The following is a 144,179-nucleotide window of genomic DNA, read 5'->3' on the forward strand; positions in this document are numbered from 1 at the left end:
AGGAGCAGGAGCTGGAGGAAGCCAGAAGCGAGGCTCAGGGCAGTGGTCCATCTCCTCACCCCTTGTGCCCAGGGTTCAGAAAAGTGACCTGCCACCAGGGGCTGCCTATTGGCCTGTGGGAGGTGGCTGTCCTCCCAAACGCTGCAGGACATTGCTGATTAGCCTGCTTCAATGTGGGCGTTGTTTGACTAGGGACATATCAAATGACAATGGAAACCAGCGAAATCAGCCCTCCAGGAGACAGCAACGCGGAAAGTACTTGCTCCATTAGGCTCGGCTTGGCTCTCCTCCCAGAAAAGCAGACTGGACGAAGGCACTATGCCAGCTTAATGAAACCCAGCAGCAGTCCGCGTATTCTAGGCTGTGTGGGGAGGGGGCTTTGGGGCAGAGACGGGGTTCCAGCCCTGGCTACACAGTTTCTCCAGCCTTGGATGCATACTCTCTGTGTGACTCTGACAGGGTGTTACGTCCTAGAGAAGAGCGAATTTCTGAATTCGCTGCACACCCTGCCTGGGCCAGTCCTGGACAGAACGATGCTGGGGGCCACTCTGAGCATAGACTCTGTGCCCATCACCTTGACTGACAGTCCTCAGGGGTTCTCCATCTCTTCTCTGCCTCCACACTCTCCCAGTGATCAGGAACAGTTCCCCAAACTCCCCCACCCCCCAGCAATTCTTGATGGAAGGTAGATCAGCATAATACAGCCTGCAGTGGGGTATGTTTTAAAGCAGGGGCCCCAACCCCTGGACCAAGGCCACACAGCAGGAGGTGAGCAGCGGGTGGCCGAGCATTACTGCCTGGGCTCTGCCTCCTGTCAGATCAGCGGTGGCATTAGATTCTCATAGGAGCGTGAACCCTATTGTGAACTGCGCATGCGAGAGATCTAGGTCTCACACTCCTTATGAGAATCTAGTACCTGCCTCATGATCTGAGGGGGAACAGTTTCATTCTGAAACCATCTGCTGCCCCCCCTCTGGCCACCCACCCACTCCCAGTCATTGGAAAAATTGTCTTTCACGAAACCAGTTCCTGGTGTCAAAAAGGTTGGGGACTGCTGTTTAAAATCCTTCTGAATGATCACGCCTTCCATTATAGGTCTCCAGGAGAATCAGGCCACAGCTCTTTGCCCCAGGCCCTGTGTGAGCCCTGGCTCTGGTGCACTGCCTTACATTGTGCACGGCCTTCCAGCAGGTGAAGAGATGCTCCCGCTCCTTGCCCCTAGGGCCATGCTGTCATCACGGTCTGGAAAACCCCGTGGTGTCCTCAGTACCAGCAACAGCGTCCCAGACCATCTGGGCCCAAATCTTTCCAATCCTGGTAAGAATAGGCAGGCAGCCCCCAGGAGAAGCCCCCCGCTTCTCCCAGAGCCTAGAGTAAGGCGTGGTGAAGAGGCCTGGCCTGGGGCCTTCTGAGAGGAGGGGACCCCTCCGGGGTGGATGGTGTCCCTAATCGGCTCTCCCACCGTCCACCCACTTGGAACGAGGAGAAAAGCTAGGGCGACAGGAAACGTGGGCCTTCTGTGAAATGGTGGAGCCTCTCCTCTCGGCCCCTTCACCCTGCAGGTGGCACCCAACTGCAGCCCATGCTGGCATCCTCATGGCTAGAGCTCCAGCAAGCATGGCCTGCTGCTGCCTCTAGACTGCAGAACGCAGCCAATAGATGAAGGATTTCATTATGTCCAGCTTGTTTTCTCATCTCCAAGCGAGGAAAAATCATGCCGCTTTTATAAAGAAATTATGGACATATGGGAAGCTTCAGAAAATCAGAGCTGAGAAAGGCATATGACAGCCTGCTCAGACACAACCCACTGCCCCTGTATGTCCGACCAATGAAACACTATGCAACGGGGTCTTATTCCAGACTCTCTGCCCAGACTGAGCACAGAGCGTGGCGTGCCCCTGACCCTCGGGCAGCAACTACTCCCCCAAGAGAAGGGCCTTGGCCAGAGGCAGCTGCATAAAGAAATGGGGCTGAGGTGGCTATGGAGCCATCTGATGCCTGTGTCTGCATCTGTTTCCCAAAAAGGTTATGGGTGCACCAGGCACCCAGACTGTAAGGTTTCAGGACACAGTTTCTAAGTCTGCCCTCACTTCTGACAGCAACTGCAAGCTTGAAGGGTTCCCCAAGCTACCTCCCACTTTAAGAGTTTGCTAAAAGGATTCACAGAACTCAGTGAAAGCTATTATAGTCGTTGAATACAGGGCAAGGGCACCAACAGAAATGAGCCAAAGGCAGAGAAGCATGGGGCAGTCAGGGAGGGTCTGAAATGTGAAACTTCCACTGTCCTAAGGATGCGTCACCCTCCTGCCAATGATGCGTGGCAAATGCATGAAGTATTGTCAACCAAGGAAGCTTGCCAGAGCTTCAGTGTGCAGAATTTTTATTGGGGCCTCACTACACAAGCATGAACAAATGATTGATTGATCACATACATAATTGAAATCAGGCAGCAAGGCCACCTATATATTGTGTAACTCAAAGCCACCATGGTTGGTCTTTCCTGCATGGCCAGCTCTTATCCTGAGACTGTCAGATGTGGCTGACTCTATGCTAAGGTTCCATGTGGCCAGCCTTTGCCACCAACAAAGACACTCCTATCAGGTATGCCATCAGTCACCTCCTAGAGCTGAGGGAAATGGCCAGACCTCTCTGTGGGCAAGGCCACATTTTTTCCTATGTACCTGGCTCCAGGCTGCACTGGCAACAAATCCCAAGAGGCCCACTGACATCCATGCAGACATACTTGATACTGGGTCTGATTGTATCACAGAGTCATGCCGTGAGAACAGACACAGAGAAAACGGCAGAACCTCAAAGGCAATCAGGAGCCTGGCTTCCACAGCCAGTGATGCAGAGCTTACCCAACAAAGGTTAAAGAGAAGGTGAAGGATGAGTCAGTCACAACAGGCCCCACCCAAGGGGACAACTTCACCAACTCCCCTGCTGGGCACCCATGCTCCCTCTGGGGCCTCAGCCTTGACCTTTAGTCTCTGCATGTTTTCTTCCCTCCTTTCCCCCACACATCCTTGGAGATCCTTTCTATTGTCCACAACTTGAATGCTGACTTAGCACAATTGAACCAATAGTTGGCTAAGTGGGTTATTTTCTGTTGCTCCAGTGTGCTCTGTCTTGAAAGTGAGCTCTGCTCTATTTTTTTGCAGACAGGGTCTGGCTTTGTCACTCAGGCTGGAGTGCAGTGTTGGGGATCTTGGCTCACTGCAGCCTCAACCTCCCAGGCTCAAGCGATCCTCCCATCTCAGCTACCCAAGTAGCTAAGACTACGGGTGTGTGCTACCATGCCTGGCTAGTTTTTGTATTTTTTGTAGAGATGGAGTTTCATCATGTTTCCCAGGCTGGTCTTGAATGTCTGGGCTCAACTGATCCTCCCACCTTGGCCTCCCAAAGTGCTAGGATTAGCCATCACGTCTGGTCGGCCTCTGCTATTCTGAGCTCATAGCTTCACAGGGAAGCTACTGAAAGGTATTGAAGAGTAGTGTCTCTTCCTTTGTTCAAGGGAAAACCCATTCTGGCTTGGCTATTGTGAGCATAGGTACTAGGTCAGGTTTACCTGCATATCACAGAAAATCCAGTAATCATCATTGTCACTGTCGCTGTCATCATCATCATGATCATGGCCTATACTTATAAAAGTGCCTACCATAGTAGGACCCCAAGAGTTAGAGGAACAGCTAGGTCCTCTGATTGCCAGTCATGTAACAACGCTGTAACATAGAGACCATTTCATGCTCGTTTTACAGATGGGGAAACAGATACAGAGAGGTCAAGTAACCTATCCAAGGTCTTGATGCTAGTGAGTGAAGGTGCTGAGATACAACCCAGGGTGTTCAGCCTCAAAATCTGTACTCCAAACTTTTCTGTTACAACCAAGAAAATAGTGGCTTAAATACTTAAGGGTTTGTGTCCCCATAAGCAAAGTCCAGAGAGGCAGACTGGGGTGATCATGGTGGTGCCACTATCATCAGGGACCCAGGCTCCTTTTGTTCAGTCATCCTTGGAAGGAGCTGGCATTAACTCATTGCCTCATGATCCAAAGTAGCTGCTGGAGGACAAGCCATCACACCTGTTTTCCAGGCAGGAGGAAGAAGTGAGGAGGAAAAACAGGCAAATCTTTTGGGTGAGTCAACTCCTTTTAAGACACCATCCTCTTACATAGCCTATTGATTAGAATTCAGTCATGAGCCACACTTACCTGCTAGGTTGGAAAATGGAGCAGTAGAACTGGGTCAATTGCTAGCATGTATGTAACAGGGCTCCAGTCCAAAGACAGAGGGAAGAATGGACACTGGGAAGCAACTTGGCAGCAAAGCCAAGAAAGTCAGTCTCTTAATTGTGTTTTCTTCCCTGAAACGTCTCCTGTGGGGCAGGAGGGAGGCAGCCCTATCCTTTTTTCTGATTTTTGGAGCTCTTCACCACTCTAGACCTGCTTGCCCCATAGGACTTTCTCTTACAGTTCCCTGTTCTAGGACCCCTGAAGAACAGCCCTGCAATGTGTGCATAGGGGGTCCTATTTGGTACTGAGAGAGACAGGGTCTAGAGGGTAGAGTTGGATTTCTGTACAGTGAAAGCAGGACTTAAGTCTGGTCTTCAAAGATTTCCTCCTTTTCATGATATGGCCCATTGTCATTGTCATTGTTATCATTGACAATGATGCCATCTCTTCAAGATTAATAGGTTTCAGACTTACAGTGCTACCATCCTGGGAACAGGACCTAGACACCTGTGAGGCCCCAATTATTGACCTAAATGGTTGACAATTGGAGGATCTAGCTGTTCCTCTAACTCTCAGGGTCCTACTTTCACCTGAATGATGGACTGATTGGTTCAATCAATTAAAAATGTGTGAAAATGACAGTGGAGCTTCCTGCTTTTTAAAAGTTTGTGGTAGAAATCATAGCTGTCATATTGATCTTAGCTTTGCCAACTACTAGCTATGTGATTGAAGTACATTATTTTACTGCACTAAGCCTCAGTTCCCTTATCTGTAAGACAGCAATGATGAAAATGTCTACCAGTAGGATTATTATGAGCATTTAGCACATAGTAAGTGTTCAATAAATGTGAGGAGGAGGATGATAATGATGATCATGATGGTGGTGGTAGTGATGATGGTGGTGATGGTTATGATCATGGTGGTGGTGGTGATACTGATGACAAATGATGGTGGTGGTAATGATGGTGATAACAGCAATGGTGGTAATGATGGTGATAGTGATGATGAAGGTGGTGATGGTGATGAGTGATGATAATGGTAATGATGATGGTGATGGTAATTATGGTAATGGTGACGGTGATGATGGTGGGGATGATGGTGATGATGAGGGTGATGATGATGATGGTGATTATGGTAATAGTAATGACAATGATGGTAATGATGGTGATCATGGTGCTCGTGATCATGGTGATAGTGATGATGGTGATAGTGATGATGAAGGTGGTGATGGTGATGATGATAGTGATGATGATAATGGTAATAATGATGGTGATGGTAATTATGGTAATGGTGATGGTGATGATGGTGGGGATGATGGTGATGATGAGGGTGATGATGATGATGGTAATTATGGTAATAGTAATGACAATGATGGTAATGATGGCGATCATGGTGCTGGTGATGATGATGGTGATGATGGTGATGGGGATCATGATGATGGCGATTTAGGACCAGAATCTCCTTCAGTGGGAAATCCGTCTACTTCAACACTTTTGTGATTAATGAAAGAAATAGTATAACTCTGGCTAAATGTATATGGGTTAAACAAAGCATTAATTAATAAATGCCTATTTGTCATTGTCTTACTGTGTTCAGGTTACTTAATTGTCCTTGAAGAAAATGCTGGTTTAGTGATCTAATGCTCTTTCTTGGACGCTGCAATAGTGTTGCACCTGAAAAGTAATAATCTTTTGGTTTGGTTTTGTTTCCTAGGATAACTTTGGGATCCTTTTGATATACTAAGAGCATCTACGAGGATGGCTGAATAATTATTAGGCTGAAAAAAAAAACAAAAAAACCAGTATTAAGGCAGGGAAAATCCTTTAGCTGTGAAACTAAACATTACATATATGAAGCCCTCAGCATCATGTTAGGACTGTTAAATATATGTGATGTGACATTACAAAGTAATTTGGGATGATTTCCTTAGTATGCAAGATGGAAATGATTCATAATTACCCCAAACACCGTTTCTTAGGTGTTGTTTTTATGCATGTATTAATTACGGCTGTGGTTGTTTTTGTTTAGAGATGCTTTGTACTCCAGTCTGTCTTCTTAGGCACAGCCTTATCTGTGATGGGCTGTCTTAGGATGTGGGTTTCTTGCACTGGCCACTGGTCCCATTGGGTGAGGATGGAGGCGTCATTGCTATAGAAGGCAGGGGATTTGTGATGAAACTTGCATCTTTTGAAAAGTTTGGTTTTGGACGGTGCTCTGAAATTTGTCTTTTATATATGCGTGACGCAATCTAGTTGCACATGTTGCAGCTAAAAGCGGAACCAACTAATTGAACATTTTCAGAGTCTGACGGAAATGGTGGGTGCCAGCATTCCTGGTCTATCATCCAGTTAGTTTGGAGGCTTGGGTAAGTGCCAGGTACGGTAAGAAATGACCACATTCCCCACATCTAGCCTTCACTCCTGTGATAGAAACAGGGATTTGTTGAGGGGCTGCGATAGGTAGGAATTCTGCTAGCAGACAGGGACACAGGACAAGGCCAAAGTCCCTGCCCCGAAGGAGATCTTTACCTACACCAGTTTCTTTTCATGCTACTGTTCCGCAGACACACACATTTTCCTCTCAGCTATTCATCCCTTTGCCATGCACACTGATAACTGGGAGGTTAACCCGCCTGAGCACACATGGTTCATTTTGGAAAGCAGCTGCCATTGTTTGCAAAGAGGTTTCTAGACCCATTTTTGAGAATATTTAAATAGCTGAGCCAAAAGCCAGTGTGACTGTCCTTCCTGCCCTAGGTGGGTGTGCTGGGAAGCCACCGAGGGCATTGATCTTGGCTCTTTTTTGTATCAGTGACTGAGAAAACCACCATTCAGCTGGAGAGCAACTGAACGCTCTCCCTGAAAGCAAAGATTTGCTTTATCTAAAATTTTCCACTGCGTCCAGGAGCAAATCTGCATCACAGCAATTTACTATTTTCTGCTCCAGGAACTGGAAAACACAAACAAGCCTGAGCTACTTTAGTTGCTTCCACGAAACATGCTGTCATCACTGAAACGCATGTATTTTTTTTTTTCAGGATTCCAGGTTGAGGGAAATTGGCTTTTGATTGTTTAATTGCATTATTATAGATTTTTAGTGGCATCTCTGGCCTCCACCCACTAGCAACCTCCAGACACTGTGAAATGTTCCCGGGGGGGGGGTGTCAACATCACCCCCAGGTGAAAATCATTGCCCTAGAAATAATGAAGATCATTATTAGCTCTCTAAGCACATTCCATGTTCTCAATACATCCCTATTTAAAGAGTAACATAAATGGGTTTCTGGTGACTTGCACAGGAAACTGAGTCCTTATGCTACAAAATGTTGGAGTCTTTCTTTTTATTTATTTATGTATTTATTTATTATTATACTTTAAGTTCTAGGGTACATGTGCATAATGTGCAGGTTTGTTACATATGCATAGTTGTGCCATGTTGGTGTGCTGTGGAGTCTTTCTTTTAAGTGACCCTTGGCAGTGCAGATCGGTGATGTCGAAATGTAATCAAAAGCTCATTCCAGCCTTCTGGGTAGAGTTCCAAATCCTCCAGATTACATTAGTTCATTATAGCAGACCATGCTGGGGCTTTTCCAGTTGACAAATTAGATTTTTTTGAAAGCATGGCAGTTGGATTTATGAAAATAGTTAGGATTAAAGGGGAGGATGAGGGAAAATAATTTTCTCTTGTCATGAATGCCCTTAATTGAATTTTAGAAACTGTGTTTAGAAGAGCAAGGCAAATGCTAGACAGAAAGTTGTAAAGATTTGCAGATAGGTCGAAGTAAAAACACATCCAAGATGCTTTAATGACCCAGAGTGAGGAAAGAAAAAGACCCTCTCACATTGTTTTATATTGTTTTATACTCAGTACCTGTTTTAATAAAGAAACAAGGAAGTAAAACCAAAGACAGCAGCCCGGTGCCAGGCCCAAAACCAGGCCTGGGTCTGCCTGGCCTAAACGCAGTAGTTAAAAATCAACTCGTAACTTAGAAACCGATGGTATTCATAAATTCTAGACATTGTATAGAAGAACATTGCGAAACTCCCTGCCCTGTTCTGTTTCTATCAGTGCATGAAACCCCTGTCACGTATCCCCTAGATTGCTCAATCACAACCCTTTCATATGAAATCTTTAGTGTTGTGAGTCCTTAAAAGGGACAGAAATTGCACACGCGGGGAGCTCGGATTTTAAGGCAGTAGCTTGCCAAAGCTCCCAGCTGAATAAAGCCCTTCTTCCTTCTACAACTCGGTGTCTGAGAGGTTTTGTCTGCGGCTCGTCCTGCTACAAGAGAAAAAGCCACAATGAATACTTACATGAGCTAATTTTATGTGTCAACTCGGCTGGGTCATGACACCCAGATATGTGGTTAAACATTATCTTAGATGTTTCTGTAAAGGCGTTTTGGGATGAGATTAACATTTAAATCAGTAGACTTTCTGAGTCAAGCGGACTGTACTCCATTATGTGCGTGGGCCGCATCCAATCAGTTGAAGGCCTGAATAGAACAGAAGACCAACCTTCCCTGAGCAAGAATGACTTCCGCCAGCAGAGCTTTCGGACTTGAACAGCAGCACCAGCTCTTCCTGGGCCTCCAGCTTCCTGCCATCCCTGAAGATAGGGGATTTGATAGGCTCCATAATCTCATGAGCCAATTCCTTAAAATAAGTCTCTTCCTATATGTGTGCATGTGTGTGTATACATGGATAAACACGTGCACACACACACACACCCACTGGTTCTATTTCTCTGGAGGACCTGGTGAATACAACTGTGATGAGGCTGTCTCAAGTTCGCAAAGCCTCATGGTTCGCCACCACCACCCACTCCCTCCCTCCCCGTTCGTCAGGCGCATGTGGCTGCCGGCGCCTCCTGGGAGGGTTACAAAATGCCTGTGTTTTTTTTGGTTTTATTTTGTTTTTGTTTTTATACTGCAGAGGACAGCAGGATGCCAAGTCTTAGGGAAAGAGAAGTTTACTTTTGGATTTGTAAAAAGAAGTATTTAACCAGCACAGCAGCTGTGAAGACAAGAAAAGCTGCAGAACTGCAGAATAGCATGGGCTGCCGAGGCAGTGGCAGATGCTTTAACAATAACCAACGAATTACAAACCCGCTGGGTCTGGCCGTATCTCCCCATGGCTCTGCTCTCTCGCCCCCAATCCCTGCCCTTTCTCAGGCTGCCTGCGTGGCGCTCATCCAGGCCAGCACCCTCCACTTGGCTGGTGGTCATTCCACGGTCTCCTTGGCCAGGTTCCTGTCCAAGCCATGGGCACATCACAACCTGTAGCTTCCCGATATGCACACGGGGGTTCACCTGGTGCCCAAACCTAGTAAGTGGCAGGAGGCACCTGAACCTGAGCCCCGCCTGAGCTTCCGGGTTCTGCGGTCCAGGCACTGGCTCCATCAGGGGCTGGTTCTAGTTTGAACTGGAGCTAAGCAGGTTCTTTGAAATGGTGTCGAAATGGCAGAACTCCAGGACACATTTGAATAGGGTACCAGTTCTCCTTCCTCCCTGGACCCAGAAAGGAAACGTCCCAGGGATCCCCTCCCTCTAGGAGGGGCCTGCTGAGACAGGGGGCAGCCCCAGGGACCTGGCCTCTGGGTCAGGGCGGGGCAACAGGGGTGTCCCAGGGGCACATTGCAGGCGTGGGGAGGGGCTGCTTGCTTCTCGGGTGGTCGCAGGGGAGAGCTCAGGGCTTGTGGTCCACGGGGCAGCAGATGAATGAGTCAGGGGCACTGGAAAACGATGTGCTCCTCTTGGTAACCCCTCCAGTCTTGGATCATTCCAGTGACACTTATAAACATTATGAAGGAATTTCTCAGTGAAAACATTCAAAGGGCTGCGCTTTGTGCTGGGGCCACCTGAGCCCAAACAAAGACTGCGGTGGATGGCATGCAGGAACCAGAGGCACGCATGCGCCGCTGACCTCTGGGTGACAGGTGGCCCCTGCAGGGTCCTTAGGGCCCAGCACCCTTCTGCCCATCCCTGCTCCGCCAACACTCACCTGGGCCCCTGGCCTCTCTCCATCTTCTCATTGTTCCTGAACACAATCTTGAATAGCATTGATCCAACCATCCCTTTCTGGAATCTTCTTGCCAACTGCAAGCCTCTGTATCCCTCTAGCACCCTTTGTCCATGCTGGGACCCCTGTCCTTGTGATCCCAGTAATGCCTCTCATTTACTGAGCATCTGTATTAACCATGAGGTTAGTGTGTATGACTTCTTTTCATGCTCACAAAGCTCTGCGAGTGCAGAGTTGCGATTGGGTAGGTGGGGTCCAGAGACGCTGATGGAGGAGCCTCTCGCTCCAGCAGGGCTGAAGTTTGAGCCTGCGCAGGGGTGACTCTAGAGCCTGTGCTTGCTCCGGTGCAGTGCCATCCCCCCTCACCCTTCCTCAAGCCTGCCATTCACCACGTGGCCATTAAGGCACATAGGTGCTCATGACCCTGTCTTCCCCGTCTCTGCGCAGCAAAGGACAGCTTGTCCCCCACACTGTGTCCCCAATCCAGGGGCAGCAGCTAAGCAGAGCTTCTTGCTCCCTGTGGGGGGTTTCAGGTCAGCATTTGTCCTCCTCACAGGTCTCCTTTCTCCATGTTTTGTGCCTTCTGTTTAAGCTCATCCTTTCCTGGTCCTGACTGCTATCATCTAATCACCCCTGGGATGTGCTGTTTCCCTGAGGATTTCAGCACCAGTTTCATAGTCTCTGGGGTCTCAGCATCCACACTGACCCTTCCAGGTCTCTCATTTCTTCGACTTTCCTCAAATGGCTCCTTGCTGTCCTGCTGACTAGCTCCCCTGAGTTTCTGACTGCCAGTCTCTCTTCCCTCCCTCCGAACCCCAAGCTGCCCTTTCCATGGTTATCTATCCCTTCTGGGCTAGCAGGTGGTAAGGTTTGTTTGGTAATTGAATATAAGCCTTTAGAGTGACACTGCCTGTGTGCAAGTCCCAAGTCTTCCAAGCGTCAGTTTTCTCACCTTGTAAATGGTTATGATGATATGGGGATCCATCTCCTGGGGCAGATGGTGCACGTCTATGGCTCAGCACAGTAATGCACGCCTGCACAGAAAGAGCACCTGGTGTTAGTCAGCAATCCCTGTCCCCTAGGCTGGGCCCTAGGCTCGGTGATTCCGGGCACTGCGGGAAGCACTCTTGATCTTCTGGCCCATGGCCATGCTCTGGCTCCATGCTAATCCCCACACTTGACTGCAGGGAGTCTCTACCTCTTCCAAGCTCCCCGGGTTATGGTTAGAGAAAGTCCTAAGACTGGATGCATCAATTCCACTACAGATCCACTCTCCTCTGTCTCAGCTCAGTCTTTCCAGGCTCAGTACTCTTTTGAATAATTTGTTAGTGGCCTTGCGTCTCAAACATCCCGATCTTCTCAGCGCCCTATCCTGCAGAAGCTTTCTCATAGGTTTGCTGAGGCTGGCTGTGCATCTGCAGTGGGTGCTCTCTGCTGTCCTCTTCCCAACTTCAGTGTGACTTTCCTGTGTCCACATTGACTTCTGTCCCTCTCGCCTCCCCTCAAAGGTGACCTCCCTGCTTTGGCTCATGAGCTTGCCCTCCGTGAGACCCCAGGACCTCTGCTGTCAATGAACATCGTGCAGTTGTTCTCTTTCTTACGCCTTAAATCACTCTGGAGCCTTTCCCCACAAGTATGTTCAAGTCTTCCTTTAGCTCAGGCTAAAAACAACCTTTCTTCTTCAAACCTACCCTCTCCTCCAGTGAGGGTCTTACCTACAGCTTCCCATTATAGGCAAACTTTTCCACTCCTAATTTTGTGAAATCTGACTTCCATCTCTCCACCTACCAGAAGCCCCTGCTCTAGGGCCACAGGGTGATGGAATGCAGTCGCCTGTCTGCAGCTCCCTGTGTCCCATCTGCCAGAGTCCCTGGCACTCATGACCTTGTGTGTGCTGGTGTGCCTCTCCAACCTTCCCTCACCTGGCACCTCTGCACTCATGCCTTCGGTGTGTCTCCACGGCCTCTCCATCACTGAGTCCCTGCCTTTATCAGCATCTCCACACAGATGGATCCCAGATGACTCTCCAGTCCTGGCATCCCTCCAAGCTTCGGTCTCACGCTGTCAAAGCCCTGCACAGTAGCTCTGCTTGGAGGCCACGTGGGCACACTGGACTCTGCACGCAATGGTCTCTCGCTTCCCACATTAATTCCTCCTCCATTCATGCTGGCTTTTCTTAACACCTTCCCCAATATCCTGGCCATCCAGCCTTGAAACCGCAGCATGCTCTTGACCCCCTTGCCCTTCACATCAAACCACATTCTGTGTTTTCTGTTATTTAGTCCCAAGACCATGGTTGGGTGAGGCGTGATGTGTTGTGGGATCAGAATGATCTGGATTCAAGCCTCAGCTCTGCCACTTGCTAACAGTGACTTTTAAAGAAACATCTTTATTGAGATATATTTCCCATACTACACAATTCGCCTAAAGTGTACAGTTCAATGGCTTTTAAAAAGCATATTCATGGGTATGTGCAAGTATTCACATGGTTGATTTTAGAATATTTTCATCACCTCAAGAAGAGACTCTGTACCCTTTGGCCATCACTTTCCTACTCCCCCTGCCCCAACACCAGCCCTAAGCAAGCACTGTCTCTATAGATTTCTCTGTTCTGGACATTTCATATGAATGACATCACACATGTGATCTTTGGTGACTGGCTTCTTTCACTTAGCATGATGTTTTCAAAGTTTATCCATGTTGTTGTGTGTTATCAGTCCTTCACTCCTTTTCATGGCTGAGTAGTACTCCACTATGTGGCTATACATTTTGTTCATTCATTCTTCAGTGGATGGACATTTGTGTTGTTTCTTCCTTTTGGCTATTATGAATAATGCTGCTATAATCATTTGTTGACACATTTTTGCATGGACATGTCGTTTCATTTTTCTTGGGTGTATATACCTAGGATTGGATTGCTGGGTCATATAACTCTATGTTTAATTGTATGAGGAACTGTTTTCTCACTTGAGGAACTGTTTTTCTCACTGTTTTTTCACATGGGACTGTTTTCCCAAGTGGCTGCACATTTTGCACTCCCAACAGCATTGTACGAGTTCCAATTTCTCTGCATTCCCGTCAGTACCCTTGTGTCATTGACTTTCTGGTTCTAGCCATCTTGGTGAAGTGGTATTTCATTGTGGCTTTGATCTGCATCTCCCTGGTGACTAAAGACGTTGAGCATCTTTTGATGTGCTTATTGGCCATCTACTAACAGTGGCTTTGACACTGGACCCTGAGCTTCAGTCTTTCCTCCTGTAAAATGGTATAACCACCGTCCACGGAGCACAGTGGCAACACTGTGACTCTCTGGGCTGAGGACACATGTGACAGCAAGTGATCCCACAGCCACTGGACCCAGAAACAGGCAGCCTCTGCAGCCGAGGGTCCCGTCCCTTTATGTCTCTGCTTCCAGTCTTTTCTCTGTACTTCCTGCAGCCAGGCTTGGGCTGCTGTATGGCCAGAGATGCTGTATCAAGAAACCTGCAGCAGGTAAAGGTTCTCCCAGCAGAGTTTTTGCAGAAAAGCAATGCACTAAGTGAACTGTTCTTCAAATGGTGTGAGCTGGGAGTGAGGTTTCTGCCTTTTCGGCACATGGGTGATGTTCTTGGGTGAATGACGTTCCCCCAAAAGATATGCTGAAGTCCTAAATCCCAGTGCCTCTGAAAGTGACCTTAATTGGAAACAGAGTCTCTGCAGATGTAATTAGTGAAGATGAGGTCATACTGGAATAGGGTGGGCATTCATCTAATGACCGGTGTCCTCAGAAAACAAGGGATATTTGGAGACAGACACACAGACAGGGGATGGCCATGTGACGGCGGAGTCAGAGACCGGAGTGATGCTGCCCACAAGCCAAGGGACGCCAAGGATGGCCACAGCCACCAGGAGCTGGGAGAGGCCAGGAAGTCCCACTGGGCCTGCGGAGGGAGTGTGGCCTGGCCAATACACTGATTTCAAACTTCTCCAGAACTGTGAGAGAACACACTCCTGTTGTTTTAAGCCACACAGTTTGTGGCTTAATTTGTGACTTTGTTAAGGTAGCAATAGAAAACTGACACAGGATAATGATGCTCAGGAATGATGTGGAGAGCCCTGGGGGTGGTTCTGTTCCATGTTTGTTGGATGCTTGGCATTTCTGGCCACCACCATGTATTTACTGAGAATGGGCTCTGTCTAGTGACAGAAAATGAGTATGCCCCTGGTTTCTGTCCTCAGCTTAGCATGGGAGACAGGAGGCAGGAATACAAGCAGCAGCTTCAGAGGCAACACCAGACAAGGCCAGGGTTGTTGGAGGTGTAGACTCCAGCTACACCCAAGCTGGGGCTGTGAATGTGGCCCCTGGTGCTCCCTCTGGTGCTCCCTGACAAATACAGCCCTGGGTGAGAAAACCTCAGGCCCCTCCCACTCACATTCCGATTTGATTCTGGATCGCCAGTGTAATAGTTGTGATTATTTTCTCACAAGGGTTACAGGACACCTTCTGATTAAGGCAAATGTCTTGTACATCAAAAGCTGCTCACCGTCACCCCTGGGCTTACTATTAATCATTCTCTCTTACATCTGTTCCCAAAGGGCCTACCTGGCACAGGCCAGCTGCTGGGCCCAAGTAATATGCTTTAATCAATGGTATTAAGCTTTTCCATGTTATGACATTTTAAGTAGATAATTAGACTCGACTCACCAGGTGTCCAAGAGTTCGACTTCTGTATCTGGAAAATAAGGTTTGAAAACACCCATCATGTACACACGTATGGGTATTTGTGTTTCTACTGAAACCATCTGGCAACCCTGGTAAAATATAAAAGGGAATCTCTGATCTACAAGAAAAAACAAAGCTGGAGAGAAATGCAGGAGCTTTATTATAAATCATCAATACTCTTGAAGTTAACAACTGATACACTCATTTAGGCAAACAGTTTGGATTTAATGATCTAAAGCCCACAGATGCATGCCAGATCTAGCTAAAAGTACATAAAAAGCACACCTCTGGAATAACAGCCCTCCCTCCGGCTGAAGACTGAGAAGCATTCAGCATGCTTCTGGATTTCTGCAACGGCAGGGGCAGGGGTCTGCACGGGCCTGACCTGGTGTTGCTGGAGCGCGGCATCCCCTCGTGGGTGCTACTCCGAAAGGCAGGCTGGGAGGTGCTTGCTGGGGTGTTCCACGGCAGTGCTGCTGACCAAGCTTGGGTCTCTAAAAGCCACCCTCAGTTTATACCAAACTGATGAGGAAATAGGTGGCGACAGGGTCTTGAAGGGTACACGCCGGCTTCCCTTAAGTTGATTAGATGGGAAACCAGACACTGCCTTTCAAGTGTGGGGCTGTGCTGTGCTCCCTCAGGGAGGACGGGCACTGGGTCTGACCAGGTCTGCCTCTGCCCTCACCAGCAGGCAGACGTGAACTGAACAGTACCAGAAAGGCTGGTGATGGCAGCTGCTCATGGCATGGTTGCTGACCTGCAGCAGATCGGCTGTGGGTGAGCAGGACAGTCCGGCCCTCCACAAGCACTGTTCTGGAGTTTCGTCTGAGGACGCAAACCCTCTGGCTTTTCGGAGATGCAGGGTACTCTACTGCCACCAGCCAGCGAGCAGACTAGGACATCTCTAGGCAGGAAATTCATCTAAAAATCGGAGGACAACCTGATGCACGCAAGTGACGATGGACCCAGGCAGCTGTGCACATGGGGTGGGAGGCGTTTGGAGCAGTTAGACCCATCGGTGGACAGGTTTTTCTAGCACAAATGGAATGTGGTGTCTCACGTCCCTAGGGAGACAAGGGGCAGGTTTCTTATCTGGTCTTTCTAAGCTTTCAACTCTCTGGTTCAAGTGTCCCAGAATGAAGTAGAAGTCTATTCCTCCACCCTGGTCCGTGGTCACTTCCAGAACTCTGAAGTGGCTCAGGAGGTGATTCCTTAAGGCCAGCTTTGCTTGATCTCCTGGTGGAGCCTGTCTGGGCTGAGGCGATGTTGGGCTTGCCATGCCGAGATCTCATACCAGAAGTCCTCCCTCGGAGCTACCTGCCTCCAGCCTCATGTTTTGGCATGTTGACTCTTGGAATTGAGGGGCTATTTCTAAGATGCATGCTTTTTTTTTCTTCTTTTTGAAACGGAGTCTCGCTCTGCCTTTTGGCTTTTCTCATGGGTGCCTCATCAGCCTGCACAGGATCCCCCATCTCACAAGGGAGGGGAATTTGGCGTTGCTCTTCCCTGCCTCTAAGGGTCTTTCTGAGGGGCCGCCCAAACTCATTCCCTTATTTCTTACTTTCCCGCAGGTGTTAAGATTTTATTGTCCCAATACTAAAAAGCATGCAATGGCTGAGCTTTTCCCCAACCTTAATCTCATCCTCTCAAATGTGTGCCTTCTTGTTTTTAAGACCACAGACAAGGACGTCAGGCAACTGCTGAAATAGAACTAAAGCTAAAAGTTTTTCTCAGATCTTGGCAAATTCTGCTAATGGCACCTCTAGGGGCGCAATCCTCCTCAAACGACATCCAACCGGACTCACCATAAACAAGGTTTGGGCTGGAGCGGTTTCTAGTTTTAAATATGGAAATGTAAGGCAAAGGACAGAGCACTTGGTTTTGCCTTAGATTTCCCAGCAGAGCAGGATTTGGGAGAAAGTGCTGGTTTTCTCTGTCAGGGAAATACCAAGTACAGTAGAGCCAGGGCCACGGGGGAGGCTGGTGGAGTCCAGGCTCACTTGCGTGGCTGCTGGATGTGCTGGGTTCTTGGGGAAGGATGCTTGTCCATGGAGGCATGTGGCTTCTGGTGAGCCACCTGCGCGGCTGCCGGGGGGAAATCTTTGTCACCCTGTCAGGATACACAGAAAGCTCAGGTTGATCAACAAGAAGCATGGGGTTCGTGGATGAGGAAGCCCCAGGCCAGTGCCCACCAGCGTTTCTGCAGGATGCATGGGGTTCATGGGTGAGGCGGTCCCCAGGTCAGCACCCAACAGCATCTCTGCAGGAAGCAGTGGGTTTGTATGTGAGGAAGCCCCAGGCCAGTGCCCACCAGCGTCCCTGCGGGAAGCAGGGAGTTTGTATGTGAGGAAGCCCCAGGCCAGCGCCCACCAGCGTCCCTGAGGGAAGCAGGGAGTTTGTATGTGAGGAAGCCCCAGCCCAGCACCCACCAGCATCTCTGCAGGAAGCATGGGATTCATGTGTGAGGAAGCCTCAGGCCAGCACCCACCAACGACCCTGCAGGAAGCATGGGGTTCGTGGATGAGGAAACCCTAAGCCAGCGCCCACCAGTGTCCGTGCAGGGAGGGCACGGACTGTGAATGGGTCAAGGAAGGTGGAAGCCTGTCCCCTGTGGGTGGTGGGGGGCCCAGGCCATCAGAACCGGGGAATGGCAGGTGGCACTGAGGCCCACACACTGGCAGGACAGCAAGAATGCTTACTGGCTCTGTCCCATGCTGTGAGACACAGGAACACGCGACTCCCACAGAACTGACTTGGATGCTGGAGGCTTTCTTCTGCTACATTTGTATTTGTGACTACTTACATTGGGGGTAGGACAGAACCAAATCCAGGATCTGAAGTTCAGATGTGCCACCACAGCTGTGAGCCAGGCCTGGGGCGCTGGCCGGGAAGGAAATGCACAGGGCGCCTACAAGACAGAGCCAGGTTCGGCCTGCCCAGTCTCATGAGGGACCCGCTATTTTCCAGAGGGATCAATGGGCTTCTGTGCCAACTGTGGGTGTGGCCAGAGGGGGGCCCACACGAGCAGGCTGGAGCCACATTTCTCTGGCTGGCAGGTTGGCTGGCTGTGGTCACAGTTCCACCAACAGTGGGCTGTCCCCAACACTGGAACTTTCTTCAGGCATCCACTGCTAAGAAAGTGAATGTCCTGAGAACAGCAGCCCTGTGGACGGCAATACTGTGGGGGTTCACTGTCGGGGGTTTGCTGTCGGGGGTTTGCTGTCGGGGGTTCGCTGGCAGGGGTTCGCTGGCGGGGGTTTGCTGGCGGGGGTTCGCTGGCGGGGGTTCGCTGGCGGGGGTTCGCTGATGGGTTTACTGGTGGGAGGCCTGTGCTTAAGTCACAATGTTGGGTCTCACCAAAGGGCGGCTCTGGAAAGGTAAAGGATGTGACCCAAACTGTGAGTCTGGCCTGGGGTCTGCAGAAGCACCCTCTGGGGAAATGCGGCAACCAAGAGAGCCATGGCCACAGATGAGATGAGCAGTGGTGCTGGGTTATTCCAGGTAGAGTTTAATAAAACCAGAAGGAACCGGGAGACTCCATGCTGCCATGCAAAGGCCTCAAACCCACTGCAGACGCTCCCAGACTTACCCGGGCAATGACCCCAGAGATGAACACAGTGGGTTTAGGTGGACTGGAAAACAAGAAGGGAAAAGGCAGATTTAACAAAATAGTCCAAAAAAGGGGACACAGTGGCAGAGCCAGGCTGGAGGGCGTGGAGGCGGAATGGGGAACAAATCTCTTTCTCTGCATTATTTGTTGTAATGACCACACTACAGGGCTCGGGAGCCTTCTTCTTCTGAGGCTAGTTCAGCTCCAAGTACGAGAGAGAAAGAGACTGCAGCCAACTGCAAGTGAATTGCCTACAAGCACTTCCTATTTGTGCTTTTTTTAGAGACAGGGTCTCTGTCACCCAGGCTGAAATGCAGAGCCACGATCATAGCTCACAGCAGCCTCCACTCCTAGACTCAAGTGATCCTCCTGCCTCAGTCTCCCGAGTAGCTGGGACAACAGGCGTGCATCATCACACCCAGCTCATTGTTTTATCTTTGCGGAAGCAGGGTCTTGCTATGTTGCCCAAACTAGTCTTGAACTCCTGGTCTCAAGCCAACCTTCCACCTTGGCCTCCCAACGTGCTGGGATTACAGGCATGAGCCACCGTGCCCAGCCTATTTTTGTTTTTTGGTTAAATCAACACATTTTAACTGTGGGCAAGCCCAATTCTTTTGATTTAATGAGATCATGAAACAGGCGCTTCGCTAAAGCAGGGGAGAAGTAGCTTTACATGGTGTGGACTTGCAGACTTTCTCACTGCCTCCTCAACCCTGGGCTTCCCCTTCCAGCAATCCTCACAGGGGAGATTCCAGAGCCAACACAAACCTCCCGTCCCCCATCAATCCCCGAGCATTACAAATATAAGGTCCTTGGGAAACTTGTCACCTCTTGACATGTTAACCCACACTGAGCTCACCCAAACTGTGGAGTATTGAGGGAATGGATACAGTACCAAAGCAATACAGCTCAGTGTGAAAAAACAGACAAGCCCAAACAGGCTCAAATCACCAGAAGGTCTACCACCTGAAAACACGCTCTGTTAACACGGCGCTATCCTTCCAGGCTTTCCTTCTATGGATAGATGTACGTGCTTTTCTTCTTATTAACCTTTTTCTTACAAAAATAGTCATACTGTTTTGTAATCTGCCTTCTGAACTAAGACTATGGTAAGCATCTCTCCATGTAATTATATACTCTTCTGTACATTTATTTTTGTTGGCTACGTGTGCCATAATTTAAAAACATCAGGACACAGTTTAAGGTAGTGGACAATGTGTGTGCACTTCCAAAATGCCTCCACCAAGGTACAGGCACCACTCTTAGGTACAGGCACCCAAGAACAGGAGGTGAATACAAGGTCAGCCCAGCTGGGACAGCACGATCGATCTGGAACACTCATGGAGGTAGGTGGAGAGGAAGCGTCTCCCTCTTGGCTCAGTTTTGCTTAAGGCCAGCCCTGCTGGGCAGAGGGGGTAGAATTTATCCCTTGAGCTCCCCAGCCTGTCTCTTCCCAGCTCTACTTCTCCTCTGCTGCTGGTAGTCTTTTTAAGGAATCCACTTGTCTTAGCTTTGTTTTGCTGCAGGCAAAAGTCCCAGCATTCAGAAAGTTCACTGACTATTTACTTCCCCAAAGAGTTTACCAAAAACACCTGAAATTCCCCCAAGTAATTTCTGTTACTTTGTGAGATTAAGAAATTTCAAGTTTTGGCTGGGCACGGTGGCTCAAGCCTGTAATCCCAGCACTTTGGGAGGCCGAGACGGGCGGATCACAAGGTCAGGAGATTGAGACCATCCTGGCTAACACGGTGAAACCCCGTCTCTACTAAAAATACAAAAAACTAGCCGGGCGTGGTGGCGGGCGCCTGTAGTCCCAGCTACTCGGGAGGCTGAGGCAGGAGAATGGCGTGAACCCGGGAGGCGGAGCTTGCAGTGAGCTGAGATCCGGCCACTGCACTCCAGCCCGGGCGACAGAGCAAGACTCCGTCGCAAAAAAAATAAAAGAAATTTCAAGTTTTACGAAGCAGCACAGAGATACCCCATACATGACCTTGGTTTTATTTAGTGTTTGTTGTATGGTCACCAAGGGTGGATTTTCTTCCCCTTCCTTTATGTGTATGATTTACCTATAGGATTAATAGCTGGCCAGAGATGAATAAGCTCAGCTCAAGTTTAAGTCCTGCCACGTGGTGTAACTGAATTCATTTAGATTCTTAAAGCACACCCTGCTGTGGTGCCTGATGCCACCCACAGGGGAGGGCTTCCAGGGATTCAGGCCAAGAAGTTTGCATCCAAAGCTCAGGAACTGTGGTCTGAATTCTAACATTTTATAAAATATTTGGAAAGGAATACAGAAATGGCAGCACAAAGTTTCTTAAAGTCCTTTGGAATGTTCTTTTAAACATCTATGAACAGCCTGAAGCAGGGATGGCCCCACTCTGGTAGCAAATCATATAGTATCATCTTGAACAAGGCACAGCCGTCTTTCCGCAGCAGGAGTGCACAGTGGCTTTCACTGTCTCCATGTCTTACTTGCTTTTTAATCTGTCGAGGCTCTCAAAGGCGGAAATACAGGAGATCACCCCACTCCAGAAACTTGATAAAAATGTCATCCATAGAGAGTCAATCTAGTAAGAATACATGCATAATAAAGGGAATTAGCTTCCCTATCAAACTGAGCCCTAAAAGGTGGCTGAGGAAGCTTGAGTAATTATGTACATATATAGGTAAACACCCTCCCCTCTACACACACACACACACACACACACACACACACACATATACACACATACCTTGTTTTATGGCATCGGCTTATTGCAGTTCACAGGTAATGTGTTTCTTTAGGAATTGAAGGTTTGTGGCAACTCTGCATAAGCAAGACTATGGGCATCCATCTTCGTTATTATTATGTCTGTTTTGGTGATCTGCGGTCATTGATCTTTGATGTTACTATTGTAATTATTTTGGGGCACCATGAACTGTGCCCATATGAGATGGTAAACTTAATCAACACTTGTCGCATGTGTTCTGACAGTTCTACTGACCAGCCATTCCCTGTCTCTCTTCTTCTCTTCAGGCCTTCCTACTCCCTGAGACATAGCAATATTGAAATTAGGGCAACTAGCAACTCTACAATTGTCTACAATGGCCTAGAAGTGTTCAAGTGAAAGGAAGAGTCGCATGTCTGTCACTTTCAATCAAAAGCTAGAAATGACCAAGCTTAGTGAGGAAGACAAGTCGGAAGCTCAGACAGGCTGGTCTCTTCTACCAAATAGCCAAGTTGTGAATGCAAAGGAAGAGTTCTTGGAGAAAATTAAAAATGCTACTCCAGTGAGAACTGGCGTGAGTGACAAGGAAGTAAAAGAGCATTATTGTTGATACGGAGAAAGTTTGAGTGGTCTGGATAGAAGACAAGCTGCAACATTCCCTTAAGCCAAAGTCTAATCTAGAGCGAGGCCCTAACTCCTTCAGTTCTGTGAAGGCTAAGAGAGGTGAGGAAGCTGCAGAAGAAAAGGTGGAAACTAGCAGAGATTGGTTCATGAAGTTTAAGGAAAGAAGCCATCTCTAGAAGACAAAAGTGCAAGGTGAAGTAGCAACTGCTGATGAAGAAGCTGCAGCAAATTCTCTAGAAGATCTAGCTAAGATCATTGATGAAAGTGGCTACACTAAACAACAGGTTTTCAATGTTCACAAAACAGCCTTTTATTGGAAAAAGATGTAATCTAGGACTTTCATAGCTAGAGAGGGGAAGTCAATGACTGGTTTCAAAGCTTCCAAGGACAGCTGACTCTTATAAGGAACTAATGCAGCTGATGACTTTAATTTGATGCCAATGCTCATTTACCATTCCAAACATCCTAGGGCCCTTGGGAATTACGTAAAATCTACTGTGTGTGTGTCCTCTATACATGGGATAACAGAGCCTGGATGGTGGCACATCGGTTTACATCAAGGTTTACTGCTTATTTTAAGCCCACTGTTGAGACCTACTGCTCAAAAAAAAGATTCAAAGTATTACTGCTGATTTATAATGCTCCTGGCCACCCACGACCAAGTATACAAGGAGATTAATGTTGTTTTCATATCTGCTAAGACAACATTCATTCTGCAACCCATGGATCAACAAGTAATTTCGACTTTCAAGTCTTATTATTTAAGAAATAAGTAATTCCACTGGTGGATTTGGGCAAAGTAAATTGAAAACCTTCTGGAAAGAATTTAGATGCCACTAAGAACACTCATGATTCATGGGAGGAGGTCAAAATATCAATATTAACAGGAGTTTGGAAGAAGCTGATTCCAACCCTCATGGGTAACTTTGAAGGGGTTCAAGACTTCACTGGAGGAAGTAACTGCAGATGTGGTGAAAACAGCAAGAGAACTAGAATCAGAAGTGGAGCCTGAAGATGGAACTGAATGGCTGCAATCTAGTGATTCAACTCCTCAAGGATGAGGAGTTGCTTCTCATGGATGAGCAAAGAAAGTGGTTTCTTGAGCTGGAATCTACACCTGGTGAAGATGCTGTAAACACTGTTGAAATAACAACAAAGGATATAGAATATTACATAAATTTAATTGATAAAGCAGTGGCAGGCTTTGAGATGACTGACTCCATTTTTGAAAGAAGTTCTACCATGGGTAAAATGCTATCAAACAGCATCGCATGCTGCAGAGAAATCTTTCCTGAAAGGAAGAGTTGATCTATGTCACAAACTTCATTGCTGTCTTTTTTTTTTGAGAGAGGGAGAGAGTCTCACTCTGTTGCCCAGGCTGGAGTACAGTGGTGCTGTATCTGCTCAATGCAACCTCCACCTCCCAGGTTCAAAAGATTCTCATGCCTCAGCCTCCAGAGTAGCTGGGATTACAGGCGCACACCACCATGGCTGGCTAATTTTTATATTTTTAGTAGAGATGGGGTTTCGCCATGTTTGCCACGCTGGTCTTGAACTCCTGGCCTCAAGTGATCTACCCGCCTCGACCTCCCAAAGTGCTAGGATTGCAGGTGTGAGCCACCACACCCGGCCTGTTGTCTTATTTTAAGAAACTGCCACAGCCACTTCAACCTTCAGTAACCACCAGCCCAATCAGTCAGCGGCCATCAACACTGAGGCAAGACCCTCCACCAGCAAAAAGACTGAGCCTCACTGAAGGCTCAGATGATCATCAGCATACAGAATTTTAAATTGTTTTTTAATTTTAAATTAAGGTATGCACATTGTTTTTTAGATGTAATGCTAGACGTAATGCTACTGTACACTTAATAGGCTACAATGGAGTGTAAACAAAACTTTTATGTGCACTGTGAAACCAAAAAGTTTGTGGGACTCACTTTATCGCAATATTTGCTTTATTATGGTGGTCTGGAGCAGACCCTGCAATATCTCTGAGGTCTGCCTGTACATATTCATTATTGAAAAGCAGACAAGCAAAAAAAGTTAAAATCACTTGTAATTCTGTATTACTGTATGTGTGTATTTATAAAGACTGACACAAGCACAGAATTACTGTCCCATCACAACTGCCGAATGGCCATGGAGACTCTGGGGGCTAAAGGAGACCCCCAGCAATGAGGGTGGTCTACACTGTGAGTAGGCCACCCTTTGCAGAAGTGGATGGAACTCTAGGATGCAGAGGGGCTGTCCAGCATCAGGGTGCCAGCCTGGAGAGGACTCCATGGTGGGTGTTCCTGACAGGCTCCTTGGTTGAGCCCAGTCCCATTATGTAGTAGCTACCACGTGAGGCTCTCTGGGGACCTGGCCATCAGGAGTCTGTTTCCAGCACTGGTCCCCTGTGTGCACTGATGACGGATGTCTGGAACCCAGGGATCTACCCACCCTTCCTCCCTGCCCTCGGTGCTCCTCAGAGATGATGTCCTCTGGGCATCTCCTGTATTGATCACGACAAGGGTGGGGTTCTATGCCTCCAGTATGTCCCAGGGGAAATGTGTACGAACAGTGATGATATGAGATCATGACCACTCTGCTCTAGCCTGAGTGCTGGAAAACACACATGGAAGTCGAGGCCTAGAACCCAGCCTCTGACTCCCAGTTCATGCTGTTTCCTTTCCTAAACCCACATTTAGCACCTCACTCCCACATGAGCTGCTCAAGGACACTGTCCCATCACAACTGCTGAATGGCCATGGAGACCCTGGGGGCTAAGGGAGACCCCCAGGAGTAAGAATGACCCTCCCCCTACAGTCCCAGCTCATTCCAGGAGCGTCCAGGGCAGTGGTTGCAGGTTGCAGATTCTAAGAGTCCACGGGAGGCATTTACAGATGGCGCTGTCCTTGCAAAACCCCAAATTTTACAGAGATAGATCCTATGTGGTGAGCCATGACTGAATCATCTGAGCTTTCGTGGCTTGCTGGATTCTGCTCATAAAGACAGGGCATGTCAGTGAAAATCATGCTAGGCTCAGCATAAGAAATGTGCCTCTGCCAGCCATCGGGTGGTCGGGGGTGAGGTGAGGCCCGCCGGGTGCGGCGATAAGCCAGGGGTTGGTGTGCTTTGTGCTACATCCTATACAAAGTGGCTAGTCATTCTGCTGGATGTGGTGCTGGCGACTTGGCTGAGTGATGGCAAGACTGAGGGTCCGGCGCTGCAGTCAAAGGGACTCAGGATGGAAAGGCCGTGAACTTACCCTCGTGCACACCTTGAGGGCTGACTCTGAGCTGAAGAGCAGGAACAGGGAAAGTCACTCAGTGGCTTAGGTCAGAGCTTAGGTCAGAGCAGTCTTTTGGGGGCACAACCATAACAGTGTGCATTCCACCCAATTAACTTGGGGAAGAGCCACACGAAGACCTGAGACTTCATCCTGCACTGCTGTTCTTCAGTGCCCCCATCTGTTTGGTGCCGGTAAGAAATAAGGTACTGAAAGAAAGAACCCTGTGTATCCAGCACTTCCGCAGGTGAGGTCCTTGCTTTAAGACTGCACTTTTTACACGATATTCAAGAATTGTATTTCGTGAGAAAGTCTTATCAAGCCCCAAGAGGCGACTCGGTGGGAAGTGACAGGACACCAGACTGAGGGGTCTCCTTTAGCTCTGGTCTGCTCCAGGCAAACGTTATTCCTAGACAGTCCAAGCTCTCTCTCCTCTCTTCTAACTTCGTTTGGAAACCCCAGCCAGCTCAGCAACTAATTACAAACAAATTATTACCATTTTAGCCATTTTTAAGTATACAGCTCAGTGGCATTAAGTATATTCATAATATTATGCTATCATCACCTTTATCTATTTCCAGAACTTTTTCATCATTCCCAACAGAAAGTCTGTCCCTGTTAAACACTAGCTCCCCATTCTCTCCTCCTCCCAGTCCCTGGCCATCACCATGCATTTAACTATCTTAGGGATCTCAGGTTAAGTGGAATCATACAGTACTTGTCTTTTTGTGTCTGGCTTATTCCATCTCGTATAGTACTGTCAGGGTTCATTTATGTGGCAGCATGTGTGGGAATTCCGTTTTGAGGCTGAATAACATTCCGCTGTATGGAGAGATCACATTGTGCTTATCCATTTGTCTGCTGATGGACACCCGGACTGCTGCGAATGGTGCAGCTATGGACGTGGGTATATAAATATGTGCTCGAGTTTCTGCTTCCAATTATTTTGTGTGTAACTCAGAAGTGGAATTGCTGGGTTATATGGTAATTCTGTGTTTAACTTTTTGAGGAATCACCACCGTTTTCCACAGCGGCTATTCCATTTTAGATTCCCACCAGCAACGGATACGGGTTCCTATTTCCCCAAATCCCTGCCAACACTTGTTTTCTGTTTTATTTTATTTTTCGGATAAAGGCTCTACTCTAATGGGTGTGAAGAGGTATCGTACTGTGGTTTAGATTTAGCAACTAATTTTTAAGAATAAGCTTCCCTGCTGCAGAATAATAAGTATCAATCTGTATTGATCATTCATCATTAAAGGTCTTTATGAACCAAAAGTCCTCCCCCAAAAGTCTCTCCTCGAAAACTGAAAAGGCCATAATTGGCTGTAAGGACATATGGCAGCTGCCCATGAAAAGATGGCAAAAGGCAGGCCTCTTCCAGGATGTCTAGCGGCAGTATGTATCTTCACGTCACTCGCCCCGTGACGCAGCGTATGCTGCTGAAGGTTTCCATCAAGTTTGGCCCAAAGGCTTCAGAGCCCAGTCGTTTTTTCCAACTATAATTAACAGTAAGTTAAATTGGCAAATAATTATTTATGATGTTCATATAGTAAAAACAGTTACTAAACTCTTTGAGATATGGTAGCTTGAACAAAATCTCACAAGCGAGAAACCCCGGTCAAGAGTCTGGGTGTAAGGCTGTACAGGCAAAACATGCCTATTTTAAATGCCATTAGGCTTCCATGCCAAGTATAACCTGCATTTCTCAAGTCTATAAAGTATGATAGCTGCTTTGAGGATTTATTTGATCTGATGAAAATCATTCTGACAGATGCTGTTTTGAAGATGCAACATTATTTTCTCTCAGGAAACAGAGAGTGAAAACTATCAACCCTGCCCGCCCCGTGTCCTCAGGCCTTTCCAGACTTTAAAAATCACACTTATTTAAATGTAAAGGAACTGCAAGCCAGGCAGAATTAGCCAGGATTAGAATCCAGATAACACTTCCTATACACTAGCAGAAACTGCAGCTTTTTCACACCCAGACTAAGCAGCCACCTGCTGTGCGTGCACGTGGGTCTCTCTTGTCCATCTGGTAAGGACCACATCAAACTCTGAAAAGGACCCTTTGTCCTTAACAGAAGTTCACTATTTCCTATTTTCTAAATTTTCTTAATGAAGAAGATTTACACCGTATTGGCACTCTGTGGAAACTGCAGACAGGCAGATGAAGTGCCAGAGACGCTTAGCGAGGGAGCAACCCTGCAGAATGCAGATCTCATCAAGACTGAGCTTGGTGGTCTCATCTTTAAAGGCATGTGGAAAGGGCGGAGAAACCCAAATTCATAGTTTTAAAACTTCCCTAAACTCCCATACAGCAACTATTTAACTCAATATATTCAAATTACTGCCATCCCAACACGTAACTCATATAAAAATTGAGAAGACTTAACGTTCATTTCCCTCCCTCGCCATCGCGGGGCTCTGACAGCGTGGTTTCTGTGCCAGTTCTGAGAGGGGTAAAGCGATGCGCTCTGTGAGTCAGGGCTGGACAGGAGGTTCCCTACCAGACAGACGGCTGCTGCAATCTACACCTTCATCCTTTTGCAGTCGACAGCTGGAGGGACTTCAGTGGGGGCCGCCTGGATGTCTCCCAGGGGCCCGGATTCTGTCTTCTTGCACTTAGTCCAGCGCCCATCCCAAGTCTAACGACTCTTCCACAGGACAGCCCTTTGATATTTGAAGGTGACCACAAGCCCCCAGAACATCCCTTTCCCAGACTCAAAGGCATGATTTCAAATTCCTTCACTCTCTCAGCTATTTTCCCAACTGCGTTCCGGTGTGGTTTCTAGAGTTTTGCTTAGAACTGTACGTGACACCCCACATGTAGCTACTCAGTCCCCACAGGACACCGATATTGCAATAATACTTTCTCCTGGGCTACAGAGAGCAGGTCAGCCAGAAAATGAATCCGGGTGTCCCAAAAGGACTGATTGTTAATAATCTTCAAACAGGATTGCTACTGATAGGCAACCTGTGGACAAAGTAATTTGTATCTGCTGCCCTGCTCCAGCCTGGCTCACCAGAGCTAGTTTTGTGGGGTCCTTACCCTTCTTCCCTTAACCCTGGGGGAGCTTCTGCACTCTTGGAAAAATGTAGTGCCCTTCTTCACCACAAAATAGGATTCTGTGCAACAGCGAGGGGTCCGATGTGCATCTGACTGGTCAGCCTCTTCCTTCCCAAGCATCCTGGTAGGGATTAGGGTAGGAGCATTCTGGGATGGGGAGAAACATGCACACACACACATACACACACACCTGTGCACAGAGTAGTAGTGAAACTGGGAATCTGGTCAAGTCTCTGATCCCGCTGAAAGTAATCAAAATGGCAGCAAAGGCATTACTGGGGAGCTGTATGTAACAGAATCATTTTCATGTTAGTTTTGACCTGGGTTCATGGAAGTCTACTCAAGTTATCCTCTGCAAATGCTGTCTCCTCTTCATGTAAATGTACTCTATCAGTGGGAAGTGTGTACACACAAGGCAGGGACACATGGCCTTTAATAAGCCATTGGGGCTCTATTTTCCCTAAAGGATAGAAATGATCTCTGGTGATAAAAGTTACTGTTTACCAATCACCACTATGTACTATGGACCAGCTGCTGAGTTAGGCGCTCCCCTTAGAAGTGCTGTATCTAACTCTCTTGGTCCTGGGAGGCAGGAGCTGTCCATTTCACAGATTAGAATGGTAAATCAGAAAGGGCTGGTCATTTGCCTGAGGGTTGCACAGTGGTAAGTGCTGGGAACCAGACTGGGAACGAGGGCCGTATGGGGCACGTAATCTTGGCCCCAAGCCCAGTCCCCTCATTTTAAAGGGCTTAGCAGCCTCAAGTTTTAGCTTGTCTTCTGTGTATGATTTAGAGACGCCGAGTTTTAAGCTAAACAATCTAAATGTAACCTGAGAGTCCTTTATTCAACCAGACAGTACAATATATTCAAATCTACCTAAAGATTTACTTTCTGACTTGATAGTGGATTTTTTTTTTCCTGAAAAATGATCACTTATGTCTCTAGCATTTAACTATCACACAAAGCACTTCCACATAAATCATTCGCTCATCTGAGTTCCTTCGGCAGGCGATGTTCTATTTCATGGAGGAAGAAATGGTGCTTCAGAGAGGCTGGAATCTTGCTTGGGGTCCTGGGGGCAGAGCCCGGGAGGAAGCGCAAGGGCTGTGCTCTTCGGCTGGGTTGCTGAGATCTCCACCATTTCAGACGACTCTATTCCTCAGTCTCGGGAACAAAATGCAGGGGAGGCTTCAAACCATCCAACAGATTCAGAGGCAGCCGACAGTTCCAGAGACGATTCAGAACCACAGAAAGGAGGGACAGTGGCAAATGGACACCATGAATGTGGGCTCTGGTGTTGGATGATCTGGGTTAAAATCCTGACTGCCAGGGACAAGCTGGTGAGCTAGTGTTTGGCTTTTCTGAGGCTTAAGTTTCCTTGTCTATAAAACTGGACAGTAACAGACCCTACCTCCTTAGGTGACTGTATACATGTGTACACACACACACACACACACACAGCAGAAAGCAACAGATTCGAAACAGGGTCAAAATAGAGTTTCAGAATTTGCTTCTAGGCTGCCTGGTGGGCTCTGTGCTTTCCTGAGGAGGGAAGGCAAAGAGACTGCTTTTCTAGGGTAATGACCTTGAGAACTGCACCTCAAATCCAACCCTCTGTCAGTGCAGAAGAAGAGGCCCCTGGTCCTCGCCCACTGTGTGCTGATAAAAGGTAGTCTCAGTGTGCGCTTAGCATGTGTGTAACAGAGAGGACACGACGCTAGAGCCCTGCAGTGGGAGGACGGGGCACCCTCGATCAGCTTCTGCCCGCACAAAGTGAATAGGGCTGGGGGCCTTTCTCATGCACAGATGAAGGGGTGACTTAGGTTGCGGCCCAGCACACGCGCTCATTGACTGGGAAAAGCAGTCTCCTCGTCCACTCTCCTCAGGAAAGCACGGAGCCTGCAGGGCAGCCTAGAAACAAATTCCAAAACTCTTGTTTTGACTCTGCTCGGAATCTGTAGCTTTGCACTTCCAGAGTTTATGGAAAATATATTCCCACCTGGGGTGACTTTTTAAACATTTCCTAGTAAGTTGATGGAAAACAAATCCATTCCTGCCATTTTTAGTTCTTGAAATACCTTCTTGGCTTGGTCTTAATTTATTTGGGCTATTAATTTTCTGGACAGCAAAATAATAATTAGCATGGCTGGTGAGCAGAGGGAAACGTCTCACTCGACTGCACCCAGGCATTTCTGGGTAACGTCCTTCTTCAGAGTGTGACAGTTGAAGCCGTCGCCCTCCTTCAGCCTGGCTTCAGCACTGACAACATTCCCACAAGATGGCACTGCTGGTCCTCTCAGCCCGTGAAGGCTCCAGCCAGCTCGGCCACCGCGAGGAGAAATGGAACCCAGCCGGGCACTGTGGGCAAGGGCTGCTGGCACCTGGACACGAGGTGCCCCTTCTCCCCAGGAGTGGCTAATTGTCACATGAGTCCGACCAAAGGTATATAAAACTCAACTCCAGCGCTGCAAACACAATTCTAAACCCGAGATAAAATAACCTGGAACCTAATTCCTTCTAAATTTGATATATGAAATTTATAGTATGTTTCAAAAGGGCACAGCCAGAGGTGCTCTTCTAGGGGAGAATACTTGAGTTCGCACTGGTCTAACAGCACCTTCTTTGCAGTGAGATGGTGGTTTCATACGACTGGAATCAGAGTCTTCAAATCTTTCAGTGAAGAGGCTGGGACAGCAATCTGCCCCTTCCTCAGACCTACTGCTTCCAGGACACTGTGATTTCAGGACAAAACCTCACCCCAACCTTTCTTCTGGTTCTGGGCCAGGTCTGGGTCTGTGTGGGAAGGATGCTGTCATTTGGGGGTTCTGAAATATTTCCCTCCAGGTAGCATTCCACCCACAGATAGTTGGCTAATTGTTGATCCAGATGTCAAAACTTCACAGAGATTTTTTTTAATTAGGAAAGGCTAAAACCCCAAGTTCTGAGTGTGTCGGGTGAACAGGGCTCATCAGTAGATGACGTGTTCCACACTCTGCATGCAGTGTGAAAGCCACAGACTGGGCGTCTAGTTTAAACAGGTGGGAACCTTCATTTTCCCTCTAGACACAGCTCCAGAAAGCTCCTGTGGGCCCAGCACTCTTCCCGTCCCAGACCACCTCAGCGTTTGGCGTGTGGCTCTTCCCTCCCCCTCCTCCTGCTCTTCCTTATTCTACCTCTTTCCCCGGATGCAAAGAAGGGGAAACAATGACAGGAAGTGTTAATTATCCTTCTTACATCTTATGGATTTAATACGTACTGATGGTCCTGCGCCACTGAGAGTCTCAACATTCATCACATATACAGGAGCAACCACATCTGAGGGGCACAGCCCAGGCACCGCTTCCTGACAGTGAGGGAGGGAGTAGGGGGTAGGGGGAGGCCTCAGCCTGGTGTAGAAATCCCAGACATTCTGCTGCCATCTCTACAGGAGTCAGAGGCGATTCAGAACCACAGACAAAAGCAGTGTCATGGCATGTTTGAGGGCTTGGGCTTAGAAAACAGATGGTTCTGGGGTCAAATCTCAGTTCAGATGAGCAGCCTCTCAAAGCCTCAGTGTCCATCTGTAAGATGGGAATGATTCCTACTTTGTAGAATAGGGAGTTTAAATAAAATAGTGTATTCACTGTGTTTGGAACAGACCTCCACTGACAAGCTCATGTTTAGTGGCGATAAGTAATGAATTAGTTTCCTATGTAAAGACAGTCTAGTCATTGCTTTTTGTCCTCTAAAGCATAACACATCCTTTCTCTCTCTCTCATTTCTTTCAAGTCTGGGGAATTTCAGAGTTTCTCAGGGCTTCTTTGAAGAATGCCAGCGTGCCCACCTTGAGTTTCCTCACTCCTTTGTTCTAAGCATTGCACGGTGCCATGGGGCAGGGTTTGAGGACATTACTATGAGAAAAGGTTCCCCTAGCACCAAAGAGTGGGAATCCCTATCCACCTCCACTCCCATCTCCACTCCTGAACAATTCAAACACTATAAAGCAGCAAAAATGGCTGCTTCCTTTACTTAATGAAATGTTCCAGAGAAGATAACTTTTAGGAAGAATGTAGGTTATCGTTAAAGGCAAGAGGCAAATTTTTAAAAAAGTATGCATGTGGCCGGGCGCCGTGGCTCAAGCCTGTAATCCCAGCACTTTGGGAGGCCGAGACGGGCGGATCACGAGGTCAGCAGATTCAGACCATCATGGCTAACACGGTGAAACCCCGTCTCTACTAAAAATACAAAAAACTAGCCGGGCAAGGTGGCGGGCGCCTGTAGTCCCTGTTACTCGGGAGGCTGAGGCAGGAGAATGGCGTAAACCCGGGAGGCGGAGCTTGCAGTAAGCTGAGATCCGGCCACTGCACTCCAGCCTGGGCGACAGAGCGAGACTCCGTCTCAACAAAAAAAAAAAAAAAAAAAAAAGTATGCATGTTTAACTACACGGCAACATGGAAGATACTGGGGGGAAGCCAACCTACACCATTGGGAGACCTTGGCTGTAGGTGGGCCCCCTCTAAAGACGCTAGATCAGGCATTGGACACAGTCCTTTGCAGGATTCAGAAACGCTCCTGGCACTGCCCTAGGAAGTGCCTGCTCACCATGCTTTATTACATGGTTAGCTCGTTACAACAGAGAGACGTGTGGCTGTCCAGTAGGGTCTGAGGACAATTGGTATGATGATTAGTCTGTATAACGATCATCTATGTATTAAAAACTTTACATGTTGCTTGATTTCAGTATGTAACATTTACCCTAAAAATAGTTCCATCTCTGATTCCGAACACATCCATGCTTTAGAGTCATTCTTGGGAATTTCAATTATGGGGAGGTGCTGGTGACTGCTTAATGCTGATTAGACAGGTGCTTTAAAAATCACTCTATTAATTGTCTATATTTTGAAATGCAATCTTCAGGCTCAAGGGTCATATTATAAATGGTATCATTTTTGGGAGGTGGGTGTCCATGGTTCAAAGTACAAAGTATGTATTTTAAATAGGATAAAACTATGATGGCTCTAAAAAGGAAAATGATCATGTAGGTAGAAAAAATCCAACAAGACAACTGTCAATGGAATTCCTATTAGAAGGACGCACACACTAATCCAATACCAGGAAACTCATCTGGTCTGAGTCTACTTCCATCTCCGGAAGCACAGGCGGCTGACCTTCAATGGGATCAGCTGTCACTAGGATGTTTTCATGCAGAACCAGCAACAGAATCAGAGAGATGCCAGAGTTAACTTGTAATGAGGATACTTTCCAGCCAGGTATCTTTTAGTCATGGAGCTATGCATCTAGCAAGAGTCAAAGCATGGCCTGGGAGAACCACGCACAGTGTGGGCTCAAGTCAGGGACACTGCATGATAGAGGAGGGCTTTCTGATTCCTCTGTGGCTAGATTCACCAGGAATTATGTCCTTAATCCACCTTTCCCACACACAGCAAGGGAGGGAGTTGGTGAGCTGAGAGTACAGCTACTTGCCAGCCAGGCAGGCTGACACAGTAAGTGTCCTCAGTGGTCTCTGGATCTGCAAATTCAGCTGCTACCTGATTGGAAATGCTAGCTCTGCAAGCCCTCCTAAGGCCCCTCCTCAGATCATACCAAGCACTTGGGCCTTTTCCAGACTTAGCAAAAAAAAAAAAAAAAAAAGAAAGAAAAAAAAAAGAGCAGGGTCAAATAGGCAGAAAACTAAACCCATAACCAATTCTGTTTACTTTTCAAAACCAGCTAGTGAGTTAGGACACTTACATTCAACCCAACAGCCCTACCTTCACCCACGTTTATAGCAAACACTGCAGAGTATTAGAATAGCATGGAGCACAGTAGGGCAGGCTGTGGTATAGACCAGCATCAAAGTCCCCTAAAGTTTGGGTTTCGAGAAAATGTACTGTGAGCCACTAATTAGAGTCTTCACTCACTCCCTGATATTGACTATTCATGATGCCCTGATCTCTAGTGACTGCGTCTCTCTTGGGTAAATTAATATTCAGAGCCCTAAGGTTTATTGTGGTTTATTTATTAGTTGGTTTCATCCATTTATTCACACACATACTATATATATACATATGTAGATGTCATTCTATCTATCAATCAATCATCTATCTGTCAACAAAAGTTCTCTGAAAAAGGAATTTGGAGGAAAGAGATTTTATTTCAGTGAACAGTTTGCAAACCAGGAAGGCACAGCCTCCAATATAAAATGAAGGTATGTTCCAAAGAACAAAGGAAGGCTTGGGTTTTAGAGCAAAAGTTCCTACCCAGGTTCCCAATCAGGTCTGTTAATTCAAATTTAAAAAATGGGGCCAGGCGCGGTGGCTCACATCTGTAATCCCAGCACTTTGGCAGGCTGAGGTGGGCGGATCACGAGGTCAGGAGATCGAGACCATTCTGGCTAACACGGTGAAACCTCATCTCTACAAAAAATACAAAAAATTAGCCAGGCGTGGTGGCGGGTGCCTGTAGTCCCAGCTACTTGGGAGGCTGAGGCAGGAGAATGGTGTGAACCCGGGAGGCAGAGCTTGCAGTGAGCTGAGATCGTGCCACTGCATTCCAGCCTGGGTGACAGAGCGAGACTCTGTCTCAAAAAAAAAAGAAAAAAAAAGAAAAAAAAAAAGAAATTTGCTTAGTTCTGATTGGCTGATACAGCTGAGCCCTGGTTGTTTGGTTCAGGTGAGCTCTAAAAGTCCCAAAGATAAAAAGGTGCAGGTTTTGGGGGAAATTCAGAGTACCTGTATGACTCCTAGTCAGCAAATGGCCACTTGGCTCTATTTAAAATCTGGACCCAGTGAGCCACTAAGGATCTGTATTGGAAGACTGGCCCTTCCAGGTTCACATTTGTTCACATCTACCTACCTACCTACCTACCTACTTACCTATCTGTCTGTCTGTCTGTGGTGTTTATAAGTATCAAGCATGCCTGAAAATAAGGAAGCATTTGCACAATCTCTAGAGCATTTCCTACTTTTCCTGCCTGTCCAGTTGCTAGAGGGACATAAGAGCTTATCTCTGCTTCTTATCACTGTCACCTTCTTCCTCCTCTCTACTAACAGGCATTTGGTGTTCACAAGCTGTATGGGATGCTGGGTTAGGGACTGAGGTGAAGATTGGTCCCAGAGGGCTCCCTAAATAGCAAAAGGCCGTCAGGCCACACCTGTGAGGTTTCCCAGACGCTAATGCGAAAGCAGGTCACCATGGGTTTCTGGAAACGTGGGCTGTCTCTGTTTTGATGTGGCCGGTCTCTGTGGCAACCACATGAAAACTAAGTATGTCCTTATTGACAGGAAGGACTTCCACAAGACTGATCCTCATCAGGGATGAGAGCTCCCCCACAGCTGTTCCTGAGGACATATAGGGAACCACAGAATCTATGTGAACTTGGCGAATGAGCCTTTCCAGAGAGGAATGAAAGGGCAGGGGCAGGAAGTAAGGGGAATGTCCAGTGTGTGCTGCACTAGGCCCCAGGCCCACAGCTCTCACTCCCACCTGTTTCTCCCAAAGGTTCCCCGGCGGGGGGTGGTCCCCTGCCTTGGGGCAGCTTCCTTTGCTTTCCATGGGGCAGCCAGATAACATGCTTTACCACCAGAAAATCTCACCAGTGAAGACATCCATATGCCTTGTTATTTACAAAGTGAGGAGGCAGATGCTGGATGATGGACAGAGCAAGCTACGACCTGGAGAATTCCTCTCCGAGCTGAGATGCACCTGGAGGGCATGGCCTCCAGTACGAAAAGGGTAACCAGAATGGGGCTCTGGGGGGGCCCCTCCATGGGCAAGATGTGACATGCTTCTAGGGAGCATTAGGGCTCAGTGGAAACTTTCCACTCAGACGTCAGAGGGGAGCTGATTTGTAGTGTATAATCCTCATTTTGAGGTGGTATGCATGAGTAGACATCTACATGACAGCCTTCCTTCTTCCACATGGCTGGGCAGGTAAGTCCACCCATCTGACTTCTGAGACCCACTGCAGAAGTGACAGAAAGTGCAAGAACAACACAGGTGCATTTCAGGAGAACTGCCACCACCATCTCCAAGGACAGCCCTGAAAATGTTAATGAATTAGAATGCAAACTAAGGTTGGGGCCAAAGAAGGAACTGGAGGCTCTTTCTTCTCCTTTTCACACCTGCTGGGACCTGTAGGAAGGGGAGTCTTGTTAGGGACGGAAGAAGGGAAGGACATTTTCAGTTGAGGCACAGGTTCTGGTGGGGAGCTCTCACTGGCACTGTGGAGCCCCAGGGGCAGCGTGGATGTGTGGGGCATGGCAGTCACGTGCATGGATCTGTGCTCACCACCACTGTGCCCGGGCGCTTCTGTCAGGTAAAATATTCACTGAGCAACCACCCAGTGCCTGCCCAGTGCTAGGTGCTGGAGACCCAGGGGCAACCACCCAGATGGGGCCAGCCCTGCTGCGGCATGAGGGTGCTGGGCTCTCTGCAGCATTACAGGACTCAAGGCTGACTCGAACTGCTTTGCAAAAGCAGTCCCTTGTTTCTCTGGGTCACGTGCTATAAGTAAGATGGCCCTATGGTTTTACATTTTGTTATCTCAAACCAGAACACACTGGCTGACCAGCACAAGAGAGAATGTGTGAAACCAGACCTTTCCCAGAAAATCTGGGCCATGTGGCCCCTGTTCTGAGTAGCCGGGTGTGAAATGCCTGTGTCTGTGCTGTTCCATGCATCTGACAAACAAGCTGTCACCTTAGAAACCAGAGGGAAGAAGCCCACATAGAAGTGAACACCCAGGAGGCAAACCATGGCATCTGGCTGGGGCATGTGGGTACTTGGTCAAGATCTGAAGCAACCGTTGGCTCTGAGGGTTTATTTCCCAAGGAAACAAAAAATGCAGTGTTTAAAGTGAGATACATGCATAAAGCACCCAGAGAAGTCATCTGTCTTGCGTTGCTTGTTTAATAAAGGCAGGTGAAGATGGAACGGGAGCACTAACTCAGAACACTGATGTAAAAGAAGTCAGCTGTATCGTGGAGAATGCAAGTCAAAGAGGAGTTCTTTTCAAACTCAAGATGCAATCTTCTGCTTTTCCTCAGCATTTGCCTCAATAAGGAACCAATTTGAATATTTTTAAACCTAGCATCTTTATGGTTCAGTAACGGGGCTGAGAGCGAGTCCTAAAATGGTTTTCAAGGATAGAAGTACAAACATACTGTGCACTGTAGTTTCCAATAATGATTGCAATGTCAGATGACATTGTATTTGTCTTCTATCATTTTCTTAAAATAAATAAATAAATAAAAAGGTCAGGTGGCCGGGGGTGCAACCTATCCCCTGCCATCTCCTCTCTGACCAGTAGAGGGAGAATGAACTTCATTCAGGGCAGCAAATTAGGCCTCAAGTTATCCCTAGGATGGTGGTTACATCCCTGATTCCCTGGGACAGTCTGGGTTCAGGCATCCGTCCTGTGTTATTACTAGTGGTGCTTTCTTTCACTGTCAAAGCATGTCAGACTAAATATGCTGCATGTCACTCCAAGCTGAGACACGGAATTCTGGTATGATCCTCAACCTTTCCAGGGCACTTAAGTTTCATTTTTCATGGAAGAAATGCTCGGATTGCCTGTGCTTGGTTCCACCTTGATACGTGAGCCAGCTGATAAACAGCAACTTCAAGGCTGGCTCATGTTCTCTTTCCATCACTTTCCTGCCCCCCAAGGGCAGGACTTACACTTTCCCAGCTGTGTTTCCACAAGAACTTCCCACTTATCACAACACGGCTTTAAGCTTCTGCACGCATGACTCCCCTTCAAGGTCAAGGACCATGGTGGAATTTGTTGTGTGCCCAGTGCCTGGCACATGGTCTGGTGCACACACATACTCAACAAATGCTCTGAGCACCAAATGACATCACCGTTCAGTGATCCTCAGTTTAGCACAAGTTTGTGGTCATGGCCAGGCAGTGAACGAACCACAGTGCTTAGCTGGGACTGTTTGTTGCTCATTTCTTAGGAATAAGTAACTCTCATGCCCTGCTCGCCTCAAAGGCTTGCAAAAGAGCGATTAGAGATAGTGGATTTATTTTTGTGACCTGACAATCTGGCTGCGCTGGATCTGCTGGCTATGGGGTGATATCTGGAGTCCCCAGGCAAACGGGCTCTTCCTCCAGCTTTTGCCAGACTGACCTGGAAGATTAGCTTTTCTCCCTCTTTAGAGGGAGCTCAGGCTAACAGGTACTTCAGATCTTTTCAAGTCAAACTTGAGAATGGTGATAGAACCATGAGTTGAAGCTTAAATGATAAAAACAGTAAGCTAGAGGCAGTACGGAAAAGAGGAATGGGGTGTTATCAAAGAACACATTCACGAGCCTGAATTAACAAATTTAACAGGAAAAAGCCCATCTACCTTCTTTACGGCAACTCCTGGCAGCTGCCAACAACAGCTGGATGCCTTTGCAGGACTCTTGCCTAAACCAGAGAAAGGCTAAGGATCAAAGGTAGCTCATCTTGTAAAGAAAACATGTCTTTTTAATAAAGTGCGATGCCACTCATGACCAAAAATACCCATGCAAAAGGGACAGTAACATGCAGACAGATGTGCACCCTTACCCTGAGCAGAGACAATCTGGCATGCCTTGCCTTCTCAGCCAGTCTCAAATGCCTGAAGGATCCGGGTCTTAAGTTTTCAACTTTCGTCTCCTTACCTAAGGCCACCCCACAATTTCTGGGTTTAGTCATTGGCAAGTGAGTGTTGGGAAACAGCCAGTTTCTGTTGATTTCCCCTTATCACCAAGCACCTGGGAGCAGGAGCCAGCTGCAGGCTCTGTGAGGAATGACTCACTCTGAGCAGGAGGACACACCTTACAAAGCAGGGGTGCTCCCAAAATAGGGAGCTTACTTGTTGGGACACAGAAAGATGTTTTTGCCTTTAGAAACAACATGGATGATGCAAACAATATGGTCCCTAAACTGTCTCAGAAGACACGCGATCCAAGCGTAGGCTGTGAAATGCTAGTGTGCTAGCCTTGGGGCTGAGAGCTGGGCCTGGCTGGCTGTAGGCTTCTGCAGAGTAGCTGCAGCCCTGTACACAGGCAGGGGGCTGTCACCGACTCCCATGTGGGCAGGTCTGTTTGCTGCACATCAGGTGCTTTCAGCTTTGGAACAACTGTAGAGTTCTATTTTAGTATTCCGGAAGCATCACTGAGGAAGCAGTCCAGTGAAGTTAGCTCTAAAAAAACTCTTTTCTCTAACAATTAAAAGAAATATACCAAAGGATCCATAAGGGATGAATAAATTATTAAACTATTAAGAAGTTGCTATAAATATGCAGTGTTAATTCAATAATTCATAACAGACTGGTATAACAAGATTTTTTAAGGTTCATAAAATACTGCTGGCTTTGGTGGTAGCTAGTGTCCTGGCGTGCATGCCAATTGCTTCTTTACCCAGCAGCCTGGGGGTGGGGGGCACAGGGAGCCTCCCCTGGCTGGTTGCCCGCCCAGGGACCCCCCGTAGAGGAGAGCACAGGGCCTCGCCGGGGGGATGTGCCTTCACTGCCTCTCCAGCCTGGCTGGGGGCCAGGCACTGGCTTGTCTCTGTGGCTTCACAACAAATGCAGCAGCAGTGAGGATGGGGAGAATTCACAGCACCACGCTGTGACCGAGAGCAGCGTCCCGAGGGCTGGGCAACCTCTTGCCTGAACCTGGGAACAGGGGGTCCTGCCTGTCAAATACCAGGCCAGCCTGGTGACCTTCATCTCCACAGGTGCCTTTGTACCCTAGTTTCCTTCACAGTCCCCGATCTCTTCTACCTGGAGCCCTTGGGGCTACATAGATTTCAGAATTAGGGATTTTTCAAGTTTTATAAAGGTAATATGTCATAAAAATCATATATAGTGAACAGCTCTGGAGGGGCTTGGGCAGCACCCCATATTCAAATCCATTCATTTCTCTACAGCAAAATGTATGGATATTACACTAAGTAGGACTTAGGGACCATAAATAGCCTCACATCAGTTCAAGTTTTGCCACCATTGGTTTCAGTGTGAAAACACGAAGCCCTCTGCAGTGTTCCGAGGGCTCTGGAATCTGTATTTGCTAGACCTGGATACATGGGCACTTTCCGCTCACCACTTCCTATGTGTCTCTGTGCTGTTGCCCAGTCTGCTGCCAAGAAAGGGAAATGGATTAGAAACAGATAAGATAGTAAAACTGTCAGGAGGTAAAAAGATTACTCCTGGATTACATGGAGATGCCATGGTCAGCTCTATACACTTATCTGTATAGAGTAAAATTGAATTCATCCAATTAAGTGAAACCCTTGGCAAAGCAGAACAGAACAAATGCAATCAGGGAATTTCCCCCAAATTGTATCTTGGCCTTTTCTGGGTCAACAGAACTGAGTACCAACACCTGTCTTCTGTTTGTGAGGCCCTTCACTGATTTCAGAGCCCACTGCCTGTGGTCCCTCAGTCTTTCTTGCGCAGTGCACAGGGCCAGGAGCCCACAAGCATCACTGACCTCCTTTTCATACAGGTGAGGAAGCAGCTTAGAGGCAGACAGTTCCTGTGGTCACAGGAATGGGAGGAAGTGGAGCCAGGACAAGCACCTGGGTCCTCAAATTCTCTGGCAAGCTCTGGTCTTCTTACACCTGTCAGATGCACAACCTTAGAATTGTGGCCCAAAATACATTCTGCCTGGCTCTCGTCCTGCAATTCAATTTGAGTAACCTGTGGTCAACTAAATTCTGGAAGCACTACTTCCTGCATCCTCCTCTGAGAGACTGAAATGCCCCTTAGTGTACTGGGGCTCTGAGCCATCTTAAGGAAACCAGATTAACTTCATTTCACCCATTTCCTGAGTGCGTTTGAATAAGGAAGCCTTTTGGGCAGAACTTCCATTAGCATCAACCCACTGCGGCCCACATTACAGAGGGCTGCGAGACAGGTATTAAAGGCAGAGTTTCAATTGTGTTCCATATTTTATGTAGAGGTAAAGATGGCTTACACATTTTAGAAGGAGTTTTACCTTGGAGGCTAAAGAGGGGCCACAGTGATCCAGCGGAGACCCCGGGCTAGGGAATCCATTTCTCCATCCTCTTTTTCTCCACCACTGGGCCATGTGCTATTTGGTCACTGGAAGGACAAGTCTGTGTGGCGGAAGCCTGGGCTCTCTCCACTGCTGTGTGAGGACAAGGCTGTGCATTTGGCCCCAGCCTTTCAGTTGCCTTGTCATTTGTGATGAAACAGAAGCAGTTCCACGCAGCGTGCCCCCACGGTATGTACTATCTGGGCAAAACCTGTCAGACAACGGGCATTTTTCATGGAGAAAGGAGAAATCAACTTTGGTCTAAGATGCTCTCTGTCCTCCTGCGGTTTTCTTTTCCTACTCAGTGTCATCTTCCACAGGGAGAGAAGCAGATTTAAACGTAAGGTGCAGTCACACCTGTGAGTGCTGATTTTCTTTTGTTATGATTTGATGTATCTATGTGTTGGGAAATTCCAGAAATTATGAAATCCTTGGTTAGGTGGGTGTGCTGGACCAAGTGTGCTTGGTGAGACATTAGTTCCATGAGCCGTACAAAAGTGACATTCCTTTCGGGATTTACTGCCCCTGAATCATGTGAGAGCCCTAGAAACAAAGCATTTCTCAAACATGCATCATTTTAGGTAGATGAGAAAGAAGCCACAGTCACCTCCACCCTCTGGACTGCAGAGAGCTCACTTCGCATCAGCATTTGCATCCAACAGCACAACATGGAAAGCAGTACACAACAAAAACAGGCAGAATTGTCCTCATAAACACATTTTGCCTAAATATTCTGTATTAACCAGAGCCATCCACTTACAAGGTGTTAGGATTACTTTTAGTTCCAGGTGCTTGACTATAAAATGATGGAGATACATCAAGTACTAATGAACATAGCTAGTATTTCTTTCTGACTCTGGGCCCAGAACTATTCTATATACTGGAGACACATTAACTCATGTAATCTTCACAACAGTCAGCTTAGGTAAGTATTATTAATAATCACAGTTTACAGATAAGGACACCTGCACAGAGAGGTTGAATAACCTGCCTAAGGTTACACAGTGAGTAAGAGGAGAAGCTAGAACCAAACTCACAAGTGTGACACCAAAGCCTGGGCTCCTAACTGCAGCTGATGTTTTCAAACCCAAACCTCAAATGCATTAATGCCTTATATGGCTTGGGCACAATCTTGAGAATTTATTCAAATGTTACTTGGTTTGTCAGAAAATCGGACAGGGACAGACTTGTTAAGACAAATTCACTTTACTAATCAGTGACGAGGCAATTGAGAAATATTTTACCTAGAAGAATTTCTTGTCTCTTGTTTATGAGACAAAAATGATGATGGTATTTGATAAGGACATGCTTGCACTAACCTAAAGACAGTATCCAAATTTAATACATTAAATTGTACCTAATGAAGAGGCCAACAGATGTGTGCACCTGATCCTATGCTGTAGGTGGGAGCACTGCCCTGGAGAAAAGGGCTCAGCATTCCAGAAAAGCCCAGAAAAACCTGATGCACATGGCATGCTTCAGGTCTACCTTCATGAACAACACGAACCTCTTGTGTCCTCCTGTAATTAGGTAACCTGGTCACGTGCTTCCTCCTTTCTTGATCTGAATTCCCACCACTATAAGAGGGAAGGATGGCAGGCTAAGTTCAAAACCCACATGGAGAAGTCAGAGGGGACTGGCTTTAAAAAGAAGCCATGGGTCTGTCCCCAAGTCAGTCAGCCAGTTTGCAATGTCTGAGGAGGCTGGGGCTCAATGTCAAATGAATAATGAAAAATGGGCTGGGCATTTACATTTAAGCCAAGTGCTATGAAGGGGAAGGCCAAGGTGCTAGAGGAGCATAGGGCAGGGGTTTACACTGGTTTGGAGGGCCAGCAAGATTTCAGCTGATATCTGAAAGATGTAGCTTAGTCAGCTGAGCAAGTGTTGAGAGGCAGACACGTGGGTGGGCTCGGGAATGGGAGAACTGCCCAAGGGTGGATTCTGCCTTTTCTCAACAGCAGCACAAACTTGAGTCATTTAAAGACTCATATTCAAAACCCCTTAACAATGTGGCCCCAGCACTGAGCTGAGGACAAGAAAGCTGGTGGTGCGATACATGGGTGACATGGTACATAAACTATGTGGTGCAAAGGCAGTGTGATGTGCAGGTGGTGTGATGTACGGGTGCTGTGATGCATGGGTGGTGTGATTTGTGAGCAGTGTGGTGCGCAGATGGTGTGATGCACGGGTGCTGTGATGCATGGGTGGTGTGATTTGCAATCAGTGCACGGACAGTGCGATGCACAGGCGGTGTGATGCACAGGTGGTGTGATGCATGGTTGTGATGCATGGGTGGTGTGATTTGTGAGCAGTGTGCTGCACAGGTGGTGTGCTGCATGGGTGGTGTGGTGTGTGGGTGGTATGGCACACAGATGGTGTGGCATAGATATCACATGACGCACAGGTGCTGTGGTGCAAGGGTGGTGTGATGGATGGGTGGTACTGGATGAGCACTGGCTCTGCTTATCATCCAGTTCTCTTTTAGATTAAATTCTCCATGAATCACCTTAATTTGGTGCCTTACCCTATGCTGTCACTACCTCCAAGTGGCTCTATTCTTATTTAGGCTTGAAATTCTTAAGAGTTAGATGCTACACTGAAGAGTTGAATCATCTTTTAATATTAAGTACAAAGGAATTCCATGGGCAATACGAACTTGAGCATTGTTACAACTCCAGGCAGATATACCAACAGGCAGATTATAAAGGGCATATGCTGTCAGAGCAGAGAAATAACTTGGGAGAATATAAACTCAAATGATCACTTTGAGGACAAAACTTTTAAAATCAAATTATTAATTCTTCTCTACTCTGTAATTGCTTAAAAGATTTTCTATCAAATGGCTTTCCTATATTTTCAGCATCACCAGCAATAAAAACCTGGATCATTTTACAGTGTGACGCAGTGGGCACAAGTGCACACACACACACATACACAGATACACACATACACAGAGAAACACAGACACACACACACATATATACACAGATACAGACACACATACACAGAGACAGACACACAGACACACACATATACACAGATACACACAGACACACATACACAGAAACACACATACAGAGACACACAGACACATGGACACACATATAAACACAGATACACACAGACACACACACACAGATACACACATGCACACACAGACACACATGCAGACACAGACACGCACACATGCATACACATACACACATATCAGACACACACATATCACACACACACATACACACACACACACACATCTTCCTAAACAAACAATTCTGCCCCTTGTATCCTGGGATGCACTAATATTTTCTGCATGGTCCCAGCCCTGCTGATCTCCATCCACTAAACCGACTTCACGACCCACCAGCGGGCTACAGCGTACAGTGTGAAAAGCACGGCGCCTCTGAAACCATGTCATTAATGACAACAGTTTCCACGCTTTCACTTTTCTCTGTCATTGTAAGCAATGGGGGAGAGTTCTTGTGCTGTTGTGCAGGTGGACACCTACGCTGCAGGCCCATATAGGAATGGGTTTGGGGTCAACAGATAAGGCTCTGGACGCTGTGAAACGTTCTCAGCACCTCTAACTAGGGAGCGAGAGCACAGGAGCACAGCTGTGCCTGTTGTCGGGTGAGTGACTTTTCTGACAGAGTAAAACCTTATTTCGTTGGATTTCACTAATTTGAAGTTCATGTTCATTGGGTCAAAGGTTATAGGCAACATAAACAAGATAGTAGAAAGAATATTAAAACCAAAAGACCCTAAATCTACAAGTAATTGATACGTTCATTACAAGTAATCCTCCCTTGTGCTTTCAGTCACATCTCCTCTACGAGGAACTCACTTGGCACCTCTGGAATAGACAAGTCTATGCTATGGCTTGATCATGAAAGTAACACCACCACCATTTCTTTATAAATATTTAATAACCTGGATTTTTAAAAAGCACATCTGACTACTATTCACTATAATTAACACAAATAGCTGAAGTTCTACTGTATGAGGTATGCGTTATAAAGGTTTTTAGGTTTGCTATTCAGGATGTGTACATGCATTCCTATAAAAATCCAGGCAAGTTACTGGGGAAAGATGAATAAAAGTCTGACTATGCGATGCTGCAGCTGTGGCGCTCACACAGTGTGACTACTGCGTGGTGTGGTGTGCCAGACCCAAACGCAGGATACTCCCAGAGGAACGAGGTAGGTAAGGGAGCCCAGTACGTCAATCCCACCACTGGGGAGAGCTTGGAAAGGATTTTCAAATCCAACCTCATTGCTCGGGCGTGTGCAAAACATCCCACCGTGCTGCCCAGAGGGTTGCCTCCTGGTCAGAGGGGTTTGGCAAATGGTTAAACAGGGCTGTGTGGCTTTCTCCGAGGCATGGTCTCCAGGGCAGGTCACAAGCTAAGGTGCATAATGAATTTCCAGGAGCGAATCCTAGAGGCTGCTTGCCTCCGACCACACGACAGGAAGCCAAGGAGCAGGCTTGGAACTCTGCTGCACAGCAGGGCTCCCACCCTCCACAAGGGCATTAAAATGTGGGCAATGGACCAGAGGCTGACACCCACCCGTAACATGTCCCAGGGTATACCCCCAAAGGGAAGAGTGGTGAGCACTGTAGCCCGTAGCCCCCTCTTGTATTCTTCAGGGCAATGGTTCCAAGTGGAGTCCTGGGACGCAGGGCATTGGCACGGATTCGCCTGGGACTGGTCAGAACGCACATCTCTATATACGACATAAGCCTTCCTCAAACACAGGGGCCCAGCGATCTGTGTGTAACCAGCCCCAGGTGATGCTGGCGCCGCTCCAGGCTGACTGCCAGGCTCTGTGATGAGGGAGCAGTGCCCACATAAAGAGGCTGCCTGGGAGTTTCCCTCACCTCCACCTTCAGAGACCAATCAGGGAAAAATCACTTCCTCAGCAAACGACCCCTCCCCTTCCCTCGGCTCCAAAACAATCCAGCCGCAAAGCCGCAGGGAGAGGTGGCTAGGGCCCTTCTGAGGGCCTGCTCTTGGCAAGGAGCCACACGGAAGCCTTCACAGCCTCAATCGCACCAAATCCCCTGAAAAGCCCTGTAAACGGGTATCACAGGCCCATCTCCGAGATGAGAAGCTGAGACTCAGGGACTCGCAGTTATCTGACCCAAACCACAGAACGGCCCTGGCAGAGGCAGGTTTAGCTCCTGTTCTCCCTGTGTTCACCCCACTGCACTGAGAGGCCTTCTGGGAAACGTGTCCACAGCCCCAACACAGAGAACCATGACGGGGCCACAGAGCACTCCGAGTGAGGCCCCAACACAGATAGAATCATGACGGGGCCACAGAAACCTTTCATGGGGCTTAGGGCCCACAGAGCGCTCTGAGTGAGGTCAGGAGGCCTCTGGCATCGGGCCTCGAAGGGTGGTGGGATGATGGGTGTGCTCTGGAGGGTGCAGAGGAAGGGATGGGCGTCCACACCGATGGAGGGGCTGGTGGGAAGCACAGCGCCTGGGAAGGTGGCCGGAGAAGGTGCCCTGATGGCAGAACGTGCCCTGGCTTCTGTGGGTGACAAAGCAAGCAGGCTGGGAGTGTCCTTCAGCCCTGCACCTGTGCCTGAGTCCCAATCACCAGGTGTTAAGGGACACTGTGGAGTCAGTGAGAAGCAGGTACAAAAGGGAGGGGCAAATGGAATTGTTTGGGGCAACTGAAGGGATCTTGGGCATCCGCATCAAGCTGCCCAGTTACACCACCAAGCTAAGCCAGGTGAAGCGGTGAGGGCTCAGAGGTTGTCCGCGGAGGCACGGCGTGAGAAACTGGCTGAAATGAATTTACCCCGGAGTGTATTGTGTGAGGACAGAAGGGACAAAGAGAAAAGGCAGTGCAGCTAATAAATAACAACTGAGGTCTTTAACTAAATATCAGTGAATCTAAGACTCGAACTCTTGAAACATCTGAAGTTGTCAACATGAAATAAATCTGGCCATGGGGTCCACACTTCCATGTTTTGAAATGACGGGAGAGAAACGTGTTTTGCTCTTCTGTACACAGCAAGGGGAAGGTTGGTACGAGCAGACCCTGGGATCAGCAGGGCCAAGAGTAGTGCATGGCTCCCAGCTGGCGGCTGAAATCTACCCACCCGGGGTGGCCTGGAGCTTTTACCTTCATCAGAATTTCATTCGAACTTTGCCCTGATGCCAAGCGATCCATGTCTGCATTCACCCTCTATGAAGGCCAGCCTCGGACAGGGTGGAACTAGAGACAAAGGTGGTCTCTAACTACCCTGGTGTGAGGAAGGATTCTCCTTATGACTGCCCCCACACTGGTCCTCTGAGGACACACGCGCACCTGCCTCCTCCAGCGTTGATGCTCTGTGAGAGTGATGACTTCTACGCTCTCTTACTCTTGGCATTAAAAATCCTCTGAACTCTGACAGCACTTCCTCTATTTCCTGGAGTCAGTGCTTCTCACCACCCTGCCCTCCAACTGTCTATCCCCATCTTCCTGATAAGACCTCAGCCACTTCACTCTGGGTGGGACGTCTGTTTACTCTTTCTCACACAGAGCTCTGAATAGAGCCTCAAGAATTGCTGATTCGCTGATTTCATTAAACCCAAGTTTGGGACTCAAGAGTAAGTTAGTTCTTCAATGAAAAATGATGTGTGTCTAGCATTTGCAAGCACTGCATGGGTACAAAGTAATATACTACACAATCCTTCCTTAAAAACAGGACCAGGCAGGGCAGGAAAGACTTAAGGCAGGCAACCACTATGTGCCAAGTGAGAGGCTGTTCTGGCTGAATTTCACCCCGTCCTTCCCAGCAACATATTCATATGTTGAAGTCCTAACTCCCAGAATCTCTGAGTATGACTCTTCTTGGGGACAGGGCCTTTAAAGAGGTGATTAAGTTAAAATGAGGTCATTAGGGTGGACCCTCACCCAGTATGACTGGTGTCCCTATAAGGGGAGAGCAGGACACAGACAGGCCCAGAGGGAAGATCATTTGAGGACACAGGGAGAAGACGGCCGTCTACAAGCCAATGAAAGAGGCCTTAGAAGGAACCAACCCTGCTGACACCTTGGTCTTGGACTTCCAATCTCCAGAACTGTGAGACAGCAAACTTATGCTGCTTCATCCCCCCAGTCTGTGGCACTTTGTTAAGGCAACCCTAGCAAACTAACACAGTGACACACACAGCATGTGCAGAAAGAATTCAGATGGGAGAAGCTCCTGTGGGCTGGGGTCATAAGGGAAGGCTTTGAAAAAGCCACTTCAGTGGGGCCTGGAAGGACTGGTGCAATTCAGGGTATGGGGGGATTGGGAGACCCCTCCACACAGGAAGGGCAGCAGAGGTGTGGAGGAGGACTGAGGACTGAGTGTATTCTGCTGAGTAGATTTTGGCCTCTCAGGTCCTGATTCATGGAAAAGGTAGGCAGTGATGTCTGTGAGGAGGGCTGGATGGGGTGGGGGAGACTGGGCAGGGTCTTAAGTGACAGGTTACAAAGGGCAGGAGCCCATAAGAACAACATGGCACAGGGGACAGAGTTCTAGACCAGGGCAAGGGAAGCCCCGTGGGGCTATACATTAGCCTTGAAGTTGGCGGGAATGCCCTTAGCTTCTCAGGGCTACTGTTATTCAATTGCAGAATGACGATGTTGAACTCTTTCAGTGGTTATCAACTTCTTCTGTAGCAGTAGATCCTGTTTTAAAACATCAAATCTGAATGAACCTCAAGATATCAAATGGATCTAGGTGGGGCTCCTATTGAAGTGGGGGAGGGAGAAGCCTGAGGTGGACTCCAAGGCATCCACTCATTAGTGCAGGCCTCCATACGACACATGCACCCATGAACTAGGCTGAGGGAAAACCAGTCAACCAGCCGACCAACCAGCCAACCAATTTGCCTTACATCTTTATCTCTGTTGACATCTGACTAGTATTTAGCATGCCCTCTCAGGGTGAACTCTGCAGGCAACTTTCCCAAGCCAAAGGCTACATAATTGATTCCTAGGGAGTAAAGGCTACGGGCTGGGGACACTGGAATCTCAGGCAAGACAACCTAACATCGGAATCAAAGGTCAAATGGACTGGGGCAAGACTGAGACAAGGTGACCAGTAAGAGGTTCTGTGGCAAACCAAGCCTAGGATCTGCGGCAGTCGGAGCATTTCCTTGTGGGAGTTATGTTCTAGGCATTAGCAGGACTGGGTTGGGCAGCAGAGGAGGAGATCACAATGACTGATTTTCAAGCCCAGGAGGAGCAGGGAATGAGGGAGGCAGAAGAGTGAAACAGAGAACCGCCACCAATAGCCATTCATAACGTGCTTTATCTTGCTCAAGGCTGGCATCTTTTCATCTGAGAGGGGTTACTGTTTTGCCCCCCATTTTCCAGCTAAGAGACCAGGCCCCGAGAGTTGAAGTGTTTTCCACAATCACACAGGCAGCAGGTCCCAAAGCTGGGACTCAAACCCAAGTCTCCTGCCCCAAGCCCTGTGCACTCCATCCATCAGAGGCTGAGGTGAAGCTGGACCAGGAAGGAGTCATCCCTCCAGCCAGCAGGCACGCCTGGTGTGCTCTGGTGGGGAAGCAGGGCTGGGCAAGTGCTGCTGCACTTATTCCTCATTCGGGTGATGACAAAGGCGGGAACATGCAAGTTCTCTAATGGACGGTGAACAGAAGAAAGCAGAGAGGTCTGAGAACTGAACATCAGGGAGCAGTCAAGATCCCATCAGGCTGCCCATGTATTTCCTCTTAATATTTGACAGCGAAAAGGGTGATTAGGACTCACAGCAGTGCAGGCTTGCAATGGAATCACTTAAACTAGGCTGTGGGTTCTTTCCACATGGAAAGGGCATATGGGGTGTAGAACCGTGAGAGTCACACTGAGATCCACACCTTTGGAAAGTTGTCTGATGTAATAAAAAATTGGAGTAGACATATATGTTTTGACATAACACAAATCTAGGAGGTATAAGGTAAAGATTCTTAATTTAATGGGTCAAGAAATAAAATTCAGAACACCCATGAACTAGGCTGGGGAAAAACCAACCAACCAACCAACCAACCCTCCATCTTTATCTCCACTGACATCTGGCTGATATTTAGCATGCCTTCTCAGGGTGAACTCAGCAGTATCAGCAGTGCCTGTAACTTTTTCACCAACAGAAATCACAGATATTAATAGTCTTATATCACATTCCTGTTGTTGCAGATACCTAGAAATACTGTTGACATTCATCGCTACTCTAAAGTGATGGCAGTGATCAGACCTATCAGGAGATCTTGTTATTAAATCTTAAAAAAATTACAATTTAAAGTAATATTTTGATATTTGTACTTCATACTTCTTCCGGCAAGAAAACAGGTAATACAAATAAAAACAAAGTCAGGAAAAATATAAAGAAAAAAATTCAAAGGGATTTGAAAAGTGAGGGAGCACGGATATTCAGATACACGGCGATATGGGGATCTGTGTTCCCACCAAATCTCATGTCGAATCGTAATCCCTAAGGTTGGAGGTTGGGTCTGGTGGGAGGCGACTGGATCATGGGGGTGGATTTCTCATGAATGGTTTAGCACCATCCCCCTGGTACTGTCTTCGGGGTTGTGAGTGAGCTCTCGTGAGACCTCGTTGTTTAAATGTGTGCAATACTTCCCCTCTTGTTCTCTCTTGCTCCTACTCACACCATGTGAGACGCCTGCTCCCCCTTTGCCTTCTGCCATGATTGGAAGCTCCCTGAGGTCTCCACAGAAGCACAAGCTGCCAAGTTTCCTGTTCAGTCTGCAGAACCATGAGCCAATTCAACCTCTTTTCTTATAAATTACCCAGTCTCAGGTATTTCCCAGGTATTTGCACTGCTATAGTGCAAAAAGGATTAACACATATGAATATACAAATATGCAGGCCATAAGGGTCTCCATGTCTTCAAGAGTTGTGCCACGAATGTGACTTAAATTTGCTTGTGCCCAAAATGCAGGGAGTTATGTGGACAGTTGCTGAGTTCCTGTTTTTGGAGGAGAGGAGGAGGCCCCAAACGTAAAATATTGAAGAAGTTAAAGACACAGTAGCCTAATGTCCCTTGGGTTTGGTCCTTGGGAGGATGCTGCTGTACCTGCACTAGGGAGTATTTGTGAAGTAACAGGCATTGCAGCCATATTACAGGGCCCAGGACAGCAACAGGAGCAACTTCCCAACCATCAGGCTGATGCCCCACCCACCTCCAGGTGCCACTCACTCCAGGTCTAAACAGCTCCTGGCCACACTTTGCACCATTTCCACCCTTGGGGACATGGAGTAGAAGCCTGAGCTGCCAGTGGGTTCCTACAGCAAAATCTTCTGAGCTTGAGAAATGCAGGCACACTGGCAATGTCTTGTGGGTCAATTACCAGGCAGTTCCTGAGGACCCAGCAAGGTACTTTTGAAGAAGCTGCTGGGTCATTTCTAGGTACATAGCACCTCTCGGAAGGAAAAGAAAAATGCTAAGAAGAATTAACACAATTGTTAGGAAGTGAGTGAGTTAACTAAGGTCTCAAGGAAAACAGGGGTGAGTTTTCCGATGCCACAGAGAGAATGGACAGGCTGCTGTAGGCAGGGAGGCCATCAGCCTCGTTTATCGTTCATGCCCCCGGCCCTAGGAACTCACCATGGAATTCCAACAAGGCACTGAGGTATTTATCACTTTCTTTGCGTGTCAGCTTGTCACATGTAACAATTAATTTGAGATCCCAAATTGGACCTGACAGGAAACCTCTCAATGATACACCATGCCCAGATTTAGCAGAGATAAACACTGCTGTTAATTTCTCCAGCAGAGGATGAGTATCAACCCAGGGCTGCTTTCATCAATGTCCATCTCACTCAGTGTGGGCCCACCTCATATTGGCATTGCTCCCTTTAGCTGATAGCTGTGGTCAATTTTAGAAGTGTGATGTCCTAGGGCTGCCTGCCAATTATTTCCCATTTTCAAAGTGATGAGAACGTGACAGGGGACACAGAAACTGAGCTCCATTGGTGAAGAAAGAGTGGGCAGAATGAAGCTGGATAAGCCCTGAAACTGCTGGTAAGAAGATAAAATGCAACTAAGAGAAATTGTGCTTTACAATGAAGTTTTCAGGAACACATCTATCGTGCAAAGTACACCCTTTTGAAGTCTAGATATCTGTGGGTAGGCCCCTATACTAACTGTGACGGTTAGTACCGAGTGTCAACTTGATTGGATCGAAGGATGCAATATTGATCCTGGTGTGTCTGTCTGTGAGGGTGTTGCCAAAAGAGATTAACATTTGAGTCAGTAGGCTGGAGAAGGCAGACCCACCCTTAACTGGGTGGGCACCATGGCCTTTTGAAGTCACAATTACAACACCAACTGGGTGACAATACTTTGTAGGGCTGGGGCAAAGTTCTCCAGAAGGCTGTGTATGCTCTCAATCAGCCCCCAAGATATGGTCCTGTTTCTCCCATAGCCAGGATTCACGGGTCCAGTAATTAAGGGGTGGAAGTAGGAGTGGCACCATTCACCATTACCCGTAATGATCCACTGGCAAAATATTTGCTTCCTGTTCCCACAACATTACGTTCTGCTAGCCTAGAGGTCTTAGTTCCAAAGGGAGGAACGCTGCTACCAGGAGACACAACCATGATTCCATTAAACTACCAGGAGACACAACCATGATTCTAAGTTAAGATTGCCGCCTGGACGCTTTAGGCTCTTCTTACCTTAAGTCAACAGGCTAAGAAGAGAGTTACAGTGTTGGCTAGGGTGACTGACCCAGACTCTCTAGATGAAATCAGTCTACTACTCCACAACGGAGGTTAGGAAGAGTATGCATGGAATACAGGAGATCTATTAGGGCATCTGTTAGTCTTACCATGCCCCGTGATTAAGGTCGATGGGAAACTACAACAGCCCAGGCAGGACTACAAATGGCTCAGACCCCTCAAGAATGAAGGTTTGGGTCACTCCACCAGGGTAAAAACCACGACCTACTGAGGTGCTTGCTGAAGGCAAGGGGAATACAGACTGGGTAGAATAAGGTAGTAATCAATACCAGCTATGACCATGTGACCGGCTCCAGAAATGGGGACTGTAATTGTCATGAGTATTTCCTCCTTCTTTTGCTAAAAACATGTTTGTGCATGTATATGCTTGTACTAAGAAAATATCTTTATTTCCTTTTCCTTTATCATGTGACATAAGATTTACTGACCTCATCAACATTGAAGTATTGTTAACCTTATGTAATAGCATTTGGGTTAGGGATCGGTGCATTTCTGGTTGTACAAAGGATAGTTGTATTATGCTAGGTGTAATTATGACCTTATTACTGTATTTAGTTGAAGACGTATGATCTCAGGAAATGTGTACGGGTTCAAGCTGACAAGGGATGAACTTGTGGTGGTTAATAATGAGTGTCAACTTGATTGGATTGAAGGATGCAATGTTGATCCTGGGTGCATCTGTGAGGGTGTTGTCAAAGGAGATTAACATTTGAGTCAGTGGGCTGGAGAAGGCAGATCCACCCTTCATCTGGTGGGCACCATCTAATCAGCCATCAGCAAATATGAAGCAGGCAGAAAAACATGAAGCAAGAGACTAGCCTCACCTCCTGGCCTACATCTTTCTCCCATGCTGGATGCTTCCTGCCCTTGAACATCGGACTCCAAGTTCTTCAGTTTTGAGACTCGGAGCTGGCTCTTCTTGCTCCTGAAGCTTGCAGACAGCCTACTGTGGGACCCTGTGATTGCGTAAGTTCATACTTAATAAACACTCCCTCTCTCACCATATATATATATATACATTCACGACTGCAGATGGTCAGATGCTGGCTGCTATACCCTGCCCGGACCCAGGTGCCACAAGAATGTCACCTTAATGAAAACTATATGGGGGAAAATGACAACATCTAAGTGACGACACTTTACCCACCAACAGCAACGCCCTTCTCACACCCACCACCCAACGACTGATACTCATGCCAAATCTTTCTTGAAATTACTATTCCCTACCATCCTTTACAGACTGCACTTAGGAAGGAAGGAGCCCACAGAACCGAATATCAATCACAGAAGCTGCAGAGCAAGACATTCAGTGTTCGATGTACCGAAAAATCCTCTTTACACGTCTTTATGCTTCTGGCCACTGCAGCCACAAAGTCCAGCCATCAGAAGGGACAGCCATCTTTCAGAGTCATGTGCCTTGATGAAATGTCAATGCCAAAGAAACACAGACAGATATGCCTTATGTATTTTGCCATGTCTTCTCCCTCTTGCCATCACAGTCTCCTCTAAAAGAGTAAGCAATTAAAAAAGAAAAGCTAAATGTTCAGTCCCTGTAAAACAGCACTTACAAGAACAAACTCACACTGATAGAGAGGGAAGATACTGTATTAATAGGCCATCAGGTCAAAAAAATTAGAAGATAAGAATGGTAAAAGCCATGGCAATTAATTCAACTCCCTATACATAGTCTATCCTGTAAATATAATTTGATGTGCACAGGGCTGCTCAGCTGGCTATTAGTGCAGTGGTCAGCTCAGGTCTTCTAGGCCAGTCCTTGTTTTGTAGCATGATGCCTTGTAAGAACAATTCAGTGGCTGCAAAACTTTGGAAATAGTACTTAGCTCCTTTGGGTCATCCGAGCAAAACTACTCCTGTGAAGCTCATTTCATTGGGATATCGGGGGAAGAAATAGCAGAGAAGGAATGGAGGCACATACAGAAACAATCATTAAGAAGACCCAGGCAAGAAACAAAATAGTTCTTGAGCATTTTAAGTAAAGAAAAAGGCAGTATGCTACAGCCACTAATTAACACGTAGCCCTTTCTCAGGAGAGATTCTATCACAGGCTCCAGGCCAGATACTAAAGCAAAAGAACGTGTGAAACCAAGCTCCTACCTCATTAAAGATCTCCGGTCTGAGTCGGTCCTACATGTTATTATATGCCATAATCTTCATCTTCATTACAATGCTGAGTCGTGACACCTTCTATGTTGACAGAACTCCTAAGGATACAGAAGGAGACTCGCACATCTTGCTCTGCATCTTAGAGGACTGTGTGCTATCCAAGTGTACTTGCCAGGTGTCTACTTGGAAGATTATTGAAGTAAATGCCAAAATACAAATGGTGTATCATTTGGGTGCAGAAAAAAACATATAGCAAAAAAGTAAACCTGTGGGATGTGTTCAAGGCACCATACAGCAAAGGCAATCCATTTCCTTGTGCTACCATCAAAATGTTATATGATAATTTCCAGTAAAAACTCTAAATTAAAACGATTTAAAAGCACAGCACCTCTAATCCTGTTTAAGCCTGAAATGATTCATAAATACCTACCCAGGAACTACTCTGCCACCAAAGGAACGCAGATGGCCTTGGTGAGGATTAATCAATCTCTGGAAGGTTCCTGAGGACTGACTTGTACTTTCTTATTTTCTCCAGAGTCTAGCAAGGTTCCACCTCTCTAACAGGAACCCCATGAATATGGGACTGCTATTAACTCGTGCTGTGCTTTTAGTTCTTTTCAAAGCTTACAGATATTCCTATTTTCCCCTCATTTTCTTTTCTCCATAAAAGTCCCATAAGAGAAACAGACACACGCACAAATCTTGTGCTACAGATGAGGAAACAGGCACCAAAGGTTCATGATTTACCAGGGGCCACCCAGGAGCAATGGGCCAGCACCCCATCAGCTTAGGGATTTCCTAGACTGAATGCTTTACACACATTTCAAGATAGACCAGGGGAGGCTGGCTCTTGCAGACTATGTGTACCTAAATTGCTTGATTTAGGAGTCATAAATGTGGTCCAGGATTTTCAAAAAGTTATAACCAGCACATGAACTAACAGACCAAAGGCTCAGCCTGGGTGGAGTCAAACTAAAGCCGCAGAGGAAACATTCTCCTTTCTGTTTCTGTGTCCCGAAGGGATGAGGGCTCCAGTGACTTGGAGGGCAGAGTGCTGGTGCTCCCCCAGGCCTCTCACCTGGGTACGCAGCCATCTGGACAGAGTCAAGCTCTCAAAAACCCAAAAGTCACAAGGGGGTATAGCTCCCTCCTCCCCCCAGGAGGAGAAGGCGGGGGTTCTACAGCTGCTTGCTCCCCACACTCCCATTCAGGCTCCCTCTGACCCAGCACCCCATGGGCTTGGCCTCACCAAGGCTGGGAAAGGGCTACATTTGTTTCTATCTCTGATCACGTTTGGAATCCCTGGCAAAGCGAAAACAAACCTTCCATTCTTCGGCCGGGTTTGTTTGGGGCCCATTTGGCACCACCCTTCCCATTTCAGGCTTATTTTTTTTTCCACTTATAGTCATCACTAATTTGGTAGAGGTGAGTCACTGGTGTTTACCCTGGCTCCAGCTTCCTCTTATTTGTACTTTTCCAGTCTAATTTCCTTTCTTTGCAGTGCCTTGAAAGTCTCCAATCGCTAGCCTCTGACATAGTTATATCGGGTCCTGAGCTTGGGCTGTCTCTAGTCCTGAGGTGCGTGGGCTCCTGCACGCTGGGCCAGGGATTGCTGAGGGTTCAATTGTGTTCCTGGTTCTGAGGCTCCTGCCCTCAAGATCTGAAGACTGACCACGGCAGCAGCTGACCTTCCGGGGGAGGCAGGGAGCCTCCGCAGAAGCTGGTGCCACCGCAGAGCTGCTCCAGCACTGCTGTGGTGTCTTAGCCCCAAAGCTTCAGCTGACAATTGGGGTAGAAGGAAAATCACTGAAACTCCTCTGTCTTAAATGAGCTTGATGGAAGTCAGTACCTAACAACACAATCCTCATGCTGAAAAGATGACTCTCAGCTTAAACATTTGAAGTAGGATTTTAGGCTGTCTTCTCAATAATTTCCCCACAACTCTTTGGGAAAAGATGACCAGTAAACAGGGCAGAAACGGTGGGCAGGAGACTGGAAGTCTTTGGAGTCAGACACGTTTGGATTCACATCTTATTTGTCAGTTACTTTGGTAATGACCTTAGGCATGTCATTAGTCTTTCTCAGTAGATGTCCTTGACCATAAAAGAGAGTCCCACCACTTACCTTGTAGGATGTGGAGACTAAATAAGACTAAGTATGTAAAGCACCTGGTCTAAAGGTAGCTGTATTTGCTGTTATTTGGCTATTAGACTTCCTGAATGTTGCTGAATTGCTTAAGTCATACCAGGGACAATCTTTTAAACTTCTCATTCTCCAAGGCCCAATTAAGATGAGACATAATCATAAACTCAACAGGACACATCACAGATGCTTTCAAAATAGATTCAAGTCCCATGGAAAAAAAAAACGTTCAATTCTGCCTGTTGGATAGTTGTCATTTATACCCTGGAGTCCTTATAAATATGGTGGCCAATTAGGAAATTATCATTACTCACCCACAGTGAAAGAATAAACTGTTCATGAACCATTTTCCTCCTTTAACACAGTGTTCACACATTTCTGAAATGTGTAGGCTTCACTTGCATTGCAGAGACTGGGATGGTGCGCGTGTCTCAGATGAGTGCTGCTCACAGTGTGGTGGGGAACAAGCAGCACCACGAACTCTGGGAGCTCAGGAGAAATAGTCTCAGGCCCACCCTAGCCCTGCTGAGGCAGAATCTGCATTCTGACCAGATTCTCAGGTGATCTGCAAGCACATTAAAGTCTGGGAGGCTCCTTGGTCACACAGCGGAGGCAGACATGTGACGGTGAAGGTGCTGGCCTTGGCGCAGGAGGCTGGGTTCTGACTGCTCTTCAGCCCCTGCCACTTCGGCTTAGCTGATGGACAATGGGCAAGTTATATCACCCTCCAAGCTTACCCTCGTTACACCCAAAACTGTGAAGGGCCTGAGATTTTATCCCACTTGTCAGCTAACACGTCAGCCTGCCACTGTGTGTGCATGTGTGTGGAAGGGTGGGTGTGTGTGTGTGCACGTGTGTATGGGTGTTCATAACAGAAGGTGCAAGACCTCTGAGTCAGAGAGAGCAGCAAGAACATCTTGGCCCTAGTTTGCTAAGTGCCAGTCCCCACAGTGATGTGACACGGTGAGGGCCAGGTGTCACCTAGGCATGTAGTGGAATCATCACAGAGGAGAAACCCCAGAATTAGGGAACACTGACCTTGTACAGGGCTGCTGGTGACCTTCCCTCTCCACTATCGAGAGGGAGAGACAGAGACTTAGCTTGATCCTGGAATGTAAGCAACTGTTTCAGGGTATTGGAAAGGAGACTTCTGTAAGCTGTATTGTCCTAAAATGTCTCCTTATACAAACATTATTAACTTGGCTGTAAATGTCTTTGCTCAGAGGACCTGGACTGTGCAGAAACATGAGATGTTTGTGGGAACGGTCTCTCAATGTGCCCATGTGTCAGAATGGGTGGCTGGCACACGGCAGGCAACAGTACCTGGCCACGGTCCCGGGGAGCTTGTAGTCTGAGAACCACCCACAATGGAACCACAGTGTCATGAGAGGGGAAGTCCCAGGTGCCTGTGGGAACACACAGGGGTCAGCACACCCTGATGAAGGCGGGGCTGTCAGGAAAGCGTTCCTGGGGCTGACTGCCTTGCTCCTAATGCTAAAGGGCCTGACTTCATTCTGAGGGTTTGGATGTGGGGGACTGGGGAGAGGGAAAAATACATGTTGATTCCCTGGTTCTGGCTTGGACAACTCTGTATCCAAGTTAGGAGAGCCTAGTAACAAGATGGAAAGGGGAGCAGAGTTGGAGGGATGAAAACGGTGTGCTGTTTGTAGGCAATTTGCTGTGTTTCCGGGAGTATAAATTGAGATATCCAATCTATGCAGTCATCCCTTGGCATCCATGGGAGAGTGGCTCCAGCACCCCTGTGGAGACCACAATCCCACAGATGCTCATGTCCCTGATATAAAATAGTGTAGTATTTGTGTATAACCTCCACACATCCTCCCATATACTTCAAATCATCTCCAGTTAGTTACAATTCCTAATAAGATGTAAATGCTATGTAAAAAGCTGTTACCCTGTATTGTTTAGGGAAGAGTGACAAGAAAAAAAAAAGTCTGTACATGTTCAGTACAGAGGCAATAATCCGTATTTTTTTCCTGAATATTTTCAGTTCACAGTTGGTTGACTCTGCCGTGGGTTGAATCCTTCGATGGGGAACCCACAGACACAGAAGGCTGACTGTCTATGATTAACAGGCAAAGAAAAGAACATGAAGGCAGTCGTAACTTACTTTTTTTTCTGGACATCAGAAAGTGAAATTTTATTTTTTGTATTTATTTACTAATATTTGTTTACAAATATTTCTTCTTTTGATAATTATTTGTTCATCTTCTTTTTAATCCATTGGGGATTTGATGTGTTTATTATTGACTTATATGAACTTCCCATTCATTTTTAGTCTGTATTAGGTTTTCTGCTATCACCGCTACTTTTTAGAATCCTTAAGTGTGGAGTTACTTAAAATGCTAGGGGAAAGATTTAGACTGAGCCCAAGGGATAGGCCAAAAAGACAGCAAAGAAGACCTCTGATGGACCAAGACTATGTTATTTTGCTCTATTTTCAGAGCTTCAGGGAAATTAAATATAAACAGATGTATGGACAAGTCAATTCTGAGTTTAAGAAATTAAAGCAGTGCTACTAATTGATGATTTTACTGATTTGTTATTGTTCTTGAGAAAACCTGACCTTCCAGTAAGTTCATGTAAACAGATACAATCACCAAACTCCTGGGTTCAAATTAATCACACACTATGAAAAACATGTCTTGCCTTAGACACAACTTTTGATCATGACCACAGCACTGGGCAGGGGGCTGGGCTGTGGGGCTAACCCATGAAGAAGGTCTGGAGAGATACCCCCATGTGGCACCCTTGTGTCAACGTGTGAGTGAACTGGGGGGAGAGATGCGGAGAGGAAAAGGTAGGGGGAAAGGGCCAGCCAGCACCATTCCCAGCATCAGTGACATCATTTATTCTGCTTTTTTCAAAATGAACATTGATGCTGTTCCCCAATCAGTTCAGACTCGTCATATTTCCTCCACCTATCGCAATTCTATGTGTTTTTTTAGGTTCAAAGGGTATCAACTTTCTCATGTTAATTAAACAGCATGTTAACTGACAACATCCATGTTGTTAATTGTCCTAGTCTTTTTCTCAACCCACAGAACTTATTTAATATTGCAGGGTATCAACAACACTTTTCCCACAAAGAGTGTAGGTTTCAAAAATGTCAAAACAATTCCCTCATGTCCACTTCCCACTGAAGGATAGCTGAAAGTTAACCCTAGCTACAGAGGTCATGCTCTGCTGTTCTGTAGGTAGGAATGTTAGATAAATGCAATGAATTTGTGTTCTTATAATCAAACAAACTTTATACTCAACCTCCATCTTTGAAAATAGGCTCCCATATCAGAATACGTGTATTTCTACTCCACCATCTCAGCTTCCCTCCCCTTCATTTCCTACCTCCCACGATGTTCCCCCAAAAAGTAAACAGTAATTACTTCTCTTAATTTAGATTGGCCAAAATTGCCCTAAATTTCATTATCACTCTGAAACTGCAACAAAGGAGTGCTCAACAGACGTCATTTATAATCTTCTTTATTCCTGACTTACCTAAATTCAACGTGATCTAGTTAGAGGTTTTGCCAAATTCTTGGAATACCAAAGACATCCCCTATTCTCCAGTGTTCTTTCTTCAGTTGTCCTACCTAGAATGCCAGGACAACTACAGCCAACCACATTCTGACTAGCACACCAAACACTCTTGATCGTGCCTAGTTTGCAGGATCCTTAGCCTCAGGTTTGCCCGTACATCCTGAAGCCATGTCCAACAGCGATGCTACTCTGGTTCCCCTTAGCAGAAAATTCATCTTTACGGCGACCCCAAGTTAACAGTGGAGCAGAAGTGCTCGGACATCTGGGTGCTGCCAGAGCCTGCCTGGCGAGCTTCTGCATGCATTTGTGGGCCCACAAGGACACTGACTGCACAGCTGTGTCCTGGGGCAGCTACCCTAGCATCTGTCTTCATTTCCTTTTTCCACATGCATTCTGCAGAGGGCCTTGGCTACGATTAACGGTGGTTACAAAAATTCAATCAGGCTGTCCTCACGGGCCGTTTTCTCAGGAAATAAAGACCCCTCACTGCCCCTTGCCTTCTGTGCTTTCTTTGCAGCATTGCTAAGTCTACTTGCTACAGCTCATCTTCAGCTGTCCATGTGCTTATCATGTGTTGTTCCCAGCGGCATGCCTGCCCTGTGAGAAGAGGGATTTTGTTTTGCTCACTAATGTGTCCCCACTGTGTAGAGAGTACCCGGCACAGACAAGGCACTTAGGGACATCAGGGGAATAAGCAAATGCCCATGTGCAGTGAGTAGGTGCTCAGATGTGCGTGCCAGGGAAAACAGCCAAGGGCTGCTGCTGAAAAAATTATGAGGACACGAAACCCTGTCCTATACAAATCTACTACAAGAGTGGGAGACCGAGAGCCCTGGCGGGGGGGATCTTTCTCTACTGAGAGCCCTGGCCGGGGGGAATCTTTCTCTACTGAGAGCCCTGGTTAGGCGGGAATCTTTTCTCTACGGAGAGTCCTGCGGGGGAAGGGAGGAATCTCTCCATAGCTTTGGCTGGTGCCAGTTGTACCTCAGAACCTGGACCTGGATTCTGATCTCTTGCTACCAGCCACACGGGCTTCAGATTCCAAGCCCTGTGCGAGGGTTCCTGAACCTCAATGCCCAGGCTCCAAGTGCTAACATTTGGCTCAGTGGTGCTCCCTGTACTTCATTCCTTTTCTGTACAGACCTGGGCCACCTCCTCATCCCCACTACTCCAGGAGACTTCCCGAGCCTGGCTTCTGCCCAGCCACACTGCCTGTGGTGCTGGTCTTTGCGCCTGGCTTCCCAACCTCCATGCCACTGCAAACCGCACATCTAAGGCAACTGTAGCAATGTCTGACTTAGGGATAGTCAGATCACCCGATTCTGGCCAATGAGTTTGCTAGGGGGCTTCTGGCGAAGCTTTACTTCCTGCTAAAAAGAGATGAAAGAGGAGATGCCTGTTTCTTCCTCTCAATGCCACTTGTCTGGGTGTGAAGCATGGATCCGCTACGGCCAACCCTCTGCCAGCCTGTGGAGGCAGCTGCTCCAGGAGGAGGGCAGAGAGGTGGCCCTGGAAGAATCCCAGGAACCCACCTCTCCTGTGGCCAATCCCATCCTGAGACTTCTTCAAAGAGTCAATGTGTCCTTGCTGCCTAGGGCCTGCAGCCTGGCTGCATGAGATGCCTCTCTCCCCAACCCTGAAGGGTCCTGACGTCCCTGAGGAGTTCAGCCATGGCCCTCCAGAAAGTCCTGTCACCACAGTGAGCTTCCACTTTCTCAGCGATGACAATGTGTGGGCTGAACCTAGCCATGGTTCCCAACTGTCAGGCATAAGGACTTCCTTTTTATTGAGGTAACATTCATAGAACATAAAATCCATTTTAACCACCTTAAACTGTACAATTTAGTGGCTTTTAATACATTCGCTATGTTATGCAACCACCACCACCATCTAATTCCAGAACTTTCATCATCCTCAAAAGCAATCGATACCCATTAAGCAGCCACTCACCATTCCCCTTTTTCTCCTCAGCCCCTGGCAACCAGTCATCTGCTGCCTGTGTCTATGCATTTGCTTATTCTGGATATGTCATATAAATGGCCTTGTTGAATATGTGGCCTGGTGTCTGGTTTCTTTTATGTAGCACAATGTTTTCAAAGTTCCTCTGTGACCGTACCATTAATCAACCACTCCATTCTTTGTATGAATATACCATGTTATGCTTCTCCACTCATCGGCTGATGAACATTTGGGCTGTTTCAATTTTTTGGCTATTGTGAATAATGATGGGATGAACATTCACGTACAAGCTTCTGTTTGAGCACTTGTTTTCAGTTCTCTTGAGTATATACCTAGGAAGGGAACTGCCAGGTACACTCATGTACAAGATCCTGTTTGAGCACCTGTTTCCAATTCTCTTGAGTGTATACCTAGGAAGGGAACTGCCAGGTCACATGGAAATGCTGTTCAGCTTTCTGAGGCTCCACCAAACTGCTTACCACAGCAGCAAGGGCCTTGTTTTTTGTTTTAAAAATATTTTTATTATGTTAAAAAACATATATCACAAAACTTACCACCTTCACCATTTTAAGTGTACAGCTTAGTAGTGTTAAGTAGATTTACACTGTTGTGAAACAGATCTCCAGAACTTTTTCATCTTGCAAATCTGATACTCTGTACACATTAAACACTAACCCACATTCCCCCTTCCCCCAGTCCCTGGTAAGCACCATTCTAACTTTCTGTATCTATGAGTCTGACTACTTTGGATACCGCACATACATAGAATCATGCAGTATTTTTCCTTTGGCAGCTGGTTTCTTTCACTTGGCATCATGACCTCCAGGTTCCCCCACGATGTGGCATATGACAGGATTTCCCCCCTTTTTAAGGTTGAATAATATTCCTGTGTGTGCCTGTGTGTGCACGTGTGCGTGTGTGTACCCTACATTTTGTTTCTCCATTCATCTGTTGATGGGCACGTGAGTCGCTTCCACCTCTTGGCTACTGGGAACAGTGCTGCTGTGAGCACAGGTGTACAAATATCTCTTGGTGACCCTGTTGCTTTCAATTCTTTTGGATATATGCCCAGAAGAGGACAAGGGCTAATTTTTAACACAAAACACTTTGTGGATTGGCACCCGATATATGTTTCACTTCTGGTACTTAGATCCTTCTGGATCTTTAGCAAAATCTGACATCTCACCTCTCAAGGCCCCCACTTAGGAGCACCTGGATTAAGTGATCCTCAGGTTATGTCCAACTCTAAAGCTGCTGATTCTATGAGAATCCCTTGAGTAGAACACCACCCTTGATACTCTGGCCCATATTAATTCCACAGTAATGACTACAGTCCTGCCTTAGGCGATGTGCACAATCAAAAATCAAAGTAAACATCCTGCCTAGAGAGAAGGGAAAGCCCAACAGAACATGTGAGGATAAAGAATTTTCTTCCCCAACATGGCTACTACTGCATTCACCTTTTTTCACCAACTGGAAAATAAGAAGTAATCAAGTTAATTGACTATTTTATCTTCAGAGAATCAAAGTCCAAGATGATTATTACTGATTCACCAAGTGTTTTCTGAGTGCTATGCCTTCTGAGACAATTGAAGTCAACAGGGCTTATTTAGATAAAAAGGACTTAAAAACTTCAGGCCTAGTCATTTTAATGTAATAAACTCAATAAGGGCTCTTACTTTGATGTGGTTATTATTACATATTTCATTCTATAAAATCCAAGCACTGGAGAGTTGATTTAAATTCAGCTCATATGTTTATGTAATAAGAAAACACTCCTGATAAATAGTGCAACCTTTTGGGTCACACCATAAAAACAAAAGAGCCGTCCGTTCCAACAGGCTGACTGCAGTGCAGATGCACAGGGCAGAGCCTGGAAGGGAGAACTGATCGCCCCATTTCCTTTCTTCCCTCCTCCCATCAGATCAAAAGAGCCCCGCCGGTGTAGACGGGAGTATGACAATCTTAGAAGGAGGCTGGGACTTGTGGAAGGAGAGACAGCAGGAAGGGGCCATTAGGAAGCTCATAAATCACACCTGGTTTCCACATCCGTTATGTAGCCAGATGTTGTACAAACACTGTCTCAGAGGCTATTACCAGCTGCCAGTGGCCCTGGAGGAAAGCCTGGCCGCCCGCACTTTCTTTCTCATCCCCAATTCTAAGGAGTTCAGCCAGGATCTCGTGACATATGGGTACCCATATGCTCCGTCCCTCCGTGGCGAGGCTTTGATTCACTGCCTGCCAGCCTCAAGCCTTTCTCTGGCGTCCACCTCCAGGAGAGGAATCAGGCTAGATTCCCTGGGAATCCTGACAGTGCTATTACTCTGTGTTCATAGGGCGATTCTGGGCAAAACTCCTTAAAATGCTCACAGTGTAATTTCTACTGATCATGCTAAAATACACATATCCACAGGTGTTGGGAGAAATGTTTAATTTCTATTATATACAACAGCAAAAGTGGTATTGGGCCATGATGAATTAATCTATGATTAAGGTAGTCCCTCGTGCTTAAGAAGGCAATTATTTAGCTGGGAAAATGAGCTAAACATGAAGATATATTCTATTTACATTTATTTTTTATCTAAAGAAACAAAATGAATTAAGCTCTGCCACTATTTACTATGTGGCCCCCAGGCAGACTGTCCCTCACCAGCCTCCTGGTCCTGAGAGCTCCCAGGGAAGCAGCAGGGCCGCCACCCACAGGCCTCCATGCCCTTCACTTGCTTTCAGTGTCTTCCAACATATCCATGACTCCATCTGGTTAACAGGGTAATGAGTTCAATTCTCTAGTATCATCCTGAATATATCCCAAGTGCCTCAAACTGTGCTCAGATGTTGAATTTAGAGTGAATTTAAGCTCACTTTTACAAAATGGACAAGTGGCTTAAACAAAATTCCTGAAAAAATAACCTCTGGAGGCTGAAGTTAATCCCAATACAAGCACAAGTGAACATAAGCAGAGAAGCGCTCCTGCCTGTCGTCATTGATCTCCATGTTACAAATGTCAACGACCCAATCGTATCTGACAAGAAGCAGCTCTCCTCTACAAAACCTAAAATTGCCTGGAAGCCCATTCGAAATTTAGATTTACATCCTGAATTATTAACGAAAAATCCCATCTCCAGGGTATCTGGACCTTGAGATTAGCTAATGATAGTACAAAGTCACTAGAAATGGCAAGACATTTAAAATATTGCTTATTTCATCTTTATCAAATATCTTACCATCCATTTTGTGTATGTTTCATAACTTATCTAATGGCAGTGTAGTGCACATGTATACTTTTAAAATGAATATACATATATTGGGGATGCATGCAGAAAACATTTTTCTTAATTGATAGAGTGTGTGATCAAATTTGGGGCTACACCGCCGTACACAGCATGCCCCTGGTCAGGAAAGCAGGCTGCTGCAGTGCTCAGCGTAGGCAACAGTAAACACTGGCAAAGGGGAAGAGAGAATCATTTAACATGTAAGCATCACAGTTAATAAGTTACCGTGCTGTCTTTGCTGTTGGGATGCCCACAGAGCCAGGAACTGCTAGCTGATGCCTAGTGTCACAAGGTGCTGCTTGCTTGCCGTGGGTTCAATTTACGTTTCCCCAAGAAACACAGGTTGAGATCCTAGGCTCCAGTACTTAAGGGCATGACCTTATCTAGACAAAGTTGTTGCAGATGTAATTAGTTAAGAAGAGGTCATACTGGAGAAGGGTAGGCCCCTAATCCAATGGGGCAGGTGTCTTTATAAAAAGGGGAAGGTTGGTCACAGACAGGCACACAGGGAGAACATCAGACAAAGGCAGCAGAGTGAGGCTGCCACCAGCCAAGCACTACCAGAAGCTGGGAGAACCCGCGACAGACCTTCCCCAGCGCCTGCAAAGGGAGTGTGGTCCTGCTTGATCTCAAGCTTCTGGCCTCCACAACTATGAGACGCTACATTTCTGTTTTCAAACCACCCAGTTTGTGGAGCCCTAGGAAAACAAATGTGCTGCTTCTCGGCGGAGAGGCAGCCGGCCTGCCCGGAAGTTCTGCCCACTCTAACCTGGGTGGAGATGAGAGTGGGTCTGTCCTAATGGCAGATCTCGGTGCTGCCATTAGGACAGCCTGCAGCCTCTGGAGAGGCTGCCAGGTGCCAGCTCTCCCTGGGCAGCCTCGCTCGCGCAGATGCCATCCTGCATGGGGCTTCACACGCAGCGGATGCTGCCAGCAGACTCGGCTGCCGTCAGGGGGTTTGAGGGCTTGTGCTTGTTCTGTCAACTTTCTGCTGCCCAAGTTGCCACAGGCAAAACGCTTACTTTTACCGCTCCCCTGCTGGCACATAAACTGTGACACCTCAGCAATGCCCCATTTTGCCTACAGCCTTGGTCTCTGAGTCTCAGTCTGACAAACCCGACAGCAAGAGCTGCCCAACAGCAATGGGAATCTTCCTGATTCTCCTTCCCAGGGCAGATGGGCTATTTGTTACTATTTTATGCTGCCATGAAATCAGGACTGCTTTTTATTCTGGGCTCTTGCTGTGCCTTCCATACAGCTTTGCATCTCAGTCCATAAGCAGTGACAACCAGTTACCCCTCAAACAGACATTCCATGTCACTCAGGGCCCAGGCCATGTTGCGGCTCTGCCTTTGGCCAGGGCAGGGCTCTGTGGCCCACGGCACTCCAGCACCTGGGTCAGCTGCTGCTGGCAAGTGGTGGGCCCTGCCTGCCAGCACGGGGCACTCACAATATGGGAGCTGAGCCAGGTACGGTGGCTCATGCCTGTAAACCCAACACTTTGGGAGGCTGAGGCAGGCAATCAGCTGAGGTCAGGAGTTTGAAACCAGCCTGGCCAACACGGTGAAACCCCGTCTCTACTAAAAGTACAATAATTACCCAAGCATGGCATGTAGCCTGTAATCCCAGCTACTCGGGAGGCTGAGGCAGGAGAATCACTTGAACCTGCGAGGTGGAGGTTGCAGTGAGCTGAGATCACGCCACTGCACTCCAGTTTGGGCAATAGAGCGAGACTCTGTCTCAATACAAACAAACAAACAAACAAACAAACAAAAACTGGAGTTGACAGCTGGCTGGTGCTCAGCATCCCTGGTCTGCTGAAATCTCCACACACATCATAGAGAACAGGGACACGCCCCTTTTAAAAGGCAGCTGACAACTAGCCTGGATACAAAAGGTGACACTGGAACTTAAGGGTGATGTTGAAATTGGTTCACCAAACGGCTTAAAGTTCAAAACATGCAAATCATGGCTCAAAGATAAAAATTTCCAGGCATACAGGCCTGAGATTTAAGCTGGCACATGGCTGGGCCATCTTTTAACTGAAGTTTAAAATTTTCTGTTTATTATCTTAACAATGATAACAATGAGAACCATTAAAAATTGCCATAGCTCACCATTTGGCATCTGCTACGGGTTGACTTGCGTCTTCCAAGAAAGGCATGTTGAAACCCTAACTCCCAGCACTTCAGAATGTGAGCTTATGTGGAAATGGGATCTTTATTAATCCAGTTAAAATGAAGTCATCAGGATGGGTCCTAATCCAGTATGACCAGCGTCCTTATGAAAAGGGGAAATTTGGACACAGAGACATGCAAAGAGGAAAGACGATGTAAAGAGACACAGGGAGAAACCATGGAAAGGCACAGGACTGGAGTGACGCATCTACAAGCCAGGGGATGCCAGAGATTGCTGGAAACCACCAGCAATGGAGCAGCATGGAACACATGCTTCCCACAGCTCTCAGAAGCCACCAACCTGCCAACACCTTGCTTTCAGCCTTCTAGACTCCAGAACTGAGATGACAAATGTGTTATTTGAAGCCACCCAGGTTGTGGCATTTTGTTAAGGCAGCCTTGGAAAATAAATACAGTATCTCTACAGTAGTCACTGTTTTAGGCAAGCATCATCAGTGAGTGCTCAAAGTAGCAGGCGAAAGTTTGATGAGAAACACGATACTCATAGAGTTGCAAAGTATTCCCCCGTGAGATACGTACGAATTACAAAGGGTAAAATAGTAAACTAATAGAGGAGAAACTTGGCAGATGCCATCTTAACCGAATGACCAAAGCTAGCATCACCAGCCATGAGATGGGGAGTGTCGTGTACCTCCTGATCCAATACACCAAGGAGGACAAGACCTCGCTTCCTGCGGTCCCTGCCCTGAAATCAGGACCTGAATTCAATCGTGGAAGCACATCAGAAAAACTGAACTGAGGAACATCCTACAAAATAAATGACCTATGCTCTTCAAACATGTTAAGGTCATGAAACATTTTAAAAAGCTGGACAACTGTTCTAGATTAAAGGTGACTAAAGAGATATCATTGAATGAAGGAATTATCCTGGACTGAAATTTGTGGCAGTAGTGGGAAACCGGGCCAAGTCTGAAGAGTCTGTAGATTAGGCAACACTACTGTTTCAATGTTAGTTTCCTGATTTTGATAATTATACAGTACTTGCTTTTAGTAAACATACACTAAAGTATTCCAGAGTAAAAGGGCTCTTCAGAAGAAAATTCGTATAAACAGACAGATGTAGATTTAGACATATGTGAGGGTAAGAAATGGGAGGAGCAATGTAGTGAAATTCTACCATATGGGGTATATGGTAAGGGGTAGAGGGGATCTTTTTAGTACTTTTTTTTTTTTGGCAACTTTTCTGTATGTCTGAAATCATTTCAAAATAAAAAGTTTTAAAAATCCCCACAGATGTAATAACAGCTATCACTTAATATGTGACTGAGATGGTTGAGGTGTTTTTATATGTTGTCTAATTGACCAGTGAATTATAATCACATGAGGCAAATACTATGATTCCCACTGTCACTCTAGGCCTCACCCAGGACTAAGCAGAGGCCCACCTTGGTTGGAAAGGGATGGGGGAATTGAAAGGCTCTAACCCACAAGGCTTAGCATATACACAGAGCCTGCTGAAGTCCAATGGCAGGGCAGGAAAATAGACACACCTTCGAGGCACTCATATCCTAAGCCACTACAAGTGGGAAGGTTATAATCCTACCTTCAATTAATTTGATGTTTGTGAAGTCTTCAGTCTAACTAAAGCAGAAACACAGCCCAGACCCAGTTCAATGATAAATACTAAATTCACACACACACACACACACACACACACACACACACACACGAATGGGTTTGAACAGAAAGGCATGCTGTTTTCTGGACTGATGTAAATATTATTTACTTCAGCTTCTAGAGTTATTTCTGTCTCTGTCATTCTTTTACACACCAGGTTTTACTTTAGTTAAAAATTAAAAGACCCTCAAAGAAGTGATGTGACCCATTGTAAAGGAACAAACAGTTAACAGAACAAGGGACTAAGCCTGGATGTCAGACCCATCAGATGAAGATTTAGAATAACTGTGACAAATATGTGTGAAAAGACAGAAAATTTCAGCATGGAAATGGAAGCTATATATTTTTAAAAGCCAAATGGAAGTGGAAATGAAAAACGGGATATCAGAGATGAAGAATTCTTTCACTGGACTTATCACCACACTGGGCACAAGAGAAAGGAGTCAGGTTCAAAAGAAACCAGAGGAAAAAGGAGTCGGTGGCAGAGGGGAGAAAAACAGAGCATCTGAGGCCTGTGAACATATCAAATGGTTTTATACGGGTATAACTGGAGTTTCAAAAAAAGAAGAGAAAAATGAAGCAAAGAAATTTTTGAAAAGACAATGGCCAACAATTTTTCCAAGCTGATGACCCCAAATCATAGATCAAAAATACTCAGTGAAAGTAAGATACATACAAAGACAACCAAACTTGGTGCACCACAAACACACTGTTGAAAAACAGAAATAAAGAGAAAATCTTGAAAGTAACCATAGGTAAACAGAAACATTACGTACAGAGAAAAATGACAAGAATTAGGGCTGACTTCTCACTGTACACAATGGAAGCCAGAAAAAATGGAATGCCACCGTACCCGGCCATGAAAACATCTTTCAAAAGTAAAAGCAAAACAAAGACATTTTCAGAAAGACAAAACCTGGAAGAATTTATCTCCAGCAGACACTATCACAAATATTTTCAGAAAGAGAATAAAACAGATAGAAACCTGGTGGGAAGAAAGAAAGGACACCAGACAGAATGAACATTAGATGCACATAATGAATCTTTAAAAGATATTTCATATCTATCTTTCTTTAAACATCTTTAAAAGGCTACTATTAAAAACAATGACAATATAAGTGGAAGTTGTAGTCAGTGGTGTGTTGGAGCTGACTGACACTGGTATGTAGAGCTGACTGTTCACATACATGCCTTCACAAGTCTATGTTTAGTGATGTCATGTTGTTAGTTTAAAATTGGCTGTAGCTGGGTGCGGTGGTTCACGCCTGTAATTCCAGCACTTTGAGAGGCTGAGGTAGGTGGATTGCTTGAGCTTGAGAATTTGAGACCAGCCTGGGCAATGTGGTGAGACCTGGTCTCTACAAAAAAAATTTAAAAATTAGCTGAGTGTGGTGGTGCACACCTCTAGTCCTAGCTACTTGGGAGGCAGAGATGGGAGGACTGCTTGAGCCCAGGAGGTTGAGGCTGCAGTGAGCCAGGATCATGCCATTGCAATCCAGCCTGAGTGGCAAGATGAGACCCTATCTCAAAAAAAAAAGCAGGTTAGGGGGGGCGCTGTGGTAGGAGTATTCACACTATAAAAATAACAAATGCTACAAATTGGGGCTTTTAACATTTTTTTCTTGGAGGGCCAGGAGTCAAGTAATCACCAGCACATTATTTTTTATAGTACTGGTAGAAGTATATGATAAAACACAAAGTGGGTAGAGTGGTAATTAGAAGTATACTGTTGTAAGTTTCTTAAGTTGTTTATAAAGTAGTAGACTAGTTTTTGAAGGCAGACTAAGTTAAAATGAGGGTTGGCAAAACTTTTCTATAAAGGGTGAGATAATAAGTTCAGTTCATCATTACTATTTATGTATTCCATTTTTGTAAACTTGCCTACTTGCTAAAATTTATTTGTAACCCCAAAATCAAACACACATTGCACCTTCACGGTCACTCACAGACACAGGCAGAGCAGCGAAGGCTTTTTACAGTATTTTTTGTGACAATCAACCTGCATTTTCCCAGTTGAGGCTGAAGGTGGTGCTCTGCCTTGTTTCCGTTTTCATACTGTACACAATGTGCTTCTCATGGCTTCCATGGTAAAGACACTCTTTTCATTTTGTTTTGTAATTAACCAATATATTGGGGAAGATACTTTGAGACTATGCAAATATCCTGTTGACTACATAAATATCGTGTTTCTCCTCAAACTTTTACCCATCAATTCTGACATCCATCAGTGGATCTTGTCTACAACAATTACTGTGCTGTCTGCCTCCTGGTGATATTCTAGTTACCTCCTTTCTTACACATTAAGTTCACTAAGGAGTTCTTCTATAACAAATAGCTATCCGTTCTCCTGGCTTATTAATTCAATTATTTATATCAGTATGGACTCATGAATATTTATTTTACCATATTGGTTAAAATCTAACACTATCGGCCAGGCCTGGTGGCTCATGCCTGTAATCCCAGCACTTTGGCAGGCTAAGGCAGGTGGATCACAAGGTCAGGAGTTTGAGACCAGCCTAGCCAACATGGTGAAACCCTGTCTCTACTAAAAATACAAAAAAAATTAGCTGGACGTGATGGCGGGTGCCTGTAATCCCAAATACTCAGAGGAGAATCCCTTGAAACTGGAAGGCAGAGGTTGCAGTGAGCTGAGATCACACCACTGCACTCCAGCATGGGCAACAAGAGTGAAACTCCATCTCAAAAAAAAAAAAAAAAAAAACAACGAATACTATGACTTTGCTACAAATTATTCCAGCTAAGGCCATAAGGAGATCCTTCAGCTGGGCTTCTGTAACATTCTGCCCTGCCCCAAACCTTTCTGGAGAACTTCCTTATGTTCTGGCACCACAGTGTATTCCAGGCTCATCTAGTATTTTTCCTGTCGTGGCCTGGAATCAACTACTTCTCGAAGAAACCCTTGTTCCTCTGACTGGGGAATGGTGTTTAGACACCACAATCTGGGCCCCGGGGATGCTTATGGCTGCATGGGTGTCAGTTCTTCAGGCCCTCTCAGTGAACAAAGCTAGGAAATACAGGTATGACACTAACCCTCTCATCCATATTCATTTCTGTATATCTGTATAAGTATGTTTGTATCTACCATCCATCCATCCATCCATCCATCCATCCAAACCATATGTTCATACAAATACTTCTAGTTCCCATCCAACAGCACCAAGTTCCTTTCAATCTTCTCCCTTTCCTATTTGTAATCTCTTTCTCTGACAGTGAGGAACTTGGCTCTTTGTTGAATCCTAGTATTCACATAAGGCAATTTCAGAATTGCTAAACCATGCCCTTTAAGAAGCCTGTTTACTAACTGAAATACAGCATTTATGCATAGTTCTTTATTGTCTTTGGCCTTATAGCAACCACTTAAAGATGTTGTTTTCCAAAGTGACTTAGGTAACTCCCCACTCCCCTCAATTTGGTTATATCAAGCAATTGCATTTCCCACTCCCTTCAATCCGTCAGTGCTTGTATGCCATTTTGGGTCCCTCCCACCTCTTGGTTGATGTGAATTGCTGGCTTCCTTGTCAGGTATGTAAAACAGTGCCATGGTTCTAGGTCAGGACTATGCAAAAAGCCAAGCTCAGGGAAGAACTGTTCCTTATTCCCCATTCCAGTTTCTCCCATCCTTCCATCCCTTTCCCATCCACCACTTGTCAGTGACCAAACCTGTTCTTTTCTGGTTTACCCCTTCTGTTACCCATTCCTTCTTAATATCTTGTACCAAGCCCAGTTGATGGCAGAATGTCAGTAAATGTTTGACATTCAACTGTTTTCTGAACTCTGACTCCTGAAGTCCATTCTATGTCTGCGATCTCTCCTTTACATAACGAAACTGGCTACTTCATCTTATGACACTCAACAAAAGGCTTGAAAACCACCACTTTCCTTAACTGGGTCAGCTCTGAGATAGAACCAAGTAGCCACACAGGGAAGTATTAGCTAATAATAATGGCTATTACTCTTCCTGGACATGAAGAGCCACCAGTAACTAGAACTCAGGTTGATGAAAATTCTTTGGCAGCATTTTCACATTTTGGCTCTTTTTTTTTTTTTTTTTTTTAACACAGCATCTCAAAACAACTCGGGAGCATAAGAAATTATGTTCAAGTCTGTGGAAAACTACAAGATTCAAGGGAATAAGAGTTGCATAAACAATTGCAAGAAAAATAACTACTAGTAAAAGTTGCAGGGTTTTTTTTTCCTGTCAATACAATAACATCTTTAATCTTCCATTTGTCCCTTTTCTCTGTAATCAGTACTTGATTTTCCAATTAATGGGGAAGGAAGCCACCAGAGATGAGTCAGTAAATTTAAAACTAGTCTTAAATGTCTGGCAAGGAAAAGAAAGTGTTGCAAATGTACATCTACGGCTAAGGAGGAAACTGGCACTTGGTGTTAGGTACTCATTTTCATATCTGAACAACACTGGGATCAAAATTAAAAAATATAAAACTTTAGGATCAGGGTAATGTGGATAGGAAAGTCACATGCCCTAAGACATTTCCAAGAGGATAATTGTTTTATATATTCTGCAAGTAAGTAGGCTTTTCCATACCTAAAGTAAAACCAGCCCAGGCCCCGAAACCTTATTGTAAAGTGATAATTAGAGCATCTACTGATGGTGAGGCAGGAAAAGGGTAGGATTATGGGTTTCAGGAGCATAGACAAGGTTATGGGCAACCCCAGAATCAGTAAGTTTCATTTACAGAGAGATCAGGATTGTAGTCTATGTGGATCCAGGGACTTATGTGACATGTCAGGGGCAAGGGCTTCCAAATCAAGACAGACTCAAGACTAAACCCGGGCCAGGCCAATGACTGATGACATATCATTAGGTTGGAAACCTCCCTAAGCTTTGCTTTCCTCATCTCTATAATGGGCACAGTAATACCAACTTATGGGTGCAGTGGGTATTAAACCCAATGTGAAGCACTTAGCAAGTGCCCAGCACAAAACAAGAGCTCAATGGGTAAGCAAAGCCTTGTGGAGGAGCATAGGGAATCTGGAAACTGCCACCAGCACTGGAATGCTGGCACTGACACTTACTTACCGTGTGCCCTTGGAAAAGTCACTTCACTCTCAGAGCTGTTGAAGAGGGAGTAGTAATTCAGAATGGGAGTAATGGCCAATAATAACCAGCTCTGAGACAGGGATGATAACAAAGTGAGTAGTAGCACAGACCAAATGAATTAATATGAACAGAGCAGTTAGAACAGGGCCAAGCTCACTGCACTCTGTACGAATGAGTGATGATGATTATTAATTATGATTATTCAATCAGCCCACCAGAGAAATGGGGAGTGGGAGTGCACGGTGGTAAAAGTAAACTATTACACAGAGTACCAGGCCTGGTGGAGTGTGTTAGAAAGGGCTATTTTGGCACCTTACATCAGTAGCTGAAGAGTATACACAGGCTTACCCCATTCTGTAAATGCTGTGTCAAGTTGTTTAACCCACAGCAGTAAACAGCCAAGCCAAAGTCAAGAGGACAAATGCTAACACACTCATCAGGAATGTATCCCAGCAATTTGGCTGCAGGGAACAATATCAACAAAAGCCTTGCTCATGTGCTTTGCAAACCATACCCTGCAGTCCGCCTGCTTCAAAATATCTGGTTCTCTAGAGATAGAGAACAAATCTTTAAGGTAAATAAGATGCTACAATCTACAGTGCTGGGGTGCTCCATCTTTCCTCTTCAACCGTTCATCCTCTGGCTTATCTATTTAAATTGCTCATCTTCTAGAAAAGCTGCATTTCAACTCACGAAAAAAATCAATACAAAGAAAACTAGTGGGCTGTTCTGTCCTTATTTCTAAACTTGCTAATAAATTGCTATCTCTCATTGTATTGACACTGTGTTAGGCAGGGAACTAGCTGTTGGGACCTTACTCCACTTAAACTCACCAAGAAAAGCATGTGTTTCATTAACTTTCCAGGACTCTTTCTTCTAGGCAAGGCGTTATCTCTTGCCCTCATTCTTCCTTAGGGAAACAAGTGGTTCTGAAGAGGGCAACGACACCCCAGGTTTCTTAGAGGGAAATTACTACAAGCTTACACACTCTTAGCCTCAATTCCCAAACTCAAGAATGCTCAGAAAATGGAAGGTTTCCTAATAACTTATACTGAGGCAAAACTTAACCTGAAGTGACATGACTCCCTAAATTTAAAAATATTATCTAATTCGGTTTGAACATCACATACAGATTAAAACATGCTCCCTGAGACCCCACTGGGGGTGCTATGTGGTACTTGCAAGGTTTTATTCTCCTAAAAACAGTATTATCCTCCTAAACCCCCAAATTTCTCCATTCCAAAATAAGCCGGGCCGCAAGTCTTTCAGATATACAACTGTGAACTTATGGGAGAGTTGCTGATGCTATTATGTTCCAAACACAGCTTTGTGAACACAGTCAATGAGAAAAATAATTCTAGTGTTTTCTTTTTTTTTTTCTTTTTGTGAGATGGGAGTTTCGGTCTGTTGCCGCAGCTGGAGTGCAGTGGCACGATCTTGGCTCACTGTAATCTCTGCCTCCCGGGTTCAGGTGATTCTCCTGCCTCAGCCTCCCAAGTAGCTGGGATTACAGGCACATGTCACCACACCTGACTGATTTTTGTATTTTTAGTAGAGACGGGTTTTCCCCATGTTGGCCAGGCTGGTCTCGCACCCCTGACCTTAAGTGATCCACCCACCTCGGCCTTCCAAAGTGCTGGGATTACTGGCGTGAGCCACCATGCCCGGAAAATTCTAGCACTTTCTTTAAACTGCCTTCTTTTAAAACCAGAACTGGGACTGAATCTTTACACTGCTAATCTCATGATTTAAAATGGACAATAATCACTAATAATCACTCAGAAACGTCACCCAAAATGCTGTCCTTCCCTCACATGGCCGCTCCATAACTCATACTGTCTGAGGTTTTATAGACAATACTCAATGGGGAAGGCTACTTAGAAGCAGACAGGCAGGGTTACCAAGAACATGCACCACTTCCTCATGTGGGTGCCTGCTCTTGGCAAGTACCCATTTGGAAGCCCAGCCCGCTGAGCACTGCATGAGAACTGGGTTGAAATTCCTGCTCCATTACCTAGCAAGATGCATGACACGGGCAAGCTGATACCCTCTTTGGGGTTCTTTTTCCTCGTGCACAAACTGGGGAGAATACCACCTACTATTCAGGATGGCTGGAATGAAACGAAATAAAAGCATGCACCTAATCTGCAGGAATCAAGGTTAGCTTCTTTCCACAGCCTCTTTCCCTTTCCACACCCTCTCCTCTTCTGGCCGAGACATCATCTGGAGACAAGCTATAAGTAGAGCTTAGCTTAGTGCTTTCTTCTATGCGGATGAGCTCCTGCAGAGGTGTGTTAGTGGTGCCTGTTTCCATATTGCAAAGTCGAGAGAAATGGATTCCTTTCAGGATCCCTGAACCCAACTGGAAATCTGAACCTTTAAGGAAAATAGGTGTTGAGCGGGGAGGAGGGGTCTGCAAGGAGACCCCTGTGCTGGCCCCAGGAGGGTTAGGAGCAGAGGTATCATATAAGGACACCCAGTCCTCATAAGGGCATGGCCTTGTAATTCTAGATCTGGCTAATGATCCGAGGGAGGAAATGCTTTAACCATTCTTAAATCAGAAGTTTTTGCCCTGGCTCCACAGACAGACAGGTCCACCCCTGAGGTTCAACCAGTGTGGCAATTCTCAAGGGTCTCCATGTGATTTCAGTATGGAAGCCTAAGTTGCAAACTACTGCCCAGAAATTGTTAGTATTTGTTTCTCTGGAATGACAACAGAAACCTGGAGCACAAAAGACTCACAGGTGCAAGAATTTGTCTACTTTGCCCACTCTGGTGGTCTAGCCTTGGGGAGAGGGTGGCGGGCAGCTGTGTCCACCATCAGAAAACGAAGGGGCCACAGGCAGTTGCTCCTGCTTGGCTTGGCTTGCCCTGGCTTCCAGGAAGGAAGGCACACTGGCTAAACCCAGGCACCTGGGCAGGTGGAGGTAGGTCTCTAACTGCACAGACAGACGGGGCACCAGCCCTGATGTGGGGTGGGGAACAGGGTGGGATCGTGGGAACTGGTCAGGGAAGAGGACCTCTAGGGGCTCTATTTCTCCCCTGAGAACAAAGCCCCCTCCTCCCTGATTAGGAAGGGAAATGTACACAGAACAGGGCCCCACAGAGCCCAGGAGTTATCAGAATCACAGAACAGAGAACAAATGTTAATGTTTAACCGAATAGGGTTTTTGGGAAACATGCTCAAGTCACCAGCATCGTCCCACCTGGGGCTTTCCCATTCCTGGTCATCCTTGTCTTTCTCTTCTTTGGTGTCTCCAGTATGTGGATGTTTCTGCACAATTCGCATTCCACCAGCTTTCACTGAAATGAAAACAGAAAGAGTGGGATTAATGTGGAAATGGGGCTACCTGTGGATCAGAGGGACCAGTTGGAAAGGTTTTGGTTGCTCAATGGCCACAAGTTAGTCTGGAGAATCTGGCAATTACAATGATTAACTAGGGAAGGTCAAGGCTGTCGGGGTAAATTCAAAATGATACAGCACTCAACATAATCTCTCACTATAGATCTGCTCAGAAACTTTCCAAGGCTCTTGCTTTTCTATTTGGTCACCTTTCAAGTATTTTGTAAGAGGAGCAGTGTAACCAGGGCACAAACTACACAAAGAGCATGGCTGCCGCTTTCAGTTCTCCACAGCCTCAACACAAGGACTCACCTCAACCCTCCCCTCTGAAATTTACCTTCTCAAATATCGAAGATGTTTTTGATGGGGTGATATGGTGATGGGTGACATGGGACAGCTACTGTGCCTTCACAGAGCCCAGGCAATTGGCAACAAAACTTCTACTGCAGCTTTACCCAAACTGTGCTATGAAAGCCTACCGCTGGCCGATGTTAACTTAGTTTTAAAAAACAGCTTTATAGATATGTAAGTCATGTAGAATACAATTCACTCATTTAAATGGTATAATTCAATGGCTTTGAGCGCATTCAGAATTGTACAACCATTGCCATAATCAATTTTAGGAGATTTTCATCACCCCAAACAGAAACCCCACACCCATGAACAGTCACCCTCCATTCCACCCCTCCCAACTCCGGGCAGCCAGTCACCCGCCACGTGCTTATTCTGGACGTTTGATATAAGTGGAATTATAAAATATGTGGCCTTTGGTGACTAGCTCTGTGCACTTAGCGTATTTTCCAGGTTCCTCCATGTTATAGCACATGTAAGTATCTCATTCCTCTTCTTGTCAAATAATATTCTATTGCATGGATACATCACATTGTATCCCTCCACTTGTCAATTAGACATTTGTGTTGTTTCTACTTTTTGGCTATTATGAGCAATGCAGCTATGAAGAACCTATACATAAGTTTTTGTATGGACATATGTTTTCATTTCCCTGAGTATATACCGAGAAATGGAACTGCCAGGCCACGTGATAACTCTGAATTTATCCTTCTGAAAACCACCAAGCTGTCTTCCAAAGCCTCCACACTATTTCACATTCCCACCAGTGTGTGGGTTCCAATTCTCCACATGTTCCCAACACTTGCTATTGTGTCTTTTTAATTATAGCCATCCTAATGGGTGTGATGTGGTCTCTTATTGTGGTTTGATTTGCAATTCCTTTATGGCTAATATGTTAATACTGTGTTGTAATGGGTAGGGTGACGTAGGATCTAGTAAGAGTGGGAAATGCTAGGCTGAAAAATTAAATAGGTTTCCCCAAGAGAGACCTTCTTGGCCCTTAGTGTGCTACCCTGCATGAGGAAGACTTACAGCAGGCATAGAGCATGCCGGCTCTCCCCAGCCTATCTGACCACACACTTTTTTTTTTTTTTTTTTTGGTATAATACCAGTTATCCTCCATCAAGACTACAGTGTTCCATGGAACAGAATTTGGAAATGCTGGCTGGCCCTATATCCAAAAAGCCTGCCTCACATGGTAGCCACCAGCATGTGTTTTGCGGTCAGCACGTTCCTCCACGCCCTTAGCTATGTGGTCTCAGACTAGGGTCTCAGATTCTCAAAGATTCCCTGCTTCATCTGCAGAAAGGAGATAAACCTCCTCAGACTGTTGAGAGAGAGGCGTTCGGGAGAGTGGGGTGCTGGCTAGAAAGCAGGGCCGTTTTCCTTGCAGTCATTGGCTCCCCAGGCTCTGGGTGCAGGCCTTACTGAGCTTTACCCTTCAAGTCTCCGCCACAAGATGGCTAACATCATGATACAGTCAACTTGCCACACCATGTCCTCTGGCATTTTAAATTGGGGTGGACCCTGCTGAGTCACGAAAGTCCAGGCCAAGTTTCTTTATGCTGCTGATGAATGGGAAGGAGAATGGGAGAGGCAGCCTGGGGCTTACATGCTTCAGGTTTACTGGTCTTCAATTTCCCTGGGAGACTTCGTCAGCCCCTGACTGGAGGGAGATGGTGACATTTGCTCCCAGGACCAGCATTGCCCCAGCAGCTGTTAGAAAAGGGCAAAAGAGAGCAAGCAAAATGAAGAACTGTGTTTAAACCATTCCTCTGCTGGCTTGGGTTTAGAACTAACATCTCCCTGCTGCCTGCACCTCTTATCAACAGAGAGGAGATTCTACTTGGGGCAGAAGGAAACAGAATCCTGCTCAGTAATTCTCTCAAAAATATGCTCTATATCCCATCAATTGATTTTTAATCATTGTATTTTTCATTCCTAGAGCTTTTGTCTCAAATTCACTAAGTCTGTATTTGATGGGGTCTTATTCTTTTCTTTTGCGTTCCTTTATATAATCATTTTAGTTGTATATCCAATTATTTGATTTTCTAAAGTCCTCTGGAGTCTAATCCTGCTGTCTGTTTTTGTCTGTGGATTCTTGCTCTTGTCCTGGGAGACTGTGGAGGAGGAACCTGTCTTCACTGGGCCTTACCAGTAAGGATCTTATGGGGCCTGTGATGCAGACAGCAACCCTCTGGGGAGATGCTACCTGTGTTTTTGTCAAGTCAGGAGTATGGGTGTCTGAAAATCCTTTTCAAGGCAGATTTCTCAGAAGACAAATTGCCAAACAGTGCAAATATGAACTGAACTCATGTAAAAGCAAACCTTTGCTTGCAAATTCTCAAGGAAACTTCTGTCCCCATGTGGAGCCCAGGCTGACACAGCCCGGCTTCCTGGCCCTCCCAGGGCCACTGGGCAGGTTTCCCTCTTCCACCCTGTCCCCAGGGGTGTGGCCTCTGAGCATCCAGCCTTGGCTATTCCCTGCCTCCTGTGAGCCCACCTCTCATGCTAAAGGTCTGAATTTCAGTTCCTTCTTTGTTTTGGGTTTCTAGGAATTCCTTTCAAGGTCAATTTTTTTTAAAAAAAAGCAAAAAGCCAAAGACAAAACAGAAGAGACCTACCATTTGCAGGCAGCTTTTTAATCTAAGATTTCCCAGCCTATGTAGTTGGCCTCCCAATCAGAAATGGAGACTGAAAATACAATTATCTACACCTTAGGGTCATTTTCCACTCTCTTGAAGCGTAGGATCTCAGAGTTATGAATGTTTTGGGCCCAAGGAAGAGCTTAGAAGAACTGTCCCACTAAATGCTCTTTAAAAATTAATTTTCCTCCCCGCTCTATCCCACCTCTTTCCCATGCTCATCAGAAATTGATGAAAGATGCTATTATGGGCTGAATAGTATACCCCCCAAATTCATAGGTTGGAGTCCTGACACACCCTTAAATTGCAATTGTATTTGGACAGAGGGTCTTTAAAAGATAATCAAGTTAAAATAAGGAATTGAGGTAGGGCTCTAATATAATAGAAATGGTGTCTTTATAAGAGAAAGAGACACCGGGGATGTGCACACACAAAGAAATGGCCTGTGAGGTAACAGCAAGAAAGTGCCGTCTGCAAGACCAGGAGAGAGGCCTCAAGAGAAAGCAGGGCTGCCGACACCTTGATCGTGGACTTCAGACTCCCAAGCTGGGAGAAATAAATGTCTGTGGTTTAAGCCACCCAGTCTGTGGTATTTTGTTAAGGCAGGATGAACCAATAATACAGATGCCCATTTAAAAATGATCTCTGAATCTTTTCAACTTGGCACACGTAAAACTTTTAAACTGTAACTCACAGATGTGTTCAAAAAGTAAAAATAAAAAGAGCTGTGCAACTAACTACAAAGAAAACTAATGATGAATGTCAAGGTGACATTTGAAATGATCAAGTCTTCCGCAGCTCCTGCAGAGCAGCCTGTCCACTCCTCCACTGAAATAAGCACACAATGTCAGGGCTCAGTCACCCAGCATTAGCACTTGCATTTAATTTAGTTTCTAAAAACAATTAACTTCATTAATCCCTCTCAGTATGTTTGGTGATTAATGTAGCAATAAAAAGTGGCAATAATCATAATAATAACTCAAAGCTGAGACAGGTTCATTTTAACTTGCAATACTGCCAAAAAATATGACAGCACATATTTATTGTGATTGTTGCATCACTGTCTCTAGAATTCTTCATTTGTAAAACTACAAAAGCAGAATTACTTTTGCAGAAATCTTTGCAGAATGATTTGCAAATCAGTATTTTTAGGAGAAATAGAAAAACCTTAGATTTTTGTTGTGGTGGTGGTTATTCAAATGACAGCTTCAAATGTAAAGAATAAGCTTCCAGTTAGCAGAAGTGCTGTGCAGCGGCTAAGAACACAGATGCTGGAGCTAGAACCTTGGGTCCAAATCCCAGCTTTGCCTGTGTGTGCATGTGCCTGTGCATAAGTGTGTGCACATGTGTGCCTACGTATGTGCTTGTGTGTGTGTGTGGCTGTGTGTGGGCAAGTTGCTGAAGCTCTCTGTGCCTCAGGGTCTTCCACCTATGACGAAAGGGTGACAATGTTCCCCTCTCTCAGGGCCAACTGAGGATTACATGAGTTAGCACACATGAAATGCCTCCAACAGGGCCTGGCACACAGGATGTGCTCGACTGTTAGCTAGTCTTACTAAACGGATTTTTAATTTAACATTTAGTACTTAGAGAGGCCTCTAGAGTCCTCAAATTGTTGGTGCTTTTCCAGTTCTTTACCCTCTCTTCACAGCAGTTCCTTAAAGAGCACTGCCCTATGGGTTGCTGGGGAATGAAGGCCATGCCCTGTAAAGCACCTGCCCACCGTGGTGCTGATCACCACCAGGACCTCTGCCATTACATCAGCACCTAAGTGAGGAATATTCTGGAGAATCACAGATCCAACTTCTGCTCTTCATCACCACTCTGTGCTAGGCACTGCTCTAACCACGTGGAGTCCATGCATCTATCCACCGTACAGCAGCCCCAGGGAGTAGATCCTGAGGCAGGGAGAAGGGGAAGCCAGTGGCCCCAAATCGCACAGCTGGCAAGCAGCAGACTGGGTTCCACCCTTAATCATAGGTAAGCCTTTCCTTCCTCAGACTCCTTCCAGGAAACAGAGCACCATGGCTTCTGAGAGTAACTCAAAGGAATGGCCTACAGATAGGGCCAGGTTATTACACTACCTAGATAAGGAAAGGTGAGTTTGAAATGAAAAGCTCTCTACAGAGCAGCTGCCCGCCCAAATGGGAAGGGGAGTGGAGGAAGCTTTACCCATGGTCACATCTGGGAGGTAAGCAAACACCAGGGAAGCAAATGACTACATGGGACCCTGGGCCAAGCATCCATCCTCAGGTGTCAGGATGGCTGGCTGTAAGAGAGAGTCACTGGTGGCTTGCTATCTGCTAGTGCTCAATAGCAGATAGCAAGAAAATGGCAATAGCAAATAGCAAGAAAATAGCTAGAAAATGCTATTGCGGGAAGAAGAAAGGGGATATACCGGAAGAGTCCCATGAACCAGGGAGCAGTTTACAGTGGGGGGCTAGGAAGCGCTGTTAATTCACACAAATGTCCCAAAAGCATTCACTGCAGGTACTGGAGCATGACACACAAGTATATGCTACCTTTGTTCTTGCCTGAGAAGAGCTATTGAAATATTATTCAAACGAAGCTCTTCTACCTAAAAGAAGAGATGAAAGGTTCTGAGGACTGTTCTGGTGGAAAGAACAAAACAAAACAGAAAACCACCACTGCTGCAGGTTATGATTAAACCACAGGATTTTAGGTAGAGCAATGTATTGGCAGGTAAGCAAAGGGGTTGGTGAGATTAGTGGGTAGAACTTCCCAATGCGAACAGAGCAAGAGACTATGGCCTATCTTAGTTAAGAAAAATGACTCCACCAGGAGAGAGGAAAATCACTGGCAAGTGGAGACTCACATTTATAGAAGCCCATGCACCTGAAAGTGGGAACCCTAAAAAGTGGAGAGGATAAAGGGGTGAGAGGCGGTAAGAACGTACGCAGAGAGTGAGTGCTGACAGTCTGGCCCAATAACAGTTACAAGTTATTGAAGACCCCAATGAGACCCTTGCCCCCAGACCAAATGGAGCCCTTACAGGAGCTTTCACGTGTGCACATATAAGCTAGAAGTAATGGTTTGTGCTAAAAAATGAACCAGAGCCCCAGATACATTCCTGAATTTGCATTCTTGTTGGCTTCATATTGCTATTTATTCTGTGCTCAGAATCATAGACTGAAGGTGAGAAGGCTCTTAAATTACGTGGAGCAACCCCGTTAAAGAATGAAGTTCAGAGACATAGTGGGAACCCCCCCCCGGGCCACGGAGCTTTGACTCTGAAGTAGTAATGCCTGACTCCATCTTCCACAGCAGTGTGTGTTCCATCCATGACATGGTTTTTGACCCAAAGGACAAATTCAGTACTGACTGGGCCAGGATGGGCACCCTGCTGGACAGCTGACTGGGCCCCTTTCAAGCTGGGAGGTACATGGAGCAGCTACATGTATATCCCTGAGTATAGGGAGGCTGATTTCAGAAAGTTTAGGGGAAAGTAGGATCTGCTGCCTGGAGGTGCTTTGGAAAAGCTGGCATTGGGAGTTGGTTGAGGCAAGGACTAGTCAGGTGTTCACCAGTTTCACTCCCAGCTTCCCCGTAGTTGGATTGGGGGCATCAAGCTGAGTCCTGCCCAAGAGTATGGGGAAAAGTGACTTTGGTGGGCAGCATCATGACATCATGTCCCCCCACTCTGGAACCTGTAAGTGTGCTGGGCTACATGGCCAGGGGAAATGAAGGTTGTAGATGGAATTACGGTTGGTAATCAGCTGACCTTAAGCTGAGGAAGAAAGAAGGGAAACTGCTATTCTGTGCTTAGAATCACAGACTGTGAAGGTGAGGAGATTATTCTGGATTACCCAGATGGGCCCATGTAATCTCAAGGGTCTCTAAATGTGAAAGAGGGAGGCAGAAGAATCAGGGATCCGAGTGTGCAATGTGAGGATGTGACTGGTCATTGCTGCCTTTGAAGAAGCTTTCCTTGGCTTGTGGAGGAAGGGGCCATGAACCAAGGAAAGTAGGTGGCCTCTAGAAGCTGGAAAAGGCAAGAAAATGGATTCTCCCCTGAGCATCCAAAAGGAACCAGTCACCTGTGGATACCTTGATTTTAGCCCAGTGAGACCCATCTGGGACGTCTCACCTCTAGAACTATAACATAATAAAACTGTGTTGTTTAAAACCACTAAGTGTATTGTGATTTGGTACAGCAGCCATAGGAAACTGATGTGATGACGCACACCACTTGCTGGCCACACCATACAGATCCCAGCACGGTGACCTACACTCGTCTCCTCTGCAGCAGCCACACATTGAAAAGCTGGTGTTATGCAGCAGGGAGTGTCTGGGCCTCTGAATTGTTCTTTGTTAAGAAGACCACCCCCCAAGACAGAAAATAAACTTGGATTAGTTTGGCCACTGAGAATTTAGGTTGTTTGTTACAAGACGAAGTATCATTTTCTATACCTAATCTAGTACTTTATACAAAAGTGAATATTCTCTATAGAAACAAAAAAGATTTCTGAAGCTGGGAAGGGGAAAGCAGTCACAAAACCAAGTAAGAATGCACAGGGCACTGGCCGAAATGAAAGGGACACTCACCAAAGACGTGAGAAGGCACAGATAACCAAAAATGGCTAGAGAAGGCTGGGCGTGGTGGCTCATACCTGAAGTCCCAACACTTTGGGAGGCCAAGGTGGGCAATCGCTTGAGCCCAGGAGTTTGAGACCTGACTGGGCAACATAGTAAAACCTTGTATCTACATAAAATACACAAATTAGCTGGGTATGATGGTGCACACTTGTAGTCCCAGCTACTCAGCACACTGAGGCGAGAAGATCTCTCGAGCCCAGGAGGCCAAGGTTACAGTGAGCCAAGGTCATGCCACTGCACTCAAGACTGAGTGAGACCTGGCCGGGCGCGGTGGCTCAAGCCTGTAATCCCAGCACTTTGGGAGGCCGAGACGGGTGGATCACGAGGTCAGGAGATCGAGACCATCCTGGCTAACACGGTGAAACCCCGTCTCTACTAAAAAATACAAAAAAAAAAAAAAAAAACTAGCCGGGCGAGGTGGCGGGCGCCTGTAGTCCCAGCTACTCGGGAGGCTGAGGCAGGAGAATGGCGGGAACCCGGGAGGCGGAGCTTGCAGTGAGCTGAGATCCGGCCACTGCACTCCAGCCTGGGCGACAGAGTGAGACTCCGTCTCAAAAAAAAAAAAAAAAAAAAAAAAAAAAGACTGAGTGAGACCCTGTCTGGAGAAAAAAAAAAAAGGCTAGGGAAGAGGTGAAATGTCAGGGGCCGCCTTGACAGAAAGCTTCTAAAAAAAAACCGTGGTAACTAAAGGGTCTTGTTTTCCTTGGCATGTTGGGAACAAGAGCAGACCTCTTATCTGGACCCCTCAATCTATGGTCCTGACTGGTTGACATTGGGACTATGCTTAGCAAATCTGTGACCGCAGGGTTAATAGAAGACAAATTAGTCTTCCGTTTCTAGCAATCGATAATCTGAAAGTCTTTCTGGAGGGAGATAATTCAGGGAGAAAATTCAGGGGGAATTACACTCGAGTTTTGAAAGGCATCCTTAACTCATGTCTGAAGGATCAATTAGTGTAAGAACTAAGTTACTTTGAAGTTACTAAAAAAAGTAACATGGTCTATTTTCCACTTTACTTGAAACAAATACAATTGTGCTTATATTTCCATTTAATTCACTTTGAGAGGGGATGTAGAGTCTGCTTTTCAAAGAAAACCATATGTAAGATTAGTAACATTCAAAGCTATCATGTAGCAGATTTATGAGAACTCTACTGACACATGGTTTTGGCTCCACTGGGAAATGGAGGGGAACTGGGCCAGCAAAATGTATTTAACAAAGAAATTTTACCCATCTCACTGCCACAGACTCACAAAGACTGGCAGAAATGAGCAATAGCAAGGCTTATAATTAGGTCCCCCTTTCTGCTATGGAATGCTATGACTGCTGTTAGATGAAACAGAAAGAATCTTGCTAATTCTAACTTTGCTAATCTGCATTTGCAATAACTCATCAAACAAGCAGCCTCACCCCATTTCTCTGCAAAGATTTTGTAGTCAAGAGCAGTGGTGAGGTCTCAAATCATTAAGGCTGGATTACTTTTACAGAGGACTGCAGACGACAGCACATTTGCCAGGATGTGATGCAGTGCCATCATCACTTGTAAATAACAATACCTGTATTTGCACGGCACCTTTCTCTAACACTCTTCAGAAGCCTTTACAAACTGCCTCATTCGTCTCCCACCTTGGGAGGAGGCACCTGGCCAGTGACGGAGTCGTCCCACAGGCTGCTGAAGTTGCTCCCAGTAGGTCACTAGCTCAGGCGAGTTGGTAACAGATACTCCAAACAGTTGGGTAAGGTTTTTTTTTTTTTTTTCAGACTAAGTTTTCGCTCTTCTCGCCCAGGCTGGAGGCCAGTGGCATGATCCTGGCTCACCGCAACCTCTGTCTCCCAGGTTCAAGAGATTCTCCTGCCTCAGTCTCCGGAGTAGCTGAGATTACAGGCACCCATCACCACACTTAATTTTGTATTTTTGGTAGGGACGGGGTTTCACCATGTTGGCCAGGCTAGTCTTGAACTGCTGACCTCAGGTGCTCTCCCCACCGGGGTCTCCCACAGTGCTGGGATGACAGGCGTGAGTCACCACACTCGGCTCTGGGTCAGGTTTTTAAATGGCACTGTGCTCGGTATCTCAACAGTAAGATGACTGCTGATTTCATGAGTTAAACGTGCCAAGTGCTTAGAAGTGTGTCAGTACATTGTGACACTCAACATACTTCATTAGTGTTTCCACTAGTCTGCTGCCTGAACCGGCCGAGAGGGCCACCTGCATCCCTGTGCACAGTAGAGAGCGCTCAGAGCCGAGGAACGTGTGGGCCCGGTATGCTATGGGGGCAGTGAGGGGTGAGAAGAGGCCCTGGAGAAACTCAGGAGCGCTTATTAAGTATTTTGTGCCGCCCCAGGGAATAAAGAGATGGAGAAGACCCAACCCTGGAAGCAAGAAGACAGGCAGACAGGCAAAGGTTAGTGCACGAAGGAAAACAAGGGGATTGCAGGAATGTACAGGAGGAGATATGGGCCAGACAGCAATAAAGAGAAGACACAAAAGAACATTAAGATAGTCACCGTAAGAGAATTTTATTGTTTCTGATTGAGCATTGAGGCACAAGTCTGTTATCCAATTTAAGCACTTAATGAAAGCATTCTCAATGTGTTTAAGGCAGTGATTTTGGTTTATGAACTGTGCTCTTGGCAATCCTTGATGATTATCCTTTATTGCAGTGGACTGCCTTTTTTTTTTTTTTTTTTTTAACTATCTACCCTTCAGAGCTGCCTACTCTCTGGCAATGCCAGACTAAACAAGAACACCAGAGCTTCCTGCCAAAAAAGGTTCACACAGTCCTCTGTAACACCTGGGAAAGTGCATTTGAGGGGTGCTGCTGGCATTTGAGGAGTGCTGCTGTCAGGCCCCTCCTCTTAACTATCGTCTTGGAGACAGATGACAGACGGTGACTGCCACAAGTCAAGAGCTCATCCCGTAAGTCTAAAGGAGCTGCCCTGAAGTCACTAGAGGAGTTTACCTGTGGGATGAACAGTGCTGGTACCCTGACGCTGAAGAGGGCCAGAAGAGTCACTGCAGCAAACACAGCCCCTCCCTGCGACTTGCCCTGAGGCCCAAACCTCACATTTCATAAAGGAGAAAAACTGAGTCCCAGTGAAGCGTGAAGTGATGTCCTCAAACTTAGAACCCAAGCTCACTGCTACACTAGCACAAATAAGCTGCCTCTTCCCTCCTGAGGGGTAAATAAGCTACTTACTCTGTAATTCACAAAGCCTAGCTGTTTACTCTGCAATCCAAAGAAAACCAGAGTCCAGCAAGAAATTTTTCCCAGGGAGTGAGTATGTACAGTTCATACCTCTGACCTTAAAAATCTCCATATGGGCACTTTGGAAGGCTGAGGCGGGTGGCTCACCTGAGGTCAGGAGTTCGAGACCAGCCTGGCCAACATGGCAAAACCCGGTCTCTACTAAAAATACAAAAATTAGCCGGGCATGGTGGCAGGTGCCTGTAATCCCAGCTACTCGGGAGGCTGACACAGGAGAATCTCTTGAACCCAGGAGGCGGAGGTAGAAGTGAGCCAAGATCGTGCCACTACTCTCCAGCCTAGGTGACAGAGTGAGACTCTGTTTCAAAATAAATAAATAAATAAATAAATAAAACAAAACAAAAAAATCCTCCATATGGGTATATCTCTGTATGCAATTTAATTACTGTACTTTGGTTCTGTATCATTCCAACAGATATGCTTTAATGTAACCCAGGTCCTGGAGAGCGGAGGGCCAGGGCAGTTCCTGGAGGCAGCTCTGCCCCAGGTGGAAATCAAGGCGCTCTCCCCACGGTGGACAGGGACCTGCTGTGGTAGAATGGAAGTCACTTATCCTTAAAGGAAATCCCATTAAAAAAAAAAAGTACCTCCCTTTGAGGTACTTTTTTTTCTTTTGTCCTTAAAACCAATGCAACACAAATTCTCCCAAAGCCCATTTTCCAACCAGTGGATGATTTTCTAAAACCCCATGCCTCTTAAGTTCTCTGGCATCAGTTAGACATTTTTCTTTTCTAGTGCCAGTTAGTTTTGTCGTAGAGAGCTTCCATCACCACCGAAAAATATTGCCTACTCTGGACTGCAACATATTTAAAGAACAGCTCCTATTCGTTGTGCTGGGGCAAGGAATTCCCGCCCTACAGTAGAGGACAGCAGAGAAGGATAATGGTAATTTTCTTTTTCTTTTTTTGAGATGGAGTCTCGCTCGCGTTGTCGCCAAGGCTGGAGTGCTTTGGCTCAATCTTGGCTCACTACAACCTCTGCCTCCCTGGTTCAAGTCATTCTTCTGCCTCGGCCTCCTGAATAGCTGGGATTACAGGCGCCCACCACCACGCCCAGCTAATTTTTGTACTTTTAGTAGAGACGGGCTTTCACTATGTTAGCCAGGCTAGTCTTGAACTCCTGACCTCAAGTGATCCACCCTCCTTGGCCTCCCAAAGTGCTGGGATTACAGGCGTGAGCCACCGCGCCCGGCCAGGAATCTTTATTGTAACAAGAAAATGGCACAAATGTGCCACCAAAAGAAGCCATGTTTCTCAAAGACTTCTGTTCCTAGAAGACTGAGTTTATGACACTAAGGTGTGCTATTAAGACCCTAGAAGAACCCCACGCATCCACACATTGAGGTGACTTGGCTTCTGAGACCCAAGGCCTTTGATCTTCTCACCAGTGTCCCTCCATATGGGCCGAATGCCACTGGAGAGTAGAAACGGAAACAGACCCTTCTGGACAGAGTCCAAAGTGCAAACAGAAACTGTGCCCAGAGAGAGGAGGTGGTCGCAGAAGCATGAAGGCTGCTTAGATCCCTAGGTTCTAAGAAAGACCGCTCTTTCCTGGCGTTAACTTCCTTGGCTCAGAAGTTTAGAATTTGCTCAAAAAGAGAAAAAGCACCTTTGGAAAAAAAAAATCTGGATGTGGAAGAAACTGGCGGTGAAAGTCATATTGAGTGATTAATGATAAAAATTATTTCCGGTCCTTGGTTCTTGAATCGGTATGAAACGCTGGCAGCCTCTAATTAATCATTACCATGATATTAACACCACTGACTTTTCATTGTTTCTGTTACTTTCTTTCTAGACATCTGTACTTGTACCTTCTAAGTAAATATTATCCGCCAAAACTTTGTTATAAGTTGTGCAACTGGGTTCGCCCAAGGCACCGGAGCCTGCGCGCAATCGCACAGGTACACGGTGGCCCGCGAGCCTTAGGAAGAAACGCGTCTCCGCCGCCTGCAAGCCGGGCCGAAGCTCAGGCGGGCTCGTCCCGGGCCTGGGCGCCCGAGCTCTCCGCGGCCCGCGCCCCTCGGGCGGACATCAGGGCCCGGACCAAGTCTCAGCGCCCGCCGGGGCCCCCCCCCGCGGAGCCCCCGCCCGGCGCCCCCGGGTTCGAGCCCGCCCCCGGCACCCGCGCGTGGAGAGAAAGGGGAAACGAGTCAATACCGGCGGGCGGGTGTCCAGCTTTAGTCTCTAGTTTCCCTTCGGGAGGCGAAGACATGGCGCGGCGGGGCTTCCGCGGGGCCGAGGCGGCGGCGCGGTTCTCGGGCCAGGCGGGAGGGCGTGAGTGAGCGCGGGTGTGAGCTCCGGGAAGCGAGCGGGCGGGAGAGCGACGCGCGCGCGCGCGCGTGGGGCGCCGAGGCCGCGTGAACCGAGCGAGTGCAACTGCCGTTAAGGGGGCGCGGCCGCCGCGAGCCGACGTGGCGCGGCCAAGCCCACCCACGACGTGCGCACTGACGTCACCGCAGCCCGCCCGCCCCGCCGGGCCGCGAGTCACGTATACGGAGCTTGCGCTGCCGGCCGCGCCACGTCGGACGCTGTGGCCGAGGGCGGGGGAGGCGGGGGAGGCGGGGGGAAGGGAGACAGGGGTGGAGGAGTGAGAGGGAGAAGGAAGCAGAGGGAGGCGGGGTCCCCGGCTGGCTGCGGGAAGTTAAGCAGGATCTAGCTGAGGATGCCTCCTGCAGCGAACGCGCTCAGCCAGGCTCCCGGCTATGCGGCGACGGCGGGGTGACGGCGCCCCACATGCGGGCCAGGGCCGGGGCGTCCCGGCGGGGAGGCAACCGTCCCCTGAGGCCCTCAGCCCCCGCCGCGGCAGGGCCTAATGAAGCGCGGAAAGGCGAGCCCACATGGCAGCGACGGGGGCGGAGAGAGCAGAAATTTGTTAAAAGAGGATGCGAGGGGAGAGCCTACTTTCTGAGTGAGGGCCAGCGCTGGAGAACAGAGGGTGGTTTCTGTGCCCTGCCCTCCCCTGGTATGGACCAGAAATAAAATTCTAAGCGCCGCAGCCAACGGATGGACCCTCCCCTCCGCTGGTGGCCTTCTAAGTTGTCGTGAAAAACTAGTTCAGCCCTTGCTGGGAAGTGGAAGTCAAACATGGCCTCACAAATATTCGCACGGAGACCCTATAATAGACGACTCTTTAGGTCTGATAAGAAACATTTGCAGTATTTTCCCGGCTTCATCTGCATGATAACACCTTGGTCTCCAGAACTCCTTAATGCAACCGGGACATTCCCCTCTATTGAGTCCAGGTGTTTAGATAACTCTCAACCAATTGCCTATCAGAAAACTTTAAATGTACCTAGGACCCGGACGTCCCCACTTCACATTTTACCTCCTAAAGAGCCAACCTACATTTTATGTATTGATTGATGTCTCATGTCTCCCTCAAATGTGTAAAACGAAGCTGTTACCTGGCCACCCTGGGCACATGTCATCAGAACCTCCTGAGGGTGTGTCACTGCACATCCTCAACCTTGGCAAAACAAACTTCCTAAATTGAGACCAGTCTCAGACACTTTTGGTTTTCACCATCTTCCTGTTGCCGTGGCCAATGCCTGGCTCTTGTGTCTTGGATCGTGTTCTTCCCGCCTGCCCCAGTGCTTTGCAACTGCTGTTAACTTCCCCACTGCCCTTGCTGGATTCGCATTCAGACAGGCCTAATCTCTCTAGCGAAGGAAACACAACCCCTCTCTTGATTGTAGTTTTCCCTTTGACAACAAAACTGTTCAAGAAGGTTGAGCTCATCTCTTGTCACTCCCTCCAGTCCAGTTTGTCTGGTTTTCATCAAGCTCTGCAGCGATGCCCTCAACCATGGGAGGTCCTTTAGTGGAAGTCACTTAACCTCTGTGCTGCCAGATCCAACTGTCATTTTCCACTTTCATTCTACTTAAGCTCTTAGTGGCACCTGATGTAGCTGGCCATTGCCGCCTCCTCTGCTCCTCCAGAGGTGCCACATCACTGCCTTACCCTCCAGTTTTCTGGCCACCCTGGCTGCTCACTCTGTCAGCTTGGCGGTTCGCCCTCTTCTAGATTTATAAACATTTGAGTATCCCACGGCTCAGCATTGGCCTTCTTCTCTATCCAGACTTCCCATAGATAATCACATGGAGCCTCGTGTGGACAACTATCATGCAGATGCTTACGGGTGACAAATCTGCAACCCCATTTATTTCTGCCCCTGCACTGAGCTCCGGACTCACCACCGTCACCACCTGCAGATGCTTACCGGTGCCAAATCTGCAACCTCATTTCTCTCTTTCTGCCCCTCCACTGAACTCCAGACTCACCACCACCACCTTGGCTTCTCTATTTGTTGTCTAACTCAGTGCTGCGCAACTCCTTGTGCATCAGGACACACGTGGAAATGCACATAACATACACTGGTCTTGCATTCCCCACTCCATACACACATTTCAACACCACTAATAGGATAATTGTTGGCCAGGCTGCAGTCATGACATGCTTGTCGTTGTCTTGCATTCACATCCAAACTTGCAAGTGGGTGCCAGCAGTTTGGAAGAGAATCCTGAAATTAATACTGGGGCACTCTTTAAAGAGATACCACGTCACTCACATTCTTGAAGGTTTAAGAGTACCTAACCGATTAATTTCATGAGTAATTTCCTTTTTATGTATGTGCAAAGGTGCTATATGATTAAAAACTCATGTCTTATGTCTTAAGCCTAAAGAACTATTTCTTGGAAGTATAAAATGAAAATTTTAAGTTGAAAGAGCACATAGTGGTATCCTTTAATTGGTAGTGTTTTTACCCTTAGTGGCACCTAAAACAAAGTTGCATGTTATGAGCGACAGCATCTTAGACTCAAATGCTATTGGTAAGGAACCCTTGGGGGGTGGGGGGGAAGCCTTCGCAGGAAGGAGCAGAGCTCCAGAGGGGCCCTGGTGGCCCCTGGACTGCCCTGAGGTCTGACAGGTTGTGTATCTTTGGCTGTGACCTGTTCTCCAGGGTTGTACTGATTGGGAAACTCTGGTGGTGTTACAGTAGGTAGCTAGTCGGCCTGAGCAGGGCAGGAGAGGACTCTTCCCCACAACCCACACCGCTAGAAATGTTGTGTGACCATCAGGTGATGGTCAAGAAGTTGTTACACTGTTTCTCTAAAATAATAATTGGTTGCAGTCAGTGCCAGGGAAAGGCAGTCACCCAGTAGATAGAAAAAACCTGAAAGTGGTGATCAGCAGCTTCCTGATAAGATCTCTGTCACACATCAAGAGGCAAAATGGCATATATATCATGTAACTGGTATATGACCTTCTAGGAACATTGGGCTGGTAAGGAAAGATTTCCTCAAGTGAGCATGTGTACACCTCCAATAAACACACGGCCCCTGCTCACTTTCCAAGTGCTGGCAAGTCACTATGCATGTGGACAGCCCACCCCAAGGGAAGAATCGGGGGACAAGGGACGCAAGACCCCAGAAGTATGCCAGTGTATAAAACCCTAAGTCAAAGGTCAAATCATGCACCTGATCTCTAAAGTTACCTGCTTGGCCATCTTCCAAGCATACTTTCCTTTTGTTCCAGATATAAAGCTTTTAAATAAACTTTCACTTCTTCTTCAAAGCTTGTCTCAGTCTCTCTTTCTGTTTTATACCCCTCAGTTGAATTCTTCCGAAGAGGCAAGAATTGAGGTTGCTGCAGACCCATACAGGTTCACTGCCACTAACGTATTATATTTGGGTGCTATGTGATTCAGATACGGTCTGCTCCTGACAGTGTGACAGCCAAGTTAATTTCACGTGTTCAAAGAACTCCTGATTCTCCCACCTACTAGCAAATAGCTTCTTCTCTAGAATACAATCCAAGCTACTCATTACAGTGTGGAATAATCTGTCTACTCAACAGCATTTCTAATGAAGGAAATACTGTTAAGAAGGTAGTGAACTTCACAGACAAAAAAAAAAAGACACTTATTTTTCAGCTTCCCTTGTAGCCAGGGGTGGCCAAGTGACACCGTTCTGACCATGGAAATCTGCTGAGGGGTTTTGGAGGAAATTTGCATTCTTAATATGGGGAACCCCTTCCTCCTGATGACTTCATCGTTTGTACCACCTTGAATTCAGACAGAGAGCCAAAGGTAGAACAATCATATTGCAACTGTGAGGCAATCAAAGGCATGAAAATCACATGCTAAAGGTAACAGAGCAGAAAGGTCAAAGGCATGTGGGAATCTGAGGGTCCATGGAGGCTCTTCAGAGCTGTGGACTCCTCCTCTAGACTCTTTTGTTGTGTGGGAAACAAATTTCTATTAAATGAAGTCCTTGTGGTTGGTGTCTTCATGGGCAGCCAAATGCAACCCCTAGCACACATGGCCTACCAGACCCTGCATGACGGAGGTCCTACCCAACTGTGAGCTCATCCTTCTCAGCTCCTCTGGCCACACTGGCCTTTCTGAGGTTCCTCTAGCAGGACAAGCCAATTCTTCCCCTTGGGCCTTTGAGTTAGCCACTCCCACTGAGACAGCCAAGCATAAAGGGGTCCCCAGAGAAACTCTGACTACCTGCACACCGGCAAAATGGGGTGGAGTCACAGAAATTCATTCCCTTTGCAGGGGAGAGGAGCCTGATGTCTTCTGTTCCTGGGTGGCACCTGGGATTCAATCTGTGAGATGGGAAACCAGCTAGCAGGACTCTTGCTTTGCTGAGAGTCCCTGTTTCCCTTTTTTCCTTTTTGCCTAATAAACTCCATTTTCCTCACCCTTCCAAGTGTCTGGGAGCCTAATCTTTCATGGTTATGTGACAAGGACCCTGTTTTTAGCTAGGCTAAGGAGAAAGTCCCACAATACCACTGCCGAGAACTGTCTCTTCCAGATCCTCACGTGGTTAACTCCTTCTCATTCTGGAATCAGCTTTTCAAGGGGCCTGCTTTGACCATCAGATGTGAAGAAACTGGGCACTCAACTCATACACTCTCTGTCTTCCTGTCTTTATAGCACTCCATCCTCATCTGAAATTCCTCATTTATCTGTCTGCTGGCTTATTGTTTTTCTCCACTGACTAGAATGTCAGCTCCATGAGGGGAGAAACCTAATCCATCTTGCCCGCTAGGTATTCCCAGCACCTAAAACCATCAAGGGCACAAAAGAAGCATTCAACAGATATTTTCTCATCATAATTCTAGAACATAGATACATTTAATTTCTCACAACTGCTACCTAAATGAAGAGTAGCCAATGATGACTAAACAGAGAATGAAAAATATATATAGCATGTAGATGGCACATGGCCACTAATCTTTTCTGACATTTGCTTTATCTTGTAAATGCTTTGTGCATATGTGTGTGCACACGTGTGTGCATGCATGCATGGGAGTGTTCAGCCCTTCCAGTCCTAGATGCTGTGGATAAATGTCAGTCATCACCCACTGGTGGTGTAGATGTACTATGTAGATGTTCTATGTAGATGTACATACTCAGTAGATAGGATGAGAATTGTTGAATGAATAATCTTATTTGAATCTCACAGTAACAATAGGAGTAAGGCAGGTTAACCCATGCACCAAGGAAAACAAAAACAAACAAACAAAATGGAGAAGAGAAGGATTGTTGGACTTATGTGGGATGCAACTCTGGTGAGTGTGACCTGGAACCCAAAGCTGGATTTTCTAAGCCCTAGTTCCATTCCCTCCAGCTGTGGGTTGACTTCTAAACAGAGTTTTGGGAACCATTTTCTTTTCTTCTCTCAATAGGCTGTTTTCTCTCTCTCTCTTTTTTTTTTTTTTTTTTTTTAGACGGGGTCTCACTCTGTCACCCAGGCTGGAGTGCAGTGACACGATCTCGGTCCACTGCAACCTCTGCCTCCCAGGCTCAAGTGATGTCCCGTCTCAGCCACCCAAGTAGCTGGAACTACAGGACCATGCCACCATGCCCAGATAATTTTTTGTATTTCTGGTAGAGATGGGTTTTTGCCATGTTACCCAGGCTGGTCTTGAACTCTTGAGCTCAGATGATCCGCCTGTAAATAGGCTGTTTTCTAATCCCAAATGGTGGTGAATTCACTTATTGCGAATGCTGTAAGCACTAGAAAAAGGATTTGAAGAAGAAACTGAAAATGCAGATTCTCTTATCCAGGTGTATATTTTGAGTCCGTGGCTACATCACTAAACCTTTCTGAGCCTCAGTTTCCTTATCTGCAAGTCAGAGATGTGAACGCTAATGCCTCTCCCAGGAAGGTTGTGAGAATGAAGGGCTTTGCCTAACCTGATTATGCTTGTACAGCTCCGTGTCACCCCATTTACCCCCCACAGGATCCTGAGACACAGGGAGTTCTCTGCCCTTTTTTGATGGAGAAACTGGGTCTGTAGCTGTATTTTCTAAGCTTGGTGCAAGGATTGGTAGCTAGTGTGGGGAGACCCAAGAGAACCCAGCTCTTGCTATCTTATCCGTTGTACATTTAAAAGTGTTTTGTAAGCCATAATATACTAGAGAATGTACTGTTATTACTGCAAAGGGAGTTTCTTTTTATCAGCATTCATGAAATACAAGAATAGTCCCAGTGTGTATTAAAATAATCCCACATAACAATCACTTCGATGAATATTGCTTTCTTATTCCAGGTTGGTTTCTATTTCCTGTCTTTTTGTGCTGTTGTCTGATAGATGAGAATTTTAAATTCTTATTTACTACTTCTGTGGCTTGAATGTGTCCCCCAGAATTCATGTGTTCGAAACTTAATCCCCAAATGGTGATTAGAAGCAATGGTGCTGAGAAGCGGGGCTTTTCATAAGTGACTGGCTCATGAGGGCTCTGTTCTCATGAATGGATTTATGCTGTTATCGCAGGAGTGGGCTCCTGATAAGAGGATGAATTCAGCCCTCCTTCCTCTTCTTTCATGTGTTCTCTTGCCCTTCCACCCTCTGCCATGGGATCACACACCAAGAAGGCCTTCACCAGATGCGGGACCCTTGACCTTGGACTTTCCAGCCTCCAGAATTGTGAGAAATAAATATTTGTTTTTTATAAATTATGCAGTCTCCAGTATTCTGTTGTAGTAGCATAAAATGGACTAAGACAATGACCCAGGATTTCTCTGATTTCTCCTCCATTGTTAATTTTACTCATAAGGGAAGAGCATCAGTCATTCTTGACTTTGCTTTGTAATATCCAGGATATTTCTCATTATACTATGTAGTGTAGGCTTTAAATTAATTTTAATATAATTTATTTGCATACACACATAAATATAAAATACTTGAAGAGGATATTCATATCTTAAAATCAAATAAAAATGATAGAATATATTTTACACACACATGTGCATGCACACACACACACACACAAGTGAGGGATCTTTGGGATTTCATTGGGCCTCGACTTATCACTCAGTGACACTTTCAGGCATTTTTCAAAAGTAATTCAACAGCTAATAAAGAGCATGGAGATCAATTTTAGTCACATATGAGGTTATACTTTAGTTAACAGTATTTGAAGAAAAAAATAACCAGTCTGAACCTTGGCAAAATATTCCTCTTATCTTTATTTAAAAGTTAGAAAATAGAAACTGCAAAAAAAAAATGACAGTAATACAACCATGAATACTGATTTTCTAGGGAATTTCGAATGCTTTGTAAGTTATTTATAAAAAATGTGTTTTAGCAGAGAAATGGGGAGTGGTAAGGACAATTTTATGTCTAGCTCTTGCATTGAGTCATTATTTGACCTGTGCAAGCTACTTACGCATTCTGTAATTACATTTCCATATTGGAGGCCACAACACCTATCTTACTTGAGGATTCAAATAGTTATTCAATATTATGTCTTAGCATTTATCTTCTTGTATAACATTTTTTTAGAAAGGTATATGAATTGCTCTAAGTATAAAAGATAAACATGACAAACATCAAGAATAAAGAGGCTTTCAGCAAGATAAAATAATCTCAAAGGAGCTTGAAATTTGAAATTGAAGAATAACATTTTTTTACCTTTTTTTTTTTAAAAAAAGAAATGATACAGAATTTGGTGGTACTAGGACATTGATTTACTCTGTTACTCTTAAAAATGCATAAAAACCTTTCAAAAGGCTCTTCAGGTGTGAGAATGTCATATTAAGTGAGACAACAAATAGCAGAAGTGTGGTGAGCGGGGTCACCTCTACCAGGCCCATGAGGCTCTGCTCAGACTTTTCATGTGGGATCAGTTGAGGAAGTACAATCTATAAATGACAGAGCTTCTAGGTCTGGAGACCTAGGTTTGAGCCCCAGCCTGACCACACATCACATGTGTTACCTTGGGAAAACTGCACCCTCTCAGAGTCTCAGCACCCTTCCCTTAAGACAGGCACAATAGTGCACCCCTCTGGAAGGCATATAAGAAGTACGTGTGATGGCCTGTTGAGAATGCTTTGTAAACTTTAAAGAACTAAACACAGATCTCAAAGCACATAACTTGTTGTTAGAGATTTTAGAGAAACAGCAAAGTAAACATATATTACAAAGCAGAACATGGTGAATGTTCTAGAACAATCAGAGATTCCCACTTGTTTGTGGAAGACAATGGGCAGGTCTCATGGATAGGGAGTGTGGACGGCAGCCTTCCAGCTGACAGGCAGCAGGAGGTGGGCCTTCATAGGGAGGACTAGAGAAGACAAGAGAGACAGTGGCCCACGGTTTCTAAATCCCAATTCTTCCAGGCTGACTCGCAGGCAGGCTGTGTGTAGAAAGGCAATGGAAGGTCTGGAAGTGCCGCCTTACGACTGGCTGACAGAAGGCAGCCTTTGCTTCTGCAGTCTGTTGCCATAGCCATTTGTGTAGGCCCTGAAAAACCCCACTATAGACTGGAGAAAGAATGAGAGTGAAAAACAGCAAAGAACATTTTAGTATTATTACAAACAGTTTTGACCTCCTAAACACCCTGAATGCATCTAGAGAACTTCCAGGGGTCCTAGACCACACTTCGAAAACTGCTGTGCTAGTTCATTCCTTGCACACTTATTAATTTAAGATGAAGAATAAAAAAGGACTTGTACTAAGGAAACAACCTCCACCCTGTAGGCAGTGGGGATGTCAGCCCTGCAATAGGAAGGGGCTGCAAGGTGAGTGGCATCACCCCTGCAGTGGCCTGCTCAGCGGGTGGGCTCTTGGCTCCCCTCTTCTAGGCACACTCACAGGTGCAGGGCTAACCCCTTCAGACAGGAAGAATGCATGGGCTTTGTCCTCCCCAGGGACAGCAGCAGCCCCCATTGTCTGGGAACCACTCAGCCCTTGTGCTGTACTATGTGCCTCCTAAATGTAGTTTTGGCAACCTCAGAGTTTTGGTAGCATTAGTGACACCATTTTTTAGAAGGGCTGTTCTCACAGGCTTTGAAGTGAAGAAGGTCTCGAAGAAGAGGCTGTTGGCCTGCGTTATTTTTTCCTCCAAAGGAGCATGTTATATCTTCTCTCACTGGCCATGTGGATGTTTTGACTACATTCAAGAATTAATTTTTATGAATATGTTTTTTAAAAAATACAAAAATAATACACTTTGGAAAACCTAAATAACAGATTAATGTCCAAAGGAAAAAGCAAGTCACCACTTATCAGCAATCCTACCAGCACGTAAAATTGACCACTTGTAACATTCTGTTGTACGTCCCTCCAGGCTTCCAGACAAAAACAGACAAGGATCCTTTTTAGCTATCTTATTTTGTAAATTGTCCCTTAATTTGTGTTTGATGTTTTTCTCATAGTTAAAAACAGGAGTTACAGGTTTTTGGAAGGAAGACCAGAGCGACCTTTTTTTTTTTTTTAATCACATTATGTTAAGGGTACATGTTATTAATATGTCTAATCACTGAAGATGTCAACCTGATCACCTCATGATAGAAAGGGTTTTTAAGTATGGCCACTTTATTAGATTAAGTTAATTTATTGGTGAGTTCAGCTCTATAATAGGACTCAATATGAACATGGGCTAAATTCTTTGTATCATACCTTAAGGTTCCCCAATAATTGCTAAGAGTCTATACTAACAAGCCTATGCCTGGGCATGAGTCTGGAAGATACCCCTGGGCTCTTGCCATCTCAGCTTTATTGGCTTTCACTGCTTTAGGGTTAGAGATGGCAAGCAATTTCCTTAAAAAACTTTAGAGCCTTTTTTTCCTGCTGAAATTACTTGGTTTTCTTTTTAGACCATCTTCCTTCTCAGCAAGTGATTTCCTATAATTGATTAATTATTCCATTCAGGGTGAAGTATGTGTATGTGACTTTGCAGGCTTGAGAGGGTTGTAAATAAAGACTTCTGTCGGATCCTAGTCCTCAGTATGTTTACAGAAAAGCCAGTTCTGTTCTTGCTCAATTTTAGACAAGGTCTAAGCTTGGGAAATACGATTGCTATTAATCCAGATAAGAACAAATCCCAAAGCCATCCTTCAGGTTTGGAGGGACCCTCTGGGGCACCATTCACAAGCTTTTCTCTGACACAAATTCATAAAATACCTTTGGCTATGGAAAAAATAAAAGAAAATATACAATTTCAGTAGCTCACTGGAGACTTACAACATGACTATTCATGGCCTTAACAAAGAACCACAGGTCATTTGGGTAAAGAAAAGCTATACTTAGCATTCCAGGCAAGGTTGTGGCAAAGGTATAGCTTGACATGACATCACTCAGCACAAATATTGGGGAATAACATGCTGGGTCAGGCTTACTTTGGGTTTGGCTTATTTACTGTTCCTCTGTCCCTTAAGAACGTTGTTATTCTCCTTTTCTTTTCCCTTCTCCTTTTGTTTCAGAAGGAGAAACCAACTCCAAGTTCTTATTGGAATATTTACAGGGTACTGGAGGGGCTCACAGAATTAAGGAGAGGACTCTGGCAGCCTCAGAAAGAAAACTAGGGAAGCTCTGGAAACACCAACAAACATTATTCTAGATGTATCTGTGAAGCTCTTTTTTAGATGAAATAGACACTGAAATTGGTGAACTTTGAGTAAAGCAGAGCACTCGCTATAGTGTGAGTGAGCCTCGTCCAATTAGGAGAAGAACTTAGTAGAAAAGACTGAATGTAGGCGCCCCAATCTCAGGAGCCAACTCCTTAAAATAAATCTTTCTCTCTCTCTCTCTCTCTCTCTCTCTCTCTCTCTCTCTCACACACACACACACACACACACACACACACACACACCCCCTATTGGTTCTGTTTCTCTGGAGCACCCTGACTGACATGCTCAGCTATGACTTTCCTCTCTCCTGGATCTCCATTCTGGACCTGATACAGAGAGCAGGCAACATTCTTGGGCCTGAACCTACTTTGATTCAGGTGCTATGCTGTACATGACCTTCCTGGGTGTAAGCTGAAGTGGAGAGAACTTTTACGACTTAGTAAGCTAACCAAGTAGCCCTGTCACATTTGACTAGCCTCTGTTATCTATCATAAGTTACTGATCTTCCTGCCAAGTTTTTCTGAAATTTGATTTCGAGAGATGAGGGCACTCCTATTATCTGATGTTTTACCCCAGAGCCTATCTTTACCCATTGGGAATGTAACCTCTTAACCTCATACCTTGTGTAACTCCAAGTTGTAAAACACATTTAAGATAATTGCATCTGTTCCTAAACCTCCCCCTTATAGGGAATAGTGTTCATAAATTGTGCCTATTGTTAAAGACTTCAGCTGCAAAATGACCTCGTACTAATTTAGTTCATCATCACATATTATATCTTATATAAATTCTCTTGCTAATCTGATTTTCAGACCTCAGATCTAGTTATTCTCCTTTCTAACTTGCAAACTGCACATAAATAAAAAGCAGAGCCTCTAATAGCTTTTTCTCTATTATGGTGGTAAGAACACTTAATGAGACATCTACCCTCTTAACAAATCTTTAAGTGAGTAATACTGTATTGCTAACTACAGGCACGGCTCTGTGTAGCAGATCTCTAGAATGTATTTGTCTTGCAAACTGTAAAATATACCAAGAAATACGTCTTTCCCTCTCCCAGCCTTTGGCACCACCATTTTACTCTGTTTCTATGAGTTTGACTGTGTTGGCTTGCTCATGTAAGTGGGGTCTTGCAGTATTTGGCCCAATAGTTTTCCATTGTGCACAGATGTCACATTTTCTTTATTCATCTGTCAATAGACACTTAGGTTGCTTCTGTTCTAACAAATTCATTACACAACAGGAAGTTTTGCTTTCCATCTCCTTTCCCCCCCAACTCCTACCTACCTTGCTGGCCTTTCTGATACTAAAGTCTGCCTGTCTCATGGAGCCAGCTCTTTCCATCGACAGCCCTATGCTGTCTGCTTTTTTTGATCTCAGTTCCCTGGTGTTTGTTTCCACTTCCAACTTTCACTTAGGTGTCTGGAGAGCTGAGTGGTCCTTGAGGGTCCAAACAGCAAAGTACAGGAACTGAGAGACTCAAAGGAAGTCTGTCCTTATCGTCAGCCCAAGTGTGGTGGTCATGGTAGACATCCGCTGACCCTGAACCTCCCTCCTGGTCTCTTTTCTGTTCCTACGGTCCCAGGGCTGTAGTGATGGAGAGGAGGGAGGCACAGTTGGCTACCAGGCTCTGAAGGTAAATCTAGAAATCTAAAGGCCAGGAAGGGATTTGTTGATTTTATACTTCCTTTTATTCAACAAAATATTTTCGAGCACCTTCCTTTTTCCAGGCACCTTTCTATAAAGTGAAGATAAAGTTTCAGCTCTCTCAGAGCTTATACTTTGTTCCATTGGAGGCCGACACAGTACATGGTGACAAGTGACAGAGGTAGGCTTCTGGTATTCTCCTCTAAAACAGACTGATATGCTGAATAATGATCCAGTTTCTAAAGCTTTTTGATACTAATATAATGTGTTGTTTCTGGACAGTTCCTTGGAACACATTTTAAAAGATAAAAGTCAGGTGCCATGGCATTCATGCTTTATGTTATGTGCAGGCAAGATCTTTCAAGAAGAAATTTGGGGTAGGGAGAGGCTGGCTTGCAACACTTTATCCCTTTCAGTTATTCATGCCAGAGAGATGGGGTAAGTCTTTTGAAGATAGTCCTTCATTCTCTCTCGCAGGTGTCAGTAAACTGTGGCTAAAGGACAAGTCCAGTCCATGCCTATTTTTGTAAATAATGTTCTAATGGAACACAGCCACATCACTCACTTAAGTATTATCTGTGGCTGCTTTTGTGTTACAAGAGCAGAATTGAGTAGTTGCAATGGAGGTGGCATGGGCTGTAAAGCAGAAGTATTAATTTGACCCTCTAGAGAAAGTATGTAGGCCCCTTCTCTAGAACAGTGGTTCTTCGTGTGGTCCTGGAGCAGTAGCATCTGCACCCCTGAGAGGTTGTAAAGAGATCCAAGTTCTTACCCTACCATAGATCTACTAAATCTGAAACTCTGGGCTGGGCCCCAGCAATCCATGTTTTCATAAGCCCTCCTGGTGTTTCGAATGCATGCTAAAGTTTGAGAACTGCTGAACATCACATAATCTATAGTTTCTAGGGGACCAGTGCCTACTAGGGAGTCAGAAGCCTGCAGCAGTTTTGAATTACTGATATCTCCTTATTCTTTCACGTGATTGCTTAGAGAGTGAGTGCTGTGTGTTGTGACGTATTGGGTGATGCATTTCAAGAGAAGCTATGTGTAATGGTGCTAATGATTAAGAATTGTGCTTACAGCAGAAAGGATCATTAACTGATTTTATAACAGTTATGAGGACTAATATTTAGCTCATTGATTTATGAACATCGCATCAATGTTCCTTTTTAAAGTTAAATCTCTTTAAATTAATTTTGATCACAGTTGAGGAGAAGACATTGACTGATGGTGGTGTGTTCGTGTGCTGTGATTACAAACAGCTCCCGGTGTTTTCCCAGGTGGCCATGAATGGGTCTGATTTATGGATTCCCCTGAAAGACACAAGAAGAGCATGAATGTCATGGTGTCCTTCTTGGCTGGGGTCAGTTGTGATGCTGCCACTGGAGGCTGCTGCCTCTTGCCCACTGTTACTCTCCTTTAAGGAGGAAAAGGCCGGCAGGCAGGGCACACACCAAGTCGAGTTTCAGTTTTGGGATATCCAAGATGCGGTGTAAAGGACAGAATGCAAGGGCAAGCCCTGGGAGCTGTCAGCCCGAGGCCTGGAATAACAGGCTTCTCTGCTTCCGTGAGTGGATTAGGAATGAGAAGACTTGGTCAGACTTCTTCAACCTTTCGACTTGGCTGACTCTTGTTTCTGGACATTCAGACTTAAAACATCTTCATGGGCAAGCATCTTCCTCTACCTTGATTTCAGGTTTGGTAATTATTATTAGGAGCTTTTTCTTTTGTTTATATTGCCTATATCTCCTAAACAGATAGGATTTTCATGGGCAGCCCCATGATTTTTTTTTTTTTTGCCATATTATCAACTCAAATAAATGTATGGTATCACTGTTCCAGGTGACTAGGTAGAAATTCATCATTAGGGTGACAAAGGGAAGATTTCACATCTTACCACTCTTACCCCAGTGGTTCAACAGCTTTTTAAATGATTGTAGATGACAGGAGAAGTCACAGGTCAGGGTCACTACTTGGATGGTGATTGCCAATACAACCTGTTAATATAATCTGCCCATATTTATGTTGAAGTATTTCATATACGTGGCACGTTATTGCTGTGTCAGAAATAATAATGTTCTAGCTGTACTGTACCATTATCACTAATTTTCATTTTATTCTCAACTAGAGTACATTTGAGTATTGTTTACTACAGGGTTGGTAAACAGCAGCCTGCAAGGCAGGTCTGACCTGGTGCCTATTTGTGTAAAGTTTTATTGGAACATAGTCATGCCCATTTCTTTACATATTATTCATGGCTGCTTTTCGGCTACAATGGCAGGGTTGAGGAGTCGTAGCAGACACATTTGGCCCCCAAAGTAAAATAAATTGGCCTTTTGCAGAAAGTTTGCCAACCCCTGCTTCGCTGCATCACTTCACACACCAACAAAGGCAGCAGCTCAAGGTTAGGCACAGACATTTGTAGACACAAAATCAGATCACAAATGCCTTCCTTCACATTTTAGCTCACTTGCAGGTACCAGCAAAGAAGTGGAAACAAAGTGCTTTGTACTCAGAAAGTATTTCAGATAATGAATCACTTTACGATTTTCCATGATTTATTTTTAAGTCTTTCTTTTTCAATTATTTATTTATTTATTTATTTTTGAAATGGAGTCTCACTCTGTCACCCAGGCTGGAGTGCAGTGGCGCGATCTTAGCTCACTGCAGCCTCCTCCTCCCAGGTTCACGCCCTTCTCCTGCCTCAGCCTCCTGAGTAGCTGGGACTACAGATGCCCACCACCATGCCCGGCTAATTTTTTGTGTTTTGAGTAGAGATGGGGTTTCACCGTGTTAGCCAGGATGGTCTCGATCTCCTGACCTCGTGATCCGCCCACCTCGGCCTCCCAAAGTGCTGGGATTACATGTGTGAGCCACCGCGCCTGGCCAACTATTTTAAGGCTTCTATTCAAAACTGAAATGGACTGTTAGAAAAAATGTAATATCTGAAACATATCCTTCTGAATATAGTTTTATAAATATGTAATCACAAATGGTCATTTTTTAATGGAACAGTAAAGGCTAGACTTGATCTAACACCAGCAACACTAAACAAGTGGGAGAAAAACAAACATTTCTCTGTGAATCCAATTGCATGAGTGTCCTTGTTCACTACAAAGAGTACTTTTCTTGATGAAAATCTTAAATAAGAACGTCTACCTTTAGAACAATTGTCATTCACTGGGAGGTGTGGAGTCAGCCTGGAGCATCTCTAAAAATAAAAAATTTATGAAATTCAGAAATGTATAAAATTCAAGCATATTCCCTTTTCCTAGCAGGCAGTAAAATGACAGCTGTGCCCAAACACGTGATTACAGTGAAGAAAGGAATAGAACGGAGGTCCCACTTGATCACTTTAGACCTGTCAGAAGATGCACGCTCTGGAAAAAGAAGCCAATGAAGAGAGCAAAAGGGCCAAGCAACCAGCATTGTTGCTGTTTATGTCTTTGTTGATCTATCCATCCATAATCATATATTTTGAGCACCAGCTTTGCACAAGGCATCACCTTAGAAGTAAAAAAGAAAAAAATGAAATAAAAATAAGTCTTCCTCTAGGCTTATCATAGTTCTATGAGGTCTCGGGTCTTTGGGGAGGACAGAGAGACCCCAGCCCCAGTGTTCACATCACTTTGCCAATGCCCGTGCTTACGTGGGTATCTATCTGCAGCTCCACCATGCCCTGGAATGATTCTAAGACATGCTTCTGTGCTTCTTGCTGCAGCTCCTCCCAGTGGCCAACAGCAATGATCTGTCCTCGTCTAGGGGCTCCCATGCAACCACTCTCCACCCGCCAGCAGAGCCTAGTCTGCACCCTCACGTGGAGGGATGAACAGGAGATGGGCCTGAGCCGGGTTGGCGGAGCCTGAATCCAGCATTCTACCTTGATGAATCTCCTACTCTCTCGGCTTTCGATTCCACCTGGATACAGCAAGGGGCTGTGTTCAGAGATGGATGGCTCCTCCAACTTTAACCTGTTGAGTCTGCACAGGGAGCCATCTCCTGGTTGCAACTAAGTCAGGACGTAGAGTGGAGCAACAGTTAGAGGCCCCACAGCAGGAGTGGACTCCACACCAAGATCCCCAGCTTAACCTGGGAAGTTTGGATTTCTGTGGTTACATTTAAGACACAAAACTGGTTGAAGAGACATTCACGTTAGAGATTACAGAAACTAGCCAATAAACGGAAACACTGCTTCTGGCCCTTGAGTGGCAGATTAGAGATTTAGCTGAGAACCTAGAACTTTGGCTTCCAATTCTGCTTCTGCCACTTGCTGGCTGTAAGATTTGGGGCAAGTTACTTCACCTATTCATACCCCAGTTTCTGTAAGAGTGAAATGGGAATATGAGGGGCCTGCTTCAGTGGGCGCTTGTTTAAAGAAGCTATTATGTTTAAAGACTATAGAACAATACAGGCAAACTGTGAGCACATGTCAGGGCACAGAGAGAAGGCCAGAGCTCTGGCCCTCATCTCTAACTCTGAGTGGTGACTCAGGCTGCTGCCCCTAATGGGCTCAACAGTAGCTGCAGAGGCCTGACAAAACCCGAGAGCTATTACAAAGGCTCAGGTCCTGGAGATCAGTCTAGGTTTTCCCTGGTGAGAAGGGAGAGGCCCTTTGGAAGATCCTAGAGAAGCCACCAGACTCTGACATCCATGGCCAGTCTACAAACTCTCTACCACTGCTGGGCAAACAGGCAGCAATGGCTCTCCCTCCTTCCTCATTCCCACAAGCTTCCCAGTCCAGGCATCTTTTTCTCTTTAAAGATTCCCAAATGTGAATTTGAAAGGTAAGGAAGGAGAGGCAGACAAGAGAAGGGAAAAGATGTGGTAGGAGTTGCCCCTGATTCTCACGTTCTTCTAGAAAGAACCATTCCTCAGACTTCCACTGTATGCAAGGCTCTGAGCAGCTGATTAGCCAGGCTAGTGAATGCCTAGCTCTGTTCTGATGGGCTGAGGTGGAAGGGAAAGATGTGTTAGGCAGAAAGAAAAAATGTGTGGCAGAGGACAGAGTCTGCTTCAGACAATTGCTTGCAGGAGCTACAGGGCATGCATGCACACACACATGCACACATGTAGGTATACATGCACACATACAGGTACACACATGCACACGGGCACACAGAGGCATACACCTGCACACATGCATGCACACAGTCACATGCCTGAATCCACACATAAACACAGGCGCACACACAGGCCTTCCACATAAATACACACACAGGTATACATACACTCAGGCAGAGCTACTTACAGCTGCATGGTGGCAGGCAGAGGCAGTGACAGTAGGAATGCTCAGCTTACTTATCTGCTGGTGAAGACCCAGATCAATTTCCTGGATGGTGACTTTCTGTCCAACACTAGTCCTCTGTCTTCTAGGATTTGAGACATTGAGAATTGACTGCCAGGGGCACCGAGGGTCTATAATTGTTTAGCAATTGGCTCTCTGGGGGTCAGGGATATGGGGGAGAGCCCTGATTTGTAGAGTTTGCCAATTTCTGTGGTGTAAACACTCCACTCAAATGATTTTGGGCTACCAAAATGATGTCACTGAAAACAGTGTTGGTAAGAGGCACTAGTAGTCAGCTCTTGTAAATAATACAGCTGGCGTAGGTACTAAGGAATCACAAGTTGGGTAAAGTGAAGGAATGGTTTTCCATATCAAAGACCACCATGATACCAAACACCAACAAGAAACAGAACTGACACACCATCTCATCTACTAGCCAAAATCTACTGGTTCAATTGATAATATGTGCTCCAGTCAACAAAAACAATGGAGAAATCTTATAAAGAAAATACTCGCTTTTGATTTATGACACAATGTATAGTTAACAAATGTAGAATTTTTTCCCGTCCAGAAATTGGCAAAATGATCAATATTACTGTATAAGCTCCGGGAGACATCTACTCTGATGAGATTTTCGGTTGTTTTGTTTTGGTGTTGTTTATAATAATTTTGAACAGCTTTATATCACACTGAGTTAGGGGAAAGGAAAATTTACTAGAAATGCACCCAAAGTGAGGCCAGTGTAGAAGGATGTGCCACCTCACCTGTGTGAGATAGTTTTGCAAGAGGAAATCATGGTCATCTGAACCCTCAGAAATGACTGACTGGAGTGGGCAGGAGCAAACTCCTCTTTCCTGAGAAATTGCTAAGTCCTTCTGCAAGCAACAGCCTTGTGCCATCATTCTGCAAAATCCTCATCAAACAACTTCTTTCATTCCTCTGCTTCCACCCAGTTATTTGCAGCTCAAATTTTTATTAGGTTTTCTGGATGTAGACTTGAGATGGCTCTCAATGCAAACAGAGAAAGCTCCTGTTACAGTCCATTTAAAACACTGCCCACTTGAATAGGGGAAGAGAAAACACATTCTGTATTTATTCAAAAGCAATGGAGCCTCAAACAATAAGTTAAGATTATAATATTCTTGAGGGAGGCAAAATCTTCAGTTTCAATATAAACTCTACAATTGGTTATCTCTATACCATTCAGAAAGTATCCCAGTCAAATGCGTGAAATATGCTCTGGACAGGCAAGATCCTTTACAGAACAGCAATCAAAACAAAGGAAAAAAAAAGAGATAAAAATAGAACATCTCCCCCCTGACACTAGCCCCCAAGCAGAAAGCTATAAACCTATCAGAAGTGTAGGTTTATCATCTCATCCTTCAGGAAAGGATTAATGAAGCTATAAGACGATCAGAGCTTGAATTTATGAGGCATCAGCTTCTTTCCAACTCCAGATAAACATTAAACGGCCGGGCGCGGTGGCTCAAGCCTGTAATCCCAGCACTTTGGGAGGCTGAGACGGGCGGATCACGAGGTCAGGAGATCGACACCATCCTGGCTAACACGGTGAAACCCCGTCTCTACTAAAAATACAAAAAACTAGCCGGGCGAGGTGGCGGGCGCCTGTAGTCCCAGCTACTCTGGAGGCTGAGGCAGGAGAATAGCGTGAACCCGGGAGGCGGAGCTTGCAGTGAGCTGAGATCCGGCCACCGCACTCCAGCCTGGGTGAGAGAGCAAGACTCCGTCTCAAAAAAAAACAAAACAAAACAAAACAAAACAGATAAACATTAAACTCCAGCTTATAAGAGGAAAGGAGTTGATGAGTCTGGGTATAATCACTTTAAGTAAATGTAGTATCCAAAGTCTCAAAAAAAAAAAAGCAACTAAACAAACAAACAAATACATAGGAAAGGGGCAGCAAACAGCAGGCTACTTTACATGTAATCTGGTCAAGCTTCACACACCTCCACCTGCAAGAGGCTCCTGAGGGAGGAAACCAGGATTCACAAAGGTAAACTTCCACCCACGTTCTCACAGCTGGTCAGTGGAAGAGACAGAATCAAACCTAAGGCTCTTCTGCCTTTTGCCATGAAAATAACATACGGGTCCAAAGAAGATAAGAAATTCTTGGAGCAGGAATAGAGGCACCCAGAACTTGCCTCCTCCACAAAGAAGGACCAAAACAGCAAATAGATAACCACATGTCAAACAGTGCATCTAGGATAATATGCTGGAATTCAGCAGGGAAGTGGCAGAGACACTTTGAGGCATGGAGGTGGGGAAAGCAAAACAGCCGGCCCACTTAAGATTGGTATAAAGCCAGAAGGAACTCCCCATTGTGGGGAAAAGATAAGCAAGAGATTCCCAACAGTCCACATTCATTCCCACCACAGACTCCTGCAGTACTGGCCATGAGAGAGCCCCTTGGCTCTCACAGGCCCTGAGACTACTACAGGGAGCTGCCTGGATAATGCATGACTGCATTGTCCTCGAGAGGAAATGCTGGGTCCTTCTCACCCCCTAAGACCCAAGCTGCTACGCCATGGCATCATTTTGAGAGTCCAACCTCCACCAGCCTACATTCTGCCCTGGAGCTCAATATCCCCTGCATTTCTGCATCCATGGAGACCCCCCATGAGCTGCCCTCGTTGTCCACCCAGAGGTCTTTAGCATCACAACACCATCTGGATCCAGTGGTTTGGCTGGATCCTCAGCACTCTAGCCCATGCAGTGTCCTATTGTCACGCAGACAACAGGAAGTGCAGCACACCAGGAAGGCTACTCTCAGAACAGAGGGAGCCCAAGTGCATGCTCTCCAGAGCCTGGGGGCCACCTGCCCAGGGCTGCTGCCACCAGCAGCATCCCACCCCTCCAGTAGGCGGGCCACTGCACACCTGCATGCTGTCCAGCTCCAGTCTACAGCTCCCAGCATGAACAATGCAGAAGACGGATGATTTCTGCATTTCCAACTGAGGTACTGGGTTTATCTCATTGGGGCTTGTTGGACAGCAGGTGCAGCCCATAGAGTGTGAATCAAAGCAGGGTGGGGCATCACCTCACCCGGGAAGTGCAAGGGGTCTGGAAATTCCCTTTCCTAGTCAAAGGAAGCTGTGACAGATGGTGCTTGGAAAACTGGGACACTCTCACCCTAATACTGCACTTTTCCAATAGTCTTAGCAAATGGCACACCAGGAGATTATATCCCGCACCTGGCTCAGAGGGTCCCACACCCACGGAGCCTTGCTCACTGCTAGCACAGCAGTCTGAGATCGAACTGCAAGGTGGCAGTGAGGCTGGGGGAGGGGAATATGCCATTGCTGAGGCTTGAGTAAGTAAACAAAGTGGCTCGAACTGGGTGGAGCCCACCACAGCTGAAGGAGGCTTGCCTGCCTCTGTAGACTCCATCTCTGGGGGCAGGGTATAGCTGAACAAAAGGCAGCAGAAACTTCTGCAGACTTAAACGTCCCTGTCTGACAGCTTTGAAGAGAGTAGTGATTCTCCCAGCATGAAGTTTGAGACCTAGAATGGACAGACTGCCTCCTCAAGTGAGTCCCTGAACCCTGACTAGCCTAACTGGGAGACACTTCCCAGTAGGGGCAGACTGACACCTCATACAACTGGGGGCCCCTCTGAGATGAAGTTTCCAGAGGAAGGATCAGGCAGCAACATTTGCTGTTCTGCAATATTTGCTGTTCTGCAGCCTCCATTGGTGATACCCAGGCAAACAGCATCTGGAGTGGTCCTCCAGCAAACTCTAACAGACCTGCACCTGAGGGTCCTGACTGTTAGAAGGAAAACTAACAAACAGAAAGGACATCCACACCAAAACCCCATCTGTATGTCACCATCATCAAAGACCAAAGGTAGATAAAACCACAAAGATGGGGAAAAAACAGAGCAGAAAAGCTGAAAATTTTAAAAATCAGAGTGCCTCTTCTCCTCCAAAGGAATGCAGCTCCTTGCCAGCAATGGAACAAAGCTGGATAGCGAATGACTTTGACGAGATGAGAGAAGGCTTCAGATGATCAGTAATAACAAACTTCTCCGAGCTAAAGGAGGAAGTTCGAACCCACCGCAAACAAGCTAAAAATCTTGAAAAACGATTAGATGAATGGCTAACTAGAATAAACAAGCATATAAAAGACCTTAAATGACCTTTCTCAAGGTTCTTAGCTTTCTTGTATTGGGTTAGAACATGCTCCTTTAGCTCAGAGGAGTTTGTTATTACCTACCTTCTGAAACCTACTTCTGTCAATTTGTCAATCTCATTCTCTGTCCAGTTTTGTGCCCTTGCTGGAGAGGAGTTGCGATCATTTGGAGGAGAAGAGGTATTCTGGTTTTTGGAATTTTTGGCATTTTTCACTGTTTTTTCCTTATCTTTGTAGATTTATCTACCTTTGAATTTCGAGGCTGATGACTTTTGCATGGGTTTTTGTGTGGGAGTCCTTATTGTTGATGTTGATGTTGTTGCTTTCTGTTTGTTAGTTTTTCTTCTAACAGTCAGGTTCCTCTTCTGCAGGTCTCCTGCAGTTGGCTAGAGGTCCACTCTAGACCCTGTTCATCTGGGCATCACCAGTGGAGCCTGTAGAACAGCAAATATTGCTGCCTGTTCATTCCTCTGGAAGCTTTGTCCCAGAGGAGCACTGGTCTGATGCCATCTGGAGCTCTCCTGTATGAAGTGTCTGTAGACCCCTGTTGGGTGGTCTCTCCCAGCCAGGAGGCAGGGAGGTCAGGGACCCACTTGAGGAGGCAGTCTGTCCCTTAGCACAGCTTGAGCACTGTGCTGGGAGAATCCTCCTTGTCAGGATCAAGTGATTTCTTCAGAGCCATCAGGCAGGAACGTTTAAGTCCACTGAAGCTGCACCCACAGCCCCCCTTCCCCTAGGTGCTCTGTCCCAGAAAGTTGGGAGTTCTATCCACAAGCCTATTACTGGGGTTGCTGTCTTTCTTTCAGAGATGCTATGCCCAGTGAGGAGGAATCCAGAGAGGCAGTCTGGCCACAGCCACTTTGCCATGCTGTGATGAATTCCACCCAGTCCAAACCTCCCAACCTCCTTAGCACTGCCAGGGGAAAACAGTCTACTGAAGTTTCAGTAATGGCAGATACCCCTCCCCGCACCAAGCTTGTTCATCCCAGATCAACTTCAGACTGCTGTGCTGGCAGTGAACATTTCAAGCCAGTGGTTCTTAGCTTGCTGGGCTCCGTGGGAATGGGGTCCACTGAGCGAGACCACTTGGCTTCCTGGCTTCAGCCCCCTTTCCAGGGGAGTGAATGGTTCTGTCTTGCTGGGGTTCCAGGTTCCACTGAGGTACAAAAAAATCTCCTGTAGCTAGCTTGGTGCCTGCCCAAATAGCTGCCCAGTTTTGTGCTTGAAACTCAGGGCCCTGGTGGTATGGGCACACGAGGGAATCTCCTGATCCTCGGATTGCAAAAACCATGGGAAAAGTGTAGTATCTGGGCCAGACAGCACAGCCCCTCAAGGCTTCCCTTGACTAGGGAAGGGAGGTCCCCTGGCTCCTTGCACTTCCCAGGTGAGGTGATACCCCAACCTGCTTCTGCTTGCCCTCTGTGGTCTGCACCCACTGCCTTACCAGTCCCAATGAGATGAACTGGGTACCTCAGTTGGAAATACAGAAATCACCTGCCTTCTGCGTTGGTCTTGCTGGGAGCTGCAGACCAGAGCTGTTACTGTTCAACCATCTTGCCACTGCCTCCCTGAATGGGTTTTAAAAAAACAAGATTCAGCTGTATGCTGCATACAATAAAGAAATATCACCCATAAAGACATACATAGACAAAAGTAAAGGGACGGGAAAAAAATATTCCATGCAAATGAAAACCAAAAGTTTGCAGTAGTAGCTACTGTACTTATATCAGACAAAAAAGATTTTAAGCCATAAAACATAAAAAAGAGAAAGAAGGGAGGGCAGTTCCAAGATGGCCAAATAGGAACAGCTCCAGACTACAGCTCCTAGCATGAGTGACACAGAATACAGGTGATTTCTGCAATTCCAACTGAGGTACTGGGTTCACCTCACTAGGGCATGTTGGACAGTGGGTGCAGGACAGTGGGTGCAGCCAATTGAGCGAGAGCCAAAGCAGGGTGAGGATTTGCCTCATCTGGGAAGCACAAGGGGTAAGGGAATTCCCTTTCCTAGCCAAGGGAAACCGTGACACACAGCACCTGGAAAATCAGGTCGCTCCCACCCTAATACTGTGCTTTTCCAAGGGTCTTAGCAAACGGCACACCAGGAGATTATATCCTGCACCTAGCTTGAAGGGTCCCATGCCCACGGGGCCCCTCTCACTGCTAGCACAGCAGTCTGAGATCTAACTGCAAGGCAGCAGTGAGGCTGGGGGAGGGGCACCGCCATTGCTGAGGCTTAAGTAGGTAAACAAAGTGGCCGGGAAGTTCGAACTAGGTGGAGGCCACTGTAGCTCAAGGAGGCCTGCCTGCCTCTGTAGACTCCACCTCTGGGGTCAGGGCATAGTGTAACGAAGAACAGCAGAAACCTCTGCAGATTTAAATGTCCCTGTCTGACAGGTTTTGAAGAGAGTAGTGGTTCTCCCAGCACAGAGTTTGAGATCTAAGAATGGACAGACTGCCTCTTCAAGTGGGTCCCTGACCCCCGAGTAGCCTAACTGAGAGGCACCCCCCAGTAGGGGCAGACTGACACCTCACACAGCCGGGTACCCCTCTGAGACGAAGCTTCCAGAGGAATGATCAGGAAGCAACATTTGCTGTTCAGCAATATTCACTCTTCTGCAGCCCCCGCTGCTGATACCCAGGCAAACAGGGTCTGGAGTGGACCTCCAGCAAACTCCAACAGACCCGCAGCTGAGGGTCCTGACTGTTAGAAGGAAAACTAACAACAGAAATAATACCACACTTCTCCAACCATCTACAAACATGTGCAAACTTCACGTTGTGCACATGTACCCTAGAACTTAAAGTGTGTGTGTGTGTGTGTGTGTATGAAACCATACCATTATCACAAAAGAAAAATAAAAAATAATTTAAAAAGACAAAGAAGGTAATTATATAATGATAAAGGGATCAATTCAGCAAGAGGATATGACAATTATAAGGATATATGCACCCAACACCAGAGCACCCAGATTTATGAAGTAAATGTTATTAGAGCTAAAGAAAGAGATAGACTCAATACAATAATAGTTGGGGATTTCAACACCCTGGTTTCAGCATTGGACAGATTATCTAGATCAAGATTGTCCAACACATGGCCTGTGGGCACGAGGCAGCCCAGGATGGCTTTGAATGTGACCCAACACAAATTCATAAAGTTTCTTAAAACATGAGATTTATGCATGGACATTTTCATTTTCTGAGCTCATCAGCAATCATTAGTGTTAGTGAATTTTATGTGTGGCCCAAAACAATTCTTATTCTTTTAGTGTGGCCCAGGGAAGTCAAAATATTGGACACCCTGATATAGACAGAAAAATCAACAACAAAACATTGGACTTAGTCTACACTATAGACCAATGGACCTAAAAAACATTCATAGACATTTCATCCAACAGCTGCAGAATACACAATCTTCCTCAACACATAGTCTATGTGTCCTCAACACATAGACATTCTCTAAAATAAACCATATGTTAGCCTACAAAACAAGTCTCAACAAATGTGTAAAATCTGAAATCATATCAAGCATTTTCCCTGACCACAATGGAATAAAACTAGAGATCAATAACAAGGTGAACTTGGGAAACTGGAACAATACATGAAAATTAAATGACATGATTCTGATTGACCACTGGGTCATTGAAGAAATTTAAATGGAAATTTTAAAATTTTGTGAAACAAATGAAAATGAAAACACAATATACCAAAACCTAATGGATACAACAAAAGCAGTGCTCAGAGGAAAGTTTATAACAATAAGTGCCTGCATCAAAAAGTAGAAAGATTTCAAATAAACAACCTAATGATGCCCCAAAAGGAACTAGAAAAGAAGCAACCAAACCCCAAATTATTAGAAAGAAAGAAAGAAGAAAGAAAGAAAAGAAAGAAAGAAAGAAATGATAAATGTCAGAGGAGAACTAAATGAAAGGGACTTTAAAAATAGAAAGAATTCAACAAAATGAAAAGTTAGTTTCTTGAAAAGATAAAGAAAATCAATAAACTGCTAGCCAGGCTAACTAAGAAGAAAGAGGCAAGATCTAAATAAAGAAAATCAGAAATAGAAAAGAGACATTACAGCTCTCAAACCAAAAGAGACATACACAGAAATACAGAGAATTACTAGGGACTGCTATGAACAACTATACATCTACAAACTGGAAAACCTAGAAAAAATGGATAAATTCCTGAACTCATAACCTACAAAGATTGAGCCAGGAAGACACAGAAAGCTGAATAGATCAACAACAAGTAATAAGATAGAATAGGTAACAAAAAGCCTCCCAACAAAGAAAACCCCAAGACTGGATGGTTTTACTACTGAATTCTACTGAATTTTTAAAGAAGAATTAATACCAATTTCCAAACTATTCTAAAAAGCTGAAAAACAGGGAATTCTCCATAATTCTTTCTATAAAGGCCAGTATCGCTCTGATACTAAAGCCAGACAAGGACACAACAAAAAAACCAAAACTATAAGCTAGTTTCTTTAATAAACAAAGATGTAAAAATCCTGAACAAAACACTAGGAAATTGAATCCAACACCACATCCAAAAGATGATATGCCATGGTCAAGTGAGATTTATCCCAGGGATGCAATCATAGCTCAACGTTTATAAATCGATGAAGGTGATCTACCACATCAACAGAATAAACAAAAACCATATGATCACAACAGATGCAGAGAGAACATTTGATAAAATTAAACATCCCTTTGTTATTAAAATCTCTGAACAAATTAGGCATAAAAGGAACATTCCTCAACACACTAAAGGTCATATACAACAAACGCACAACAACATCATTTCCCACTGAGTGGGAAAAAGCTGACAGCCCCTCCTTTAAGAACTGGAACAAGATAAGGATGCCCAGTTTCACCACTCTTTTCACCACTCTTATTTGATATAGTACTGGAAGCTTAGTAGAGCAATTAGGCAAGAGAAATAAAAAAAGGTCTCCAAACTGGAAAAGAAGAAGCCAAACGGTCTGTTTTTGCAGATGACATGATCTTATATAACCAAAAGGCTGCACCAGAAAATTCAAAACTGACAAATACATTCAGTAAAGTTGCATGATACAAAATCAACATTAAAAATCATTAGCATTTTTATATAAGAATAATGAACTAGCTGAAAGAGAAATCAAGAAAGCAATCCTATTCATGATAGCTACAAAAAATAAAATAAAATACCTATTAATAAATGTAACCAAGGATGTGAAGGACTTCTACAAGGAAAACTACAAAACACTGATGAAAGAAATCAAAGAGGACACACACAAATGAAAATACACTCCATGCTCATGGATTGAAAACATTGATATTGTTACAATGACCATACTACCCAAAGCAATCTACAGATTCAATGCAATCCTTATCAATACACTAATGACATTCTTCATAGAAATAGAAAAAAAAATCCTAAAACTTGTATGAAACCACAAAAGACCCCAAGCACCCAAAGTAATACTGATCAAAAACAATAAAGCTAGAGGCATTAGACTATCTGACTTCAAAATATGCTATAAAACTATAGTAACCAAAATAGCACAGTATTGGTATAAAAACAGACACATAGGCCAATGGAACAAAATCCAGAAATAAATCCCCATATTTACAACCAACTGATTTTCAACAAAGGTGCCAAGAGCATACATTAAAGAAAGGGCACCCTCTTCAATAAATGGTGCTGGGAAAACTGGATATCCATATGCAGAAAAATGAAACTAGATCCCTATCTATTGTCATATACAAAAATGAACTCAAAATGGGTTAAAAACTTAAATGAAAGACCTGAAATACCGAAATCTAGAAGAGAACAATATCCAGAGTTTCAGGACATTGATCTAGGTTAAGATCTTATGGCTGAGACTTCAAAAGAACAGGCAATGAAAACAAAATAAACAAATAGGACTACATTAAACTAAAAAGCTTCTGCACAGCAAAGAGAACTACTAAGAGTGAAATGACATCCTGCAAAATGGGAGAAAATATTTGCAAACTATTCATCCAACAAAGGACTAATATCCAGAATCTACAAGGAACTCAAATAACTCAACAGCACAAAAACAAAACAAATAATCTGATTAAAAAGTGGGCAAAAGATCTGAATAGATATTTCTCTAAAGACGACATATAAATGGGTAGTAAATACATGAAAAAATGTTAAATATCACTAATTATGGGGAAAATGCAAATCAAAACCACAATGACATATCATCTCTCCCCAGGTAGAATAGCTGTTATCAAAAAAACAAAAAATAATAAATGCTGGTGAGGATTCAGAGGAAAGGGAATTCTTATACACTGTTGGTGGGAATGCAAATTAGTATAGCCATTATAGAAAACAGTATGGGGATATCAAAAAAACAAGAACAGAACTACCATACAATCTAGCAATCCTACTACTGGGTGTTTATCCAAAAGAAAAAAATCACAGATTGCTTGAGTTCAGGAGTTTGACATCAGCCTGGGCAACATGGCAAAACCCTGTATCTACAAAGAATACAAAAATTAAGCAGGTGTGGTGGCATGCGCCTGTAGTCCCAGCTACTTGGGGGGCTGAGGTGGGAGGATTGCTTTAGCCTAGGAGGTCAAGGCTGCAGTGAGCCATATTATGCCACTGCACTCCAGCCTGGGTGACAGTGAGATCAGGTCTTTAAACGCACACACACACTTTAAACACACACACACACACACACACACACACACACACACACGAAAGGAAATTAGCATATCAAAGGGATAACTGCATCCCCATGTTTACTGCAGCACTATTTGCAGTAGCAAAGATATAGAATCAACCTAAGTGTCCATCAACAGACAATTGGATAAAGAAAATCTGCATATATACACAATGGAATATTATTCAGCCATTTAAAAAGAATAAAATCTTGTAATTCATGGTAAATGGATGAGCTTGGGGACCATAATGTTAAGTGAAATGTCAGGCACAGGAAGATATGTACCACATGTTCTCACTTATATGTGGAGTTAATAAAAAATTTGAGTTCATGGAAGTAGACAGTAGAATTGTGAGTATCAGAGGTTGGGAAGGGTAATGGGGAGAGGGAAATAGGGAGGGTCTGGTTAATGGATACAAAATTACAGCTAGATAGAATAAGTTCTAGTGTTCTATATTGCTGTAGGGTGACTATAGTTAACAAAAATTTATTGTATATTTTCAAATTAGTAGAAGCAAGGATTTTGAATGTTCATGATATGAAGAAATGATAAATGTTTGAGATAATGGATATGCTAATTACACTGTGATCATTACACACTGTATACATGTATTGAAATATTTCTCTGTATCCCATAAAGATGCACAATTATTATATATAGAATAAAAAAAGAATCAAACCCAAGTTTTCCTGGCTCAAATTACTTAACTTTTCACCATGTCAGGAGGGCGCCCCATTATCAAAAATGTTATTTATATAACAACCTTTTAAAAAACTAACTTCCCCCTCATCAATTTAAATGCTATAAGCATTTCATTTTGTGCACTTTCTAGAAACTTGTACTTAGAAGCACTGAGGTGAATTTTATTTTCTAAGTAGCAGGGGAAACAGAACAGGAGTAGAGAAAGATACAACGTTGTGTTCACCAGAAGGCTGAGACATTAGGATCCTGAGGCCTCCAAGTTGAGTCCTTCCTCCACCATTTTGGAGCTATGCAATCTTCAGCAAGTTAGTAAACCTCTCTGAATCTCAGCTGTCCTCCTTTGTAAACTGGAGTTAATAATAGATATCGCTGCATGTAATAGGCATCACTGTTTAAAGTGTTTGATTAGATAAACTAGGTCTTGCTTGGCACATAGAGAAGGCTGTGATTTTCAGCTATTAATTCTGTATTCATCAATCCTAAGATGCATTTTTTTTTCACAATTTAACATTTCTTCAGTGCATCTGACCGCCTGTGGCATCTGTGTCAAATTTTAATGTGTCATTGTGTCAAATTTTAATGATGCATCTTACAATCAGTGGAGTCTTGATTTGATGAATTGTGGTCTTGTAATTATCAGTACTATTAATACCAAAGAGATCTGGCCATAAAATAATAATGAGACTGTTTCCACAAGCTGTAGACAATAAGCACCTTATTATTTTATAATAGCATGGCACAAATTTCCTGCTGGAAGACTCTCCTGGGGGCCTCCATGTCGCGGCTAAGATGGATGAATATTGCCTTCTGGCAGTAATGGACTTTCTGTAGATCTGTCTTACGTTAAGCAAGCACAATATGTGAAAATCTAGATTTCTGTTTTAAAAATTAATCAGAAGGTGACACTTCAAAATAGAAGAGCTTCACAAAAGTGTCCATTTGGAGTAGTATTTCTCAATATTTCTTTCCTCATTACTTCCCTCCCCAATAGCAAAGCTTTTTAGACATTTTTGTCCTAATCACTCCCCCAATGAAATTTTAATATTGAAGACATACTGTGTACCTATTTATGTATTGTTTGTATATTTTTTACTAATATATGAAATGATATACAAAAGATATATAAAAGAGTACCATTTGTTGCACACACCCTCTCATTCAAATTTTCACCCCCTTGAGTACAATATCTCCTCTTTTAGAATACATACATTAGAGACAGACCTTAAAGGACATTTAAAATACCATATGGCTTTGGAAATTTTTATTTGCACTCAATTTTCCTAGGACACATCAACTACAGCTAGGAAGGCATACAAGTACCATATTAGATAAAACGTCACCATGGGGTGTCCACTCCATGTTGATTACAGGCTAATGTCTGCCTAGTTGTTTTTTAGGCCATGCTACCCAACCAAAACACCAGAAGGAAGGGACACGTATGAGCCATTTATAATTCCTATAACGGAAGAAAACTTGTCTCAAAGTTAAGTTGACTTTTTAAAATGTGCCTAAGTGTTATTCAATCGCAGCATTTCATTTATTAACATCATTTCTACAGTGGCTCCCCAATATTTTTTCTTTTCTCACATTACTATTTAATACCAGAAATCAACACCCTGATCAACAGTTTCCAGAAATATTCTCTACAGTTGAACCCCAAGGGAAGGATTCTTTATATCCATCATCTTAAGGGCCATGGCCAGACGAAAGTTCCCTGGGCCCTCACCCGTCCTCCAGGCCCTGGGCCTTAGAGGAAGGACTTTTGAAGCAGCACAAAAAGCTGCTTCCTGTTTCCCACTTCCCACTTCCTGCTTCTGGCTTCTCACTTCCTACTTCCTGCTTCTGGCTTTGACTGAGCATCTGAAGGAGGAACAAGGCTGGGTTCCTGGGCTACAGTGCTTTTGCCTCAGAGTGGATGGGGGAAACCCTGGCAGAGGCTTGGTCCCGAAGATGGGCAGAGGTACTCAGGGGGCCAGGCTCAGAGCAGCATCCCCACCCCACCCCACTGCCCAGGAGACAGGCAGTTTAGTTTGATGTTTGAAATACCATTTAAAGAGGCCTTCCACTCCATTATGAGGTAAATATCTAAAATGTTAAAAATAAAACAAACATCTCCACTAAAAATACAAAAATTAGCCAGGCTTGGTGGCACACGTCTGTAATCCCAGCTACTAAGGAGGCTGAGGCAGGAGAATTACTTGAACCCAGGAGGTGGAGGTTGTAGTGAACAGAGATTGTGCCATTGCACTTCAGCCTGGGCAAGAGAGTGAACCTCTGTCTCAAAAAAATAAATAAATAAAAAATAAAGTAAAATAAAAATAAAAAATAAAAACAAACATAAAATAACAAACCAACAAAAAACACAGCCTGTAAGAATTTTCACCTAGTTTTAGCTTAGTACAAGGACTCTGGAAGACTCTGGAGCATTCACCATGGCTATCATCTGTGTCTTTCTGAGCACTGGGAAAAACAAGGGACCTGCTTAGAGCCTTTTCTTCTTTCTGGGGCTTGATGGCCTTGTGTCACCCTTCCATGCAGTGGAAGGACTATTCCATTATGACGTTTACTCTGTTATGTACCCCAAACCTGGCTACCTCCATGCCTCACTGAAGCAGGCAGGGCCAGGGCTGTCCTTGACCCTCCTTTTTCCTTGTGCAATGCTGTGTTGAGGTCTCTGACTTGGAAGGAGGTTGGCCAAGTTCTAGGTTCACAAGGATGCCTGTGTGAAGCCATCCTGCCAGCGGACTGCAGACACATGAGCAAGCCAAGCTGAGAACGCTGAGCCTGGCCTAGGTCAGCAGAACCTCCCCAGCCAGCTCAGAAATGACACACTGACACATGGTTGTGTGTGTGTGTGTGTGTGTGTGTGTGTTCAGAGTCTCACTCTGTTGCCCAGGCTGGAATGCAATGGCATGGTCTCAGCTCACTGCAACCTCCATCTCCCAGGTTCAAGCAATTCTCCTGCCTCAGCCTCCTGAGTAGCCAGGATTACAGACATGTGCCACCACACCTGGCTAATTTTTGTATTTTTAGTAGTGACAGGGTTTCACTATGTTGGCCAGGCTGGTCTTGAACTCCTGACCTCAGGTGATCCACCCGCTTCAGCCTCCCAAAGTGCTGGGATTACAGGCATGAGCCACCGCGCCCAGCCGGTTGTGATTTTAAGGCACTATATTTGGGGGTATTGTGTTGCTCATTGATAACTAACTGGAACACCTGGAGCACAATAAACATTGGGAAAATGTAGCTAGTATCTTTAGTTTTTTATTCAGTTCCCCACATAAGTACTGGTTTCCCCATGGTGAGCCTTCACCCCTTCCTGCGTGACTGTCCTCGCTAGTCCCTGCTGGCCTCTGCTGTCCATGCTAAGCACAGGCATTGCCCAGCTTCATAGGAACTGAACATCCTCTGCATCCTGCTTTTCATTCCTGACACACAGTTCAAGGAAAAACAAACCCAAAGTGGCTTTTCCGAATAGAAGAAAGCATAGAATATATAAATTCCCAGAACCACATTAAATTCACACAACCAAGGCAGGGTGAGAGGCTCCTTGATTCCAGCCACTGCTGTTTGATGTCTGTTTGGCTTCCTTCTATTTCTTTTAAGCAGGGAAATGAACATTAATCCTCACCCTCCACAATTGTCTCAGGCAAGCCCCAAAGTGCTGAGCACAAGGGGAAGGCTGGTTAAGTATGTGTGGAGTGGAATTGGATTCGATGGGGAGAAACTCTGGTTAACTCTGAACTTGATTTCTACTTGGGCCAGCTATCTGCCGTTTGACCTTGGCCCAACCAGCTCTTCTCTGTATCTGTGCTTCTTCTTCTGTAAAATAGGAATAATTACATCTGCTCTACTCATCTCATCCATTGTTGCAAGGAGTAAATTAGATGGCATGTGTGAAAATGCTTTGTAAACTATTGAGAAATATGTAATGCAATGTAAGGCATTGTCATGATTGCTACTATTTCAAGTCCAGTGGGGGAGATTGGATCAAAGACTGGCAGGCAGCCCAGGGTTGTGGGGCAGTGAGGCTGACTTGTTTCTTTATCAGTAGAAAAAGCATTCTGACTCATCTCAGAAAAGAATCCTGGCAAGCACAAAGAAAATAGTCTGGAGAAAGCTGATGAGTCCACAGTTGGAATTCTGTATTGGGGTTTAGAAACGTGAGCACCAGGATGCTGAAAACATTGAAAAGAGTCCAAGCAAAAGCAGTGCAGTTACGAGAGAACAGAAGGCTCAACTTGGGAAGAATTCAGTGCGAAACACATGGGCTTTGGCCACCAAGTTTTTTCCAAGAGGAAAAGTTTGCCCGAGTTTCTCCCAAGAGGAAGATGCTTCAGGGATATGTAACATGCTCTTGTGGGAAGAATGCTGGTTTATAGGCCCCTGCACAGGGACTCCCCTAAAACTCTACCCCAAGTCTGGATGAAGAAAACAGTGAGAGGTGCACCACATGAGGAGCCAAAGCTTTTCACAAGAACCAAACAATGTTTTGCCAGTTAGGGTGCCTTTGGCTGTAAGTAATAGACCAGGTAACAAAGAAGCTAAGGTCATTCATTATTTCCTTAACAAGAAGTTCAGAGATAGACCAGTACCAGGCTCGGTTAACTCAGCAGTTCAACAAAATCCTCTAAACCTCAGTTCCTCCCCCTCCTCTCTCTGCGATCCTCATTGGCTTGATTTATCCTTTTTAGGGTTGGCTTCCCTCATGATGCAGAGATGGCTACCACAATTCCAGGCATGCCATGTAGATGACAACATCTCTGTCCCTTTTTAAGAGCAAGGGATAATTTCCCAGAGGTTCCCTGGCAGATTCTCACTTCCACTGCCCTTGACCGTGACAGTGACCTCTTTCCAAGCTGTATTAGTCTGGGTTCTCCCGAGAAACCGAACCAATATTAGATAGATATATTTATATACATACATGTGAGTGTGTGTGTGTGTATGTGTGTGTGTAAAATAAGGAATTGGCTTACATGATTATAGAGGCTGAAATGTCCCCAGATCTGTAGTGCAAAGGCCTGAGATTCAGGAGAGCTAATGATATTAAGTTCTAGCATGAGTCCAAAGGCAGAAGAGAGACATCCCAGCCCAAAGTCAGGCAGGCAGAGAGAGCAAATTCCCTCTTGCTCAGTCTTTTGTTCTAATCAGGCCTTCAACAGATTGGATGAGGCCCGTCCACATTGGAGAGGGCAATCTGCTTCACTCTACCGATTTCCATGCTGATCGCACTTGGAAACACCATCATAGACACACCCAGAAGTAAAGTTTACCCAAATATCCGGATGCCTCATGGCACAGTCAAGTTGACACATAACAGTAACCATCACACAATCTTAAACTAGCCACCCATAAGAGGAGTAAAATGACTATGACTGGCGAGACCAATCCCAATTCACCCTGGGGCTAGACAGGGAGCTCAGACCCCAGAAGCTCAAGGCCTTCCAGTCCCTGGACTTAGCTGAGGTTCTGCTGGTCAATAATAGGGGGAAGAGCTGTGGGGCAGTGACCAAAAATGGCTGCATCCTCTGCTCCATGTAACTCACCGAGGAGGTCCCCAACATGTAATGCATGACAGGACTTTATTAGTGCCACAACAATAGCTAACACTTGCTGGGCAAGTACTCTGCACTAGGTGTGGTTCTAAGCACTCTGTAGGAGTCATCTCATTCAATCAGTTTAACAACCTGAAGCCTCTTGTAGTGGGCTTTGTTGGGAGGTGAGATGGACCTCAATAACTGAATCTTCCTGGGAGAGCTCAGGGTTAATCCTCTTTATATCAAATTGCTCTCCATAAATAACTGGTTTGCTGTGGTTCCCATGAATTTCTACTTCTTTTCTTTCTAGCAGTTGACCTCACCTTAGACAACTGCAATTTCTACTCTGGCATGATTTCTCAGATGGGGTCCTCAACAAACATGCCTAGGGTTTAGGGAGAGAGTCCAGTGACAGGAAAAACTAGCCCAGAATGGCAAACCCCTTGAAGTTCCACAATTATTTATTATTTTTTATTTTGGTTTTGATTTTTTGAATCAAATTTGGTTTTTTGAGTAAATTCAAGCAATACCAAAGTACTGTTGAGAGCTAGTGTGCTTCCCACCTAGTCCCTGCCCAAGTCCACTCTCCCGTGGATCCATTCAACCTTCCCTTCCTATTTATTGATAAACTATTGTTCTGCAAAAGTCTGTGCCAGGTTCAAGCTGACATGTGGAGTTCCAATGGAGTTATCTTTAGTTCTTCTCTTCCACACCCGAAGCACTCATCAGGTGCTGAGTTCTAAACATCCATCTTCACAAAATCTCTGAAGTCCTCATTCTCTGTTTGTTTATTGCTTCTTCTTGGACTCATCGTGCCAGACTCCAATGGACTCCGTGGTGCCATTGCCTCCTTCTCTGTTGTCTGCATCCTCTTTAAGTGCATTTTAGGTGGAATTGTGTCCCTCCAAATGCATTCGTTGACTTTCTAACCCAGTAACTCAGAATGTCACTGTAGTTGCAGGTAGGGTCTTTAAAGAGATAATTACATTTAAATGAGGTCTTTGGGGTGGGCCCTAATCCAATCTGACTGGTGTCCTTAATAGTAAGAGGTGATTAGGACACAGACACACACAGGGATAGACCATGTAAAGACACAAGGAGAAGACTGCTATCTACAGGCCGAGGACAGAGGCCTCAGAAAAAGCAAGACCTAGTGTTGCTTTGATATCAGACTTCCAGCCTCCAGAACTGTGAGAAAATAAATTTGTGTTTGAGCCACATGGTCTGTGGCACTTTGTTAAGGAAGGCCTCACAGCCAAACACAGACTACCTATAGTCCAGCCACTCTCTGGCTGAACACTCTATAGTGGCTCCTGGATGTTTAACAGTGGCAGCACTGGCCCACCTCTCAGGACTCTTCTGATCTGGTGTGGACCTGCCTCTACGGTCCTGCTTGCTTACCATCCATGCTCTGGGCTTGAGTTCCCACTGGGCTGATTTCCATCCAGGGAACACGGCCATTCTTCCCTGCCTTTCGCCTTTGCACAGGCTGTTCCGTCCACAGAAAACATTTCCCACCATGCCCTTCCCATTTCTACCTGTTGAAATCACGTCCATCGTTCAAACCCGCCACAGTACCATCTCCCTTATAAAGGCATATGCTTTCCCAAAGCTGCAATCTAGTGGGGTCACTCTTTTTCACCTCCCCCATTGTTACAGGTAGTCAGATGGCATAAGCAGGGCAGAAGAGGGCTCTCCCATCCACTAGGAATATTGGGTAATGGTTCAGCAATGATCACATTGCCTCTCTAAAAGTGACAAATTGGTCGCCTGTGCCAGGGAGAGGCCATTTCCTGCTGGCCCACACCTGTTGCACTAAAGTATTCATTGAATGCAGACACCAGGGAGAAGCAACTTCTCCTGAACATGTGCATTAAGAGACAAAATGGCAGAGGATGACCTTCCAAGGGCACCCAACAGGAAAAGGGAAGAAAGCCTCAGACGGGCATGTGCACAGCTTCCTAAACACACTGCAGGTGCTCACTTTCCAAGGGCAAGGGGGGCACTGCCTGTGCAGGCAGCCCACCCTAAGGGAAGAATTGTGGGAAAGGGATCAGCCTATAAGGCCCTAGGATCAAGGTTAAACACCGCATTTGTTCTTCAAGTCACCTGTTTGGGTTTCCTCCAAGCTACTTTCCTGTCTTTCCTGTTATAAAACCTTTTTAAATAAACTTCCACTCCTGCTCTGAAACTTCCTTGGTTTCTTTTTCTACCTTATGCCTCTCAGTCAAATTCTTTCTTTCCTTTTTTTTTCTTTTTTTTTTTTGAGACAGAGTCTTGCTCTGTCACCCAGGCTGGAGTGCAGTGGTGCAATCTCAGCTCATTGCAACCTCTGCCTCCCGGATTTAAGCGATTCTCCTGCCTCAACCTCCTATGTACCTGGGACTACAGGTGTGTGCCACCACGTCCAGCTAATTTTTGTATTTTTAATGGAGACAGAATTTCACCATGTTGGCCAGGATGGTCTCGATCTCCTGACCTCATGATCTGCCCTACTCGACCTCCCAAACTGTTAGGATTACAGGTGTGAGCCACTGCACTTGGTCAAATTCTTTCTTCTGAGGAGGCAAGAATTGAGGTTGCTGCAGACCCATATGGATTCCCCGGTAACTCAGACATCTTCCACCAGGGTAACACCATCATCCTTTGTAAAAAGTCTCATGTTGGAATCAGGCCTGCCTGTGTTCTATTCAGGTGTGCACTCAGTTGCCTTCCTATTTGACTTGCTCACCTTTCAGCGTGTCATCTAGGAGGACTAGACAAGCAGCACATTTTCACAAACATGAATGGAATGAACATGACAGGCCAGACTGGAAAACAGGATCAAAAATAGGTCAAAAAATGAAAACTGTGACCATAGAAAATAAGAAATAGGAAACACGACTCAAATTGTGTCAACCCTAGGATGACCTGCAGGAAGTTGAAACCCTGGGTGAGACAAGTACTAAATAGAAGAGAGAATGCTGCTTCCCCGACACTGCAGCTAGCTATATTGGAAAATACATTCTAAGTCTACTTAAGATAGAGTTCTGGTTGAATATTCTGAAATGTGTTCTTACATGGAAGACATTTGACTCCTGGAGACAACTCGAAGCTTTGCCTTGGAAAGCTGGTTGGATAGAGAGGTTTTGTGAGGTCTTTTTATTCTGGAATCCGAGATGCCTCGTAGAACTTGAGCAGCAGTGTTCAGCATGGAGCAGGCCTCCAAGAGCACACATATACCCTTAAAAACCATCTGCTCTGCAAACATGCAGAAATCATTAATACATTGCAAGCATGGTTTTGCCCAGACGTGCTGCAAAATGATCAAAGGCAAAGTGGTTTGTGTACTCTTCCCCCTCACTGATGACTCTTTGGGCCATCAGTTGAGCAAGGAATCCGCACAGAGCTAAAACGTACAAACGACCAATAAAATGTTGCCTCTCTCTCCAGACTCTCACAAAATAAGGAAAAAAGCAAAAAACAAAAAAAAACCTTTCTTTCCATTTCTCCAAGAGAGAAATGAGAGCTAAAACTGTTAGCCATGTGAAATCTAGTAGGGAAACATGTTTTTCTTTTTTTTTTTTTTTTTTTTCCTGTGAGTCTTAAAGCAGTAATAATTTTTTCCCTTTCTTTTCCTTTCTTTTTTCTCCCCTCTGCCACATTAGAAAGGGTTGCTGACAAGGACTTGAGTAGGTTCTATAATGATCCCCAGGCATCCCCAGACATGGTGCACATTGAGATGAATGGAGAAGTTGTGTATGGCGCAGGAAAGGAGGAATGCAGCAGGAAAGAAATCCACTGGGAATAAGACGGGCCGGTGTCCCTCTGGAATCTGTGTTGCTGCCACTGCTTGGTAGAGAATGGTGGGTGGAGTAATGTCCCTGGAACCTGCCTGACAGTGTTGCCAGTTGTCTTGCTTCACTTCTGGGGCTGCCCCAGTGTCCCTGATGTCAAAACCATGAAGTGACTTCTGGGAGGGGAGAAGTCAAGCTGGAGACGCTGAGACGAGGTGAAATCAGAACCTGCTGCACTGGTGGAATTTGGCAGATGCCTCCATGCTATGAAGGGGCCGTGGGCACCGAAAGATCTCCCAACCCCTGCGCCCTCTCACTCTGATGCCAGGGCCTTAAGTTTAGTTCCCCAGAAGCAGAACTGGAGCTGGGGAAGACTACATGAGGGATTCGTGAAGGCAGAACTCTCAGGAGGAGGAGGGATCAGGAAGACACACGGTGGAAGGCGCGGGGCTAGGTGGGGATGTGGCCTCTGCTGGAGACCCGCTTCTGTCGGATCCCATGGTGGCTCCATGGCAGGAATCCTGCCACATCGTGGGTCCCTTTTGAGGTGAGGACATCGTCCTTTTGTATATCTATGTTTTGTCTTTGACCACCGGCCATGGTGATGGTGTTGGGTGACTGACAAGGTAGCTCTGTGCTGGGCTGCACGTCCTTCCACTGAAAGTCATTAGGATGCCTCACAGCTCCTTGTGAGGTTAGACCTGGCGGGTGAGCACTGAAGATGGCAGGATGCTTTGGTACAGAGCCAGATGGTAGATATTCTGGTTTTTCAGGCCATCTGATATGGTTAGGCTTTGTGTCCCCACTCAAATCTCATCTGGAATTGCAACCCCCATAATGCCCATGTGTTCAGGGAGAGACCAGGTGGAAGTAATTGAATAGTGAGCGTGGTTCCCCCATGCTCTTCTCATGATAGTGAGTGAGCTCTCATGAGAATTGATGGTTTTATAAGGGGCTCTTCCCTGCTTTACTCGACATTCTGCTTCCTGCCACCTTGTGAAGAGGGTACCTTGAGTCCCTGTTGCCTTCCACCATGATTGTAAGTTTCCTGAGGCCTCCCCAGCCATGCAGAACTGTGAGTCAATTAAAACTCTTTTCTTTATGAATTACCCAGTCTCAGGCAGTTCTTATAGCAGTGTGAGAATGAACTAATACACCACCTGTGGTCTCTGTTATGTATTCTTTTTTGTTTTATTTCACCACTCTTTAAAAAACAGAAACTCCATTGTTGGCCTGAGAGCCACAGAGAAACAATCCTTGATTGACTAAATCCATTAATTCATAAGGGACTGTAAAACGGTGATGGCCTAACTCTTCACGCTTCATTCACTAGCTGAATTATTTCCATAAAGAAAAAGGTTCTGCCAGTCACCTATTTAATACCCTCCAGGACAGTTCATTTAGGAAAGGCACAATAAACGCTTGGATTTTTCTGTTTACTTACTATCTTAGCCCATTCCAGGCTGCTATAACAGAACATGTGAGACTGGGTGATTGATAAAGAACAGACACTCATTTCTCACCGTTTTGGATGCTGGAAGTCCAGGATCAAGGCACCTGCAGTTTTGATGTTTGATGAGGGCCTGTTCTCTGCTTCCAAAATAGAGTCTTGTTGCTAGAGGTGACCAATACTATATTTTCATGTGGCAGGAGAGACGGAAGGGCCAAAGGCCTGGCTAGTTCCCCAGAGCCCTTTCATAAGGGTCCTAATCCTATTCATGAGGGCAGAGCCCTCACGATCTAATCACCTCCCAAAGGCCAACCTCTTCATACTGTTATCACACTGGGTCTTAGGTTCCCATGTATGCATTTTTGGGGATACCTATGTTCAAATCATAGCATGTACTGATTTTAATAATGAGTTTGTTTCTAGACATTCTCCAAAGATGATCAAGATTTTTTTCTTTTAGTATAATTGTGAACTTAGGGATGTAAGCATGTTTGACATGTTCAGGATCAAATTTGCCATCTTTGGGCAGGTTGGCCCCTGAATATTTTTCAACAGTTTAATTGAGATATATAATTCACATACAGTACAAACACTCATTTAAAGGGCACAATTCAATGGCTTTTCATATATTCACAGAGTTGTACAGCCATCACCTCAATTAATTTTAGAACATTTTTATCATCCCCAAAAGAAACCCTGTACCCACCAGCAGTCATTTCCCACTTCCCTCCACCTACCTCTTCCGTCCCTGCACCCCACCCCCAGACCTAGGCAACCACTAATCCACTTTCTAGCTCCACAGACAAGCCTGTTCTGGATAATTCATATACATTGAATAATATAATATGTGGTCTTCTGTGCCTAGCTGCTTTCATTTAGTAAAATGTTTTCAAGGGTCCTCTACATTGTAGCATGTATCAATATTTCATTTCTTCTCATTGCCAATTAATATTCCATTCTGTGGATGTACCACTTTTTATTTATCCATCCATTGGTTGATGGACATTTGGTTGTTTCCTCTTGGCTCCTGCGTCTTTTTGATAGCTCCCTAGCAGTCTTTAATGGCTTTCTTCCTTTCTGGCATAACACGAAGTTCCAGACTCTTCTTATACATGTCTACCCAGGTCTGGAAGAGCTCATTCTCCAAGGAGCACATATTTGTTTTAATGGGAAATGCAATGTCAAGACAAAACCTGGATGTTAGAGATGTTTATTGCTACTGGGCTGGTCATTGATTCTAGGACTTGCAACAGACAGAGACAAAACATTTTTTTTGGTTGTTCGTTTGTTTATTTGCTGTTTAAGATAAACTTTATCTGGTGTATGTCCTGAAGCTTACAGTTCAAAGTTAGGACCACAGAGTTTTTACTTAGCTTCATCAATCTTACAATTGTATTTTTTTCTATGCTAAAATTTCAGGTTCTCGGTGACACCAAAGTAATGACTCATTTGCATTGTCCCATAAGACACACAGACATAAGTTTCATGTCGCAATATAAAACTTGTGGGAGCAATATGTTTACTGAAAACAGTTTAAAATGTGTTCAAAGTTATTTTTGCCTTACAGATTTGTCACTGGAGATGTACAGTTGGAAATGTGTTTTAACGGCATTTGCAATAGTTCCTCTTTGTGGTTTTGCTATCAACTGGATGCCACTTAAGTTCATTTAGTTCACTTTATCTTTGATTTTTAGAGATTGCTTTTTTAGAAATTAATTTTGTTTTCTAATTATGTTCTAAAGTTAAAACTACAAGATAAGATGTATTCAAAGAAGTCCGGCTTCTATTCCTGTCCCTTCTATTTTATTCCCTTTTCTTTCGATAAGGCAACCACTAAAAACAATTATCTTCTTTTACTTTAAATTTTAAGCAAATTCTATATAAATGTTCATTCCCCCTTCTGTCTTAGACTACTGTATTTACTATTCTCCATCTTGCTTTTCTCATTTGGCCATAAATCTTGGCGATCACTTCATAATGGAAATCTTTCTCAGTCTTTTTTAACAGCTGCATACTACCCTAATACTTTGTATATGTACCCCAGTTAATTCACCTTGTACCTGATTGACAGACATTTGGATTGTTCCAAGTTTTATGCAGTCTCACAAATAGTGCTGCAATGAATCGCCTATATATTTCCAGATTTCTAGCAGTGTATCATTGGATAAGAGCATAGAAGTGGGATAGCCAAGCTAAAGCAGCATACATTGTATAATTTGGGGTTTTCTAAGACATGAATTCCATTAGGGCCTGCAAAATGGTGATAGGTATTTAAATTTTATCATTCTTTATTTATTAGCTGGAACAGCTCTATAAAAAGAAAGCTCCCCTTACCACCTCTTTGACTACACTGAGGGACAGTCCATTTAGGAAAGGCACGACAAATGCTTGATTCTTTTTACTTATGATTTTCACAATATGAATTGGTTCTCAAGCAACCTCCAAAGTTGATCAATGAAGATTTTTTTGCCCCTTGTATCATTATGAACATATACATTCAATCATATTTGATGTGTTTAAATCCAGTGGCATCTTAGTATAATATTAATTTCCTTTATTATAAGTGAGGTTGAGCACCATTTCATTTGTCTAAAATCAGTCACATTAATTCTTATAATAAACTATCTGCTCATATTTCTAGACTACTGTTGGTCAAGTTGTGAACCTTTTTTTCTCTTTTTAGAATCTCTTTTATGTTGTTTATTGACTTTTGATACATGTATTTTTTCTTAGTTTATTATTTCCCTTTTCTACTTCACTTATGCTGTTTCTTTTTCATACAAAAGGTTTTTTGGTGATCAAATTAATCAAGTGTTATACTTAATGCTTCAGATTTCAAGTCATAATTAGGAAAGTTTTCTTCATTCACAGGATAAAGAGGAATTCAGCCACATTTCCTTCTAGTGCCTTATGGTTTGGTTTTGTTTTTACATTGAAATACATACCATTTGAAATTTATCCTATCATACAGCATGAGTAAAGATTCCATTTTATTTTCTTCCATATGGCTATCCAGTTATCCTAACATCACCTGTGAAAGAGTCTATCTTTTCCCTGCTGACTTAAGATGTTGACTTTATTGTATACTACATTTTAATCATCACATAAGTCTGTTTGGATTTTATAGATTTTATATTCTGAATCATGTGTACCTATTTAAGCACTAATATAAAGCTTTTGAAATGATGGCAGCTTTGTAGGATGTTTTAATATCTGAGAGGTCTTTCCACCACTCTCCCTGCCATTCCTCTCCTTTTTTTTTTTTTTTTTTTTTTTTTTTTGAGACGGAGTCTCGCTCTGTCGCCCAGGCTGGAGTGCAGGGGCCGGATCTCAGCTCACTGCAAGCTCCGCCTCCCGGGTTTACGCCATTCTCCTGCCTCAGCCTCCCGTGTAGCTGGGACTACAGGCGCCTGCCACCTCGCCCGGCTAGTTTTTCTTCATATTTTTAGTAGAGACGGGGTTTCACCGCATTAGCCAGGATGGTCTCGATCTCCTGACCTCGTGATCCGCCCATCTCGGGCTCCCAAAGTGCTGGGATTACAGGCTTGAGCCACCGCGCCCGGCCAATCTGCTCCTCTCCTTTCTTAAGCTGCTATACTTACTTGTATGTTAATCCAAATAAATTCTATATAATTAGCCTGTCTGGCCCAGGTAAAAACCTGGGAATATTTCAACTTTGTATTACTATTACATTTATATATTAGCTTAGTGAATGCTGATTTTTTAAAATTATTTTTATTTATTTATTTATTTATTTTAAGCTGAGTCTTCCTATCCAAGGACATGGAGTGCCTTTCTATTTGTTCAAGTCTACTTTTCTGCCACTCTCATGAGTGTTTTTTGGTTTTCTTCATGTAGATTTTGGGTACTTCTTTGTAAGATTCACACCTAAGTATTTCCTTCTCATTTCTGCTACCACAGATGTGGTCTGCTATCTTCTTACTGGTTTTTGTTTACAATATATGATGAGCATTTATTTTTCTCTGTTAATTCTAAAAATTGCTCCTTTACTAAATTCTCTCAGTGTTATAGTATCTTTTCCTTTGATTCTTTTGAATTTTCCATATATATAATCATAAAGAGAAAATTTTTTTATATTAGAAACTCCAAGGGAATGTTTGAAATATGAATCTCTGAGAAAGCAGGTCTCTTATGACCCATGGGAATGAAGTCAAGGCAGTTGCCACAACTTGTTGACAACATGCTAGGAAAAAAATATATGCAAGGAAAGGAAAGATAGCTTTTTAAGTACTCTAATTACAATCTCAAAGCTATAAGGTTGGAGACAACATTGCAAAAATATATAATTAATTATTAATTATCTTTGTCTCTCTCCTCTTTCTCTGACAGCCCTTCCTCCTCTATGTCTTTTACGCCTTTGTTTTATATATTGCTACAGCATCCAGAAATGTTCTTCCCTCACAGATCCTACATCTTTCTACCTTCTTAGCTTCTTCTTTTTGCTCCTCTTTGCTCTTTTGCCTACATCCTCTATTCCTTTTATTCCTCTATTTTTTTTTGTCATATGTATTTGTGTATTTCCCATTGGTAAGGACATTGGAGTATAATTAGTATTAAGCAAAAAAAAAAAGTTAAATCCAGAAAATGTCTTGAAATGTTATTATAAAATATTACACTATACATGTCTTTAATATTGTTCCTAGAAAAACTTATTTTTGTGTAAAACACATAGTACATAGTACAGCTTATCCTAAAGATTGTAGATAATAAGAATAACAGTGAAAATCTCCATTTAGTGGGCAATTCCTAAGTGCCAGATACAGTGCTGGATATTGTACTAAAAACTCATCTATTCATTCTACAAATATTGATTGAGTTCCAGGTACTATTCATTCTGCTGTGAATAAAATAGATGAAATCTCTGCCCTCATTGAACTTACATTCTAGGAAGAAGACATACAATAATGAAATATTACAAATCAACAAGATACGATTAATGCTAGCTCTACTCTTCTAGGAGGCAGAGGTTGAAGCAAGGATTTGGGAGGTGCAAGGCTGGACTTGGAGAATATAGAAAGAAGAGGAGAGAGATAAGAGATGTGAGGCTGGGAGACTGAGGCAGGAGAATTGCTTGAGCCCAGGAGGTGGAGGCTGCAGTGAGCTGAGATCGCACCACTGCACTCCAACCTGGGTGACAGAGCAAGACTCCATGTTAAAAAAAAAAAAGAAAAAAAAAAAAAAGAGAAAGAGAGAGAAATGTAAAGCAATGTGATGTATATTGAGTTGGCTGCAGCATCATGAGCTGCCAATAGGCACAGCAGGTTGCATCTTCTTTGGCTTGTCAGAGTCCTAGGGAAGGATGGCAAGGAGGAACTGCATCTTGGTATATTCATAAAAGGCAGGGGTTTATCAGCCTGGCTCCCTCCCATATTCTCTTTTGCATTGGTAAAGGCCACCTTATGTGGAATTAATTTCCTCACATTGCCAGATTGTACCTTCTCGACCTCTGGTGGTCTACCAGGAAGCCACACCCAACCCAAGTCTATTGGTAGATGGGTGACCCAGCAGAAGTAGGGTACTGACCAAGAGAAACGAAGAAGGGTAAAGTCAAGGTGAACAAAATGTGCTGGCTTGTGCCCCAATGTGGCTGACACAGTCCTCAGGAGGGAGAGACACAACAGATGAAGTCAGAGAGGTAAGGAGGGTGGGGAGTGGACAGATCCTGTGGAACCTTCTACGTTCTTGCAAGGACATTGCTTTTTAGTTTGCATGAGCTGGGAAGCCATTGAAGGGAGGTGTTGGAGCAGAGGGGTGACATGATCTGACTCCTGCTTTCAGAGGATCATGATAACCCTGAAAAGTTAACAATTCAGGCTTAAGAATTGAAATAATTTCCTGATGATCACAGAGAGAGGTAGTAGAGTCAGGATTTGAACCCAGGTCTTCTTACTCTAAAGTCCTTGCACTACCTAGTAGGGGCATTTCCTTTCTAATATATTGGCTGCAAACTTTTTATTCATTTATAAATTTATATATTGATTTTATGCCTCCTTTTTGGGCCTGTACATTTCTGCTTGATGGAGAGTTGAGTGGTGTTAGGTCTGTATTTCTTCATTCTTTCCAAAACTATGCATTCATTTCCAGCTGTGTGCATGGCATCATAAACTGTGCTACAAAGAATAAAAAGGTGGACAAGGTCCCTTCTCTCAAGAAATGTATAGACTAGCTATAAAGAGAAGACAGGATTTGTATTTAAATTAAGTCCGATCATTTTCACTTTTGAGGGGGTTCTTGCTTATTTCATAGAATTCCCTAAAAGAAAATTGCTATTTCTTTTAAAGAACAGCCCTATCTGAGAGCTGGCAGTAGACAAAATATGGGATTCCCTCTTCGAGTTTTATAGATTTTGACTTCCAGCTTGACTGTTCAGTTAGCACATTAAAAGATGACTCCCTCCCTCCCCAACCCTAAGCCTCGCAAACCCAACCTGTGATCAGAAAATCCAGCTGTGCACTTTCTATTTCTCGCCTCACTGCCAGGAATAAAGATTCAGCAATCTCTGCCTAACCGACAATGTTGTCAGTGACACCTGAGGCAAAGTAAAAACCAGCTCAGCAGTTCTGCAGCTGCTGAGCCACTGTGGCATTGCATTAGCCAAAGCAAGGATTCCTAGGCCGCCCCCTCCTCCCTCCCATCTCTCACTGGGGGCAGCTTCTGCTGCAGTGGGCAAGAATGTTCAGTATCAGAATCTGCTCCTCTCATTTTGATGAGGAACTGTGACAGGGCTAAATGACAAATCTTGATCCAAAGACTATTCTGTTTGCCTTCAGCCAGTATTTCAATTATTTTCAGGACTTGAGTCGTACAGTCATGCCCTTGGTTTTCCTGCAGAAGACTCAGGCAAGCAACACATTTTAGGACAACAGCCCTGGATAAGGATTCAGGACACGTGGGCCTCAGATCTGCCTCTGGCACCATCTGCCTGTGGAGTGCACACTCTTCAAGGAGTACACCATGAAGGCCTCTAAGTCCCTGTACCCCACATGAGCTTTGTTTGGGTCTTGCAGAATCCCCAGCCGGAGGCCAACAGAATCATACCTGGCCTTTGCAGCTCTGAAAATTCCCACATGAGAAAGCACATCCGTATTCTGTTTGAGTTTGCCTTCCTTTTCTGTGTGAACATGCAAACTCTCTCTGGCTCTCCAGATTAGAATAAACCCGCTCATGACCCTTACCAGAAATACACAACAACTTTCATCTTAGCCAGTTTGTTCTCAGTTAATACATCCTTTCGAGCCTTTTTTTTTTTTTTTTGTCTTCATATGCATTTGTTTATTTTCCTTTGGTAGGAACATTGGAGTGTAATTAGGACTAAGCTGTGGTTTTGTATAGCTACCCTCAACATTCTATATCCTGGACTTGTTATCCTTTGCTTATGACTGTTATCCACAGTTTCTCCTTACATGGCTGTACAAGTCACTTATTCATTCTTTTATTCAATTAATATGTTTATTAAGAGTTTATTACATGCCAGGTGCTATGAAACCCAGCATACACCCTGCCTCTCTTGGGAGGCTGATGGTTCTGGGGTTTATATATATGCTATTCGAGTATCTTTCCTATTTGAATATCTTCCTGTCAAATAGATACGATTTGAGTATCACAGGAATAGGCATATATATAAACCTGTAATGCCTATTTGAGTATCTATTCCTATTTGAGTATCCTTTTGTGATAACTTTACAAAAAAAGAACTTTCAAAGAACTACAACTTTTTTTGTTGTTTTTTTACTGATCAAGTTTCTATACCTTAAAAATTCTTCAAGGTTCAGTATTAGAAGTTATTACAAATTCTTCATTTATTTGTATGGAAAAATCTACTTAGCAATGGTGAACTTTTTTTATCCCCAAAGTACCAAAAATGATAGAAATGATTTAAAGAAAGATTACTTTTAATTTCATTTTGTTGTTGTTGTGACAGAGTTTCACTCTTGTTGCCCAGGTTGGAGTGCAATGGCATGATCTCAGCTCACTGAGACCTCTGCTTCCTGGGTTCAAGGGATTCTCCTGCCTCAGCCTCCCAAGTAGCTGGGATTACAGGCATGTGCCACCACGCCTGGTTATTTTTGTATTTTTAGTAGAGACGGGGTTTCTCCATGTTGGTCAGGCTGGTCTTGAACTCCTTACCTCACGTGATCTGCCCGCCTTGGCCTCCCAAAGTGCTGGGATTATAGGCATGAGCCACTGTGCCCAGCCTTAATTCCATTTTTTTTTTTTTAAATAAGTTGTTTGGTCAAGTTCCTCTGAGCTACAAAATCATAAACAATAGTGATAATGGTTTTGAAATAAAACTGAGGATTTCTACCTAGAATAAAATACACTTGAAGCATGCAGAACGTAGCCTGCCAACCAAGTAGTTTTGCACTGATTATGAAGAAAGCATCATTCTTTTTCATGTGTAGCAATTGAATTTACTTATGTGTCTGCCAAACCACATATAAGCATAAACATTTCGCTGTCAATTCTCATATCATTTCACTTTATTTGTCATTAAAAATGTATTTTTACTGTCAATTCCCATTTAAATTAAATTGTGCATGTGTGCGAAGCATGTATTCAAATGAAGGTGATACAGTGTATTGTGGTAGTAGAAGGATACTGAGGCTTGGGATGAAGAGTTTAATGGGTAGTCTAGACTACCACATTTCTTCTGATGGAAACTGTCCCACTTCTATCCTAAACCATCAGGCACTTTCAGATTTCTTCTTTCTTTCCTATGTGTGACTCAGCAGCAGTGTAGTGATGATAGAAGTAAGAGCAGAGCAGAACTAAATGCAGGGAGTGTTAACAATACAGGCATACTTATTCTCCTATACCTCACTGTGCTTGGTAGATAGTGCGTTTTTTATAAATGGAAGGTTGGTGGTAACCAGGCATGAAGCAACTCTCTTGGTAACATTTTTTTCCAACAACATGTGTCTCTGTATCACATTTTGGTAATTCTTCCAATATTTCAAGCTTTTTCATTATTATTATACCTGTTATGGTGATCTGTCATCATTGATTTTGATGTTACTATTGCAATTGTGTTGGGTTACCATAAATCATACCCATATGACAGTGAACTTAATCAATAACTCAAAAAAATAACTCTTGTGTGTTCTGACTGCTCTACTGACTGGCTGTTCCCCTATCTGTCTCCCTTTCTTTGAGCCTCCCTATCCCCTAAGACACAAAAATATTGAAATTAGATCAGTTAATAACTCTACAAGGGCCTATAAGTGTTCAAATGAAAGGAAGAGTTGCGGCTGGGCGCAGTGGCTCAAGCCTGTAATCCCAGCACTTTGGGAGGCCGAGACGGGCAGATCAAGAGGTCAGGAGATCGAGACCATCCTGGCTAACACGGTGAAACCCCGTCTCTACTAAAAATACAAAAACTAGCCGGGCGAGGTGGCGGGCGTCTGTAGTCCCGGCTACTCGGGGGGCTGAGGCAGGAGAATGGCGTAAACCCGGGAGGCGGAGCTTGCAGTGAGCTGAGATCTGGCCACTGCACTCCAGTCCGGGCGACAGAGCGAGACTCTGCCTCAAAAAAAAAAAAAAAAAAAAAAAAAAAAAAAAAAAAAAAAAAAAGAAAGGGAGAGTTGCACATCTGTCACTTTCAATCAAACACCAGAAATAATTATGCTTAGTGAGGAAGGCACGTCAGAAACTCGGGCCAAAACCTGGGCCTCTTGCACCAAATAGCCAAGTTGTGAATGCAAAGGAAGAGTTCTTGGAGGAAATTCAAAGTGCTACTCCAGTGAGCACATGAATGACAAGAAAATGAAACAGCTTTACTGCTGAGATGGAACATCACACACTGGGGCTTATTATGGGAAGGGGGGAGGAGAGAGGGGGGAGGGATTGCATTGGGAGTTATACCTGATGTAAAGGATGAGTTGATGGGTGCTGACGAGTTGATAGGTGCAGCACACCAACATGGCACAAGTATACATATGTAACCAACCTGTGCGTTATGCACGTGTACCCTAGAACTTAAAGTATAATAATAAAAGAAAAAGAAAAGAAAAGAAAAAAAGTGATTCTTAATAGGTACAGGACTTCTTTTGTATGCACTGTAATGCTCTAAAATTATATCACGGTGATGGTTGCACAACTCTTCTAAAAACCATTAAATTATATACTTCAAAAAAAAAAAAAGTTTGAGTGGTCTGGATAGAAGATCCAAGCAGCCACCATGTTCCCTTAAGCCAGAATCTAAGCCAGAGCAAGGCCATTATTCTCTTCAGTTCTATGAAGGCTGAGACAGTTGAGGAAGCTGCGGAACAAAAGTGGAAAGGTGGCAGAGATTGGCTTATGAGGTTTAAGGAAAGAAACCATCCCCAGAACATAGACGTGCAAGGTGAAGCAGGAAGAGCTAATGGAAAAGCTGCAGCAAGTTATCTAGATCTAGCTAAGACCATTGGTGAAGGTGGTTACACTAAAGAACAGATTTTCAATGTAGATGAAATAGCCTTCTATTGGAGGAAGATGCCATCTTGGATTTTCACAACCAGAGAAGTCAGGTGGTTTCAAACCTTCAAAGGACAGTCTGACTTTTTTGTTAGGGGCAAATGCAGCTGGTGACTTTAGGTTGAAGCTAATGTTTATTTACCATTTGGAACATTGTAGAGCCCTTAAGAACTGTGCTAAACCTATTCTGCCTGTGCTTCATAAATGGAACAAGAAAGCCTGGATGACAACTCATCTGTTTACAGCATGATTTACTGTTGAGACCTACACCCACTGTTGAGACCTGCTTCTCAGAAACAAAGATTTCTTTCAAAATATTACTGCAGATTTACAATGCACCTGGTCACCCAAGAGCTCTGATGGTGATATAGAAGAAGATTAATGTTGTTTTCATGCCCCTGAAGGTAATATTCATTCTGCAGCCCATGGATCAAGGAGTAACTTTGCCTTTTGAGTATTATTATTTAAGAAATACATTTCATAAAATTACAAGTTCTATGGATAGTGATTCTACTGATGGATCTGGGCAAAGTAAATTGAAAAGCCTTCTGGAAAGGATTCACCTTCTAGATGTCATTAAGATCATTTGTGATTTATGGGAGGTGGTCCAAATATCAACATTAGTAGGAGTTTGGAAGAAGTTGATTCCAACCCTCATGGATGACTTGGAGGGGTTCAAGACTGCAGTGGAGGAAGAAACTGCAGATGTGGTGGAAACAGCAAGAGAATTAGAATTAGAAGTGGAGCCTGAAGATGGGATTGAATTGCTACAATCTCCTGATAAAACTTGAATGGATGTGGAGTTGCTTCGTATGGATTTGCAAATAAAGTGTTCTCTTGAGATGAAATCTCCTCCTGGTGAAGATGCCTTCAGTTCTGTTGAAATGACAACAGAGTATTTAGAATATTAAACAAACTTAGTTGATAAAGCAGGAGCTTGAGACAATTGACTCCAATTTTGAAAGTTCTGCTGTGGGTAAATTGCATGCTCCAGAGAAGTCTTCCATGAAAGGAAGAATCAATCATTGCAGAAAACTTCATTGTTGTCTTATTTTCAGAAATTGCCACAACTACCTGAACCTTCAGAAACCACCACCCTGATCAGTCAGCAGTCATCAACATGGAGGCAAAGCCCTCCACCAGCAAAATGATTTTGACTTGCTGGAGGCTCAAATAATCGCTAGCATTTTTAGCAATAAAGTATTTTAAATTAAGGTATGTGCGGCTGGGCTCATGCCTGTTATCCTAGCACTTTGGGAGGCCGAGGTGGGTGGATCGCGAGGTCAGGAGATCGAGACCACCCTGGCTAACATGCTGAAACCCCGTCTCTACTAAAAATACAAAAAATTAGCCAGGCGTGGTGGCAGTTGCCTATAGTCCCAGCTACTCAGGAGGCTGAGGAAGGAGAATGGCATGAAACCGGGAGGCAGAGGTTGTAGTGAGCGGAGATCATGCCACTACACTCCATCCTGGGTGACAAAGTGAGACTCCATCTCAAAAAAAAAAAAAAAAAAAAAAAGGTGTGTTCATTTTTTTAAAGACATAATGCTATTATACACTTAATAGACTACAGTACAGTGTAATTATAACTTTTATATTCACTGGGAAATGAAATCTTTTGTGTAACCTGGTTTATTACAATATTCACTTTATTGTAGTGGTCTGGAATTGAACCCGCAATATCTCAGAGGGATGTCTGTAGCATAATTCGCATTCTACCATATCTGAAATCAGAAAGTGTCTTACAATTGATGGGACGTGTTTCAGATCTGATGAAATATAGTTATCAGTGGACTGGGAAGTAGGACTCTTACTGTTTGTTGATTGGTTAACTGTGATGATGCCTGTTTCAGCTTGGAATCTCCACCATCTCTAGTATATTGCCTAACACACACGTGGTAGATTCTCAAATATTTGTCACTGAAGGCAAATATAGGTGAATAATACTGAATTATTAATAACTTTAGAGAATGGTGCTAGCTAATTTAATTAGTTACAATGGAGGACTGTTTGTCTAGGTTAGGTTAATAGTCTCATTTGAATACTTTTGAATCCATTTATGTGGTATCAACTTGTGGTCTCTGCTTTGGTCAGTGAATTAAATATACCCATTAAAATGTTTTCCACTTCCCTTAAATCTGAAAGTCTTAGAGATATTACTTTTGGGCCTTCAGAGCATTCTAGGTATGATGATTCCTGAGAAGTCAGCTGATTTTTAGGATCAGCTGACAGTGAGAAGATACCTGGAAATCTACCTAGGATGGAGATGACTCCTAGGGGTGTTCAGTTAGCCCTCAAAAAAAAAACCAAAACACCTTTTGTGTGCCTCTAGTGCATTGGGATACAGTGGTGAGCGAGACAGGTGAGGTCTGTGTTCTGGTGGAAGTGCAGTCCTAGAATGTTGGCATAATGTATGCAAACACACCA

At 45.1% G+C, this 144,179-nt stretch overlaps 1 protein-coding gene across 2 annotated transcripts; it reads right to left on the reverse strand.

Annotated features, from left to right (window-relative positions):
- Positions 1–15,090: 15,090 nt before the first annotated feature.
- DAP (death associated protein) lies at positions 15,091–91,638 on the reverse strand. 2 transcript variants are annotated; one of them, XM_033178802.1, is made up of 4 exons: positions 91,338–91,623; positions 78,163–78,259; positions 18,543–18,585; positions 15,091–17,063 (listed from the first exon to the last, which is right to left on the reverse strand). In XM_033178802.1, exons 1-4 carry the CDS (start codon positions 91,390–91,392, stop codon positions 16,950–16,952), a joined length of 309 nt encoding a protein of 102 aa, XP_033034693.1. In that variant the 5' UTR covers positions 91,393–91,623; the 3' UTR covers positions 15,091–16,949. The 2 variants fall into 2 exon arrangements, with proteins under 2 accessions (XP_033034693.1, XP_033034692.1); XM_033178801.1 differs by lacking the exons at positions 15,091–17,063; positions 18,543–18,585 and adding an exon at positions 28,183–28,357 and having other exon boundaries at positions 91,338–91,638.
- Between the last annotated feature and the right edge of the window lie 52,541 nt (positions 91,639–144,179).

Source organism: Trachypithecus francoisi, unplaced genomic scaffold (genome assembly GCF_009764315.1).
Source record: "Trachypithecus francoisi isolate TF-2019V2 unplaced genomic scaffold, Tfra_2.0 Lachesis_group2, whole genome shotgun sequence".
Taxonomy (NCBI): domain Eukaryota; kingdom Metazoa; phylum Chordata; class Mammalia; order Primates; family Cercopithecidae; genus Trachypithecus; species Trachypithecus francoisi.

Excerpts from the sequence above, each read along its gene's own strand:
- DAP (XM_033178801.1), bottom strand. The coding sequence starts at position 91,392 with ATGTCTTCGCCTCCCGAAGGGAAACTAGAGACTAAAGCTGGACACCCG. Across the intron at positions 78,260-91,337 it reads AGCTGGACACCCGCCCGCCG|TGAAAGCTGGTGGAATGCGA; the intron begins GTATTGACTCGT and ends TTTTCATTTCAG. Across the intron at positions 28,358-78,162 it reads CAGGAATGGGAAAGCCCCAG|GATGCTTGGGAAGGAAGAGG; the intron begins GTGGGACGATGC and ends AATCCCTACCAG.